Source organism: Acinonyx jubatus, chromosome A1, assembly GCF_027475565.1.
Source record: "Acinonyx jubatus isolate Ajub_Pintada_27869175 chromosome A1, VMU_Ajub_asm_v1.0, whole genome shotgun sequence".
NCBI classification, from domain to species: Eukaryota; Metazoa; Chordata; class Mammalia; order Carnivora; family Felidae; genus Acinonyx; species Acinonyx jubatus.
In genome coordinates, this window is record NC_069380.1 from 116,348,296 (window position 1) to 116,489,883 (window position 141,588).

A 141,588-nucleotide genomic window follows, 5' to 3' on the forward strand; every position below is an offset into this window, starting at 1 on the left:
AGAGGTACACACCCCTGTAGGCATTTCTTGGCTGGAAGACCCTGGCCAGGTTTTCTTGGCCTCCTGGCTAATCCCAGTGCCTTTTGGCTGGGTGACAGCTCTTATTCTTGGCTGCTTCCACGGTGCCTTAGAGCATACAGTCAGCAGAATGGCTTCCCTCACTGTCGCTGAACTGGGCCTGGGCCATCCTACTGTGTCCTGTGTTGACTTCCGAGGCTAAATCCACACTGCGGGAAGCGTGATGTAGCCAAGAGGGTGTCAGTGAGGCATCTCAGGGACTGGCTGGAGCCTCATGCCTGGGCCTCCCACAGGGGGCCTGCACAAATGCGATTCTCTCCTCACTGCTCTTACCTCTCTCGTCCAGGTCCCCAGAGTCCCCCTCCCCTCTGTGTCTTCTCTGACTCTGCACTAAATTTATGATTGTCAATCATATCTGCTTACCACACACGGGAGTTCCAGAAAACAGCCTGCATGGATGAGAGTTAAGGGCACGTGCATTTACAGGGTGAGCTAAGAACCAAATCACAGAGTCCTAGATATGCAGCCATACCCTGCCCTGCAAGGAGAGTCCCATGTAGCATGTGCAGAGAAGCTTGGACTGGACGGGATATACATCAGGAAGGAATGTGTATTCAGTCTGTGCTTCACAAAGGATGATGCTGTACAATAATCTCACACTGTGAGTAATCTCTCCATTCCACTTGGGACTGGAGATACAGTCTCAGGTCTTAGCAACAATAGGTTTTATGGGGCTTGCTCTGTGGCAACCATGGTTTCTTATGTTCAAGTGGTCCCATTCAATGGTCTGTGGGTCTCCTAATACCTAGAGGACAAGGTTGTCCTGTAAGGGGGTGAATTCTCTGCACCTGTCAGGGAAGCCTGCAGGGATGAGGTAGGGGACAGGATGAGATGACCTTGTGGTCCTTTCCATATCTGGCCCTATGTTCTAAGTTTAAATGGATACTGTTGTAAGGTGTCAGACATTGTGAATCGCTAATTTTTAGTCTTTGTGCATCATGGAAAAGAAAGTACCCTCTCTCTGCCAGGCAGATGGCCTATCCTGGGAAACCTGAAGGAGCAGCTGGGCAAGGGGTGGAGGTGGGATGGGATGAGGAAGAGAAAGGCCGAGAAGTGTGTACTGGGTTTTTTGTTTGTTTGTTTGTTTGTCTGTTTTTGTTGTAGAGAAAGAGCAAGTGAGCAGGGGAGAGGGGCAGAGGGAGAGAGATAATTTTTAAAAAAATTTTTTTAAACATTTATTTTTAAAAGACAGAGAGCAAGTGGGAGAGGGGTAGAGAGGGAAGGAGGCACAGAATCCAAATCAGGCTCCAGACTCTGAGCTGTCAGCACAGAGCCTGATGTGGGGCTTGAACCCATGAACAACCTGAACCGAACAACCTGAGCCGAAGTCAGACGCTTAACTGACTGAGCCACCCAGGTGCCCTGAGAGAGAGAATCTTAGAAGCAGGCTCCACGCTCAGCGCCGTGCTGCATCCCAGGAAGCTGGCATCATGACCTGAGCCAAAATCAAGAGTCAGGCACTTAACCAACTGAACCACTCATGTGCTCCGGGTCCTGGTTCTGTTGTACTCGAGCAACCCTCTTAACTACTCTCAGCTTCAGTTTCCTCATTTGTAAAATGTATTGGAAAAAGAAGTAATAATCATCCCCATTTTATAGATGAGGAATCTGACACTCAGAGAAGCTATCTGGCTCAAGAATTCATAGACTCGGGATTCAAACTTAGGTGGTCTGACTCTAAAATAGAAGCTCTTCATTACTAGGAATTACTATAGGGGTGGGGGTGTGCAGGATGAGCCCCGGGGAGGAGGAGATAGTGTAACATTTTATGCGGACATCCACTGTTAAATGTTTCCTGGTTTCCAAATTGTTGAACCGAGAGTGTTTTAGCTTGAAGGGAACGCGGTATTGTGGGTGGGCAGGAAGCAAAAGGAAGGGAGACTCAATGTGACTGTCTCATGCTGTTTCTTTCTCGGGTTTACAGCCTCAGGCAGGCCCCAAGCACGGGAACAGTCACGTTAGCACGTGCCTAGGGCTCCTGTCCCCCAAGATGAGAACGTGAAGCAGGCCTTTTCTGCAGGGTGCCACTGCCTCTCCCTTCCCCCCAGCAACCCAACGTTTGGAGGCGGGAGGATGGGGTGCAGCGGTTGCCACAGTTTACGCTCCTCCAGAGCTTCGGAGCAAGATTTCCCCAAAAAGCCATATTAAATAAATAAGAGGAAATTCAGCAGATGGGAACATGAATCAATGAAAACTCCCATATGAGTGCAAAGATTTATGTCAAAAAACAAAACATCAACATCTGGGAGCTGCCGCGTCTCCTCTTGGCTGCTCGTTTGGAATGGATTCTCAGTGTCGCTTTCCGCCTCTTTCTGGCCCTGGGAGAGGACAGAAAGAAATAAAGAATGAAGCCCATTTAAAAAATAGTCATTTTTAATCAGAAATGAACGCTGTTTTCCCCCTCAAGGCTGGAGGGAACGTGATCCGGGCGGCGGGGTTGAGGCGCTCGGCCCCGGGATCACGGGGAGACGGAGCCCCCTGCCGGACGCGGAGGGGCGCCCGCCCCACGCTCCTCTCTGGGGTCCATTACCTCCAGATTTCACAGCTGCCAGGCAGCGCTAGCGCGCACCCGCCAGCGCCCTCCGCACTGCGGCCGCGCTTGGCGGTTCCGCGGCGCCCGCGCCCCAGCCAGCCCCTCGCCTCCGTGGTGGCCGGGCGGGGGGCGAATCTGCGGCGCGGCCCGCTTCTCCTTTGGCCAAAACAAACCTCTGCCTGGGTTTCTGGGCAGAAGGATCGGGGACATGCGTGCGGCGATAGAGGAACCTAGGTCTGAGGAAGATGGAACTGAGCTCAAAGGCCATCCTTAGCTCTCAGCTCTCAGCCGAGGGCCGTGCAGACATTAAGAGGGCAGGCTTTGGATCCTGATATCCGGGTTCAAATCCCAGCTCTGCCGTGCCAACTGTGTGATCTTGAGCAATTTAACTTCCCGGAGCCATGGTTTCATTATCTGTAAAATGGGAATAATAGCACCAGCCTCCTAGGGGACTTATGAAAAGCAAATGAGAAAACGCGCGTAAAGTACTTAGTAGAGCACTCGTATACATAAAATTGAACGCTCATTATCATCATTAGGATAAAGGCTCAAATTCTCATCGTAGTCTGCAAAGCTCTGCATAACCCATGCTGGTAGCTCTGCGGCCTTCAAGAGGCCACTGTCCCCCTTCATTACTGAGCTTCTGCTGGCTGCATTAACCACCCAAAAGCCTAGTTCCCTTCTGCCTCAGGACCTTTGCGTGTACCGTTTCATCTGCTTGCAAGGCTCTTTTCCACCCTCCACCTCAAACCAGCCTGTCCTTTCTTTGAGCCCGAATTTACTTGTCACATCATCTGGGAAACTCTCCCTGATTTTCCCCTCCCCAAATGTAATCTCTGCCCTCTGTTCTCATAGCAGCTGGGCTTCTCCTTGCTAGCAGTGCTCCTAGATGGAATGTATCATCAGTTTTGTTATGTTTAATGTCCACCACCCCCTGAACAGTTTGCCCCATGGGGCCAGGAGCCTCTCCTATTGCAAGCCCAAGCCCTGGAACAGTGACTGGCCTAGGACCTCTATTTGTTGTGAATCACCCAGCATGGCTGGTGGGACCCTGAGGCCTGAGGGAATCTTGAGTCTTTTATACTGTTTCACCAGTTCCTTCCAACAGGGGCCTTCAAATAGAGACACATTCTGCTTTAGGGTCAGAGCTCTTACCTCTTTGGCCACTCTGGCTCAGAGCAAACAGCTCTGAGGATACCGTCCCCTGCCCACAAATGCAGTAGGAATGCTGCCACCCAGAAGCAGAGAGGCAGGTAGGAGCAAGGGGCTGAAGGGCGGGTGAAAGCTGTACACCCTGCTCCCCACGTTGAGCTTAATGAGGAATGTTCACAAGGGTGGCAAAGGAGATCTGCAAAAGCTCAGCTAAAAACAGGAGTGCCTCTGGCTGGTGAGCTGCCAAATCCCAGGCAGTGGAGGGAGGCCCCTGCCTAAGCCAGCCTCAGCGCCCTGAGGGTGCTGTTCTCACCTTTCACACCCACCTCAAAGCTCCACTGATCCCGCTACATCTCCTCTCACCACCCCCAGGGCTTTTTTTTTTTTAAAGGTTGGATTCACAGCCTTCATTTGCTCTCTTAATGGCAGCCCTGCCTGCTCTCCTAGATTCCAAGAGTCAGCCGGCAAAGGGTCTGAAGGCTTACAGGGAAACTGTTTAGAGTCTTCTCTGCTGAGGCCTGACTGAGGTTAGGTGGGGGTTCCTTCAAAGACTCGATGAGACCACCTTTCTTTGTTCAGGTCCCCTCCACCCTCCAGCTCTCAGAAATCTGCATCTTCCAGCAGTATCCAGAGAATTCTGACAGGTGAATCTGAGGTCACAGCAGGACATCTAATGGAAAAGTCTAGCAGATGATGTCAGGCTAGAACTCAGGAAAAAGAACAAGGCTAAGGCTAAGCCTAATAATTGTTGCCATTTATTGAGTTCTTTCTGTGTGCCAGGTGCTATGCTAACTAAGCACTTTACATGTGATGGCTCAGTGAATCCTCACATCAACCCTGTCAGGAAGGTACCAGTACTATCCCCGTATCCCCATTTCACAGATGAGGAATTTAGGCTCAAAAAATTCAAGTCACTTTCCCAAGTTCACACAGCTAGAAAATGGTGGGAGATTCAAATGCAGGCCACTAGGACTCTGGAATCCAAACTCTTAACCACTCTCTTCTCCTTTTTTTTTTTTTAAAATATAAAGTTTATTTATTTATTTTGAGAGAGTGCGCACACGTGCACATGTGGGCACGTGTACACACGCGTGTGCGTGCACGAGGGGGGTAGGGGCAGAGAAAGAGGGAGAGAGAGAGAATCCCAAGCAGGCTCTGCACTGTCTTTTTGCAGCCCAATGCAGGGCTCTATCTCATGAAACATGAGAACATGAACTGAGCTGAAACCAAGAGTCAGATGCTCAACCAACTGAGCCACCCCTGCGCCCCTAGAGTCTCCTCTCCTTTAGGAGTCAACAACACAGAAGAGAGTTCAAGAAAAGGGCATTGGACAGAGAACTGAAACATGGGCAATGCTTGGACTCAGGGACAGGAGGAGGAAGAGGCAATGGCAGACACAGAATGATCAGAAGGTAAACCAACACAGGAAATGCAGTAGAAGGGAAGCTGGGAGAAGACAGATTCAAGGGCCTGATGCAAAAGATGGTGATTTTTGATGGGCCCTGGGGACTAAGTAGGTGTGGGAGTATCTAGCACCTTTGGGGTGTCTGTGAAGATCATGAGAATTCCAGAAAGAAAGCTAGAGAGAGAAGGCTCACTTCATCGACTCCCAAGTCTACAGTCCTGGTCTTTCCTGGATTCCAACTATATCCTGTCTTTAGGGTCCATTAAATGTCCCTCCGCTCCTCCATATCCTGATCAAATTTTTCTAAAAAAACTAGCTTAATGAATTTCTAATACTGGCAGTAAAAGTCAAAACTTATGTGGGGGAGGGCAGAGAAGGGAGTTGAGCCAACCCTGAGTTCAAGGTTTCTTTCCTGAATGGCTTGGGGAAATGATACAATTGACAGAAATAAGGAAGTGGGATGATGAGGTGGTTTTGTATGTGAGAATTAAGGAGTGGACAGTCAACTGAGTCAAGTGCTCTGGGCCAAGGAGATTGAGCAAAGGCCCACTGGTGGTTAATGAGGTGGTCTGTGACGACCGCACTGACAGCTGTGTCAGAAGAACAGCGATGGAAGCTGGGAGACAAAACTGAAAAGCAAAGGAGTCGTGAAGTTATAGGAAGCAGTGTGTGTGCTACTTAATTAAGAAATCTGGCAGTAGAGAGAATGAAACAGAATGGTAGCTGAAAAGGGCAGGAGGATCAAATGAAGGATTTTCCTCCCAAGATAGGAAAGGCTCTTGTATATTTCATAGGCTCAAAGAAAATAACCAGTAGAGACACATATGCTTTGGCATGAGGGTCAGGTTAATTATAGTGACAAGGTTCTAGAAGAGGCAGGAAGAGAATGGGACTCAGAGCAGAGTTTGGCCTTAGAACAAAGGGAAGAGACAGACCTCTCCAAATGAGTCTATGTTCTTGTCATTTCCTCTCCTATTCATGCCTTACATTTATTTGTCTAGTGTGCAACTAAACATCCACAGCTGTACTCACAGCAGCTCTCAAGTTAGAACCTTCTTCATCACCTTTTATTGACCATGTGCCAGGCAATTTATATACCGTTATCTCACGAGAAGCCTACAATTGTCATTCCCATCTTAGAGATGAGGAGTGAGGGAAAAGATTTTATAATTTTTTTAAGCCTTTTAGTACTGTTTGACTTTTTCCTAGAATAGGGGCTCTTTTAACTGACCATTACTTAACTGAGGGGTAAAATCCACTGAATCTGGCCTGCTCCCTGTCCTTGGCAGGCAAGCTCTTCCTTAACACACTTTACACTTAAGCACAAATTGTTTGATCACCTGGCCAACCTTATGTCCAAATTCTACCAGGTAGAAGACTTCCTATGACATGTTCATTTTAAAATAAAAACAAAAATCTTGTACAAAGGACCTGGCATTTCTAATAAAAATTTCCACTAATAGGGGTACCTGGCTGGCTCAGTCAGTAGAGCATGTGACACTTGATCTTGAGGTTATGAGTTCAAGCCCCACATTGAGTGTGGAGATTACTTAAAAATAAATCTTAAGGGCGCCTGGGTGGCTCAGTCGGTTGGACAGCCAACTCTTGATTTCAGCTCAGGTCATGATCCCACGGTTGTGAGATCAAGGCCCGCATTGGGGTCTGCACTCACAGCATGGAGCCCACTTCGGATCCTCTGTCTCCCTCTCTCTGCCTGTCCCCACTCAGGCTCGCGTGCATACTTTCTCTCTCTAAAAAATAAATAAATGTTAAGAAAAATTTTTTTAAATCTTAAAAAACATTCCCACTAATAAAAAGCAACAAGAACTAATGTTAGTGCTGAGGTGATGGCTCAGTCTTCTTGGTGACAGGTGAGGTCACTGGATGGGTCTGGATGCAAATGAGAATTTAACTCCTCTAATCCATTCCCCACACAGTAGCTGGTAGCCTCTTTAGGATCTCTGTGGTCTGATCATGCCCTTGCTTCCTTCCTTGGTGTCCCATGCCCTCAGGACAGAGTCCAGACATCTTCAGGGAGGGGGGCTTACTAGACGTTATGATCAGGCTATTTATCTCTCCAGATTAAAGGGCTATCCCTATCCCATACCACCCCCTCGCCTACTTCCCCCACTGTCCCACTCTCCACCCAGCTACAGCCACACTGATCTTAAGTTGTGCTCTCTTTGCCTCTCTGAGACTTTGCCCCGGCAATTTTCCCTGCCTGAACTGTTGCCCTTTCCCTTCTTCATCTCGCTAGATCCCAGACCTCATCATTCAGGCTCATCAGTTAAGATGTCATTGCTTCCGGGAAGTCTTTCCACCTTCCGTACCTAGGTGTTCTCATAGCACCTGTACTTTCCCCACTAAAGCTCCTGCTGGTCTCCAAAAAACCACACTTCCTAACATTTGTCTTCCCCTCTGCACTGATTGTGGGCTGACTCTATGAACTGCTTTAGCCAACAGGGTATAGGTGCAGGTTCCAGGTCTAAAACTCAAGAAGCCTGGCAGCTTACACTTTTGTACATTCAGAAGCTCTGAGCCACCATTTAAGTTCAGCTACTCAGTTGGGACGGCCCTGAGACTACATGGAGAAGGAAAGAGACTCAGCTGTTCCAGTGTCCTGGTTGAGCCTTCATAGGACTCCAGCTGCAGCTCAGGTGCCGTCTGCCACCTCACGAGAGACCTGAAGTGAGACCAGCAGAATTGCCCAGCTGAGCCCAGTCAACTCACAGAACTGAGAGATAATAATTGTTTTAAGCCACTAAATTTCAGAGAATTTGTATGCTGTACCAAGACACCATTCTGTATTTTATTTGTCTACTGAGTGTGTCTGCCCTGCTAGACTATTTTCTCTGTGAAGGCAGGGACCACGTCCATTTTTTAAAAAATGTTATATACCGGGACATTCTCTAGCACAGAATAAGCACGAAAATATTTGATTAATGTAAACTGAGACTCAACAACAAAAAATGTCTGGAACACTGGCTGTGATGAGTATACAGTGTCATGAACAAAAGGTAATGAAGTGGCTATCTGGGCAGTAGGTTCCTGATGTTAAGTTAGACAGCTTATCTCTGTAGAAGGACTGGGTCAAATTGACTGGGCCACAAGCCAACAACAGGGAGCAACCTTGGGAGCTGAAGAAGAGAATGGCCAATGGTTTTAGCAAAGCCAAAGGCACGGGAACAAAGTTGTCATTCTGATGGCACTCCTCTGGGCAACACTGAACAGGTGATCTGCTGTGCCAGTGAGACTTCAGCTGCCCTTGCCATCTACACAGTGGTTAGTTGTTTAGATTTCTAGGAACAGATGTCATAATGTCATTTTACATGGAAACAGACACCTCATCTTCACAATTTTTCAACCAGCTTCAAACATGAAGGGCCCTTCAAAGTTTATGTATGGAATGAATACGTTCCTACCCAAATCAATAAATCCCTGATTGGGGTCTGGTGCTCTTGTCTGTAACTATCATCAGCACAAGGTGTCCAGTCAAGACATGGTTTGACAGTTTGTGTCAAGCTCTATGCGGGACACAAAATGGGAAAATGCCATCCCTGCCCCGGGGGAAAGAACTGGGGAGACTAGACTTACACAAATGAGACAATTAAATAACAGGACAACATATAATTACTGCTAAATTGTGTGGCAATAAATTAAGTGGTAAGGAACTGGGAAAAGCGGAGAGCAGCGAGGGCTCCAATAGTTGGGGAGTATTCACTGAAGAGCTGGATGTGGCCGAGCCTCCGGGCATGAAAGCAACTGCAGACAAGCTGGCAGGAAGAAAGGTGCAGAAGTCCAGGGACAAAGAACAGACCCAAATCAGCTATTCTGGGGCAGCAACACAAGGAATGTGAAAGGTGCCTGCCCCAAATCCCAAAGCAAGTGTGTCTCTGAACCCAGTTTCCCAATATTTGTACTCCTAGGCCTTTATTTGTTGTTTTTTTCTGCTTGCAATGGCTTTCTCCCTTCTCCACCTAGGAAACTCTTTCTCATATGTAAAGATGCAGCTCAAATGCAATGACTTTTTTGAATCTTTCCTCAGTATCCCATAGCCCAGTATTCACGATTCTATTGCAACAGATCTATTGTTTTTCCCTACTCACCTCCTCTGCCACTGCAATTAATAGCAACTTACATTTATTAGGCTTTTCCTATGTGCTAGGGGCTCTGCTAACCATTTAAGTGCATTATTGAATCCTCACAACAATTTCATGAGGTATTTTTTCCTCCTATTTTATAGATGAAGAACCTGAGGCTTAAGATTGTTAACTGCTATAGAACACATAGCTAGGAAGTAAGAAAGCTATTATTCAAAGCAATTGTGGAACTCCAGAGGCCATTCTTAAAACACCGGACCAAGTGTTCCTCGACGCCACAAATGCTCTTTAATCATCTGTCTTCTCAGATTCTATGATGGGGACTGCCACATGGCTCAAAAACTGGTGAACAAATACAACTGTCCTATCACAAAACCAGGTCTAAAAGGTGACCCCAGTAAGCTGTTAGCCCAGGTGTAGACTTCTTCCCAACCAGAAGTCATGTACCTGGGGGAAAGAAGGAGGAAGGATGTCTAAGTACCTTAGATTTGAACCTGAAGTCCTTTATTTCATATATTCACATTTGGTGAAAGAAGAACCATTCTCTTCCACACAAAAGAATGCATAGATAACACTGGCTGGGTCTGAGCATGAGGGCTCTGATTAACAGGTGTTGGGGGGTCGGTGGGGGGACGGTCTCCTCTTAGGTATTTCGAAAGCAACTCAAGTTGTTCCTGTAGAGCCAGGAAGGACTACTCGAGATCCCTCCATCTATCTGATCCTATCATAGCGCAAGCTGAGGCCCAGACAGGGGAAACGGTCGTACGGTGGCTGCACGGTACACACAAGATGAGCCAGAGCTAGAACCCCGGAATCACAACGCTGCCTGCGCAGTTTTTTAACGCCTACCCCGTCGGTCCCAGCCCGAATCTCCTAGTCGAGGGCCTTGGACTGGAAAAGCGCGGACTACGGGCCTCTCTTGTTGGACCCTAGCGCTCCTCTCCGCCCACTGGCCCTGCTTACTACCGCCTCGTCCAGGCGCGGGGCTGGGGTACACTATTCCCCTTTTCGCGTCTCCACGGTGTCTGCAAGGTCATCCTGCGCTACCGAGGCCGCCCTTAGCCCCGCCTCTCCACAGTCCAGTTTCCGACTCGGTTCGGCTTCGCCACCTGCGACCCCACCCCCACCCCCCCCACCGCTGAGCGTTCTCCCCACTCTCTTGCGGGCGGCAAGCGACGCCTCTTCCAGGGTAGGCCGGGCCCACGTCCATGCCCTTGCCGCAGTTCACCTCCCAGCCAGCCCCCACTTCCTTTCGCGCAGCGCCGGTCTTCCGGCTAGGCTCCTTTCTAATTGGCTGGCTGGAAGCTTCCTCGGGACTCGGCCGTTCGGAGGGCACGACAGCGGCCTCTCTAGCCGCCGCCCGTAGGTCTGGCCTCGCTCTTTGGACTGCGAGCTCTCTATGCTGTTGGCGACGACATGTGGCGCCTCCCGGGACTCCTGGGCAGAGGTAGGGGGCGTCGGAGCCGCGCGTCGAGAAGCAGCTGAAACTCCGAACTGGAGAAGGGCGGGCCGGAGGACTGAGCCGAAGCCTGAGCGGGCTGGGTTAAAGCTGAGGAAAGGCGGGGCCCACGGGGGCGGGGCTACGCCCGCTGGTCAGGGGCTGCTAGAATTTGAGGTGTGAATGGGGCTCGTGGGGAAGAGGGTGGAGCTTAGGGCCACGGAGATGGGTGGGGCTATCTAAAGGGGGAGGGGTCAAATGGCTGGTGTTCCGAATTCGTGAAAGGTGGGTAGTGGCCAATGGAGTGCGGAACCAATGAAAAGAGGCAAGATTTAGAGTCAGGGCGCTCCAAACATTGAGCGGGAGTTTGCGTAGGAATGTCTGGTAATTTCATAATGGTGGTTGTCAGCCCTGGGAGGACATCAGAGTCACCCTGGGAGCATTTTCAGAATATGCCCTGGATGATCCTGGTTTATTGGCCTGGGTGGCACCTCAGAAACTGTACTAAGCAAAAGATTCCCACTTATGTCCTTGTTTAAGAACTTACGCAGTGGCAGATGCCAGTGATTCCTGGGTTCCAGGAGTGGGGCTCTGTCAAGGAACAGAGGGAAGATTGGTGGGGCCGTTCATGTTGAGATGATTGATCTTTGTTATTATACATAGCTCTTCCCCGTCTGCTGGGACCCGGCTTCCGGGGGCTGACTCCAAAGTCTACCAACCCAAATGAGCCTCAGGCTGCCTCCTCCACTCTGCTGGTCCCTGTCCCCAGCTTTGACAGGTGAGATATTACCATTCCGTCACCCATCCCTTCCCCTTACCCCCTACTCCTTCCACTTGGGATATAACTTGATGGCTTTTCTTGCCTCATCTAGGTCAGGCCCCCATGGCCCAGGCCCAGGCACGAACAGGGGCCCAAGGTCTCATGGATGGAAGGATGCCTTCCAGTGGATGTCTGCCCGTGTCTCCCCAAACACCTTGTGGGATGCCATATCATGGGTAAGGCTTCCCAGCTCTGTCCTTGACCTTCTGTGTGGATGAGAATGATCCTGCATGGTAATAAAGCCTAGAAACAAGAGCTAGGGCATCATTGTCCCCATACTCAAAATGTGAGTAACCCATGTCATTGGGGCATATTTGGGGGAGATATTGCGGCTCCTCTTCCCCTCTGCCCTATTTCTCCTTTCATTCAGTAAAAATTTATTTAACACCTTCTCTGAGCCAGGCATTTTTGTTAGGCACTTGTGACACAGCTGAGAACAAGGTAGATGTTATCAATGAATAATACTAAATAGCTAACGTGTTATATATTAATGTAGAATATTATGTATGCGTTATCTTGTTTAATCCTTATAAAAATCTTGCGAGGGAAATATAATCTCTGTTTTATAGATAAGGGAACTCAGGCTCTGGACCTTTAGGTAACATGCTTAAGGCCATACAGCTCTTAAGTAGAGAAACCAGGTTTATTTTGGAGCTCATGCTCTTAGCTACCATGCTCTACAGATTGGTTGCTATACTTAGTGTGGCTTTGTAAAAGCACCTAGTACAGATCCCAGTACAGAACAATAAATATTTGTTGACTCTGATGTATAAAGTTAGGTGCTCAGTAGTGAACATTAGGTCCAAGAAGGCAGAATCTTTGTCATCCAGGTTCTGCACACATCACTCTCATTTCTGTCACATCTCATCCCTGTCACTTTCATGCTGTGTGCTTTAGGCAAGACTTGACTTCCCCGAGCATCAGTTGTCTTATCTGTAAATTGGTGTCATCAGCGGAATGGAGCCTGGAATGTCTCCATGGTAGGCCCACTTCTCTCTGGTGCTGTGGACTAGGGGTATAACATACTTTGGAGAGGGGAGCATTTTCTCATTTTGTCAAAGATCTGAGCCCTAGAGCTATTCTACAGTGAATCCTTCTAGAATCTGGGCTTGGATTCTGGGGGTCCTGATGCTGTCCCTCAGCTGTGTCACTGTTGCCCTTGTGAAAGGGTACGAGCTGTCCCAGTATTCTGGATACACGTCTCTGTTATTTACATGCTGGCATCTTCTCTTCCTTCCGGCCTCAGCTCACACATCACGCCTACAGAGAGGCTATCCTTAATGCCCTATTTTGTCAGACCTCCGTCTTATGCTCTGTGTAAACTCCTGATTTCTTTCTTTTTTTTTTTTACATTTAGCATAATTTGTTGTTATTATATTTATTTCTCTGTGTACGTGAATTTTGTCTTTCTCCTTCAGTGAAGATATAAAGTCCGTAAGGACAGAGACGTGACTATCATCTTTCCCAGTGTACCCAGTGCCTGTTGTAATAAACAGGTATTTAGGTGTGGACAGGAAGGGGCAGGGAAAACCAAGCAGTCTCTGAGCTAGGAGCTAGCTTAGGTTTTCCACACACCTGTCAGAGAAGAGATACCTTCAACAAGCCTGTATGTGTGAATGTGTCTGTGGTGGGGTGGCTTGGTCAGAGAGAAAGGAAGAGTTGTGCCTCAGGCCAGAGAAAGAGAATGAACTTGTTGGTGAGCCCTGACCTGTCACTGCATTTGTGGCCAAGCCCCAGCTTACCACATTATCTTTTTGCCTGCTTAGACTTTATTCATTCACTCCTTATGCATGTAATAAATACATGTGTGTATTTATTAGTGCTACATCTTAGCCTTCTCCTAGGCTCCAGGAATACGTGGGTGAACAAAACAGACATGATTCCTGTCCTCATGGTGCTTAGAGACTAACAGGAGAGACAGACCTTAGCTAAATAATTGTCGAGGTGATTACTTAAGTACCAGTGTGATCAGGGCTCTACCAGGCAAGTTTGGGCACCGGGAGGGTATTAGTTGGCCTCAGCCAGGAGTCAGGAAAGGCTTCCCAAGGAAGTGGCGTTTGAGCTGAAGGGTGAGACTGAAGGAGGTAACTGGTGCAAAGCTGGGTCCCCAGTGTGCTGTCTTTCCCAGGGCACTCTGGCTGTGCTGGCACTGCAGCTGGCAAGGCAGATCCACTTCCAGTCGTCCCTGCCAGCAGGACCTCGACAAGCAGAGCACTGCTCTTGGCGCAGACCCCTGGACTGTTTCCTCTCATCTCCCTTGTGGCATCCGCGCTCCTGTGAGTTTTCAGTCCCAGGGACAGGAGGGCTAGGCTGGGAGTTTTTCTAGGCCAGGAAGCATCTCTGGACACACCTCAGGAAAAGAGCCATCAGCAGCTCCTTGCCTTTCCTATCTGAAGTCAGAGGAAGGGGAATGTGAGGAAGTTCTACCCACCCAGGGTGTGGACCACCCCTGCCCCTCAGTGTCCTCCCATGTCCTCCCCTCCCCTTCCATGAAGGGAGCCCCACAGGGATCGAGGCTGCTTTAGATCTTGGGTGTGGCTTCCTGCTTACCTTTCACCCATGACCCTTCAGGTCATTCTCTGGTCAGTCATTCATTACTAAGTGAATCTTCATTGAATAATTACTATGTACCATGGTACACAGGCAATACAGCCCAGGGGTTAAGGCCCTGGAGTTAGTGTCAGGGTTCAGGCCCCATAGCTGGTGCATACTAGTCTTGTGTCCCTGAACAAGTCACTTTTAACTCCCCCGTGCCTCAATTTTTTCATCCATAAGATGGGATAATAATAAAACCCACCTCATAGGTCTCTTGGGAGGATTAAATGAGTTAATACCTGTCAATGAGTTAGAACAGTGCCTGGCACACAGTAAGTACCCAGTAAGTATTAGTTTAAGGTCTTGTCCTTATGCTTATAATCATTATCAGTATTACTATCAAATAGAGTGCCAGGTGTCGGGGCTACAACTGTGAGTGAGGTAGATGCCTCCTTGCCACTGGAAGAATTCAGGCAAATGAAGCATTTATACCTAGGGCAGGAGATCAGCATAAATGTAGGCCCCTCTTGACCCCAGCAAAGGAATTGGAGGAGGAGGTGGAGGTGTGTGAAGGAGGAAATTCCACATTCTTCCCCCGAACCTCAGGGAACACTCAGTCGAGCCTGAGCAGACTGAGCTGATCCCCTTCTGATGTGACTACTCTTATTGGGTCTTTCCAGCACTCCGGAGGCACATTCTCCCCAGCTCTGATGGCCCAGCTCCCAGGCACACTGGCCTTAGGGAACCCAGGCTGGGCCAGGAAGAACCCTCCACTCAGCCTGAGAACCTCTCTTCATACAGCTCCGTGAGGGCATCTGGTCTTCAGGGTCTCTCTGAAGAAGGTATGTTTTCACCACCTAGAGTCAGCCAGAGGTAGAGGGGGTGGGGACTGGGCAGATGGACATTTGTTGCTGCTTATGCCACATAAGGAAATTGTCATTCCTGTGAGGGCCCGTGCTTTCTGGGGCCCTTTGAATGATTTTGATTCCTGGTGGTGGTGCTGGCCAGAGGGGCCAGGGAGACTGGGGCAGTGGGAGAAAAGGAGAAACCACACTTTCTCCTTTACCCTGGCTGGGTGTCACCCATTTCCCTTGCAGACCCTAGTGATCTTGGCTTCCTGCATGCCAGCAGTAGCTTCAGATCCGGGGCAAAGCCAGCCCAGCCTGTGCCCACCGGACAAAAGCAGGTATGGTTCAGATGTGGCCTCCAGACCCTCAGCACATTCCCCTGGGCAGGTTGCAGTGTGAGTGAACCCTCCCATGATGAGTCTTTATATTTCTTCCCCAGGAACAAGATAAATCAAAAACTCTTTCCCTCGAGGAGGCTGTGACTTCCATTCAGCAGCTCTTCCAGCTCAGTGTTTCCATTGCTTTCAACTTCCTGGGTAACTGGGTGGACCTTGCATCAAGGCAGGCGGATGGGAGAAGGGAAAGGGTATGGGGTTGGTCAAACAGAGTTAGGGCAGGGAGTGGTTTAAATTGAGAGAATTTATCTTCTCCCGGGTAGGTAGACTAGACCTGGCATGGTGGCACAGTGGTGTCAGGGACCCATCCTCATGATTCTGCCATTCTTAAAACTGACTTCCGTTTCAAGGTCCTGTTTGGCTATTGCAGCTTTCTTTCTGGAAGGGGATAGGTGGGAAAGCTAAAGGACTACTCCTTCCCCACCTAGAAAGTTGCACAAATCAGTGTCCAGGATGTAGGCCTCTGACCACACCTGGTCACAGAGGAGCCTGGGAAATGTAGTCTCTAGCTGAATGTCCATGTGCTTACCTGAACATTTTGTTACTGTATAAGAAGCAGAAGAGAAATCTGGGAGGATACCTTGCGTTTTCTGACACGTTTGGGTGAGAAGAGACTCCTAAGGTCTGGAACAGGCTCTCAAATGCACAGACAGGAACTCTTACCCACGTCTGGAGACTCTAGATGCCCCTCCACCATTTGTTCTGTTCTCTGCAGTGACTTGGCTTAAGTTTCAGGCCTTTTAATGCAGCGACCCAGACTGCCAACAGCATCTGTTGGAGTGTATTGGGCAGATGCATGAGAAGGTGGGCTTCTTTCAGCACAAAGCTGTTAAGCATTCACCTTTTCTAGGCCCTATTTTAGGTGTCAGGGATACAGTGATTCATGAGACAGAGTTCTTACTGTCATGGAGCTGACGTGTGAATTGAGGGGGAGAAGAATAAAACATTGCCAAATAAATAAAAAAGAATTTCAGATGATGGTGAATGTTAGAATTGTAAACAGGGGAATGTGTCAGTGACTCGGGGAAGGAGCAGCTTTTGATTTGGAAGTCCTCACTGATGGGAAGAACTCTGTGCCAAGACCTGACTGACAAAAACAAGCCAGTCTTGTTTCTGTATAGAGAAATAGCTTTCCAAACAGGGGGAACAGGTAGTACAAAGGTCCTGAGGCAGTATTGAGTTTTGCTTGTGAAAGGAATAAAAGAAAGGTGAGTGTGGCTGCAACTTAGAAATCACCAGGAGAGTAGAAACAGATGAAGTGAGAGAAGGAGGAAGGGGCTAGGTCAGGCAAGGCCTTCTGAGCCACTGTGGAGTGTGGATTTTCTAAGGGAGATCAGAAGCCATTGGAGGGTTTTACAGTGGAAGAGGAGGAGGGCAGTCACATGATCTGATGTACTTTTTCAGATTTCTCTGGCTGTTGTGTGGACAAATGTGGAGTGCAGGCATGCCAGAGGAAACAGGAGACTGGGTTGGAGCTGTTACTGATGGCATAGCAAAGCGTCATGGTGGCTTGGTCTAGGTTAGAGGCAGAGGGGACAGAGAAGAGAGATGGATCGAGGAGCCAGTGTGGACAACGGGGACAGGGGTGGGATCCTTTGCCCTCTTGAGTCTTCTCAAGGGCAGAGGGCTCTGTGCATCCTGGACAGCAAATTTTCAGGCAGCAGGGAGGTAACTTTAATTCACTGCTGGCTGAATGGAACCTGGCTTCTACCTCATTAGCTTTTTGTGATTTTGATGGGCCGACAGTCTCTTCTGAGGATTTTCTTGCCCATTCCTTCATTCATATATTCATTTATTCAGCAATGCTAAGCAGTGTGGCAGAACACAAAGGGAGCACAAGCCATCATCGTATTTTGCATTTCTATAGAGCTTTCACCCTATGCGAAGTTATTTCTTCTACATTCTTTTTCTGCTTCTGCCTCCAGGATTTTGCAGTCTAATTGAGGAGACAGGGCTTGTACTCTGGAAACAGTTTAGTTCATGGAAAAAGGCTTGTATACTGAGTAAAAACCAAAAGAGTGTTTGAAGCCTGAGTGTGGTCTGAAGCTTCCAGAGCAGAGGCAGAATGGGAAAGTCTGATGGTGGAGGCAGAAAGATAGCCCAGGGAGGAGAGACCACTTGAGCAAAGCTTTGAGTTGGGACTTGGCTGTGCCCAGCCCCGTCTGTGTTTTCTGTTTGCTCATTTGTTTGGATGATAAAACGGAACATGGGTTTTGCTGTCCGGACACACCTGAGTTCAGGTCACAGCTGTCCTACTTTCTCTCTCACGGTTTCCTCCTAAAGCAGGATTAACAGTATCAGCTGTTATCAATTCGATCTAGTTCATTACAAGCAGCCTAAGCCCACTCTGGCTAACTTAAGCACAAAAGGAATCTACTGGGATCTGTTGATCTGCCAAATCTCAGGACAGGAATAGAGAAGGTCCGGGGATCCAGGCGGCAGTAACTGAGGGACAGTGTCTTCAGAGTTTTGCTGTCAGAATAAACCTGCAAAAGCTATTTTCTCTCCTGCCTCAACCAGATCAGGATTCAGATTCCTGAGTGAGGGACTTACCGGTTGGGAAGAGCATAGCACAATGATTGATAGCACTGGGCAGCGGGGAGGAGGGCTGCTCTCCAAGGAAAACTGGGGTGCTGGTACCAAGAGGAGGATGTTGTATAGGAGGGCAGAACCCACTGATGTCTCTGGCAAACCAGTGAAATATTCGGAGGCTGGAAACATATGCAGAGTGTCTAGCACAAAAAAGAAAGGAAGCAGCTTATGAGGATCTGGCCAAGGATGTGGGGAGGTTCACAGAGGAAGTTGTGTTTACACTCTGTGCTTTCTTACAGGGACAGAGAACATGAGGAATGGGGACTACACGGCAGCCTTTTCCTACTTCCAGAAAGCAGCAGACCGTGGCTACAGCAAAGCACAGTACAATGTGGGCTTGTGTCATGAGCATGGCAGAGGCACCCCCAGGGACCTTGGCAAGGTACTGCACCTCCTCTTTGTCCCCAGGCCTGTCTCCTGAGCTGCCCTGCCCAAAGTTGACCTCCAGAAATGAGCGGCAGGAGGGCTTGGGGAGAGTTCACCTTCTCTCTCCCAGCCATGAGGGAAAAAGAAGACAGAAGCTTCTAACTTGCAGGAATTTAGATTCAGAAGGAGGCCAGGGACCTTGTCTTTTTTCTTTGCAGCTGTATCCTCAGGACCTAGAACCTTACCTTGATGAATGGATTAATTCATCGTAAAAGTGTAGGATAAGTACGCAAAGATGTTATATATATATATATAAGAATGTACTTTTCTTAGAATTGTATATGATGGCAAAAAAAAAAAAAAAGGGAAAGCAACTTGAAGTTATTCAATAGTAAGTTGGTTAATAATATCTATGTGGGCCTTAAAAAATGATGCACCAAGGGCAGCTGGGTGGATCATTTGGTTGAACATATGACTCTTGATTTTGGCTCAGGTCATGATTTCACGGTTCCTGAGTTTGAGCTCCATGCCAGGCTCTGTGCTGTGATTCTCTCTCTCCTTCTCTAGCTGCTCCTGCCCTGGTCTCTCAAAATAAGTAAATGTTTTTAAAAAATGATGCACTAGATCTATGTTTACTGGCAGGGAAAGATATTCATAGTGTATTGTTAAATGGAAAAATAGATTACAAAAGTGTGAATGTTCTCTCTCTCACACTGTTTCTCCCTATACACACACACATACACACATTTATATGTATATGTGTGTGTGCATGTATATGTGTACATGTATAAATACACATATATGTGGGAAGAAATTTGCAAAGCTGTAAAGTAAAAGTGAACAGAGAATGATCTTTAGGAGGCAGGATTGGGGGGGGGATTTTATGTTTCTATTTTTGGTTTATCTGTATTTTGAAATTTTGGCTTATCTATTTTCTGATGAATCTGTAATGATGATGTATTATTTAATTAAAATAGTTTTTACAAATTTCGCTCAAAGAGAAGGCTGGCTTGCAGAGGTATCAGTTGATTAGGTGTCTCTCCCTTTGTCCCAGGCAGTTCTTTTTTACCAGCTGGCTGCCAGCCAGGGTCACCGCCTGGCTCAGTACCGTTATGCCAGGTGCCTGTTGCAAGGCCCAGCCTCCACTTGGGATCCTGAGTGCCAGAGGGCAGTGTCCATGCTTAAGCAGGCTGCACACTCGGGCTTGAGAGAGGTGAGTGCCCAGGGTAGTGGTGGGGAGTCTCTCCTGGGCTCCTAGAGTATGCGGGGCCTGAAAGTGATGGAAATGCCTTTTTCCTTCCTCCTGAACCACAGGCTCAAGCTTTCCTCGGGGTGCTTTTCACCAAGGAGCCACACCTGGATGAGCAGAGAGCTGTGAAATACCTTTGGCTTGCGGCCAACAATGGGGTATGGGATTGCCAGTGTCCACACATGTTGGGGATCGAGTCTGCTGAAAGAGGGAATCTTGGAACTGGTACCAGTTCCAACTGCTGCGCATAGGAGAGGGTTGACAGGAACGCTGGGCCAGCTTCAGGTCTTAACTGTTGCTGACTTACTGTGTGACCCTTGGGCAGGTCTAGTGGGGCCCTGGAGTTGGCTGACAGCAATCTGTGAGAGCTGTCGGTAGTTTAAAATCAGCTGTGGGTGGAGTATTTGCACCACAGAAATGACTGCATGCTCCAGAGCAAGGCCTGTTTTACTGCAGAGCCAGTTGCTACGCTTACCAGCATATTCCTGAGCCGGTCACTTCTTGTTCTCCTCATCTGGAAAATTGCGATGGAATGACTGCCTCACCTGTCGACTGCTTCACGGGTGTTGTTGTGAGGATCAAAATCTAACTGAGGTAGCAGGTGTGTGAGTGCTTGGTCAGTTGAGCACAGAGAAGGTGCACCCTCCTGGACGGTGCAGTTTGGGGAAGTCAGAAGACACTGCACAGTTTCAGGGGTGGCAGGTGTCTGGGGGCCTTGGCATCCAGGCTGCAGGACCGTGAGTTTGTTCCCCAGAGTGTTAGTTTCATGGGGTGTTTATAATAGGAAGGAAAACATGGTCAGATGGGTTTGGGAAATGCTGCACTAAACAGGTGTCTTCAGTGCAGGTGATCTCAAAGCTTCACCTCAGTGTGAATCACCAAAAAGGCGTCTGTGGTTTGCTGTATTCCTGAAATGTACTTGAGCAGGACTTTTTTGGGCACTGCGTGCTGAAAGATCAGAAGTAGTGGATTAAAGCAAGCCATGTGCATGTACTCGAATTTCCCTGCACTGGGGCTGCTGATTCTCGGTGTATTCTGGCCAACACAGTGGTACCTGATTGGACTCTTGGGCATCAGAATACTTTTTTGTTTTTACTCTGTTACCTGTAGTAGCTTTCAGAAGGGGACCAGTGTCACCAACTAGTACTGCCTCTGTGCCTGCCTTCCTTGATGGAGTCCCAGCTCTATCTCGGGCTGAGTGTGCTTCACCGTCTCATGTGCTAGACATGCCTGAGGGCACCTTGGTCCACTTCGGTCAGGACACTGGGAGAAATGCATAGAGGGTGTTGGGCACGGTCCTGACACACACACCCACCCCCCGGGAGTAATTGTGTCTTTGTAGGTTTGTACTGAGCAGTGTTGCAGGGTGGCTGTTTTGGCCTTAGGAATGTGCAGCCCTGTGTTCTAAGCTGGTCTACGGTCATGAGTCCACCATATTTATTACATAGACTTTGCCCTGCAAGTTACAGAAACTCTCTCAAGAAATTGGACTTTGGAAATTAGAAGAGAAATGAGACCATGGTTGGGAATCAAAAGAGTTGTTTTTTTTTTTGTTTTTTTTTTTTTTAAGTTGGGTGCTTGAATATAATAATTTTCCAGTAAAGAGGGAGAGATTAAAATCTCTTTAGGGCGGGGCGCCTGGGTGGCTTGGTCGGTTAAGCGTCTGACTTCAGCTCAGGTCATGATCTCACGGTCCGTGAGTTTGAGCCCCGCGTCGGGCTCTGTGCTGACAGCTCAGAGCCTGGAGCCTGTTTCAGATTCTGTGTCTCCCTCTCTCTCTGCCCCTCCCCTGTTCATGCTCTGTCTCTCTCTGTCTCAAAAATAAATAAACGTTAAAAAAATTTAAAAAATAAAATAAAAAAATAAAATAAAATCTCTTTAGGGCAACTAAAATAATAAGAAAATAATAACAGTAAGCACTTTTAATGTATTAACACATGTAATTTTCATAACAATTCAATCAGGTGGGTGTTATTATTATTTCCCACTTTATAGATGAGGACGCTGAGGCACAGGGGCATAGAGTAATATGCCTGAGGTTACGTAGCTGGTAAGTGATAGAGCCAAGATTGGAACCCAGAGAGTCTGGCTATATAGGTTGTTCTCTTAAGCCCTACCTGCTAATGCCTCTCTAAGGATCATAGTTTTCAGTGAGAGGAGAGAGGATCCAGCATTTTGGGCAAAGGGATTATTAGACTTTTAACCTTTCAAAGGAGGGACACTCTCTGTAGTGTATGTTTTGCAGCCCCTGGGCAGAGATTCAGAAAGGCATTTGGGGCCTTTGAGAAGCCTAGCCTCTACCCTGGCTCCTGGCTCTTCTAGCCTAACTAGGAGCCGACTCCCAGGTTCCCCACAGTTGGGTTGGTCGTTCCCGTGGCCGTCACTTCTGTCTGCCTTCAGCATCAGCCTCAGCGAGAGGCTGCCACACTGCCACTCGAATCTCCCTGGGCAGAGGGATCCCCGGCTCCTCTGTGTTGGGCACACTCTGGGCCTCTGGCTTTTCATACTTGAGATCCCTTGGTACAGGGGGGACTGGGACTGGACCTTGAACCTATATGGATGAAGCCCCAGCTTGCCCGACTACCCCACCTTCCTCTTGCCTTAGCATTTCAGTTCTTCTCTCCTGCATGTGTGCATATCTGTACAGCTGTCTATTTTCCCTTTTAGGACTCACAGAGCAGATACCACTTAGGAATTTGCTATGAGAAGGGCCTTGGTGTGCAGAGGAATCTGGGAGAAGCTATAAGATGTTATCAGCAGTCAGCGGCTCTGGGCAATGAACCTGCCCAGGAAAGGTTGCGGACCCTCTTTTCCATGGAAGCAGTGGTTAAAGGTGCATGTCAGAGCCAACAAGTTCCCTTCCCTGAGCTCAGTGCCCTGTGGCAGAGAGGGGGTGGCAGTAGTCCTTGGTCTCCTTGGCATTTCTTGCCCCAGTAATGGGTAAGAGCACAGCTTTTTGAGTCAGACACACCTGAGCTTTAAGAACCCTGCTATGTCACTGAACTCGGACTCCATGTCTTTGAAAATGACGTGGTTCTTCACTTCTGAAAATGAGGGTACTACTAGTACCTTACTTGTTCGGTTGTAAGGATTAAATGAGATGGTTCTAGAGGGCTTGGCACAACCTGGCATACAGCGGGTGTTGAATAAATGGTAGCCTCCCTGAGGATTTTTCAGGAGAGACCGTATCCTGAGATTGCCTCAGTGCCCTGAATTACCCTTCGAGGGCTCTGAGTGCTCACTCCTGAGTCACTTGGGCTGGCCGGGGTTAACAACGCCAGGGGCAACCAAGCCCTTTAAGAAGTCCTTGCTCCAAAGTTAAGAACCCACAGTATGAGTAAGAGTTGCTCTCACCTCTCCTCACAGCCCTGGGGCCCAGCGATTTGGCAGTTAAAGGATTGAAGTCCTTCTCCAGCCCCTCCCTCTGCAGCCTCAACACTCTGCTGGCGGGAGCCTCACGCCTCCCACACGCCTCGAGCACAGGGAACCTTGGCCTCCTCTGTAGAAGTGGGCGTCTCGGAGCCAGTCCCAGGGGAGCTCTTCCCCCACACAACTACCCTTTGGAAAGGAGTCTCGTCAGACTGGGTTTTGGCTAAGGTAAGATAAGACATAGTTACTGGTGCTGGGGTGGGGAGGGTGCACAGGTTGGATGGCAACAAAAATAGGTGTCAGTGTCCCTTTCTGAGGTGGACATTCCAGCGAGAGCTGAGGTTCTCAAGCAATTTCAAGTGCTGGCTAATAAATGACTTTGACCTTTCCTCCAGTTGGTAGCCTCACAGGTGGGCAGTGGAAACATTGATAGTTATTTCTGGTTCTGTGCACTAAAGGGATTCATTCAGTGACCTGTAAAAAACTCTCCTGAAGGTTCCAGAGTCTTACCATAGCCTGTGACTGAGTAAACCACTTACATATTCTTTCCCATGTCTCAGTTTCCTTAGGCTTAGACTGCATGACAGATGTTTGCCAACATCTGACGTATGTGCTTCTGGTGGTTCATAAGAGGATTTTAGGTACTCTAATATTTTCTATCTTAGTAGTTGTATATTTAATATATAATGTAAAATGTGACTAGCACATTATAATTTCACAGATATTAAAAACGATCCATTTAAAGAAAAACATGGTGAAATTGGATAAAAGGGAGCCCAGGTCCCACCCATGGTGGTTCCATGAATGGCTAAAACTTGAGGAACACTGAGTCAGGCCATTCCCAAGATGGGCTTCCGTATTCACTTTTGTTCATCCCCAGTGGAGTTAGGATCATCTTCATCACTGATTTGGGAGGAATGAGTTTCTTGCCTACATACCTAATATGTCTGCTTGACTTTTTCAGACCTTCTCACTTCAGCCCTAAAGATGGAGCCTGTGGCTTCTCTGTTACAACTTGAGTCCCAAAGCAGAGGCCAGATATCTACACAACTTCCCAAAGAAACTTAAGCATCTGCCCCAGCATAGTAAAGAAGAAGAAATTGTGTAAAGACCCAGGTCCTGGCCATGTCACCTTGCCTGGCCGTGTCCCCTTATGAAGCAGTGACCTGACCCACTACATTGTTTTCTCAGTTGTTGACCGAAGGCATTGGTGTATGTCCTTTGACCCTACAGAGCTCATGGGGGGGCATTTCACTGCAGAAAGGGCCTTGGGGACCACTTAGGCCCAATGAGGCAGACTGTTGCCCGTGGTTGTATGGCTTTATGAGTCACCAGGCCAGGAGAAGACCAGGCCCCCTCACTCCTGGCTCAGGGCTCTGTTTTGCCAGTTCACACTAGCTTTATGTGTTACTGTCACATCTCTCCAATGTGAGGGAGTAAGTGGAGGCTTGGAGCAGGAAAGTGTAGATTTTGAGATCCTTGTTTGTGAAGGGTGTGCCAGAAATGGATGGGAGTTTAATAAAATAGATACTGGATTATCTCATCACTCTTGCCTTTGAGTATGTTGGGGAGAGCCGGGGGTGGGGCAGGGGGAGCTGAAAGCAGAGGCTCCCACCTCATCTTTAAACTCTCCATTAACCAATTTGAAGGGTCTTAAAAGCTTCTCCAAGGGAGAGACTTAGGAAAAAATGATTTCTGAGTCAACGCTAATGACTCCAATTACTGAATCTGTGAATAGCTATTCCCTGGCTTCTGGATGTTAGCCCAAGTTCAATAGCATGGATGTGGTTGAGGGTAGGGAGTGGGAGGGACCAAACCCTCTAGTAACTGTTCAGATGTGAAAGATCACCCAGCTTGGCCAGTTCAACAGTGGAAGGAGTTGGGGGTGGAGGTTGTCTTCTCTGCTGCCCACCCCTCTCACCAACCTCCAGTGGCTCCTGCCACACTTTTCCAGCACTTTCCTCTTGTCATGGGGGCCCTAGGCTTCTTTCAACTTTCGTATCTCCCCTGACTGCTACTCCCTTTCCAGAGCTGCTCTGCACGCTGGCCTTCCCACCCCCACACTGATCCCCTCATGCTGCTGCCTCCCACAGATGTCTCCTTGGGATCTGGGACCTTGTCTTTGTATTCTGGTATCCTCAGCACTTAGCACAAGGCCCACGCTAGTAGGGGCTCAATACACACATTGGTTAAAGGTTAGGTTTTTAAGCTGTACAATGCACTAATCTCTGCAAGAAAAAAAAAGTTTCTGTGGTCAAATAAGTTTGGGAAACACTATACCAGACATCCCTTTCTTTATAGATTTACAGTGTACATCAGCATCTTTAAGGTTTCAAGGAGTCCTGCAGTAAAGAACTTGGTTAACCCCATGTTTGCCAGCCTGAGCCAAGCACAGAGCCCAGACACACACAGATTGCCGATCAAACTTCCTGGGGCACCTTCTGTAAAATGTCATTTCCTGCCCTCCTGTGGGACCCTACTCTCCAGTCTCCTCCCCTCCTCTTTTCATTTTGGCTTACCAATTCCTTCTGGGGAAGGAGTGGCAGTTCAGACAGCCGTGGGACAGCGGGTGTCCCGTGTTGAGGGCCAGATATAGCTCTCCTTCCCCCTCAGTCATTACAAGTTAAGTACTGATTCAATTTGGGGTGCTAAACGTGGAGGTAGGATATTTTTAAGCTCTCCTTGTGGAAAGGCAGGATGGAAGAGTCATGAGAGCAATGTTGTCAAGGGACCAGAAATCCTTGGCTGTTCAGTCACTGCGGTCTCTGTCCATCCCCAAGGGGTGGGCCTTCCTCCACAGACCCAGGCACTTCTGTGCTTTCGCCATTACAATTCCATTGTTAATGACTTGTCATCAGTGTCCTCAAAGGAAATATGAGGTGGGGAGGACAGGGGAGTGGCCCCTGCCTGGGTTAGGTACAGGGTGACCCAAGTTTTAGGACCTGGTGCCCTTCAGCAGTGAGACTTTTGTGCGAGGCTGTGCTGACTCAGTTCCCTTATCCAGAGATGTTGCTTTCAGGGATCCTTGACACAGTGCAGACAAGGCTGTTCGATTCATTATATCTTCAGTGCTAATACAGTGCAGGGTACTTAGTAAATGTTCAGTAAATATCTGTTGAAGGAATGAGTGATTTTATGCATTGCCCCCTTTACACCCAGTTCCTTGCACCAAGCCTACCTAGCACATAGTAAGTGCTTTAAATATTTGTCGAATCCATGATTCTGTATACTCCCCACTGCTACTTCCAGTGCTACTTCTGACACCTAGTAATTGCTCAATAGATACAAAGTGTTTGTTGAATGAGTGTTTCTGGTCATGCCTCCGTCCTCCCCTGCCCCATTACGTCATACTCCATACTTAGTAGGAGCTGGAAAAGGCTGACCTATTTTCTTGGTGCATACTATGTGCCAGGCCGAGCCCATGCTAAAACACCTCCCTCCCCCTCCTGTCTTCCTTTTGGGATATAGTTCTCTCCGGAGTCCCATGGGTAGTGGTTGCCATCTCACTCTTGTTTTAGCCAGAGGAGAGGTAGGGTCAGTGAGCTGCCAAGCTGAAGTTGGGTGACAGACAAGGAGGCTGCCTGTCAATCTCTGAGCTGCCCCCAGGCTCCAAGTGAGCACTGCATCACACTCCTCGTGCTGGAGAACCGGCTGACTGTTGATTAAAAAAAAAAAAAAAAAAGTCCCTCTGCGCTTTCCAAATTAAGACGACATTTAACTGAGTGCTTGCTGGCTTGCCTGCTCCCTCGATATCCCAGGGGATTGAGCCCATCTTGGTGAAAACTGTTCTGAGCATGTCCGAAGTCTCAGCTTTGACATCTTGGTTGATGTGAAGAAGTTTCTGTAACCTTTCTGCTCAGCACGCTCAATTCTGTCGCCATACACACTGTGTCGCTCAGCCTGTTCATGGGAAAGTGCTGGGTGTTCCCATGCTAGGAGTTGGTTGCATGCTGCAGACGAGAGCACCTACATACATCCCCACTCTGACCAGAGATCAGTTGCCTCAGAACAGAAACAGCTCTACCCATGAATTCCTTAGGGTCTGCGGAGAAGGCAGAGCCGAGGACCAACAGAGAGGATCACAGTGGTCCTTAATCTTATTGAGGCCCCAGACCCCCTTTGAAAATGTGGTAAAAGCACTGACTCCTTCCCATACAAAAGTATGCAGCCCTTCAATTTTGCATGCACTTTAGCGGATTTATAGATCTTGAAGCCCAACCATGGACTCCAGGTTAAGAACCGTTGATTTGTTAGAAAGAACAACACACAAATTCCAGATCCAGATCCTAGCCCTGCCACAAGCCCGCCGTGCAGCTTTGTGCAGATCAGAAGTGTCTTGCTTTTTTCTTGGCTATAAAATGTTCTGGCTCCTTACGAGTAAAATTGCTTGTGTTTGTGGAGGTTTAGGGAGGGACTTAGACAAAGTGCAGTATAACCTTTCATAGGTTACTTGTTCCTTTGGGAATCTGATGAGGACTTTGCATCTTCTGCCTAGAAAAACACCTATACACAAGGCTTTGCCTAGTATTCTCAAGGTCCAAGAGCTACAGATTAGGGATTTTTGAACTAGAGTGAAGCAGTGATCAAGGGCATCCAGTGATCCACTTGACAGCCACAGTTCCAGCTTTCTTTTTAATGAATTAATTTGGCTCCGGGTTTCTTAGGTTGGCTCTTCCCCCATCTCTTCTTTTCTCCACCCTCCCAACATGAGCTCTGCATCAAAAATCCACTAGTAATTGTGGGTGGAGAGTGGCGGTCAGCATAGTTTACTCTAGTTCTGTGGCTTTCAGACTTTGATTTCCCATAATGGAAGTTTTCTTTCTTTCTTTCTAATGACGTCTTACCTGCAGCTCCAATACAGATAAAAGGAAACTCTGAAGCACTGATTTATCCATTTATTCACTCATTCATTCAACAAGTTAAGTATATATCCATTGTTGCTTTGTGCCAGTCACCTGGCTGGTCAGGCTTGAGACCCTGTCTGCTTAGTTTCCCCTGGCCTCTCTCATTTACTTTGGGAACCCAATAGCTTAAAATTCACAGATCTTGTAAGGAGATCACTTGGGCCTAAAGTGAGGTGACACACACCCAGAGACCCTGCTCTTGGGGCACTTAACTTTTGGGGGCCTCATTTTCCTCATCTGTAAAATGGAATAACTGGATAAGGGTGCCACATTGGATTCCAAATATATATGATTTTCATTATCCCTGGCTGGGAGTATGATTGGCCTGTTACTGTGGACAATGAACATAAGTACTGGCTTCCAACAGAGAACGAAAGGAGGAGCACAGAGAGGAATTTTTGCCTGTAGTGCCAGGAGGGCCCCATGCTACCGAGAAGCTGAATGGCTAGCTGACTGACTGCTTGGAAATTTCCAGGAAAATTATAAGGCTGAGACTTGGAAAAATATTTGCTATTTCTTCGCTCCCTCCTGCCCTGGAAGTTTTGCTGCTGTCAGTATCGATTTCATAGACCCAGTTCATACACTGTTCTCTAGGGCCTGAATTCACAGGCCCAAACCTGCTGTGACAGAGGAAGATTTACCCATGAACGGTGCGTCTGCAAGGATGACGTCTGTACCTGAAGGGCTAATCTCTGGGAAAGCACAGGAGCCTGCAGAAGCTCAGGCCCGTGTCAGATTAGATCCAAGTCCCTCTTGTTCTGTGCTCAGAAATGCAGAGCTGTGGAGGCCTGAGCAGCTTTGGAAATGTTCTTTTCAACAGTGTTTCATGAGGGGAGCTCAGGTAAGTCCACACCTGGCTCAGCTCAGCTGCGGGGCCTTTTCCTTTCCTCTCCTTGGCTGGCAGTGTAGTGTCAAAGTGGAGGGCAGAGGTTTTGGTGTTGAAGACTAGTTCCAAAGCTTACTTCTGCCTCCACTCTTGATCTTGGGCAAGACACTCTGCTTCTCCAAGCCTCACGTCCTTGCCTGTGGAATGGGGATAATAACACCTCCCTCCCAAGGTTGTTGGGAAATTAAATCCTAGCGTAAAGCCCAGGGCTTTACTGGCTCACATAAATGCTCTATAAATAGTCATGCTTTTCTTAGCCCTAATTTTCCAGCTGAGAAGCAGATTATTTGATAAGGTAGCAATAGGGAAGTAAGGTCAAGAGCACACGTGTTCATCATTGTGTACCTAGCACTGTGTACTAATGTGCCCTATTCCTGTCCACATCCAGCATACCATCTTGCCAGGAAATGGGCAACAAGGACCCCTCACTCTGCTACCCTTCCCCTGCCCCCTCTTGACAGGTGCAAACAGGAGAATGAGCCAGTGCTTTTCCTTTATTAGTAGGTCAGAGAGCTTTGCCTGGCACCCCAGGACCAGCACCCCACCCCCAACTATGCGATGAGGCCATCCTTTCCTGCTTATGACACTCCTTGGCATCTGTTCCACAGGAGGCCTGACCCTCTGTGCTGTACATGTGTTTTGCCAACAAACACTCATTTCAGCCAAAAAATTCACTCCAAAAAGTTCACAGGCAGAGCCAGCCCTTCACAAGGGGCTGCTTTGGTCAGTCAGATATTAGTCGTGGCTCCCCTGCCTCCTCTGTGGGGCAGCATAGGTCACCCTAAAGTTCTTGGGCCACCTCTCAACAGTGAATTCAAGGATTTTAGAAAGCAGCTCGTGTCCCAGGATCCTTAGCGCCTGGGCTCCCTAACATCCCTGGTTCTTGGATCCACAGCCCCCTGCTGCTGCTGCTGCTGCCAGTCCTGCCCTCGGCCCCCTTCTTTCCACCTGGGCCCCCCTGTCCTTCTGCGCCTGAGGCCCCGCTGGTGGCCAGGTCCAGACTGAGGGTCCTCCCGCAGACAGAGAGCCTCCGCAGCACCTCGGAGGCAGCCTCCACAGGCACGCTGGAGCGTTGTTCGAGCAGCATTTCCAACAGTGAGCTCATCTCCGAGACAAAGGTGCTGGCCAGCTGCGTGCCTGTCAGGCTCAGCTCAGGCCCCGTCGCCTTGCCGAACGTCTGAAAGGTCCTCGGCTCCTCCATGGCCGGAGTGTCTGGTGAGAACACGTTGTCACGGTAGTTCGTGGTGAGGGGCAAAGAGAGCCTCGCCATCCAGGCCGGGTCAGGGACGCTCAGCCGGTCCAGGGCCAAGCCTGCATGGGAAGGAGGGGACGCAGTGAGGGCTGGGCCCTGGGAAGGGCCAGGCAGGCCAGGGTGGGGCTGTGGGCAGGGCAAGGGCAATGGACAAAGGAGGGAAGGGAAATGGTGGGGGACAGACGGGGAGGCCAGAGGGGGACGGGAAGGAAGAGGCCCTGACAGGGAAGCTTGCTGGGCAGGAAGGCTGCTGACTGAAGTACCCACACGAGCTGAGTAGGGAGGAGGCAGGAGGAGGAAGAAGACCTTGAATTAGAAATTGGCCCTTTCCTGAAGAATTTCCTGGGCCTGGTGTGTTTCAGGCTGGGTGTCTTCCATCTACTTGGGTAGTCGGGATCCTCACTCCCTCCGGGCACTAGTAGGTGAAGATGGCATTGCCAGGGGGTGGGGTGGGGGTGGGGTGGGAAGGTTGGAGGGGTGGGGGGGGGGGCAGGAGGGGACATCCCTCTTCTTAGCCAAGGCTGAAGTTCCTGACTTGGTCCTGCCATCTGCCTGTGTTCATAATAATAGTGACCACTTCTTAAGTTCTTTCATGCCAAGCAATTCATCTAATTCTCTCATTTAACCTCTGCACATCCCTTTGAAGTTAAGAGTGCTATCCCATTTTATGGATGAGGAAACTCAAGTTCCAAGAAGTTGAATCATACATTTACTAGGCAACCAAACCAAGGTTTGACACCAAATCTGACGACTTCAAAGCCTCATGTGACTGTACCACCCACCCACTCTCTGAGGAGCCGGCCCCTTATCCCCCTGGGTGCTCCGGGTAGCCACCTGTGGCCTCTGGAATCCCCAGGCCTGCTAAGGTCTGTACTGTCAGCATGCCCTAAACTCCTCAAACTTTACTTCTCAAGCTGCAGGAAACCCTGGCCTCGAGGCTGGGAAAGGGCTGTCTGCCTAAGGGCTGTCCCAGGAATGGGACAGTGAAAAACTGTCCCCTAGATCCCTAATGCCACCATCACACTTTTCCTTTTCACATCTCTTGAACAAAAATACTATCTCAAAAAAATAACCCTGGGGGCACCTGGGTGGCTCAGTCAGTTAAGTGTCTGACCCTTGATTTTGGCTCAGGTCATGATCTTACAGTTTTGTGTGTTCAAGCCCTGCATCGGGCTCAGTGCTGGCAGCGCAGATCCTGCTTGGGACTCTTTCTCCCTCTCTCTCTGCCCCTCCCCTGCTCACACTGTCTCTGTCTCTCTTAAAAATAAATGAAAACTTAAGGAAAAAAAAAAAAAAACTAGCCCTGGGCCCAATGGTAGAGGCCAAGTCAAAGGAAAAAAAGTATAAGTCTTATGGTTAAGCAACTGTGTTTAATAAAAAAAAAAGGTACAACATCCACTTTAGTGTGTATTTAATGTTTGCTTCAGGTGAGCTGCTTTAGAATCTATGCATATAATAAAAGACCGGAAGGAGATATGTCAAAATGTTAACTGGAGTTACCCCTGGGCAGAAGTGATTTATTCTCTTTTTGTTTGCCTACATTTTCCTACCTTAACCAAATATTACTTTTGTAATTTGGAAAAGTTATTCCAAAATACAGCTAATCACTGTTTATATTGATAAATGAGTCTTAGTCTTGCCTTGTCAGGGTCAGACCTCTTCCCCACTGGTCCAGCCCCTGCCTGGGACTTAGTAAGCATCTCTTGAATGACTCAGTGAACATAAATATTAACCCTGGGCATTTGGGAAATGTAAACCTTAGTTCCCTGAGACTCTGGTAATAAGGTTGAAACTTTTTTGGTGTTATAGAATCAGGCTTTTGTGCCAGGGTCAGAGAGCTTCAGAAGGAATGAGGCTTGGAATGAGAAAATCACTGGAGTGTATAAGAATGGCTGAAAAGCAATGGTGAATCCACCCCGAGGCAGGTAGACGCTGGGCTGGCCTGGGCTTGATTTCCCACCTCTGCCATTTATGAGCAGTGTGATCTTGGGAAAATCCCTTAACCTCTCTGAGCCTCCTTTTTCTCTCATAAAGTGGTGAAATAGTAGGACTCATCTGGTCAGGTTGCTGGGAGCATTCAGTGAGCTCGTGTGACCAGTTAAATATTGTCCTTATCATATTATCAGATGGATGCTCCCCAGACTTCTGGGGTCAGCGAGCTCACCCCTTCTCAGCCCTGCCCTGTGAGCAGCGCAGGCTTTTCTATCCTTGCTGCCCTCGTCACCACCCCCCCTACTTCTTACAGTGCTCCTGTGCTCTTTGCCCTCTGTGCTGTGGAGAAGCAGGACCGTGTGGCAGCAAAGCCCACAGGTTCCAGCCCAGAGCTGGCCAGTAGAGATTAATGCGAGCCATAAAGGTCATTCTAAATTTGCTTCCTTAAAAAAGTCAAAAGGAAAGATGAAATTGATTTGTAAAACATTTTTGTAATTAATTTCATTTTATCATGTAATTTTTTTAATTAATGAGATATTTTACATTTTTTTCATACTAAGTCTTCAAAATCTGAAGTGTGTTTTATATTTTTATCACATCCTTTTTATTTTTTTAAATTTTTTTTTAACATTTATTTATTTTTGAGACAGACAGAGACAGAGCATGAATGGGGGAGGGGCAGAGAGAGAGGGAGACACAGAATCGGAAGCAGGCTCCAGGCTCTGAGCTGTCAGCCCAGAGCCCGACGCGGGGCTCGAACTCACGGACCGCGAGATCGTGACCTGAGCTGAAGTCGGACGCTCAACCGACTGAGCCACCCAGGTGCCCCTATCACATCCTTTTTAAAAAAATAATAAGTTACACTTTTTAAAATACATTTTATTTCTTTATTTATTTTAAGTAAGCTCTATGCCCAACATGGGACTAGAAGTTACCACCAGAGATCAAGAGTCAGATGCTCTACTGACTGAGCCGGCTCAGGCGCTCCAGGTTTTGTTTTTGTTTTTGTTTTTTTAAAGATGTCTGATTCTTTTTTCTTTAAAGTAATCTCTGTGCCCAACATGGGGCTCAAACTCACAACCCCAAGATCAGGAGTTGCATGCTCTTCCCACTGAGCCAGGTACAGGCCCCCATATATCCCAAATTGATTCCGACTAGCCTTTTTCAAATGTGGCTAGTGGCTACCATATTGGACCTCATGGTTGTAGATTCTAGACAATGCTGTCCTACAAAACTTTCTGTTTGTGTGCTGCCCAAAGCAATATGCACTAACCACAAGTGGCTAGTGAGCACTTGAAATGTGGCTGCTATAACTGAAGAAGTGAATTTTTCATTTAACTTAATTTTAATTAGATTTAACTTTCCTTAATTTTAATTTAGAGCCACATTGCCAGTGTTAGTAACCATTTTCTGCACAACCTTGGGAAAATTATTAAACACCCTCGCCCCTCAGTTTTTTCCTTTATGAAATGGTGATAACGAATAGTTTCTCTTAAGATGTTCTATCTTGTAAGATTTTCTCGTGAGGAACACAGAACAGGGACTCGTACATAGAAAGCTCTCCATAAATTTTAGCTATACTTTTGTAAAGATTTTTTTCCCCATGTTTATTTTTTAAGATTTTTTAAAATGCTTTTATTTATTTTTGAGACAGAGACAGAGCATGAGTGGGGCAGGGGCAGAGAAAGAGGGAGACACAGAATTTGTACCAGGCTTCAGGCTCTGAGCTGTCAGCACAGAGCCCGACATGGGGCTCAAACCCATGAACCATGAGATCATGACCTGAGCTGAAGTCCAACGCTCACCCAACTGAGCCACCCAGGTGCGCCTGTTAGCTATAGTCCTTGCCGTGCCTTCGATGTGTTTACAGCCAAATGGAGCACATAGGATACGTCTAGCTGAGAAACATTATTAACCACAGAAACAGAAAACCACAGCGTAGGGATGTACAGAGGTATGCTGTTACCTAAAGGAGGCTAACCAATGTCCAGCTAGCACCAGATTATGTACTTAATATCAAAACTAATTGTTTCTCTAGAAAATGTGATTTTTGTTTCAATTAGAAATATTAACACATTAAAGATTTGACTCAGTTCTCAGGGTCAAAGGATATTTAAGCCCACCAAAGAAACACAAATGAGTGGTTTAGGAAGTAAGGGAGGTCTCCTTGATGGCATGCAGGCCCAGGTTGGTTCCTTTTCCGTCATTGATGAGCTAAGTGACTCTAGGCAGGCTGCAGTGCCTCTCTGAGCCTCAGTTTGCTTATCTCTAAATTGGAGCTTATAACATCTGCCTCCAAAGACTGGAAGATTAAATGTGATAATGTATATGAGACACTCCCCAGTACCTGGCACATACCAAGAGCTCATTTGCTATTATTATGATTTTTAAAATGAATAATCAAAGTAGCATCTTGTCTTTAAACAAATGAAGATTGCCTGAAGCTTTAGGGAAAGTAAAATGCTGCTGATATTCCTGCCCAGAAACAGAATGTCTGTGTTCTCCCATGGAGGGCATGCAAGGTGACCTTGGAGGCAGAAGCAAGGTCAGAGTGATCCTGGGGAGTTCCTTACCTGTGTGGGGGTCCAACAGGTTTGACAGCTCTTCTTCTAGCAGCTGCTTCACAGAGAGATCATCTTCAGAATCCAGGGGCCCTTCCTCCTGGTCTGGTTCTGCCTGGCTACCAGCCCTGGCACCTGGGCCATCTGTGTCTGGGACTATGCCCCTACAAAGGAAGCCAACCAGTCCATGAGTGAGGAAATTCACACATAGATTCATTCATTCCTGTTCATGAACATTGTTCTATTCATGCCAGCATTCATGCCTTCACATAAGGAACTGGATACACAGCTCGGCCTTCAGAGTCAGACGAACTGGATAACTTGGTCCCAGGCCTCGTGCTACTACTCTGAGTCTGTTGCCTCATCTCCAAAATGGGGATAATAACCCCCACCTCAAGGGGCATGTGAGGGTAAAATGAGACATTGTATGTAAAGAAATCAGTACAGTGCCTGGCACCTTGCAAGCACTCAGCAAATAGAAATAACAATGAATGCGTTGATGTCATTACTCACCATTGTCCCTCCCACTCCTTCGCAATGCCTGGCCCAAAGTAGGAGCAGAGTAACTTTGGTTGAGACAGTGCAGTCACCCATCCATCCATCTATCCATCCACCTCCGTCCATCTGAGTATGAGCTCCAGTGAGGGCAAAGATTTTTGTCCGCCTCATTCCCCACTCACCAGTGCTCAAAGCAGGGGTTGGCTTAAGTACAAAGTAGGTGCTTAATAAACACTTTGTGGACAAAGTGACTGAATATTCCATATTCCCTATTTGAAGCCAAATCCCAGACCAGAAGAGCAGGGCAGCAGAAGATGTAGCTAAGGTGAGAAATCCAAAAGCCACTTGGACTCTACCGGACTCCTGCTGTCCCCATCCTGGCCTCTCCCTCCTGCAAACCCTGCCTACCACTTGGGGAGGCTATTTCTCGGGACTGCCTCAGTATGGCAGGACAGGTCTGGCCCCACATTCCAGCAGGTGGGAAGGCTCCCTGAGGAGCTTTAAGGTCTGGGCATCTTTTCTGCCTTTTTTCTGTGACCATTCCTGCTGTCATGAAGCAATCAGCAGGGAGGTGACAAGTTTGCAATAATGATGACAACAACTAATGTTTATTAAGCAATTACTCTGAGTCAGGCCTTAGGTTTTGCAAGGTATGTGCACCTTCTCAGACTTGTCACATCTGTAAGGGGTTCTCTTGTTATTATTCCCATTTTGCAAATGAGAAAACCAATCAGTGGTGCTCTCCACACCTCCCACCATCTTTGCAAAGAAGAAGGTATGAGTTGTCAAGGCAAGAGCACTGAACCTGGAGTCAGGTGCCCCAAGCTGGTCCCAGCTTTGCCACTCACTGGTTATGTGACCATGAGCAAAGTGACTTTAGGAGGAAAGGATTGAGCATTGGTTATGCACCAACTGTGTGCCAGTCACTGGGCTGTGGGCCTCAAGTAAATCTGATCATTAAATCTTTACCCCATCACTGCAAGGAAGTGTGATGACCTTCATTTTACAGATTAGAAACTGAGGCCCTGAGGATTTATCTGGCTTGCTCAAGTTTAACACAGAGAGGTCGGATCAAACTACTTAGAGCTCCAGTTTCTACATCTGTAACAAAAAAGAATTATATTAGATGTCCCCTTGAGGTCTTTTTAATTCTAGGAGTGTCCAAAAGAACACATCCACACACCCATATCCTTAGCCGGGGAGTCCTTATATTATGTTTAAGGGTCAAGAGAAAGAAAGCTGAAAGTTACACATTTAAAGCCCTAGCCCAGCACCTCTGCAATCAGGGGATAGATAGAGCCTCAGGGATGAAGTCATTTCCTTAGAGACTCTGGGTCCTATAAATACTATAAATACAGTTGCTCCGGGACCACGCTGCCTGGAATGGGGGGATGGATGCAGTCCGGTGCTCTCCCAGGGAACTGCTGTCTGGGATGTGCTCACCCCTCCTCAGATCACAGAGGCCGCAGGGGTGCACGCAAGCCGGTGGGGGGCTCAAGAAGCCTGTGGGTACATGTGCTGCTTACCTGCCGCCGCTGGGCTTGGCCAAGTACTTATTTCCCCGGTGGTTTGGTTTGGGCTGGAATTGGCCCTGATGCAGCAAGGACAGCAGCTGGGAGATTTGCTGCAAGACAGGAAAAATCTGTTGACTCCACACAATTCCGACCCAGCACACTTCCTTGCCGGATGTTTCCCTCAATGCCGGCGCTTTCTTTTTATAGTCTTTCCTCCAGCTTCAGATGTTTGTGTGATCAGATGGGGGATGGTGACCAGTGACGGAGGCAGGGACCTGTGCAGGCAGGTTCCTTGTTTTGTCCTGTCACCACAGGACATGGGTGTCTGAGGGAGAGAATGGGGACCCCCTGGGCCCATCCCCTCATTCTCATTCTCAGTGACCTGCTCCCGCTGGAATCTGTGGGATGGGGGTGAAAAGGGCATTTCCTGACCATAAATTCATTATTACTTTGATAAGCGTTGTCTGAAGGTGTTATTTCCATGCCTTTAGCAGTATTCAAACACTCAGACCGCAAGACTCTGCTGTGGAGAAAGCGAAATGTATCATTCATTCGTTCATTCATTCAGCAAGGGTAAGAATGAGAACAGAAGGCACTGCAAGCTGAAAGCCCAGAGGAGACCGTAGAGGTTCAGAAAGGCTGGACAGTGGGGCAGGGGGTGAATGAGATGTCAGGACCAGACCCTGCAGGGACTTTTGAAAGAGAAGGCAACAGACCAAGTCTTGGGAAGCTGAGTTCTAGTTCAAGGTCATTTCTAGTATGTGTAACGTTAGGCAGGTTTTTAGACATACTCAGACCTCAGTTCCCTCATTTCTAAGTTGGAGCTGGAAATACCCATCCAGCCTTCTTCACCGGGTTGTCAGGATTAATCCAATGGTTTTAAATTTTTAAATGCTCAGAGAATGTGAGGAGTAAGGGTTGTTACTCCTAGAAACACTGCCTCTGGCTCCTGGGCCTACCCCTACTTTTCCCTGAGAAGGCCCACTTGGCCTCTCTGGGCAGCTCCAGCTAGAAAGTGTCAAAACCACAGAGGACAGTTGGAAGAGGAAGTGGTAAGGGCTGGGGTCTCACTGTGACTTGGGAGAGTCGGTGTCCAGTTGCCTGCTTCAGGGCAGATCCCACCTCTCTGCCAGGGCCCAGAAGCCCTCCTAAGGCACCTGCCACTCTTCCGAGGGTTAGCTGATGTTTCAGGGACAGTCCCCGACTGCCACGCCCTGAACATAGTGCTGTCATTCAGAGTCACTTCAATGTTAGAGTGCAGACTCTGGAATCAGTCGGACTTGGATTCAAATTCTAAATCTGCCCCTGCTCCAGTTCCAACTGGATGGCCTTGAGAAATTAAGCATTTTGAGTCTCGGTATCCTCAGCGGTCAAAAGGGAATAATAATGAGGCCCAGGTGGTTGTAGTTATAAGGATTAAATGAGTGAAGATATATAATTCATTTATTTACTTTTCTTTAAAGTAATCTGTCTATTCAGCATGGGGCTCGAACCCACAACCCTAACATCGAGAGTCACATGCTCTACCAACTGAGCCAGCCAGGCACCCCTATAATTCATTTATTAATAGATCTTATGATAATCACTTAAAAACTGTAGGGGTGGTGTATAATCTCATTTAATTTTTACAATAACCCTAGGGATGAGATACCACCATTACACCCATTATGCAGATGTGGAACATGAGGCTCACAGGGACTACATAGCAGTTAGAAGCCGGGCTACAATTTGATCCCAGATCTGGCTCTGCTGTGGCTGCTGGAAAGACCTGAGCATTAAGCAAGCTGCCTCTTTCCGTCAAGTTGATCCCAGCTGGGCACCCTTCTTTCCATCACCCCGGTGGGTTCAACCACAGTCCCTGTTCTCTGCTATCTCTGCTAGCACAGTGTTTGGCTCAAAAAGCTTCCTCAGTAAGCATTTGACGAATGAATGAATGAATGAACGAACAAATGAATGGCTCTGGGCAACCTCTGGGGCTACATAGGTCCCAGGACAAGACTCCTAAGAGAGGAGCCGGGCTCTCACCAGGTGGCTTCCTGGGGAGGGTGTAGGGGAAGGAAGCTGTGTCCTTGCTCCACAGGAAACCTGAGCCAATGGCCTGGCCAAACAGAAGTGTGCCTTGAGTGGGCAGCCTGGCACAGGGAAAGTTATCTGAAGTGGAGAGGAACAGATATGGGTGTGAGATAAGTTGCAGTCTCTGAAAAAGATTTCCCATTTTTGTCTAGCAAATCCCTGGTCGCTAGATACTTTGTCCTTCATTATCCCATTTGATCCTCAACCCCTGGGAGGTAGACGCAGGGTAATTTTGGCATCATAATTGCCATTTAATAGATGAGGAAAGGGGGGCTCTGATATTGACAGACTTGCCCAAGGTTGCCCAGCTACTAAGTGGCTATGCTGAAATTTAAACCCAGATCTGCCAGACTCCCAAGTTCTGAGATTGTTTCCACTGCCCCATTCTACAGACCTCGCCAGCAAAGTCTAGTCTTAGGCAAGTCAAATGCAGCCTTTGAGCCCGGGGGCAATGATGCCCATGCTGGCCTGCTTCATGGGGAGGCTGCCCAGATAAGAAGAGATGAAGAGCTTTTGCAGAAGTAATCGTAACCATTTGCTGAGTGCTCACTATGTGCCAGACATTATTCTAGGCTTTAAGTGCACTCATTTCATCTTCAAGCAAATTTAGGAGATGGGTACAATTAACGCAGGCGTCTTCAACAACAGAGAAGCTGAGTAATGTTCCTTTGGTTCTCAGCTAAGAAGAGGTGGGGCCAGGATTTGAACCCAGGCAGTCTGAACCCAAAGCATGTATTCTTAGGCGTGCCTGTTGCTGTGTGTCTACTTGACAGACCCTAAGTAAGTGCTTTTATAAGAACTATTTAAGTCCTCAGGACAGCTCTCCAAGACAGATGCTCTTACCATCACCTCTGCTTTACAGAGAGGAAAACAAAGACTCAGAGATAGCAAGTAAGGTGCCCAACAGCTAAATTCTGTTGACCTCAGAACTGTGCCCTGACCCACTGCATCCAACATACCATAAAGTCCCTAGTGAGCCCAAGGAATGCATGTGATGAAGGTGAGGGTAATGGGGGTGTCTGATGTGGTGATCCAGGGGTGACCACAGAGAGAGCTGCCCACACCCAAGGTACCTGAACAGGAGGGGAATCCATCGTGAGTTCCTCCACAGGGTTCCGCTCTGCAAAGGCAGCCACAGATAGCCGGACCAGGCTCCGCAGGATCTGACGGGGACCTGTCTCTTTCTCAGGGGTCACTTTGCCATTGAGATTCCGCTGCCGCCTCAGGGTTGCAGAGGAGGCCGGTGGACTCAGTGGAGCCTCCTCGCTGCCTGCGTCTCCTGGCAGCCTCCCTGCGGGGCTGCCCATAGCCTTCGGGGGCCTTGAGCGTGGCTGGCCCATCACAGGCTGGGACTCAGGAATGTTCAGGTTCTCCCTGGAGGCATTCCTCTGCCTAGGATGATGGAAAAGGAGGTTGACAGTGTCCTGCAGCACCTCTTGGCTCTCAGCCAATGCTCCCTGGTTGCCTTGGTTACGCAGGGTCCTGTACAGGGTTGGAGTGAGGTGAAAGGGGGCCTGTAGGCAGGGGTCCCAGCCTGCTTCCATCGTCCCTTCCTTGCCTGCCTCCTGGTGGGACTGCCCAACCTCGCTGGGCTCATCCACCTGACCCCTGAGCACAGGCACAAGGTGGATGTCTGCCTTCTGAATGTGTTTCTGGGGCCTCTTGGGCTGGTGGCGATAGGTAGACTTAGCCTCCCGACAGTTGTACACCCCACTGGCCTTCTTCTCTGTCCGGCAGATGGACATGATCAGAGCCAAGACCAACCCAAAGATGGCCAGAAGTACGACCAGGCAAATCACTGTCAGCACCGATGTGCTCAGGGTCCCAGGCTCATGGGCCCTGTCCCTCAAGTGGTCCACACTGGTGACAAACAAGACGCTCAACAGGGCTCGGGTCTGCAAGGAGGGGCTGCCACGGTCTTCTACCACTACCTCCAGCTCCCACTCACTCCCAATGAGACTGCTGGCATTGGTGATGTTGATGAACAACTGCCCCAGGTGGGGGTTGAGAACAAAGAGACGGGCTTCATTTCCACTCCTAATACTGTAGAGGAGCTCTCCATTTGCACCTGAGTCTGCATCTCTTGCTACAATTGTTGTCAAAAAGAACAGCCGGGAACTGTGGGTTGTCAGTGGCGTTGTATCAGCACCCACTGGACCCAAGCCATTAGGAGTTTCAACGGGTACCAGAAGGTGGCCTGTGGAGGCATTTACGAGCACTGAGAGGCTGGCTTTTCCATCAACGAGGACAGGATGAATCACCTCTGGGGCATTATCGTTGACATCCAAGAGGCTGACCCACACAGAGACGCTGGATGCAAGTTGAGGCTGCCCCCAGTCCTCTGCGATCACGCGAAACTCAAAACCAGCCATGTGTTCATAGTCCAGTGACCTCCGAGCAGTGACCTCTCCTGTGTCTGAATCAATAGCTACCAAGTGAGAAACTGGGGATTCCTGGATACGGTATGAGATTTTTCCATTAATGCCCAAGTCTGCATCATGAGCCTTGATGGTAATGAGGTGAAGAGAAGGTAGGTTGTTCTCCCGAGTAGAGACCTCATACCTGCTCTTCTCAAACACAGGTGCATTGTCATTGGCATCACTGATGTGAATGCTGAGCTGTTTTCTGGCTGATAAGGGCTGGGGTCCTTGGTCTTGAGCCAACAGAGTGAGGGTATATTTGGGCCACTGCTCTCTGTCCAGTGTGGTGTTGGTTAGTAGCATGTATGTATTGCCATTTGTCCTTTTCAGTCTAAAGTGACCCAGTTCTTGGCTCAGCCAACAGTGGACCAGACCATTATTTCCTGAGTCCAAGTCATTTGCCATGACGAGAGCAATGAAACTATCCTTTGGAAGAGCCTCTGATACCAGCGATGGCTGGGAGGCCCATGTAATGTGGATGCTTGGGGCATTGTCATTGACGTCCAGAACCTTGATGAGTACTTTGCAATGGGCTGGGATGGGATTGGGACCCAAGTCCCTTGCCTGGACATCCACCTCATATGCAGGATTCTTCTCATAGTCTAGGGGTTGACGCAGAATCACCTGGCCCGTCTTTGCATCGATACTGAAGGTGTCCAGCACCTCTGGAGGCACGTGCTTACTGAGGAAGAACTCCACCTCCCCATTGGGGCCTTGATCAGGGTCCGTGGCAGTCAAGTTTATGAGGAGAGTACCAGGGGCAGCATCTTCTTGAATTTCTAGTGCTAGTGAGCTCTCAGCAAACACAGGGCTGTTGTCATTGGAGTCCAGGACATTGACCTTGACCAAGCTGGTGCCTGACTTGGGGGGGTTCCCACTGTCATAGGCAGTTAGCACCAGATCAAAAAATGAGTGGATTTCCCTGTCTAGCTCCTTCACCACCACAAGTTCCGCATGTTTGGTCTCATCAGGCCCCACGATGACATCCAGGGCAAAGTGCTCGCTGGGAGACAGCGTGTAGGAGTGCAGGGTGTTGGGGCCAGTGTCTGGGTCCAGAGCTCTGTCCAAGGGTATCCGGGTGCGCAGAGAGGCACTCTCAGAGATTTCCAGCTCCTGCTCGCCTTTAGGAAACTGTGGCTCATGGTCATTGATGTCCAGCACCTGGATCTCTACGTGGATCAGAGCCAAATCCCCTGTGGCAAGCACGTCAAAGGAAACCAAGCAGGGATCCTGCTGCCGGCAAAGCTGCTCTCGGTCCAGCCGCCTCCCTGTGCTAAGCAGGCCATCCTCAGGATCCACCCGGATGGGGAGCGCCTGAGGCAGCTGCAAGATCTGGAAGGCAGTCCCCGTTTGCCCATGCCTCTCCTCCCAACCCAGTTCCCGGGACAGCTTGCCTATCACTGTCCCAGACGGCACTTCTTCTGACACTTGGTATCTCACAGTGAGAGTGGCCACCTCCTGACAACCCCCTGGAAGGAACAAGTAGCCACCTGGCCCCAAAAGCCCCAGCAGAAGTGGCAGAAGTCGTATCATGCTTACCGCCAGAGTGGGCTAGACTCAGAAACCACTAGAGTTCTTCAAAGGGTAGGCAAGTCCTCCAGTGTTTCCTGGGGGGCTTGATTAGCCCCGTTCGCCAAAACCTGTTGTCACAGCCTTGTCCCATAATTAGATGATGATGGAAGTAGCAGGATTCCCAGGCAAGGCCATGTTCATCTGAAGAGATCTCAGAGGTCCAAGCACCAATGAAGTGAAATTGCTAAGGGAGACCCCACACAGGGGCACCCATTGGTCCCCTTCAGTAAATGATAGAAAGAGCCGGTCCAAGAGGGACTTGACCCAGTAAAGCAGGATGTTGGGATCTGACTTCCAAACAGTTGCTGGGCTGGGGAAACGGAGAAGCAGCTTTTTCCTATGGAAACCCCACCTACAGGAAAAGGGAGGGCTGTAAGTTTCAATGCCAATTAGAGAAAGAGTGTTTCCCCCACTGTCAAGTGGCCTGTGGCTGAGCAGGATGGGAGTCCCAGGACAGGCCCATGGAAAGGTGCTATCCACTCAAAGTGGCTGCTGAGGGAAAGGCTGCTGTGCAAACAAGTGGGCAGAAAGCCTGAGCCTCCGCCTGCCCCTGATACCCTTCCTGGCCGTGTCATGCACCCTGTGTCTCTCCTTTCCTCAGCTCTCTTTGATTCCCTCATATTCCCATTATTCCTCTCCCATTCCAGTCTTTTCCTTACACTCATCTATTTCAAAGTCTTGGCTCTGCCCGGATCACCCATTTTTGTCTCTTGGGAAACAACTGTGATTAAGAGAGTGACTGTCAGAGCCCAACTGTCTGGATTCTAATCCTGACTCTGCAATTTACCAGCTGGGCCATGTGGGACAAGTCACTAAACCTCTCTGGGCCTCCTCCACTTCATCTTTAAAGTGTGTATAGGAATAAGAACAGTAGCACTCACAACAGGAAATTGTGAAGACCAAATGAAATGATGCGTGAAGGGCTGAGTCCTGGCTCAGAGTCACAGTCGATGAAGTTTGTGAGCAGTGGGTGTTGAGAACTGAATTGCTGGTCCCGCCTTAAGCTCTGGCTCTTCCACTGGCCCTGGGGCAGCCCCTGCCCACACAAACCCAGGAGGGTGCCCATGGCCTTGGCTCCTGAAGCGCAGGAATCTCTCTGACCTGACCACGTGGCTTCCTCCCCCTTCCCTTCCTGCTCCCCAGCCTTCAGGCCCATTGTTTTCTGCATCTGGTCCTGCCTGAGTCCCTGTCTAGGGGAATCCCCGGCCTCCTGCTCCCCTGCCTCGGAGATTTTTATACTTTTCCCTCTCCCACGCCTTCCTCTCCTTATCCCTCCCTTCCCCTGATTCTTGTCTCCCCACTCCTGTTTATGACAGAGTCCCACGAACAGTACTCCTCTCCACCCCCGACACTCCTAAGGATGTGGATGTGTTCAGGTGTGCCCTCCCCCCACTCACCTCCTCACAACAGTGAGGCCCCCAGGATCACTTGCTGCCCCAGCACCGTCCTGGTTTTACACCCTACCTTGGGCTGAGTCTAGAGGTTTGTAAAGGATTTGAAATGATGGGAATTTAAGGCCAGCTTCCTTGAGGGGGGTATTTGCTGCTGAGTCCTTGAAGCTGGAGGTACCTATTGGGACATGGGCCTGTGGGCCTGTAGGACAGGGGCAGCTGAGGGAGCCCCATGGCCTTAGAGCCATCTCCCTTCCCTTCATCTTTTCTTCCCCACACCTGGTCCATGTTCCACCCCTGGAGGTTTCCCGTCCATGTCACTTGTTGAACCACACACAGCAAGGGCCTGAATCCATGGGGCCATCTCCTACAGTATGGCCCTAGAGACAGAACACTCACAAGCTTGGAGACATTGTAAAAGTCCCTTAACCTCTCTGGGCCTCTGTTTCCTTCTCTGTAGAAGGTAGCTTTCACCCACCTATTGAGGTTGTGGTAAGGATGCAACGAGATGATACTTATAAGGAGACAGGGAAGGCACTCATTGGGACTGTTACTGTAGCTTGTATTATTTCCCAGGTTTTATGCCTCCGATGCAAATGGTGAAGATGGCCTTGCATTTGTCCCTTCCCTCCTCATTGGCCAGGAAAGCTCACTTTCCAGGGTTTCCTCAGCTCAGGCTTAGGCCATGCTGCCTGTGCATCAGAGTGAGCCAGCACAGGCCCCATGTTCAGAGACGTGCCCTGTGCTCACTGCCCCTGGGTGATAACTTGCATGGCAACCTCGCTTCTTGGCCCTCATGTGTCCTATCATGTGCAAGGCAGCTAGCAAGACAAAGTGACCCACAAGGGGCTTGTAGTCGAAGGAGGGCATGGGGAAAAGGAAAGAAGTGGGTCCAGTGGCTCTGCATTCGGGCCTGGGGGTCAGGGGAGGCTCCCTCATGGAGGGCACTGGGCCGAAACCTGAAGACATGGAGGAGTTAGAGGAAGGTGGGTGAACAAGGGAGAGACTGAACATGCAGGGGGAGCTGAGTGGACAAAGGCCAGAGGTGAGGGATCTGGCTCCTTATAGTACCTCAAGAGGGCCTGTGTGAAGAAAGAGGAGGAAGAAGGTGGTCTGGGGACGTTAGAAGGGGTCGCCAGATCCTGGAGGGCCTGGGGTCCCATGCTAAGAATTTGGACCTTGTCCTGAAGGCCACAGGGGAGCTTTTGAATGGAGATGGCTCAGATGGCTCTGAGAAGGATGATGAAGACAGTAGCTATAGGCCAGGCCTTGTCCTGAGGTCTTTACCTACATCCTTCTGTGCCACCCTCATACCAAAGAAAGAAGCTGAGCACAGAGGGCTCGCTAACTTGCCCAAGATCACGCAAATTGGACCTCCAAAAAGCCCCTTGGGCTGCACTCTGGAAAATGGACTGGAAGAAAACAGAGGAGGGAGAGGGGGAGGGCAGTTGGGAGCAATGCAGGGGAGCTTTGGTGCAGAAAACTCTGGTGCAAAGAATGTTTCCAGAATGCCATCTGGTGGCCAAAGGCAGAGAAAAAGGTACAGAGGCAGAGAGGTGGGTGGCTAGAGTTCACGAATATCCATAGCTCTAGACCCATGCTTCATGGAACACAATGTAAGGAGCTTATCCACGAAGACAATCGCTTCCTTTCAGGAGAAACCCGATGTCACCCAAGGCCCACTGAAAGAATTATGGAATTCATGATTTTACCTGTATTAACATTTATATTCTTGAAGGGACACTGTGATATCTATGCTCTGTGTGTATGTGTTGCCTTGGCTGTACCATGGATGCAAAAAGTGGTCTCACAGGTCACAAGAAAACTTGAATTTAGATTTCACAGATGGTTTTTATGGTTGTTGTTTCTTTTATTCACACTGGGGGCACAAAGCTGAGACAACCCTATAAGAATCCAAAGCCAGCAAACAAGGTGATTATCTCTGGGAATGAGATCCCCACTTAGTGATTTTCTCTCTTCCTTTCTGGCTGCGGGGATCAGTTGTTCTTTAGCAGTCATATGTCAAGAGGTGAATGGAGTTTGTCTGGAGAGCCCTCATCACTCTGAGTTTTGAAAATTGGTTTGAAGTCATGCAGGTACTCTCAAATAGGTTTGCGAAAGCTAAGGATGGCCTCCCTTATGTCCGAAATATTTTTTTTTTTAAAGAGGGCAGCATCAGGGCTGGTGTTTGAAAGCCTTGCTCACCACCAACTATGAGGTCATTCACACTTGGGCCCTTGGTTATGGGGAGGGGTTGGGGGACGAAGTGGGAGGGGTGGAGTCGGGATTTTTTCAAAACACTTGGTGTCCTGAGGAGACTTGAGTCAGACCAGCAAGGTGGGACTCTGACCCTTGGGGGGACTCCCTGCTCAGCTGGATGCAGGCTTAGGATCATACTCTAGGCTATGAATGTGCTGCTTGGCTGGCTTCCCACCCTCAGGGCTCCTTGTGAATCTGCCCAGCAGCTGCCACAGTCACCATCACAAGGCCACTTGGTGAAGCTCACAAGCTTCATCCTCCTTGGGATCATTCCTGTTGGGAGGATGACAGGACCACCCAAGGGCAGCCTCTTTCTTTTAGCAAGACCTTGTTGAAATTAGAGTCAGTCTGGCCAGGAATCTTGATGGGGAGACTCAGGTAGATGTTCTGAGTCTCCTGCCCCTGACATGGCACTTTGTGGTCTTTGTTGGGACAGATGACAGATGTCCACTCCCACACAATGGCACCTCTTTCTGGGCCCAGTGCAGAAAGAAAGATGTACTTTGTAGGGGAAAGTTTGCCAAGAAATAGAACTTTTCAAGGAATGAAAAGGCTTTGTGTTTTGGTTGTCTTGGTTAAGAGTGGTAGCTCTCAAAAAGGGCCAGGTGTCAGAATCACTTTTCTGAATTCCAGAGACAGGGCAAGAAAATTCAAATGTATCCCCTTCCCACCCGGCTGAAGAGAGTTTTATAACTGCCAGCTCCATTCCTTCTACCATCCCTTCAAAAAGTCTTCACCTTTTATTTGGGACAGAGTTGGGGAAGTTGATTGGAACTTGTTTCTGGAAAGAGAGGCTTAATTGATCTACATAATAAAAGGAAAATAGGAGAGGGGGGGTTGATGAAGGCCGAGGAAGTGATGGAGGGGGTACTGTGAAGGAAGGTAGCAACTTGAATTTGAGGACTTGTGAATGAATTGTTGTGAACCATGGGTCTCCTTCATGATTTTCAAGAAACATGCAAGAAAAGACTTAAAATTTATTGGCTTTAGTAACCACAATGGGAGCACATAAATTCTGAGTTGATAAGGGTTACGCATATTTTTTTTAATGTGTATTTATTTTTGAGAGAGACAGAGACAGAATGTGAGTCGGGGAGGGGCAGAGAGAGAGGGAGACACAGAATCCGAAGCAGGCTCCAGGCTCTGAGCTGTCAGCACAGAGCCCGAGGCGGGGCTCAAACCCACGAGCCGTGAGATCGTGACCTGAGTCGAAGCTGGATGCTCAACTGACTGAGGCATCCCATGTTACACATGTGTTTTGTCTCTCTCCCCCAACCTCAGAGGGAGTGTGGGCTACTTCTAGCACGTAGATTTTAATTCTTATATATAAGTCACTCTGACATACACCCCATCTCCACACCCATCTCACTGAGAACCACTGACTTAGAACTCCTTAGAAGCACTAACAACTTTGTCAGAGCCAAATTCTACAGCCATCAGGCCTTTCTTACTGTGTGTCCTCCTGGTCTGCAACTCTCCCCCATGCTTGTGTCGCTACTCAGTAGAAGCTCTGTGCATAGCTGGTTCTCTCCCCATATTTCTGCAGACTGACTCTTCTGTCTGCTTCTTTGATTCCATCCTTGGTTTTCCCTCCTTCTGACTCCCAGGTGTGGGCATGTCCCCAGATACTGTCCTCAACCTTCTCTTCTCCATAGGGTTCTTAGCCCAGAAACAGGTTGTAAAGATTTAAAAAATAAAAATACAAGGTGCCCAGATAAATTTGAATTTTAGACAAATGATGACAATTTTTTTAGTGTATTTTTACCTGGCAGTCCTACTCAGAGTGATATATAGTCTCAACACAAGTTTCTCTTCTATCTTTCTGTTTTCTCTCCTCCTCCTCCTCCTCCTCCTCTTCCTCCTCCTCCTCCTTCATCCCCTTCTTCTCCCTCTTCCCCAATCTCTTCCCCTTCCCCTTCCTCTTGGCCTTCTCCTTCTTCTTTAGAATTTTGATTTACACAGCGAGTTTGAAAATCTATCAGTGAACACAAAAATCAAACATATTGACTGGAAGCATCATCTGTGCATGAATATTCAGAAGCTGACTGTGTTGATTGGCCTTGTTATATATTCAGCATTTCTGGGTGACTCCAATATCGAACCGTTCTCACACTGACAGAACCACCCCAGGGGGAAGCCTGGATCACATTCATTCATTAGCTTATTCGGTCATCCAGTCACTCATTTATTTGGTGGAATTCAGCATGTTCGCCTCTACAAGGTCAATTTTTTTGGCAAGGAAAGTAGCTCAAGTTGACCCACATTTTCCCTTCCTCTGAACCATTGGTTTGGTTTTCTTTCTTCACACAGAATCTAATCAACCTAATTCTTGCCTTGCTTCAGAAAGGTTCTTGCAGGAAGGAAAATGAGTCTTCCTATCGTTACATAAATTCTCATGGGGCTTCCCTTTATAAGTTTATGACAGCCAGGAGTTGAGCCTGGAGCTCTGAGAGAAACAGCCACACACTGATTTATGATGGCAGCTGCTGCTAAATCTCACCCCCTTTCCTTCTTACAGAGCCATGTTACCTTGGGGTTACAAAACCCTTTTCACAGTTATTCAGGGGAATAATAATAAAATGCCAGGTTGCAAGTATAAACATGATCATTCTGTGCCTATTATTGTAAATCAAATTTTACCTTGCATCAGAAGCACAGAAAACATTTTCTGCTGTCAGTCACCTCAAGCCTTTTTAGGAGTCTATTTTTATATAACCCTGGGATGACCTGAGGTGTTGTATGAGCTGCCCCAACCTAAGAAGCTGGTCTCACAGGTGATCTGGCTGTTTCTCCTTACACACCCAGCTGACCATTTCCCTTGAGTGAAGTGTTAACTTGATCTAAGCATAGCATTGGGGTTAATGATGTGGGCTCAGGGCTCCAGTCGCCTGGATTCAAAGTTTGGTTCCATAATATACCATGTGTGTGACAGTGAAAAGTCACTTAACTTCTCTGTTATCAGTTTCCTTAGCTTTAAAATAGGGATGATAATTGAGGATGGCTCCATCATCTACTAGGCTTGGGGACAGTGATGGAGGGGAGTCTCTTTCTTTCCCTCTGTATTCTCATTCTCACCTATCATCATGTCATAAAATCTAATCCTGATTTCCTTAGGGTTTTCCCTTTTAATTCTTATGGCAAGAACTATTTTGTTCTCTTTGTATTTCTGCTACAACAAACCTAATTCTTTTATAGGCTACAGCAGAGTGTCAGATTGGTGAGGGACTGGTCCTAATCTTGAATGTCACCACTGTTTGACATTGGTGAAATCACTTCACCCATTAGTGCCCCAACTTCCACATCTGTAAAATGGGGAGACAAGATTGCCTCAGTTATGGAGTCCTGGGTATTTAAATGAGATAATGCACGTAAAGTGCTTAGCACAGTATAGGGCTGGGCACATGCAAAAAAGCTCAATTATTTATTTATTTATTTATTTATTCACTTATTTATATTTTATTTTAGAGAGCGAGAGAGCGCACGAGTCGGGGAGAGGGGCAGAGGGAGAGAGAGAGAGAATCTTAAGCAGGTTGTATGCTCAGTGTGGAGCCCAACATGGGGCTCAATCCCACAACCCTGGAATCATGAACTAAGCCAAAATCAAAAGTCAGACACTCAAACAACTGAGCCACCCAGGCATCCCCGGGGAAAGCTCATTTGAAAAATGATAAAGGACAGGAAACCAAAGATACGAAAGTCTGTTATTTTTATGGAGTCCAAAACCAAATTTTATTACAGCACTGTCTCTGGATGCTAAGCATTGAGTCCAAATTATTAACACTGCTTTGAAATTCTCTCTTCTATTCCCTCCATCCTGTGACTTCTGACATGAGGTCATGACATGATGTCACAATTCACCTCCTGCTCAGATTTGTGAGAATTTCCCGAACTGGTTCTTAGTCTCCCTTACTTTTTGCATCTGGTAGGTCTCTGACAGGATTCATGGTCTCACCTGTGAGAAAGTGAGGTAGGGTTATCATATGTTTTGCTTTTGGTTTTATTTCCTTTGGCTAAACATGAATAATGATATTAGTGAGTGACTATAGAGACTCTTCTTCTGTCTTTGCATCTTTAAGGAACATGTTTCTGGTTTGGGTATCTATCACAGGGGTTGGTTAGGTTTCTGGTCTGTGACAATATGGAAAATTAGGAGTGGTTATTTGCAATTCAAAAGTTTCCCTTTGGTGGCAGTCAGGGAAACCCCTCCAACGCCTTGATTTACTCACTTGGTTTTTCTTCTCTTCTGGGTGCAGGACCAGCTGCATAATTTGTGGAGCCAAATGCAAAATGAAAATGGACAGCTTCTTATTAAAAAATTAAGAATTTCAAGATGGCCATAGGAGAGCATTAGACCAAGAGCAGGACCCTTGTGAGCCTGAGGCCTTCCTGAAAACAAGGCCCTGTGGCTCGTACACAGGTGGCTGGCCCCTGAAGCCAATGCTGCCTGGAAGACAGTGGCGGTAAAGACTTTTAGAATCCTGTAGGTTTGCATGAGAGGACTACCCTTGCAAGTTGCTTTTCTCGGGGGAGAAGTATATGATAAAGAGGACACAGGAACTTATTAGGTCATTAGGGCACGTTAGTTTGATGGTTCCCAAGAACTGGAGCCAACATGTTAGCATCCCACTTAAGTGCTGAGAACTTTAGTGTTCTGTACCTAAAACTTTCTTATCGAGATATAATTCACATTTCATAAAATTCACCCTTTAAAAGTGTGCAGTCCAGTGGTTTTTAGTATATTCACAGAATTGTGCAGTCTTCTTCACTATCCAATTCCGCAGTATTTTCATCCCTCGAAACTAACCCCATATCCATTAACAGTCACTTCCCATGCACTCCTGCCTCAGCCCCCTGCAGCCACAAATCTGCTTTCTGTCCCTGTGGGTTTGCCATCTCTGGACATTTCATATAACTGGAACTATACAATTTGTGGCCTTTCATGTCTGACTTCTTTCACTCAGCACAATGGTTTTAAAGTTCATCAACGTTGTAGTATTGGTCAGTACTTCATTCCTTTTTATGGCAGGATAATATTTCATCATATGGATATACCACATTTTGTTTATCCACTTATCCAAGGACAGACATTTGAGTTGTTTCTACCTTTTGACCATTGTGAATATTGCTGCTATAGTGAACACTATACCCAAAGAAATAGGTACAGACATAGTTGCATATTTGTGCACGTTTTTGTGTGAATGTATGTTTTTAATTCTCTTGGGTATACACCTAGGAGTAGAATTGCTGGGTTTTATTGTAACCCTATGTTTAACTTTTTTTTTTTTTTTAATGTTTAACTTTTTGAGGAACCGTCAAACTGTTTTCCAGAGTAGCTACACCATTTTGCATTTCCAGCAGTGTATGAGGGTTCCTATTTCTCCACAGCCTCACTAATACTTGTTATTATCTGTCTTTTTTTATAGCCATCCTAGTGAGTGTGAAGTAGTTTCTCATTGCGGTCTTGATTTGCATTTCCTTGATGACTAATGATGTTGAGTATCTTTTCATGTGCTTCCTGACCATTTGTATATCTTCTTTGGAGAGATGTCTATTCAGATCCTTCGCCCATGCTACAACATGGATAACCTTGAAAACGTTTAAAATTGGGTTACTTGCGGGGCGCCTGGGTGGCTCAGTGGATTAAGCATCCGACTTCACCTCAGGTCATGATCTCACAGTCTGTGAGCTCGAGCCCTGCGTCGGGCTCTGTCCTGACAGCTCGGAGCCTGGAGCCTGCTTCAGATTCTGTGTCTCCCTCTCTCTGACCCTCCCCCATTCATGCTCTGTCTCTCTCTGTCTCAAAAATAAATAAACATTTAAAAAATTCTTTTAAAAATTGGGTTATTTGCTTTTTGTATTGTTGAGTTACAGAAGTTCTTTATATATACAGAATATTAGATCAACGACTTGCAAATATTTACTCCTGTTCTGTAGATTGTCTTTTCACTTTGTTGATAGTGTACTTGAAGCACAAAAGGTTTTAGTTGTGTTGATTCCAATTTATCTATTTTTTCTTGTGTTTTTTTGGTGTCACATCTAAGGAACTATTGCCTAATCCAAGTTTAGGAGATTTACTCCTACATTTTCTTTTAAGAGTTTTATCGTTTTAGCGTTACATTTAGGCCTTCGATCCATTTTGAGTTACTTATGCATATGGTATGAGGTAGAGGGCATGTGATTATAATTCCCACTCAGTTTCTATTAAGAAATCATGTGACCTTTGGTAAGTTCCTGAACCTCTCTACTTTCAATTTCCTCATTAATAAAGTAGGAATAACAAATAGTATCTAAAACCATAAGGTTATGGTGAAGAGAAGCATCCTGACTGCTCAATAAACATGGTAGTTATTAGTGTTGTAATATGAACAGTGAGTGAATGATTTCATGGAGGAGGTGCCCCAAAGATGGGCAGCATTTCTGAGAAGTTTGGATGGGGGAACCTTGCTTACTCTACCTGGAGGAGCACGTCTGAGATTGTTACAGGAGTGTCTGTCTTGGATAGAGAACTGTCTCCCTTTCACCTCTAGGGATTGGCAAAATTTCGAATTCCAGGGCCCATCCCAGAACTACGGAAAGGAACCTCCTGGTCACAGAATCTGCATTTCTACCCACTTCTCCAGAGGCAAACTTAAATTTACCAGGCGAGGCGGGGAGAGTGGTGACGGCGATCGCCCGAGCACCGCCGCCTTTGGCCTTCAGGGGGCGGCCGAGGGACCGGGCGGTCACGGCGGCTGCGCAAGCCCTCCCCTCGCCGGGCCTCCAGCCGGATCCGCGCGGCTCAGCTGACAGCTCCAAACACGGAAGAGGCGGTGCCGAGCGCCGGTTGAGCCGGGCGTCTCCAGGCCGGGGCGGCGGTGGCGGTGAGCGGACCAGGGCTAGGGCGGAGGGCGGAACTTTTGGGCCCGGCGCGGCGGGGTGGCCGGAAGCGACGGTGTGGACCGAGCTCCGGGCGCGCGAGGCAGAGAAGAGCGGTCGGGCCGGGACTGCTCAGTGGGCCTGAGCCTCCCAGACCTGGGACAGGGCGTCCCCAGCCTGGTCCGGCTAAGATCCCAACCCTCTTCCCACCCGGGGCGCTCAGAGGAGGAAGGGGAAGGCCCAGGCCCTGTTGGTTCGGGACACCTGGGTCTCGCTCACACCTCACGTTCTTGCAGCGTCCTCTGTGTCCGAGCGCCGGGGCAGGTAGCGAGGCTGGGGCCTGACCCCGGGTTGTAGGTGAGTCGTACCAACAACGACTCAGCACCCCGGGTGGTGAGCGCTGGGGACACCCTCGGCGGCGTGCTGATTCCGGAGCCAGGGCTGACCCCAGCTCGACACTTTGCACGGTGTGGCCTGGGAGAATGAGTAGGATTTTCGCAGGCCGAAGGGAAACCCGGCGGAGGAGGGCTTCCCTCGCTAGTGTAGCAGTTTCCGTTTGCCGAGACTAATAGTAAACTTAATATCTGTCGGATGGCGTGGGGGTTCGTCTCGTTCCTGGCTTACAGATGAAGAAACAGTGGTCTGAACCCAGATTTAGTTACATATTAGCTGTGTGACCTTGGGCCGGAAACGGACTTAAACTGTCATTTTTCTCATCCGTGTAATACAAATAGAGGACTTGCTGCGTGGGGCTGTGGGAATCTGCCAGGAGTTAATGCATTTAAAGTGCTTAGCACAATGCCTGACACACGGTAAGAACTCAGTGTTACTTTTCTCGGTGTTATTGTGACTCCTGCTTCTAGTGGGTTGTAGCAAAGCAGTCACTGAACCTTAGAATTCTGGTCCCCCTTTTCAGCACTCTGCATCTTACACCAGTTACATATTTGTCTCCATTGTCAAACGCAAGGCACTGCTAGATGCTGAGAGCAACACACTGACGCAAAAGACTTGAAACTTGCCCTTAAGGAGCTAATGTGGCCTGAAAGTGTAAGTTCATAAACTATTGTAATGCAAAGTGGGATGTGATAATGTCATAGAAAAGTTACCGTAAAAAAAAAAAAAGTTTGCTGGATTTTTAAAGAAAGACAGGACATCTAATTGAAAATTTCTACATAGAATAGGGTCTTTGGAGATGAGTCTTGAAAGCTGAGTGGATAGAATGAAAATGAAATGTAGGTCTGTCATGTGAATTAAGGCACTGGGACGTGGTGGCAGCTTCAGAAGCTGGGGTTTGTGCGGTAGGTTTTGAGGAGCTGTGGATGGGAAACTCTGGTTGAAGTAGAGCTTCTTAATCCTAGCTGCACATTAGAATCACCTGGAGAGCTTGGGCAACTACTGATGCTTGATTTAATGGCCTGGGTATTGAGAGTTTAAAGAGCAGCTCCCCAGGTGATTCCCATGTGCAGACAAGCTGGAGAAGAGTAACCTAAAACCTGAATCATTATAAAATCATCTCTCACCCCATTTACAAATGTTTACACTGGAAGAAACAAACTTAATTGTTTAGCATTAAATAAGGTAATGTGCAACGACCTAATACAATATATAATAGGCACTCAATGAATGTAAATTGATTGTGACTTTCATTCTTAGTTTATTTGGGAGTCACACATCTGAGAATTTGGTTTCAAAATTACCGTTTCTTATAGGATTTTTACGTAAAACTTCAGAGTGTTCTTAGGATTCTCAATAACCCATTTATCGACCACCCTCCACTTCCATTTTCTCCCAGTTGAGAAGTCTGGCTTTAAAATCTTCAAAGTAGAACTTGAAAGTGTGTGTATATGTGTACCTTTGCGCGCTTTTGTTCTGTTTTTAAATATCTTGCTGTCACACTTAAATTGACCTAATGTTGAGTGTCCCTAGCAGGATTAATTTCATAGCAGGTAAGAGGAAGAACTGGAGGGGGATAGAAAATGAAATAATAGAAGAAGCCAAAGAGGAAGGGAGAAACAAAAACAAAACAAATCCAAGAAGATGCTTAGATGTTTATTATGAGACGTGGTGTGCTCAACTCTCATAGGATGTTGGTATTCCACCTTGACTCCTCCCAGGGCTGAGGGCAGTCAGATAAGGCTTCTCACACTGCTGGAGCCTTGCAAACCACTCCTTTAACCACATGGCTCTGTTAGGCTGTCCTAAAGAAAGTAATAGGCAGCTGTAGATTAAGATTGACTATATGTTAGGATGTGTTTGACCTAACTGGTAATAATGGAACTTTGGAATTAAAATTGGGAGAGGGTCCTGACACCATCTTCTGGGGTTTTTTTGTTTTGTTTTTTTTCTGCAGATGGCAGGATTTCTATAGTGTATCTAGCATGAGTTCCAGATCTTGGCATTTTATCCACCTTCGACACTCTTATCTCCACCTCCTGGAGAATAAATGGGATTTGCATGAATTCCACATTCTGAATTGAAAGACAGACTGCATTGCTAATAGCCTTTTCTTCTGATTGTTAATAACAGGTACTAACTCATCTCAACTAGAATATGTTAGTGTGTTGTGTTTGGGATGGGAATGTAGCTTAAGCAGAACCATGATGATCTGCTGGGAAAAAAAACAAAACAATTTTTTTATTATTATTTATTTATTTTTAAATTTTTTTAATGTTTATTTTATTTTTTAGACAGAGAGAGACAGAGTATGAACGGGGGAGGGTCAGAGAGAGAGGGAGACACAGAATCTGAAACAGGCTCCAGGCTCTGAGCTGTCAGCCCAGAGCCCGATGCGGGGCTCGAACTCACGGACCGTGAGATCATGACCTGAGCGGAAGTCGAACGCTTAACCGACTGAGCCACCCAGGTGTCCCAACAATTTTTTTTTAATGGAATCATTTTAAATGAATTTGTTCAAATTTTGAAGTGTCGCCTTTTATAATGTCCTAACTTTTCAATTGTGTATGCTTAAATTAAAAAATGTTAGTCAAGAGGGGGCATTTGCAAATCCAGTTATAGTCCAGTATTTTAATTGACAGAAAGGTAATTTTTTGTTTTAATAAAGTAATTTTCACAGATTGTCCTTACATATTTTTCCACATTTAAATTACCTGAAATTGTGGTGCATCTTTCAGTTGCTGCGATTAAAAACTATCGATTTTACATTTTAATTGTAGCATATTTTCATTCTTAGTTTCACCTGAAATAATGGTAGACCTTAAAATTATTCTTAATAAGTCTGGTGGTATTTTAAAAGTTTAGGGGCGCCTGGGTGGCGCAGTCGGTTAAGCGTCCGACTTCAGCCAGGTCACGATCTCGCGGTCCGTGAGTTTGAGCCCCGCGTCAGGCTCTGGGCTGATGGCTCAGAGCCTGGAGCCTGTTTCCGATTCTGTGTCTCCCTCCCTCTCTGCCCCTCCCCCGTTCATGCTCTGTCTCTCTCTGTCCCAAAAATAAATAAACGTTGAAAAAAAAAATTAAAAAAAAAAAATTTTAATGTTAGGGGCACCTGAACATCTGACTCTTGATAACAGCTCAGGTCATCATCTCCTGGTGAGTGAGATTGAGCTCCCTGTTGGGCTCTGCACTGACAGTGTGGAACCTGCTTGGGATTCTCTCTCTCCCTCTCTCTCTCTGCCCCTCCCCCACTTGGGCACGTGTGTGCTCTCTGTCTCTCAAAATAAAAAAACATTAAAAAATAGAAAAATTTGATGTTATTTTGCTGCTTCCTCAGTTATCTAACCCTCTTATATAGTATCTGTCCCTGTAACATTCTCTAGAACAGGATGTTCTGAACTGGGAGCCATCCCCCACTGCACCCCTGGGGGGCACATTTGACTATGTTGAGGGGGAAGTACATTTGACTATGTTGGCATCTTGTAGGTTGAAGCCGGGGGGCGCCTGGGTCGCTCAGTTGGTTAACTGTCTGACTTCAGCTCAGGTCATGATCTCGTGGTTCGTGGGTTTGAGCCCTGTGTTGGGTTCTGCTGATAGCTCAGAGCCTGGAGTCTCTGCTTCAGATTCTGTGTTTCCCCCTCTCTCTGCCCCTCCCATGCTCATGCTCTCTGTCTCTCAATAATAAATAAACATTAAAGAAAAATTTAGTAGATTGAAGCCAGGGATGCTGGTACATATCCTGTAAGGCTCAGGATAGCCTCCTACTACAAAGAATTGTTTGTTCCAAAAGGTTAATAGTACCGAGGTTGAAGAAAACCTGCCCTAGAGACTTTTAGGGATTTAGAAAATTCATTTAGGGATGCCTGAATGGCTTGGTTGGAGGAATTTATGGTTCTTGATCTCGGAGTTGTGACTTCAAGCCCCACGTTGGGTGTAGAGGTTACTTAAATAAATAAAACTTAAAAAAAAATAATAAATAATTCATTTGTTTTTAGTAAGTATATTACATATACTTTGACTTTTTTTTTTTTTTTTTTTTTTTTTTAAGAGTGTGAGCAGAGGAGGGGCCGAGGGAGAGAGAGAATCTCAAAAGCAAGCTCCATGCTCAGTACAGGGCTTGATCCCATGACCCTGGGATCATGACCTGAGCCTAAATCAAGAGTCAGACACTCAGCCGACTAAACCCCCAGGGGTCCCTACTTTGACTAATTTTGTGAGCAAGGCAATTTGCTAGGATTGGTGGATAAGTCAGAATAATTTGAAAATTAAAAAAAAATTTTTAGATCATGCCTTTTTTCCCTAAATTTCTGATATCTGTTACAGTCAGCACTTAGAAGCACCACAATCATCATTTTTGAAAAAGCTGTTACTGTTGCAAAGGTACTGGAGTATTAGATATGTCTATCATTTTTAGTTGAGCAGAAGATTGATAATATTGGTTAATTCTTTGCAGTTTTTTGGGTGGAACTTTAACGTTTTTTGGGGGGTGAGGGTGGGGATTGCCCCTAGATTTTTCCAAACTCTCTGCCTTTTCTATTCTTTACTGATTTGGATTAACTTAACTTCAGCTCCAGAAAATTAAATGTCGTCAGAAGACCGAGAAGCTCAGGAGGATGAGTTGCTGGCCCTGGCGAGTATTTACGATGGAGATGAATTTAGGAAAGCAGAGTCTGTCCAAGGTGGAGAAACCAGGATCTATTTGGAGTTGCCGCAGAATTTCAAGATATTCGTGAGCGGTTAGTTAATAATACTCTCTTAAGCAGATTTTTCTAAATAAAAGTTATTCTCGATTTGTACCCTAAATTATTTACCATCTTGTGTTTACAGGCATTGGTGATAGATGGTAGTATTACAGATTTAATGCATGTTCCTGTTTTAATTGAAAATTGGACTGAGGGTGCATAGTTTTCAATTTGATTTGCCTTTTGACCACTGAATTGGGATATTATCCTGTATATTTCATGCATCCTAATCTTCTAACTAGCAGTTTATCAGCTATGAGTCATTAGTTGTTAAACAGGAATAATAAAAGAGAAAATGACATCATGTACATGAAAACGCTTGGAAAGTTTTAAAGTACCGTGGTGGTTGTCAATACTAGTTGGTTTCCAGAATCATTTCAACTACCATAAGCCTGTGACGTGCTGTTACTCTGTGACCTTTTGCTTCAGAAAAAAAACACACACAAAAATAAAAAATTGCTGCTTTTGGTACAGACGTTCACGGAAGACTTTGATGCACACTTTCTCAAAATGTTTCTACTATAAAGGCATTGAGTAAAGACAGTAAGTGTAATAATCTAAAATGAAACTTTGTGAGAGTGTTGTGTGCTGTATCTTGCCCTCGAGCCTGAGATCGTTGTGTTGGCACAAATTCTCCCAACTATGATTCATGGGAAGTTGGCACATGCTGGTCTAAGTAGGTCATAGCTCTTGGATAGAAATAAAAATCCTTTTCTCTAGATAGTGTCTTTAATCATCTACTGTAAAACAACAACAAAAGAAAACATTGTGTATTACTTATTAGTGTTAGGAATTGTACTCACAAGTATGTACAAGAGTAAGTTATGTGTCTTCCTTAGAAATGTCATGGTGCTTAGTAGATTTTTCAAGGGTTTATAAGATTTTTTTTTCTTTTTTTTAAAGGTGGTGGCTATGAAGTTATAATTAGGAAATAGAAGGTGCTTTGGGGGAGGGTTTTTATCCCCTCAGCTAAAGCGTTAGTCTTTCTTGAGCACCTGCTCAATAGTAATGGACACTCAAGTGTTGACCGACTGATTCTTTCTAATTTTTGTTTTTGGTTCAGGCAATTCAAATGAGTGTCTCCAGAATAGTGGCTTTGAATACACCATTTGCTTTCTGCCTCCACTTGTGCTGAACTTTGAACTGCCACCAGATTATCCATCCTCCTCCCCACCTTCATTCACACTTAGTGGCAAATGGCTGTCACCAACTCAGGTTAGACCCGAAACTTAATTTCTCCTATCCATTTTTAGAAAGTTAAAAAATCATCTTTAATTGAAGACGACTACCTTGATGATCTTGAATTCAGTGCATGAAGAACAAATGGCTTTGATTTTGTAATTTTTTCCCCTTGCCTTCATGAAACCTAATGTTAATGAATTGAAAGTGGTGTTTTAGAAAGGAACGGCAGTAATTAGGATGACTGATCATTGTGAATTGCAGTATGAGTAATTTTTAATCAAGTATATATATTTTTTTCTTCTCTTGCTATTTTTCCCATGTAATCTGTATTGTAATAGAGACTATAAGGTCCTTCTCGTTTTCCTTAGATGTTGGTATGCCTTTTTTTTCTTAGTTTCTTATCCATTCCTTAAATCAAAGATTTAACTGTAATTAGGAGGGCTAAAGTTGTGCTGATGTAGTTACAATAAACAAATTAGCTACGTAAACAGAATAAGTGCTTTTATTTTTAGAGATCTGTATGTTAATAACAAATAATTGTTGACTGGTCTCACATGGATGTAAATACACACAACTAGAAATGTGTATGTATCTCCTATGTCACGAAGAGGTCTCCTATCTCTTCCTGTACCTTCTATTTCACGAAGGTTTGAGACCTTATATTACAAACCTTGTATTATGAAGCCTTCATTTCCTCCGGCTTATATATCCTTTTCAAGTAATAACCTCGACTCTTGATTGAGACATAAGTATGACTTGAAGCTAATATAAAGCCCTCTGAGATAGATAATGGATCAATAGCAGCTACTTTTCTACAAGTCGTGATGAAGATTGATAGGCTGATGTATATTAAGACAAAAGCTGTCAGAGTTCCTTGACCTCAAGGAACAGCTTGTCAGGTTTTCCTGTTTGATCATGGAGTTTTTATTCCACCCCACTGACTAGTCTAATCTTTGAGTGCTTTTGTAAAATTGAGCTTATGTTTTAAAAACAAAATTAAATTTTACAAAAGGATAATACATGTAGAATGGAAAGGAGTATTATTACCTTACATTCTGATATCTGGGCCAGAGGCAATACATGCAAGGCAGTGGATTATTTGCCCAAGAATGTCAAGGCTGTTTGACATTTAGATCACTGAAAGCCGACTGAATTATTTAGATATTTATAATCACATTTCTCCAGAGAGCTTTTGATACTTTGTATCCATGCCTGTGTGCACACACTTACACACAAGCGCAAAACAAGGACAGATAAACTGAGTGCATGGCTGCAGTTTCAGATTCCAGCCAAGTAGCATCTCCTTACTGCTGGCTTTTGCGAGTGTGGGGAGAGGAGGGTTGTTTGTTATTTTATGTGTTACAGCTGAAATAACAGTAGGATTCCCTGTCAGATAAATAGTTATGCGTATAATTGATCTTTTAATTGGCCTTGTATTCCTTCTTGGTTCAATTCTTGTTGGTTGCTGGGCCCTGCTTCCTTGACATTGTGAATGTCACCTGTTGATAGTGAAGTTGACACATGGTTCTGTGTCACTGGATTGGGGTTGGTAGAAGGGAAGTGGGTTTAACCTCATAGTATTTTCCATTATGCCTCCCCCGATATATATACATACACATACACAGTCTCTCTCTTATTCTTTCCTCCTTACATTTATGTGTACCCCAGCTGCCCCTTTTGAGAAGGGGTGGAGAAAAAAAGAGGATTGAGAATGGTTCTTCATTGGACTTGGTGGCCCAAATAGCACTCAGAGTTTCCCTTTTCGTATTTAGTACATTTTACACATTTCAGCAGGTTTCTCAAAAGTATGATTGATCTTATAAGCATATTCATGTACATGTGAAAAAGCATTTTGAACGGTATTTAACATCCTAAGTTTTTAAGTTCAGGAAGTGTTTAAGTTCGTGCTTATATAGGGTTTAGTGAATGGCACTGTGCAGAGCAAGGAACAGAAAATGTGGTCCTTTTTCACTTGTTATTTAAATTTACAAAATTTGTCTGCATCTGGAAGGCTTATTTTTTTATGTTTAGCTAAAAAGAAAAGCTGCTTATAATTCCTGAGCTCTACTTACCAATATTTTACATTTCTAATGGAAAATCCTCTTACATTTGCCTTTCAAATTGAACACACCACCTTTAAAGAGGAAAAGTCGAAGTAGTTTAAATTTGGTTGCTCAGCTTAGAGAGTGTGAGCTTTCCCTATGGCAGCCGAATCATGTTGAGGGCTTATAATCGTGTCCAGGTTCCATAGCATTCTGTGTCCCTTCATTAACCAGGTTCTGGTGTAAGCTCAGATTGCTTAGTTAAAACCAGCTTATAAATCTGAATAACAAGGATTCTGAGGTTGGATTCTGTTAGTGACTCTTTCTCTTGAGTTGGCTGTTTGATAGGACTGAAAGCTAGAATTAAAAACTTGGACGATATTTTTAAACTGCCCTCTTTATGCAGGGTACCTACAGGCTAGGACTCCAAAGGAATAGGAATAGTTCATTTTAAAATTAGCTCTCTTTCTCCTACATGAGATATGTAGCAACACTAAAACAAAGAACAAATAAAGAATCGAAAACTCCGCCACCTCCACATAGTGGCCCCTATGTAAACCTGTGCCCTTCACAGCCTTGCCATGTCTCTTGTTTTCATGGTACTTCTTTTAGTTTTTGACTTTGTTTTCTGCTGTGACTCACATTGTTGGATAGTTTAAGAATATAAGAATATTCTTACTCTCTTTCCAGCATAGTTTATCACAGCAGTAAAACAAACAAACAAAAAACATGTTTGGAATTGTAAGGGCCTAACTTAGAGGTTAAAAAGATTTCAAGAGAAATGAGGAGTTGACAGTATCCTCCTCTTTCCAAACTCACCAGCACCCTCGTGTGTTTCCTCCTAGCTGTCTGCTCTTTGCAAGCACTTAGACAACCTGTGGGAAGAACACCGTGGCAGCGTGGTCCTGTTCGCTTGGATGCAGTTTCTTAAGGAAGAGACCTTAGCATACCTGAATATTGTCTCTCCTTTTGAGCTCAAGATGGGTTCTCAGAAAAAGGTGCAGAGAAGGATGGCTCAAGCCTCCCCCAGCACAGACCTAGCTTTTGGAGGAGCTGCTGGATCCGATGTTGACCAAGAGGAAGTTGTGGATGAGCGAGCGGTGCAGGATGTGGAATCACTGTCGAGTCTGATCCAGGAAATCTTGGACTTCGATCAAGCTCAGCAGATTAAATGCTTTAACAGTAAATTGTTCCTGTGCAATATCTGTTTCTGTGAGAAGCTGGGTAGCGAATGCATGTACTTCCTGGAGTGCAGGCACGTGTACTGCAAAGCCTGTCTAAAGGACTACTTTGAAATCCAGATCAGAGATGGCCAAGTTCAGTGCCTCAACTGCCCAGAACCCAAGTGTCCTTCGGTGGCCACTCCTGGTCAGGTAATCCTCTACTCTCTTCAAAGCTGCCTCCCGTTTCTCTTTCCCAAAGGGAGATGTTTTCTCAGGATTTTCCTTGCTAGGGCTCATCAGGCCAGGCTGAGGCCTTGGAGCCAGCCCACAAATAGTTTCACTGTATCCATCAAGAATGCTGGGGTCTTATTGTTGAAGCCAGTGTAAATGCTTCCTTTGCTGGACTTGGAATGGGCAGTTCTTGGCAGAGATGAGTGTTAGAAAAGTAATTATAAAGTGTTCTGGTGATTTACTTTGTTTATCTGCTGGGATCCCATCAACCCTGGAGAGTCACTAGCCTGCCTTTGTGTGAGGTTTGGATCTGAAGAGCATATCCTTGGAATGGGTAACAATCAGGGACAGGGTACTTGGCTTGACTCTTTTTTTTAAATCAACTTTGTTAAGCCATCACTATACCCATTTTTTGTTTTTTAATGTTTATTCACTTTTGAGAGAGACAGAGACAGAGCTTGAGCAGGGGAGGGGCAGAGAGAGAGGGAGACACAGAATCCGAAGCAGGCTCCAGGTTCTGAGCTGTCAGCACAGAGCCCAACGTGGGGCTCGAACTCACAGACCACCGTGAGATGATGACCTGAGCCGAAGTGAGACGCCCAACTGACTGAGCCACCCAGGCGCCCCCCACTGTACCCATTTAAAGTGTACGTTGGCTCAGCTTTCACACATGTGTAGACCCATATAACTACCGCCTCAGTCAGGGTCTAGACTTGTCACATTTGGTTTGATTTTGAAGTGAGATAGAGTGTTTTGATTCATGTGAACTTAGCACCGGCATTTTAAGGTGCTGATTCTCCCCAGAATCAGAACCGTTTGGGCATCATTAAACTTGTGTGTTTCATTTTTCCCTCCAGGTCAAAGAGCTAGTGGAAACAGAGTTATTTGCCCGCTATGACCGTCTTCTCCTCCAGTCCACCTTGGACTTGATGGCAGATGTGGTGTATTGTCCCCGCCCCTGCTGCCAGTTGCCTGTGATGCAGGAGCCCGGTTGCACCATGGGCATCTGCTCTAGTTGCAATTTTGCCTTCTGCACCTTGTGCAGATTGACTTACCACGGGGTCTCTCCATGTAAGGTAACTGCTGGTAAGTGTTAACTGTGTCAACTCAGTCCTCCTATCCTCTATGCCACCCGCCACCCCCCCCACCCCCCCCCGCCAAAAAAAAATCCTTATCACTTCAATCCTTCCATTTGCAAGTGTTCCTTCAACAGATATTTTTGTTTCAGTTACTGTCCTAGGCTCTGGGGATATCGTAGTGACCAAATACCCTCATGGAACTTATATTTTAATGGGTAGGCAAACAGAACAGTAATGATATTAGATGGTTATAAGTGCTATGGAGGAAAAAAAATAAAGCAGGAACAGAATATGAAGTGGCTTGAGGTTTTTATTAGGGAAACCAGGGGAAGGCCTCTCTGGCAAAGCGGTTTGAATAAAGACTTCAAGAAGGAACTAAGGAAATGGCCATGCAGATACCAGGGGACCATTACAGAGAAGGAATGGCAAGGTCATTTCTATCTATGAACGTGGAGTAATGTAGCTCCTAGTTGGCAAGTGCAGACCATCTTAGCTGCCACTCTTGTTTCCATGGCACATACATCTGATCAGTCATCAAGTTTTTTGTCACCGAGCCCAGGAAAGTCTCAGAATCTTCCTCAACACATAGCGCTTCAGAAATCCACCATTTATTAAAGTGGACACAGGAGGTGGAACCTGTTTGCTAATTCTGATCTAAATAAGGATTGAGAAATCAGGCGTTGACCTCAGTTTGACTGGACTTTGATGGCTTAGTCTTTCTCAGACTAACAGGGATAATGATAATAGCTACTATTCATAGGGTTATTGTCAGGATAAAATAAACTATTGTAATGCTCCTCGAAGTTGGTATTGTTGTTAAACTGGTCCGTGACAAGATAAATAAATTGAGAGGTCTAGGAAGTTACAGTGATTTCACAGAGTAATTTTATGTCCGATCTAATAAAAATTTAAGCTTAGGTTTTTTTGTCTTATTATTTGTCTAATAATTCATTTGATTGTATTTTGTGAAAATACTGGTCCTTGGCAGAGTGGTGGGGGAAATACTGGTTCTTCAACATAGTTTGGGAATGACGAGCTAATACATGTAAAATGCAAAATGGTAACCATTAATGCCATTATTATTGTGGTTCCTAATTGCTATCGTAAGCAGAGTGTCAGTATCTCCAGGAAAGTAACCCTAAGGGGAGAATGAGTGAATACTTCCATTTTGCCTAGAGCAGAGTCTTATAGTAGATATGGGCAGATGGGATGGAGACTTCACCAGATTATAATAGAAGCCTTTGCTTTAGACTTGTATAACCTTATCATTGAGGAGCTGAGGTGTGTTTCAGGTGTTTCATAACATTTGTGGAAGAAATCAAAGGGGCTTGGGGGCTTCAGCAAAATTAAGAATCTCTTTCTGTATCTATTCATGCCTGTATATCTATCTATTGGATAGTACTATATAAAATACATAAAATACTAACAATTATTTTGAGAACTTTAGTGCAATAATCTTTGCTCTTAAGATATCTGGGAACACAAAAGTGCTTTGAATTTTTAGAGGGATAAAAATGACAGGATAAAAAGATAAAGGTCTGCAGCTTCTAAGTAGAGGTGATGGAGCCATGGGAATGCACGATACAGAGAAAGAAAGCTTCCCCAAAAGATTCACTACTTAAAAAGACCTCTAATGAGTATGAGGAAAATAAACTAATAAAATAATTATGACGTTATTGAGAGAGGTTTTCAATGAAAATGTTGAAAAACTAAGGTAATAGAATGTGAACAAAAGCCTTTGTCTGCAAGTAAAGCCTTTGGGACTGGCTGCCTGTTACATTTGAGTTAAGTGATAGAGCTGTGCAGCCAGAGAGAAGAATATCAAGGGGAAACGTTGACAGGAGGGACTTTGCAGTACCTGTGGGTGGCAAGTTTTATTTGTTGACTTTTGTTGTATACAGAATCGAAGAGTCTTAGCTCTTAAGCCAAAGATACTTTTGTTTATTTGGTAGGTCTTGTTATTATCAAAGGGTGAATGATGCTGACTTCATGGAAAATGAGTGTGCGTTTCAACCTTTGTGTCTTTTAGCTAAGTCATTCTTTAACAGTATGCCGCTGGTTGCACAAACGTCAACATTATTAACTCAAAGTCAACGAGAAAGATGGCTCTTATTCTAATACCTTGAGCAAGTCCAACTTCTCTAGCTGGAGGATTCTTCTATGTTCTTTGTTATTTGTACATGTGTCATTTTTACCTCGTTATAACCTAAAATATGCCCTTTTCTGGATTCTGTAATGAGTATTTTAGTTGAGTTGTAGCCATCTCATTTATCAGTTTTTAAAAAAAAATTTTTTTTTAACGTTTATTCATTTTTGAGACAGACAGAGCATGAACGGGGGAGGGTCAGAGAGAGGGAGACACAGAATCTGAAACAGGCTCCAGGCTCTGAGCTGTCAGCACAGAGCCCGACCCGGGGCTCGAACTCATGGAACGCGAGCTCATGACCTGAGCTGAAGTCGGCCGCTTAACCGACTGAGCCACCCAGGCGCCCCTCATTTATAAGTTTTTAATAATTAAAAATGATGTCATTAACTGGCCCTTTCACTTGTGGTTATTCCCTTGGACTTTAATTTGTTTGCCATTGTTACATGCATCTCCGTGCATATAACTTCATTTTGGATTATTTCCTTATGATTAAAGTCCCAGTAATAACATTATTGAATAATCAAAGGGTTATGACCATTTTTAAATGGTTTTTAGTCAGCTTTGCAAAGTTGTATAAAAGTTAATTTTCCATTTCACTTTCCAGAGAAATTAATAGACTTACGAAATGAGTACCTGCAAGCAGATGAGGCCAATAAAAGATTTTTGGAACAGAGGTATGGCAAGAGGGTGATTCAGAAGGCGCTGGAAGAGATGGAAAGTAAGGAATGGCTAGAAAAGAACTCAAAGAGCTGCCCGTGTTGTGGGACTCCCATAGAGGTAAAGGTTCGGGACAGACTTGGCAGACAGATTTGCAAGCTCGTTACGATTGCCTGAAGAAGCCTATTATTTATGACTAGGGAAACATATTTATCAAACCTTACTTGGAAGATGCAAATTCACTACTAAATATTGACCTTAAGTGGATGTAGACTTCCCTTTCAAAATGCTTTCACAAAGTGAAAATTATTCTCATATTGTTTTCACATCAAAATGGAATGGGTTATGACGAAGCCACAGTAGAGCTACAATCAACTCTTACCTCATCTCCATGATATAAAAACTCACGCCTGACTTCTTAGAACTAATTATCCTGGAATTTAACACACCTGCGTATGAAGTATACACTTAGGAAACGACATTTTCCTATTAACCTGAGCCAAAATAGACATTTAAATGTATTGCTTCTTGACACAATCTTAATGTTTTAAAATCAGAATTTATCTTTGCATTTGGTTCTCCCATTCTGATCCATTATATCTGAACTGAACCTGGTGGTGATTTTCCAGTTACTCCACTAAGGAAACTGGCATTCTGTTGAACCACTTCAGACGTGCCTCAGCCCTATGTTAGAGTGGAGGACTTGATACCAAATGTTTACTTAGATTAAACTACACGTTCCACGTATAATATACACATTTGGTTTGTATCTCCTGTTGAGCAGAAAAGTTTTGCTAAGTATCTAGTTGTAAGTACACCTGCTGAATATTTTCTGTATTCTACTTGTAATGTGTGATAGTTACAGCATGTTCCCTGCATATTTAAACCCTGCACGGGGTAAAAGGAGAAGTCGAGGAGGACATTGTACTGAATCTTTTTGGCATGTGCTTTCCTCTTTTGCTTTAATAGCCCTCGTATTTTTCTCTTTCCATCTTTCCCACCAGAAATTAGATGGATGTAACAAGATGACATGTACTGGATGTATGCAATATTTCTGTTGGATTTGCATGGGTTCTCTCTCTAGAGCAAACCCTTATAAACATTTCACTGATCCTGCTTCCCCGTGTTTTAATCGGTACGTATACATAATCCTGTAGTCTCAGAAACAGATTTTGGACCATTTTTCTTAGAGAATTCTCTTATATATTTTCTCACATATATGGACTTCTATATTGTCTTGTGAGTTTATGTTGAAAATATGCCACTGGGAAATTTTATTTTTTATCTTAGTGAAAAATTTCAAACATGAAGAAAAGTTGAAAGACTATGGTTAATAGGATATCTTCTACCAAAATGAACAATTGATAGTATTTTGCCGTATTTATTTTCTAATACTTGACTCTAAGTTGGAGATAGGATACTTTATCTCTAAATACTTCCACATTATCACCTAAAATAAGAAAATTCTTCTACATAACATAGTACTTAAAGAAATTTAGTGATGGTGGCATATTATCTCCTAATAAACATATTTAAAACTTCCCAATGACTCCTAAAAATATCTTTTAAAGGTGTTTTATTGAGCCACAATATAATCAAATTCAAACATTTTATTTGGCTTTGTCTTTCTAGTCTCTTAATGAGGAAGAGTTTTTCCCACTTTTTTATTTTTTAAGTTTATTTATTTTTGAGAGAGAGCACACAAGCAGGAGAGGGATAGAGAGAGAGGGAGGGAGACACAGAATCTGAAGCAGGCTCTAGGTTCTGAGCTGTCAGCACAGAGCCCAACTTGGAGCTGGAACCCACAAACTGTGAGATCATGACCTGAGCCAAAGTCGGAGGCTTAACCAACTGAGCTACCCAGGGGTCCCTTCCACTTAAAAAAAAAAAAAAAAAAAGTTAAAGATTTATTTATTTAGAGAGTGTGCACGTGAGCAGGGGAGGGGCAGAAAGAGAAGGAAAGGGAATAAGGGAATCCCAAGCAGGGTCCTCACTGTCAGTGCAGAGTCTGACATGGCGCTCAGAATCACCAACCTCAAGATCATGACCTGAGCCAAAATTAAGAGTTGGACACTTAACCAATTAAGCCATCCAGGTGGCCCTGCTCACCCTTTTTTGTTGGATGCATTGAGGAAAACATTGACATTTTAGAGAGTCCAGGCCACTTGTCCTATAGAACATCTTACTTTCTAGTTTTCTTTCTCCATGTTGTCTTTTAGTTACTCTGTCCTCTCTCTTTCCTGTAAATTGGAAGTTAGGTCTAGACTGAGTTTGAATATATTTAGAGTTAACATTTTTGACAAGAATACTTGTGTACTTCATTTTATATTGCATTACGTCCGTAATGTCAGGCTCTCCCATTGTTAGTATGCTGCTCAGTTCTATTGCTTGCTCCATTGTCATTGTAAGTTTTCTTGGCGTGCCTGTGTGGCTCAGGGGTTAGGCGTCTGACTTCAGCTCAGGTCATGATCTCACAGTTCCTGAGGTTCCTGAGTTGGAGCCCCACATTGGGCTCTGCGCTGGTGGTGTGGAGCCTGCTTGGGAATCTTGCCTCTCTCTGCCCCTGCTATGCTCTCTCAAATATATTTTTAAAAAATGTAAGGTTTTGGGTTTTTTTGTGTGTGTGATTAGTAAGTAATATCTGGGGTGATTTCTTGGCACAATAAAAATATCCTGTTTTTCAACAGCTCTCATTTCAGTGTCAGTTTATGATCTTTCTTAAGAGGCATATGTATAGTACCTAAAATCATTGGTGTTACCTAACTGTAAGAAAAGTTGAAGAAACAGGTTCTCTCCGTGAACCATTGTAAATCTAGTGTTGAAAATTACATGAATTTTAGGTAACATTGGAAAGAAAAACGAGTTGGCAACTATAAAGCATTCTACCAGTGGAGAATGCAAGGGTGATGAGGCAGAGTAGAGTGACTCACGTGTGATAAGAGTTACAGTGGTTTAGAAGAGTTCACCTTCTTCTGGATTGCCTGACTTCCCTAATCCTGGTTTATTCCATTTACTGTATACATTGAGTATCAGGTTTTTGATACCCATTTCCCATTATTGTTAATCCTTGGCCTTAAAGAGTTTGTCTGGATCCGAAAAGGGCTATTCTTGTAAACTTTAAGACAGCTTGTTCAGAGGGACCCATATCTCAGCCCTCCTCAGTGTAGTGATTGAGAGAAAGGAAAAGCTGTTCAAAGATGTTATCAGAAGAGTGCAGAAGGTAATTTTGAGAGAAGGAAAGAGATTATATTTTTTCCAAGTGCATAAAAATGTACCTTATTTTATACTTCCAGGTTGTTCCATGCTGTGGATGTTAATGGAGATATTTGGGAAGATGAGATTGAAGATTAGTTAACTCCTGCTCAAGATAAGGAAATGGAATGGTTTACCCAAATCTTGTGTCAAGTACACAAAATAGTTTTGCAGGCTATTTAGGGTACCATTTATGCACTCATCCTTTGTAGAAGATGTGGAAGAACAAGGTTTATATTTCCATGTGGTACTACTGATAAAGGCACATGCACACGTTTTTCAATGTAACATAGAGAAAATTATAAGCCAAAGGTTCAATGAAAACTAGACAATATTAAATACTACAGTGTGCCCGAAGCTCTGAATAGTTAAAAAGTAAATATTTATTTTCTTCCCCAAGTTTTAGGTGAAGAGAGGAGTCAAGAGTTAAAGTTATAGACCTTTTTATCTGAAAGCATCCCTCTAAGACATTAGGGGGAGTCCCCTCAGTACTGCTCCTTATGACTGGGGTAGGTAGAAAGAAGCCTTATTAAAATTGTACCAAGAGCCTGATCTCATTTACTCCATGTCATGTTCCTTTCACCCTAAGTTTCTGCCAAGTGACTTTTCTTTGAGGAAGCCCTTTTACTCAGTAACTGATTGGATGACCCAGTGTCATTTTGATCTGCTTTTCAGAATAGAAATTTATAGATAATTTAAAAAATATTTTTAATGCCAAAAACACTGTGGGCCAGCTGGTATTTATTAGTGGGGTATAGTTCACTGGTTTTGAGCCCAGTCTAGAATTTAATGATACTGGCTCAGAAGAATTTCAGTCCTATTCAGCTCTTCTGGGCGGTAGAGCCTGGATTCAAAATGTCTTGTCTTTGCTACCTTTTGTTCTATGCTCTCTCCCTTCACTCATGCCCTACCTTCCATTAGTAAGGACAATTTTAATATTAACTCCAGCAGCTCATATTTTTATTTATGCTGGAATAGGAGAAAGCCTAATATATTCCCAAGCTGAACAAGCTGCATTTTTAAAAATTACCTCTATTTTGAACTCCCCACCATTGTAGTTCGAGTCCCAATTTTCTGAATTCTTTTTAAAGGTCTTCTCTAATGAGCTGTGGAAATTTGGCTTCCTACCCTTTTTTGCAACAGCACTATTTTGGGGGATAATTTTGGCTTGATTCCTAGATCCCTGTTTCTGGATTTTGATGGCTTTTTGAAAAATTGTCTTTCCTTGTGGTTTGGTGAATGGCTTGGTAGCAAAATGATTTTTTGAAAAAGAGGACAGAGGGATACAGCTGCAGCTGTGAACATGTTCTTTTTTCCCAACTTGTCATTGAAAATTGGGGAATCACTTTTAACCATTTTATGTGTGTGTATCCAGAGTCAGCAAGGACTGTTTCTGGATTGTCAATGAGGCTGCTTAATCTTAAAAAATAAAAATAATTTAAAAATTGTCTTATAATTAGAGCAGAGTTGCTGCTGTTCTGTCTCCAAGGCAACTGATCACATTTTTAAAAAATTTTATGGCATGTAACACATATTCTTAAAGTGAACAGAAAAAAAGTCATGGAATAGCACCTGTTCTTTTACCCAGACTCGTGACTGAACTTAGGTTTTTAGGGCCCATATTTTGTTTCAACCATATGGTTCATGAGCTTTCGTTTTGCACATTTTATATAAGAACTAAAGTTAATTTCATATATATATATATATATATATATTTTTTTTTTTTTTTTTTTTTAAGCTTACTTGTGTATTTTTGAGAGGGGCAGAGAGAGGGGGAGAGAGAGAATCCCAAGCAGACTCTGCACCATCATCATGGAGCCTGATGTGGGGCTCGAACCCATGAGACTGCGAGATCATGACCTGAGCCGAAATCAAGAGTTAGACACTTAACCAACTGAGCCATCCATGTGCCCCAGAACTAAAGTTAATTTCTTAAAGAATAAGTTGAAAATAATAATAAAAAAAGCATAAGTTGAATATAATAAATGTAAATTAAAACGCTTATACAGCATATACCTCAGAAGAGTGGCTCTGTGATGGAATGGGAATTCAGTTGAGATGTTTTCACTAGTAGCCACTCAGAAGTTCTTTAGTTCATGGACTAGTTGGTATTTGATAGAGACTATTTTATTTTAGGGTTTTGCACATTATGTTGTTGATAAAGTGGAAGTAGGAAAGAAAGCTTTATAATGCACTTCTATAAAAGAAATGGGAGGTTTCTCTTTACGATTTTAAAAAACACAGGTGGTTAGTCTTAGACTTGTTTGTTCATCTGAATGTTCCATCCTTTCTTCCTTAGGTACAAAATTTTCACCATCCAATTATAGCAAAGACAATAGGGCTTATAAAGTCTTATTTTTGAAGCATGTGTTATGAGGTAATTTTAAGATGGTACAGTTCTCCTGGGGTGCCTGGGTAGCTCAGTCGGTTAAGGGACCGACTTGAGCTCAGGTCATGATCTCGTGGTTCACGAGTTTGAGCCCCGCATCAGGCTCTGTGCTGACAGCCCAGAGCCTGGAGCCTGCTTCAGATTCTGGGTCTCCGTCTCTCTTTGCCCCTCCCCTGCTCACACTCTGTCTCCCTCTCAAAAATAAATAAAAACATTAAGGAAAATTAAAAAAAAAAAAAAGGTGGTACAGTTCTGGGTGGAGTATTTTTTTAATATATGTGCTGCCAAAGCGAGCACAATAGAGTACTTTTTAAAATTTTATTTATTTGGAGAGGGAGAGTGCATGCGTGAGTGGGGGGAAGGGGTAGAGAAAGAGGGAGGATCCCAAGCAGGCTCCGTGCTGTCAGCGCAGAGTCTGATGCAGGGCTCGATCCCATGACCTGAGCCAAAATCAAGAGTTGGACACTTAACCTACTGAGCCACCGAGGTGCCCCTTGGGTAGAGTACTTTTGTCTCTGAGTAAAATGAAAGATTGGGGTAACCACACATGCCCTGTGAAATACATGACTTTGTGGAAGGTTGGTATATCAAGAAACTATATGATAGAATAAGGAGTGTTGTACCTAGTTTAATTTCATGAAGGCCTTTTGTTACAAGTGGGCCGAGATTTGTCATAAATTGACATGAACCTCATGTATCCTTTTGGTGGGCATGAGAGAGCAAAGGGTCCCTGTACAGACTGCCAGGTCATCATGTTCAAAAGTGTAGTTTGAAGAGGTTGCATCTCTTGATTTAAATAAAAGGTTTGAGTCTAGAACAGATAAATGAAAATAAGCTACAGAATAACTTGCAAAGTCAAAATACAAGTTTAGTGACTTTTTAAGGTTGTGATTGAACAGACCTAAGGGCCCACTTTGTCAATTGAATTGCATCTTGTCCCATTCTCTTTTGAAGTAAACATTTTTAGAAGTTTCAGATTTACAGAAAAATTGCAGAGATAGTACAGAGTTCTGTTGTATTCCACACAGGCTTCCCCCTATTACTAGCATCTTACATTAGTATGATACAGTTGTCACAATAATGAACAAATATTGATTATTAGTAACAAGAGTCCATACTTGTTTCAGATTTCTTTAGTTTTTTTCCTAATGACCTTGAGCTGTTTGCAGATCCCATCTAGGATACCTCCTATTACATTTAGTCATCATGCTTTCTTAGGCTCCTCTTGGCTGGCACAGTCAAGATCCCATCCATTTTTTTTGTTAATATTAGTTAAACAGCCATTAGATCTTGATGTACCTGGGTTGGTCACGAGCTGAAACCTTTTCTTTTTTCTTTTCTTTTTTTTTTTTTTTTTGCATGTACACATGAGCAGAGGATGGGGGGCAGAGGGAGAGGAAGAGAGAGAATCCTAAGCAGGCTCTGTGCCCAGCAAGGAGCCCAGCGCGGGGCTTGATCCCACAAGTGTGAGATCATGACATGAGCCTAAGTCAAGAGTTGGACACTCAACTGACTGAGCTACCCTGGTACTCCTGAAAACCTTTTCTTGAAGACTGATGACCTAATCCTAGCAGGCTCAGCAAATCATTGAACATTTTGTTTGAGGTCTTTTTGTAGCTTTAAATCCGTTATTTCTCAGGACATTTCACTGGCTTTGTATGGAATTTTAGGCAATGTACCTGTTATGGTCATTTTCCAAATCAGCTTATTGAGGAAATCGTGAAACTGGGTAAGTTTTTTGTTTTTTGGGTTTTTTTTAAGATTTTATTTTTGAGTAATTTCTATACCTGACGTGGGCCTCAGACTCAAACTCCTAAGATTGAGTCGCATGCTCTACTGACTGAGCCAGCCAGGTACCCCTAAACTGGGTAAGGTGATGAGACTTGTGGGTCATCTGGACCCACAGGCCTGAGAGGGCAAGCTTGCAGTCTCAGCTAAATACTGCAGCCAGCAAGTAAGGAGATGGATAACAGAGAAGAGACTTGGCAGCCACTCTCCCAGTCCTCTAGTATTGTCAGCAAGGTCATTTTGTTTCTTAAATTTATTGAAGTAATCTCTACACTCAGCGTGGGGCTCGAAATCACAACCCCGAGATCAAGAGCCGCATACTCTTCTGACTGAGCCCGCCACATGCCCCAGCGGGGTTATATTTTTGGAGTAGATGGTTCTAATTTACTTTAGAAATCCCTTAATATACTTAAGATTCATTTTTTGTTGTTGTTAGGAGAAAAGTAGAGTTGATTAGATAGAATAATCATAAATCCATGTGGCTGCCTGCTTTGGAAGGAAATTTTGGAGAGCCCACCAAGTATTACTTTGTCGTAAGCATCGCCAGCAGGTGGCAGCAGTTTCCATGTTCTAAAAATGCAGTACATGATTAAGAGAGAAGCAGTATTTTATTTTGCTACAGAAACAGGCTTATTTCTGGGATTTTCATTTTCCTCATTGTGTTTGATTGTAGTCCACTATCCACACAGGGAGGTAGAATGGCAACTTAACGACATCAGCAAGGCAGGAGCAGCAGTGTTATCCAAACTGTGAGGCCACTTAAAACTATACTTGAACCATAGTTGGCATCCAGTTGTTACATAGAAAGTGTCACTTGTGCATCCCTTGGTAAACAGACTGTTATATCTGAAGCTCCTAAGTGTGACGGATAAGTCATAACACCGGCACCATCGGATACTGGAAAGAAGAGCCAAATAGTCTGCTCCCTGAACTTTCGCTCAATGAAAAAATCAGCCAGCAAACCAGGCTGGGCCTTTGTAGTCAGAGAGCTGGCTTTGAGGATGTTCTTAACGAAGGTTAATGCTAATTATCCACTTGCAGCATTCACAGTCCAGTCCTTGCGCAATGATTCAGGTCGCCTAAAGATTTGCCACTCCCAAGGATTCGCATACTTCTCTGAGCCACAGGACGCCTTGGAGAAGACTGTGCACGCTGAAAACTTAGTGAGATTCTGATCCCAAAGTTGTAAATACTAAGTCAACATAGTTACTTTTTTCCCTTGCTTGGCTTTTTCCCCCCTTCGCTGAACCAACAAACTAAACTAATATTAATGTCAATGCATGGAAATTTAGATGATGATGCGTGTCTTATTCCCATTCCCACTCCATTTCTTGCAGCCTACTATGTTCCTAGTATTCATTCACTTGCTTACCAAGTATTTATTGCACACCTTATGATGGGCCTTCCTGTTTTCCTAGGTGCTGAGAATGTAGCAGTGAATAAAACAGACCTAGATCTCTCCCCTTATGCAACTTTAAATTCTGGTAGAAGGAGACAGACACTAAGGAACTAATATGGTTGATCAGAAGTGAAGTTGGTTGAGGAAGTAGGGAGATCGGGGAGGCAGAGTGATGTTGGAATTTTAAAAGAGTGGAGAAGACTTATCATCAAGATAGCCCTGGGACAAAGGCTTGGCAGTGTGGGAGTGTACCATGTGGGCACCTAAGAGAAGAGAGTCTGGATAGGGAGGGCAGCAGAGGCAAGGGCTCTTGGAGTAAGAAGCATGTTGGAGTGCTCCAGGAACAGCATGGGAGCCAGTAGGAACCGAAGAGAGAGTAGGAAGAGTTAGGATAGCAGAGGCTGACTGCTTGAACTTGGGCTTCTGCTCTAAGATGGGAGCCTTTGGAAGGCTTCGAGCAGAAGTGTGAGAGGGTCTTAGGTTTTAGGAGAGTGTGTGAGCAAGGGTAGAAACAGACCAGTTAGAAGACTACTGCAGTGGGGTGCCTGGGTGGCTTAGTCGGTTAAGCGTCTGACTCTTGATTTAAACTCAGGTCATGATCTCACGGTTTGTGGGTTCGAGCCCCGCATCAGGCTCTGCGCAGACAGTGTACAGCCTGCTTGGGATTGATTCATTCATTCTCTCTCTCTCACTGTCTCTCTCTCTCTCTCTCCCCCTCTCTCTCCCACTCCACCCCTTCCCTGCCCCACGCCCCCCCCCCCACTCCTACTCTGCTTGTTCTTTCTCAAATAAACTTAAAAAAAGTACCAAGAAAATGTTTTAAAAAAAAGAAGGGAGACTATTGCAGCACTCAGGTGACAAGTGCAGGTGGCTTGGACCGGCATGTCTGCAGTTGGAATCTTCTTAAGTGGTCACATTGTGTACTTACCTTAAAGGTAAAACTTCAAGGATTCACCGATAGATTGGATATATAATATGAGAAAGTGAGGCGTCAGAATTGATTCCTAGCTCTTTTTGTCTCGGGTTGACAAGGGGAAAACTAGGTGGCAGAGATTTTCTGGCGAAGGTCAGGAACTTAGTTTTGGACAGATGAGTTTGAGACACCTGGCAGTTAATTCAATGGAGATGTTGGGTAGGCAGTTGGGTATTGTAGTCTGGAGTTCAAGGGAGAGTCTCTGGCTGAAGATGGAAATATGGGAGTCTGTGTATAGATGGTATGTGAAGCCACGGGACTGGATGAAATTACCAAGAGAGTGAGTTACATGGGGAGAAGAAGTCCAAAGGCTAAGTCTTGGAGCACTCCAGATGCCAAGAGTTCAGGGCAATGTGGAGGACCCATCAGAGTAGACAGTGGCTACTCAGGGGAAATCAGCAGACTGTGATATCCTGGAAGCCATGTGAAGTTTGAAGGAAGCAGTGGTCAGCTGTCACATACTGCAAATAGGTCAAGTAACAGGAGCTCTGAGCATTGAATTAGCGATCTACGTAGTCATTGGTGACTTTGACAAGTAGTGTTTCAATGGAAGGGAGGGGGAAATCTGGAGTGTGTTTGAGAAGACATGGGGTAGCCTCACAACAAGAAAAAATGTTGAGCACACTGAAAATCAGCTTCTCTTTGACCCATCAAAGAATAGAGGTCACAGAGCAAGCCACCACAAAAACTAGAGAAAAAATATGCAGAAAATACAGATCACTTCACCTAAAGGAGAAGCTAGAGCCAGTAATCAGGATTGAAGTGAATTGCTGGGGGCTGAGTGTGGGCTAGCTTGAGAGTTTAAAACTCCTGGGAGTTACTCTAAGGGGTTGCCCACACTTTGGTGGGTTTTACGTCCCGGAGCTTCCCCAGGTTCTCATTGTGAAGATGGCAGAAAATTCTCCTCTTGTAAGGGGGCTGGGGGGTAGTAGCCATTTCAAAATACACCCAGAGCTTTCTGTTAACTTGGCAGAAGACTGCCCTCAGGGAAAACTACTTGTCTTCTCTGACCTTGGGGAAGGGCTGTTGGATAGCGTAAGCCCCTTCCTTCCTTTCTCACATAAGGAAAAAAAAAAGGCTAAGAAACTTCTAAAGTTCTCAGCCCAGGACTCTGGCTCATAAAAAAGACAAAATAGATTTACTCATAAGATACAGAAGAATTCTCCCTAGTCCCATACCATCAGTAGGACTCCAGTATTACTATAGTGGATTACAGCTTTTGAAGAAGCTGCAACACACCGACTTTATTTCAAGAAGGAATTTCTAGGGAAAACCAGAAAGGGAAGACTGAAAACATGGACACTGAAGGAAATCAAAACCTCTGACACCTGCAGCAGGCATCGAACACAGCCTAGCTGTAAGCCAGATAAACATAACACCTCACACTAAAGGCCTATTCACCTCAGTTCCTATTACCCAATATATATCATGTCAAACTTCCAATAAAAAATATACAAGGATGCTCAGAAGCAGGAAAAAAAATCTGATGAGACCAAACAGACACCAGAACCAGACTGATATGGCAGAGATTCTAGAGTTATCAGACTGGGAATTTAAAGTAACTATGGTTAATATACTGAGGTCTCTGATGGAAAAAGTGGACAACATACAAGAACAGGTGAGTCATGTATGCAAAATATGGAAACTAAGAATCAAAAAGAAATGCTATGAACAAAAACAACGGAAATTAATGCCTTTGAGGGGTCCATCCGTAGACTTAAAACAGCTAAGGAAAGAATCCGTGAACTTGCAAGTATGTCAGGAGAAATGTTCCAAGCGGAAATTTGAAGAAAAAGAATAATTTTTTAAAGGGACAGAATATCCCAGAACTGTGAGACAGTTACAGAGGTATAAGGTATACATGGTGGTAATGCTGGAAGAGAGGGAGGGAGGAGAGAGCTAGAGTACAGGTGACTCCAGGATGGGGCAAACCTGGTGAAGAGTTTTGTTTTTAAAGCTTGTTTTGTATGCTGATAGGAGTGACCCAGGAAAGCAGGACAGTTTGATGCTGCAGGTGAGCGAGAATCTTGCTGGAATGATGCCCTCAAGGAGGCAAGAGAAGGATCTAGTGCACAAGTGGAGGGACTGGACAAGCAGCGAATAACAGGAAGAAGGGAAACCATGAGAGCAGGGCTGGCAGGTGGGTGCGCGTGATGGTGGAGCTTATGGACGTTGTCTTGATTACTTTGATTTTCAAGGTCACAGCTGAGAGAAAGGCTAGAGGAAGAGTGGTTGGAGGCTTGAGGCCTTATAAATTAGAGGAGACCGAACAGACTAGGGGAATATCGTGTGGTTGCCAGCCGGTGTTAAGGCTCCCTTGAAGCCTGAATTATTATGTTCTGTTTTATTTATCATTCTTCAATAACTCTGTATTTTGTTAAAATGTATTTTATTGGAAACGTATGCATGTTTCACTAGCATCTCCTCACAGTAAGGATTTGGGTTCTCGTGAATGAGGAATCAAGTTTACAAAGTTAGATCTCCTTAGTAGGTCAATTGGCTAATCTATTATCATATAATATGCTCTTATTTCCCCCGGGTTGTCGTTATGGTCCTTACTCTTGGGAGGTACTATCAGGCTTATAGTTCAACCGAAAACAGACACCTAGATATCAAAGCACTGATAGAGATGGGTTAGAACAGTATTTGGCCTGCCTTCAGGAAGCTTACATTTTAGTGGGAAACAAAATACACATCAGGCACTAAAAGAGCACGAAAAGGGGGAATAGGGAGTGTGGATTGCTATTTTATATTGGAGGGTAAGGGATGACCTCCGATAAATGACATTTGAGCAGAGACCTGAAGGAAGTAAGGAAGTAAGCCATAGATGTATCAGGGAAATAGTGGGCCTGGCTTTTGTATCCATCTCTACTTTATAAACAGATTTAATACAAGACGTGATACCCATTTATGTCAACAGGCTGCCACTTTTTACTAAATGCAATAAAACCTTGAACGCATTCAATCCTTTCTTCCTGAAATGCAGTACCATTTATACTTAATATTACCTTTTTTCTCTTTGAGTATCAGACTTAGGGTTTTACAGATTGAACTTGTTTTACCTAGCTGTATTTAATACTTACTGATTAGATTGTCACAACCTGGCCATTCAGAGCTCCATTAAACTGGCTGCCTTGTCTTTTCATTACTGCCTCAAACCTTTTTGAAAGCACCCTTACTTTTGGCAACAAGATATTCCAGGCCTGCTGTGATCCCCGCCCCCAAACGTAATTAGCTCTTTTCCAAGGAGGCCTCTGGCCCAAGAGCATACATCCCACTTGACCTGCAGAAGCACTGGTGGTAGCAGAATGACACTGCTGTTGGGCCACCAGGGAAACATGGGCCTCAGAAAGGGATCTTTTTAAGGTCCCGAGTTCATTCACGCATCTCCAGTTTAGCTGTCGTGACTAAATTCTTTTTCATTTCACTCTAATAGAATTTTTTCTTAACATACCCACTTAAAATGTAATCCCTTCTTTATCAGATCAACAAAATGTGGTATATCCATACGGTGGAATACTGTTTTGCAATAAACAGGGAATACTGATACACGTTGAATGGATTAACCTCAAAAACATTATGCTTCACAAAAGAAACCAGACCCACAAGATGCCATGCTGTAGGACTCCACTGTTAGGAAATATCTAGAAAAGGTAGATTGTGGAGATGAAGCAGATCAGTGGTCACATGGGCTGGGGTAAGAACAGGGAGCTTTCGGGGATGACAGAAATGGATGTGGCAGGGGATTGCACAACTTGGTAGACTTAATAAAAATCATTGAATTTAAAATAGATGACTTTTACAGGCACGTAAATTATATCTCAATACAAGTGATAAAAATTTAAACCCTTCTGCCAACTTCCACTTGTACCTCAACTGGTTATATTGACCCAAGATGTTCCATTATGTTTACTTTTCTAACTAAAAAAAACCATCCAAACCTATTTTTTCATACCTTGCAATGTTTCTATCCCTCTTGGTCACAAATCTCCTTATTCTCTTTGGAAGCCGTATCCTTGTTTGGATCCCAGGCATAGCCAGAACATGACAATTCATTGCTCATCTGTTCCTACCTGCCATTTTACACAGGTGCTTCATGTCTATGAATGACTTTATTTTCCCTCTGGTGACGGAAGAGGGTGAGCAGTTGCTGTGACTGCACCTTCCTACGGAACTGCTGTGAGGAGTGAATGTGAAGCCTTGCTCACCAGCCATTGCCAAAATACATAAGTATCAACGCAGACCACCCTCTGACCCCTGGGGGCGCAAACCCATAAAGACACGTTTTATTTGAAAATATCAGATTTAATAGAAAATATCACATTGTAAATAAGCCCATCGATCCACTAGCCTAAGACAGAATGACAGCACGATCACGTATAAAAGCTAAAGACAGAACACCAGGTACCAAACACAGCACTCAAGGAGAGGCCTGAGCTGGTCTCTGAAAGATCTTTCCCAGAAATAGAGGAAGCAGCAGCTTCAAACAGGCACAGAGATAGGGAGGGGAAGGCAGCATCCACTCCACGAAGGCTTAAGAGAGTCGAAAGGCAGAGCAATGAACTCATTTTGTGAACACGGGGTGAAGGATAAAGGGGCAAAACTGTTGTGCTTCCTGGTGTTCTGGGAACACGAGAACACGCCACAGGAACCTGAGAGGGCTGAAAGGGCAAGGTATTTTAAGTGAGGAAAGGCTATTATTAGGCGCCTTTAGAAGCATTTGGTATGTTGTCTTGGCACTCAGCTCTCAGGGAAGCAGGAGAACATGTCACTTGTGTTGTGACTAAACTTAGGCCGAAGCGAGCTGCTTGCCCTGGCCCCCATCTCCTTAGCTGGGCACACTGACATGGTGCCCACGGAGACCTTCAAACAGAAACATGGGCTCTGCTGGGAAGAGGGTTTCCGCCTTTCTTCCGTGCTGGAGGGTCCCCGAGGGAAGGGAGTGTGACGTGGCCATGCCCCTTCAGGCTCTGAGTTTATCAGCAAAAGCCTTCTCTTTAGCCCGGGCCACCCAGATTCTCCCCCAAGGAATCCTCCGAGTTCACGGAAAGGCCAACTGTGAGAGCAGAGAAAAACAAGAAGGGAAAGAAAGAAATCCTGTTCTTTCTTGCCACGGCACTTGGAACTGAACATACGGTTGAGAATTTGTTCCTTCATCTGGAGTAGTGATCCTCAAATAGCAGACCTGCTCAAGAGGGGCTTTCAGAGCCTCTCCAGAGAAGTCTGGCCCATATACACAGGTCCCTTTCCCACCACCCCCCCAAATTGAGAATCAGTATACAAATGATAGAAATTCCTGTTGGGAGTGTGCTGTATGTGAGAACAGTGCCAGAGGGAGAACCAAAGCTAAAAACCCTAATTTCTGTAGGGCAGACATCAAAAATTATGGAGTACATTTTTCAGAGACTTTTTTTTCTGATTAAGTTAGAAAACAAGTCATTCTCCCTGTCCCTAAACTCTGACGACTAGGCTCCATGCTGCAGGGCCAAGAACAATTTGTATGCCCGTTCGTCTGGAGTAACCATACTGGGTGAGAGAAATACAACTGTGTCCTCCTAAAGGCAATCACCAGAAATGCCTCGCCTGTCCTGAGGACGTCCTTGATGCTAGGGTGAGCGCAGGCTAATCACCATACGGTTTCTCAGGAGACTGGTTGTTCTCTGTTTCTTTCTCTTTGATGCTGTACAAGGGGTCCACCAACTTGTTATGAACAAGCATTAAGCCTGTGAAAAGTTAAAAACGAAAAGCAGTTAAGGCAGGTAGAAGCCAAGTTCCACCATTATGAACAGTCATATCCAAGAGCTCTCAAATTTTTCCTCTTCCTGAAAATTATCTTTTTTCTGTGGCTCCAAATGGCAAAAACCCTAGAGTAGGAAAAGAACTTGTTATTTCCAAAGAATGCTAGAATCCACAGGACTTTTAAATCCAGTCTCTGGGGGTGTTGGCCATTCAAAGGTTAATCTTTTTTTTCTTTTTTTTTTTCAGTTCAAACTCATTTCCCTTTTATTAAAGTCCAAGTTACCATTACATGGTTTGGTACTCAATAAAGGAAAACTTGTTCAAATAAGGTAATACGTTATCATCAGTAATTCCAGGTGACTGTTTATAATCAAGTAGCATTATGAATAAATCCTTGAGAAGCCATCCATGGGGTTTACACTTTGTCAAGGCCCAGTTCCCCTGGAGTGGAGATTCCCAGTTCATTTAAAGTTGGTCTAAGTTCCTGGATGACATAGGGGTAGATTTCCTTATGAGGTCCTGCTTTGTCCTTAACAACCTCTAGGATGCGAACTGCACCAGCAAAATCATTTAACCATCTGTATGCCCGCAAAGCAGCATCAATGATTTTAGGTTCTGGAACCAGAGTATAGCCAACAAGTGTGTTCATCCCTTTACACAATTCCCAGGCGTCAATATCTGGCTTGTTGAAGTATGTCACCCGGTGAGCATCAAACTCCCCATCTGTTTCATGCGACCCCCTGGGAGTAGCAGCGAACTGACTGGACAGCAGCGGTGGAGCCGGGACCTGGACCTGGGTACAGGAGGCCCCTGGGGCTGGCATCGGGGGCTGCGGCTGCTGCTACAGGGCAACGGTGGGGAGCGGTACAGAGCGTGACGTGACCGCTATGATGGCACGCAGTCTCAAAGGTTAATCTTTTAACCAAAGAATAAATTCCCAATATGCCTGCTTAGTAGATGAGGGTTTTCACATAAGTTTGTTTAAAGCAGTGTGTCCTTTTTAAAGTGGAAGAGAAAAAGATCCTCCTTCTTAGGTGGCCTACCTAGAGGGGAAGGCCTGCAGAAGACCTTGAAAGATTAAAACACCCTAAGGCTCAATATCATTGCCAAGAGATCACCACGTTGCCCTTGGACAACAACTTTTCATTTCACTGGGTTTTTTGCCTCCTCAGAACAAAGAGGCTTCCAGAAACAACCCTTGCAGTCATGGATGGAAGAGCATTGACTGTATTCTGAGATCCTAAGGTTTCATTTTTGTTAAAATCAGAGTTGTCTATGAAAGTGGCCAGAGCAAGAAAACTAGATCCACTCCTCACACCTGGCACACCCTAAACTTGGCCACCAACTCCCAGCCCCAGCCCTCCCCTCACCTTTGAAATACTTGACAGTTTTCACTTTCAGCTCTAGGGTGGCATCCTCATCACACACAAACACCGTGCGGGGATGCTGCTGGAAGGCAGATACGGTCCACATGTGGCTCACCCCCTCCTCGATGGCCTTGTACAGAGCAAATGCCTTGTGAGCACCTGTGATGAGGATCATCACCTGGGGATCAGAAAACAAGCCTGTGATGGAGGAGAATGAGCAGTGGAACCCAGAGTCCAGAAACCTGAATTCTGGCCCAGTCTCCCCAACCAGCTGTAAGAATCACTGTTTTTAATATACCATTTTAAATTGTTAGCCTGCACCACACTGTGCTCCCTGCTGTATGTGCCTGATCACACAAATAACCTAAGGCAGGGGCATCATTATCCCCATGTTCTAGGATGAGGAAAAGGGCTCCAGGAGATTTAAGTCCCTTGCTCCAGGTCATTTCTGACCCAAAGGCCACCACTTGATGGTGCCTCCTGATACCTTTGATGACGACTATGAATAGACATGCAAGACAGAGGCCCACACCCCTTATCCCAATGGTTGTGACAGTGGGTCCCAAGGGGTCCTAGGCTGGCTGAGTTTTCACAAGCACAGTCTGAATAAGAGGGGTCCCGATCTGCCCCATCTACAAAGGGCCATGGAAGTGATGGTAATAGTTATGCGTGTGGCTCCTAAGGTTGAAGCCCAGAAAGGCTGCCCCTCAATCTGGTCACTTTCAATTCCGGGTATTAGACTGACTAATAGCACTTGGGGTGATGCTTTTTGTTCAAATAAAACAAAGGCACAGCCTCCCCTCAACAGTTCAAATATCAAGAACAGAAGTGCTGGAAAGTGTAAAGAACTCTGCTCTCTAGATTTCCTTTCATTATAATTCCACTGTACCATGGACTTGTGAACAGGATTTACTGTTCCTCTCTCATAAGAAATGAAAACAGAGGCACAGAGAGAATGTGACTCTTCATTCAGGACCCCAGAACTCCTGATTTCCAGACCCAGGTCCTTTCCCAGATCATAATACCGTCACATGACAGGGAGGGCCCTCAAACCCTTGCAGGTTTATAAGCTGCAAGGCCAAAAATAGCAGGGTGACCTCCTAGGTACTGAGTCAAGGTTACCCAAGAGAAAGTGGGTGATATCACTCATTTCACAAAAGTTCACTCGAAACAGGGAGCCCTTTTCACTGATGTAGATGTTTGTTAGGCAAAGAAACTTGAAGCTAAAATGTGTAGCTGCTTCCCACTGAATATACCCCTGAAAGGAAGAGAAAATGTTTTTAAAATTCTAATGAAAGACAGTAAAGAAATTGGAACCACCAAAAATTCAAATGATACTCCACTTTCTAGGGAAAAACACACTGAACCGAGTTCAAATCACACTTCCCCACATTTATGAATCCCCGAACACAGGCCTAGAACCACAACTATCCTGGGGTGGCAGGGGGAGCTCTCTTCGAACAGTGACCTCCATCAACTGCAGGGAACCAGCAGTCCCTCTCAGTACCCGGGCAGGTACAAATTCATATTCTGACATCAGTAGGGCCAGGCTCCTTTCTGCCTGGGAGAAGCTAGGCAGGCAGAGGCGGGGGAGCCTGCAGCCTTTCGTAAGTAGGCAGTGCTGAAAAGGGTTCCCTCACACTGAGAACAATGGTTGCCTCCAAAGAGGAAGGGGGAGCAGTGATGGGATCAGTTAGGATTTTAGCCTTATTTGTAAGGTCTTCATTTTTAATAACTGTACCCAGGTGGTACCCTGTATAGTTAACAACAAAAAGGCCAGTTCACCACCCCACCCCCCAGGAAGGCCTGTGGACCCCTTGCGCCCTTACCTCTCTAGCATCCATGAGAGTGCCCACACCCACCGTCAGGGCCATGGTGGGCACCTTGGTGAGGTCACCATCGAAAAACCTAGCATTGGCCAGGATGGTGTCCATGGCCAGAGTCTTCACACGGGTCCTGGACACCAGACTGGAGCCCGGCTCATTGAAGGCGATGTGTCCATCGGGGCCGATGCCTGCCCAGGAGAAACAATGAGGACAGGCCTGTCAGTCCCAGGGATCCAAGATTTCAAGAATGGACAATCTATTTTTCCCCACCTGGGGTCTGAAAAAATCCTTGAAATCATATCTCTTTTCCCATTCACCCTGGGCAGGTACACCTTAAGCATAAGATCTTCCCCTCTCCCCACCTCCTGGCATTTCTGTTTGAGGCTCACACAGACGTCGTGGCCTCACTACCACCCTCAGAAAGCTAAGTAAGCAGCACTCCAAATAGCTTCTGCTTCGCAAGATCACTGATGGGTAACTTCTCTCTCTCCTTCCCAGTAGTCAGGGGTCCTGTTGCTGAGATAGAGTTACAGCAAATAAAAAATGGCCTGGTCAGGGGTTGCAAAGTTTATAAAATCTCAGAACATGAGTGCTGAGAACATGAGCCTCTTCCTCCCTGCCTTGAAGTAAAGAAGAGTTAAATCTACAAGAGTAAAAGTCCCAACTTATCACCCCCACGGGTGAATCCGGAGGTGGAGACAGACGGTAATGGAAGAGGGCAGCCCAGGGTAGGAACAAACCTCAAATTGAGAAGGGGCCACCCTAGATTCTTCCTTTCTTTCCACTGTTGCGGCTGACCCCGGGGAAGTCATCAAACTTCTCTGGTGTTCAAATGGCTAAGCTACAGTGGTGCGGGGGCCAAGTTGCAATCTTCTGGAACTACACAGAGTCTTTGCTCTGAACTGTTTAGGTAAGTCCCATGGACTGATCCATACAAAACCTTAAGACTAGGGAATAGAATCTGAGAGTCCAAATCCAGACGTCTCACTTTACCAACAAGGCACTGAAGTGCGGATCACACAGTCACTGAGCAGCACAGCTAAGGTGAGGGCTCCTACTCCAGGGTCTTCCCTGACTCAGGGTGATAAATAATCGCTACTGTTTCAGTGCAGTGAGGAAGCTGCAGTGGGACAGGCATGGGTCTCGTCCCGTTCCCACATGTCCTCACCACCCTGGACCTGCCCTGGACACGTGCTGCAGAGTGTCAAGCTCACCTCCAACAAACAGCTCGATCCCTCCCGCAGCTTTGATCTTCTCTTCAAAGGCGTCACACTCGGCCTGCAGGTCAGGTGCGTTCCCGTCCAGGATGTGGGTGTTTTCTGGGCAGATGTCAATGTGCTTGAAGAAGTTGTTCCACATGAAGGAATGGTAACTCTCCGGGTGGTCTCGAGGAAGGCCTGTGGGGCCATGGCTACACTAAGTCATTCCCAGGCTGGGCCACAGCTCTCGTTCCAAAGAGGATGCCAGGATACCCCCAGACCTTCACAGATTCCTTCAGGGAAATGCTCATCAGGGAGCCCTGGGCACCGCCCCTCTGGCCCTGAGACACTTAGGATAGTCTGAGCTGGTCTCCCTGTGTCCACCCTCCACCACTGCTGTGACGACAGGACTGGGCCAAGGTAGCTACACACCAGGAACCTGAGAAATCCCCTCATCTGGATCTCCTTTTCACAAAAGAGTAATTGTAGGCTGGAGGCCAGGGCCACTCTGGGCTTTTGGAGGTGGCCTAGCAACCTGGGAGTGGGGCTTGGCCCATTTGGGAAAGGAAGTAAGCATGCCCCTTCCCCCGTGCCTCCCACCTCACCATTCACCCACAGTTATACCCCGCTCAGCCTGAACCCCAACTTCAATGCCAGGTGCTTGGACAGAATTATCTCAGGGCTTCACAAAATGTTTTTTAGCCAAGAAAAAGAATGTTTAAGGTGGATGTTTAATGTCAGCCTTAAAAAGGAATGAGATTCTGACACTACAACATGGATGACCCTTCAGGACATTTTGTTGAGTGAAATAAGCCAGTCACAAAAAAGACATTTACTCTATGATTCCACTTATATAAGATATCTGGAGTAGTGAGACTCACAGAAACAGTAAAATGGTGGTTGCTAGGGGTTGGGTAAGTGGGAAATGGGTAGTTGGTGTTTAATGGGTAGAGTTTCAGTTTTGCAAGATGAAAAGAGTTCTGGGGGATGGCTGCACAACAGTGTGACTAAACGCTGCTGAACTGTGCATATAAAAATGGCTAAGATGGTGAATTTTGTGGATTTTACCACAAGTGAAAAAAAAGATGTTTAAAAAGAAGCCAAATGAAATGATGACCTGGCGGGGGGTGGGGGTGGGGCAGGTACAGAAGACCAAGGCGTAGCTTTTCAGCTTTGGAAGGGACACCAGTGTCCGTTCCTCTCCCAGTGTACCTCGCAGGAAGGGGAGCTGGAGGATGAACACTGGAGAGAAAGACAGGACATGGACACTGAGGGACACACCCCAGCCACGATCCCATTTGTAATTACTGGCTCCAGAAAGAAATGGCATGGAGTTGGGGAAGAGGCAGACAAGAAGGAGATACTCATTTAATATGTATTTAAAATGCTTGCTCTGGGGGTGCCTTGGTGTCTCAGTTGGTTAAGCGTCCGACTTCAGCTCAGGTCACGATCCCGCGGTTCATGAGTTCGAGCCCCACATCGGACTCTGTACTGACAGCTCAGAGCCTGGAGGCTGCCTTGGATTCCGTGTCTCCTTCTCTGCCCCTCCCCTGCTCACGTGCTCCCTCTGTCTCTCTCTCAAAAATAACATAAAAAAAAAAAAATGCTTGCTCCGTACAAGAGGCTTCCATATCTGTTTGATCACTTACTGCTTACAAGCTAGGAGGTCAGCTTTTATAGCTGAGTACACCAAGGCCTGGAAGAGACAGGTATTGCTAATTAAGCTTATCCCTAAACATCACCGGCTCCCTGGGACTTCCCTATTCTTCTCCTGGGCTGAGCCTGAAAGGGGAGGAGTACAATTCTCCTGGAATCAGGAAAGACCTTGAAAGAGACAGACTCACCCACATACTCATCCATGTTGAAAGTCTTCACATATTTGAAGGACAGGTCTCCATTCTTATAATACTCAATCAGCTTCTTGTAGCAGCCAATTGGGGTGCTCCCTGTAAGAGAGGCCACAGCCATGAATTCCCTTTAGCTCCCAGCTCCTGAAGATGCCCAGCTGGGCTGCTCAGCAAGGAGAACCTATCAGATCTGAGAGAACATGTCAGATATGGAGTCCTATCCCAATGCTCCAATCCTAACTGCTCTGAATGCCTACTTCCCCACTAGACTGTAAGCTCAAGGAGGGCAGGGCCGTGTCTGTCCCGTTCACTGCTGAATCCCAGTGCTCAGGACACGGCTGACTGAAATGACCATGATGAGTAACCTGAGTGAACATCACCTTACTTACTGACACGATATTCCCTGAGCAACTAGCATGTGAGGCAGGGAGCCACGTGATGAGAACACAGGAGCAGGAGACACAGCAGCCGCTTTGGAAGAGCTCACCCTGTAGGACTGGGAACATGAAACAGTAGTGTCAGCTATGATCAGGGTAAGTCTGTAGGTTCACAGAAGACTTCCCTGAGGAGCAGCAAACTCCTGCGAGTTGAGGGTCATTAAAAAGTCAATGTCATAAAGCACATGAAAAAGGCAGGACTTCCATAGATTAAAAAAGTAAATATTCATGAAGTCTGGATACAGGCTTATTGGGGGGAAAACTATAAAATATAAATGTGGATGATGTGGAAAGAAATGTTACTATAGTCTGTATATCTGATGATATTATGGAAGGATTTTTAATAGGGATAATAATAGCATTGTAGTTATGTAAGAGAATGTCCTTATTCTGAGGAGATACATGCCAAAAGATTTAAAGGTAAAGTGTCAGGAGGTTGGGAACTTACTTTCAAGTGGCTCATAAAAAAGTGTGTGTGTGTGTGTGTGTGTGTGTGTGTGTGTGTGTGGAGAGAGAGAGAGAGAACATGAGACAGAAGAGAAGAAGGAAACTGTGGCAAATTTTAACAACTGGTGAGCCCAGGAAAATGGTACTACACTATTCTTTAAGCTTTTGTGAATATTTGAAATTCTTAAAAATAAGATGATGAAAAGAAAAATGACCCACCCAAATCAGATCACTCTTTTCACAAACTACTAATGGCTTCACATTTCACTGAGTAATAATCCTAACAAAATATGTACATAATTTGGCCCCTGGTTACCTCTCTCACCCTTACTGATCCTGCTCCTTGCAATGCCACCTCAGGGCTTTTGCACATACTGTTCCCTTTGCCAGCAGTGCTCTCCCTTCAGATATTTGCATAACTCTCACTTCTTCTGGCCTTTACTCAAACATCACTTTCTCAGATGGACCTTCCCCACCACCATATCTGATATTGCAAACCCCCACCCCTGTCTAGATACACCCTAACCCCTTTCACTGTTTCATTTTTCTCATTCACTCATCACCATCTAACATACTTTATTTGTCGACTTATTATCTGTCTCTCCTACTACACTTAAAGATTTAGGAAGGAAGGAATTTGTTTCTTTTGTTTGTTGTTGTATCACCAGTGCCTAGAACAGCTTGGCACACAGCCGGCATTCAATAAATAACCTGTTGAATGAATGAAAGTTCCCTCCCTGCCCCCATAATCAATCTGTCCCTGTGACATGGCCTCAGCCATGCCTGAGCCACACAGCTTCTCTATCCTTCCCCTGAGCTTCATCATGTGCATTTTCCAAATTTCTAGCTTTCCCATCAATTCTGTGAGCTCCCCAATATCTAACCAATAAATTCCTTTTCTGCTTGAGTTAGCTAGAGTTGGTTTATTTGGTTTCCACCAATTAAAGATGTTTTCACCTTTTAGATGTTTCACCTAAAAGAAGGGATGTTCCAAGGAACCCTTATATGGACATGCCATGCTGGTTCAAGCAGGACAGGAAGGAGCCAGGTCTTGGAAGGCCCTGAATGCCACACTGAGGAGCCGGGATCTGATTATGCAGGTGATGGGGAATTAGGGAGGGATTTCAGCAGCATAGACTCTGACCTAGAATAGCTCTAGTTACCAAACAGGATGTTAGTGCAGCCCCCACAGGGACTGAGACATTGGTGGTTTTCCAGGTACGTGTAGATACTGCTCCCACAAACCTCTAGTGCACAGGTCAGCAAACTTCACACTACAGGCCCAAACTAGCCTGCTCCCTCTTTTTGTGCAGCTCATCAGTGAAGAATGGCTTATAAATATCCAAAGAATATTACTTCGTGACATATGAGAATTATATAAATTCAAACTTCAATGTCCATAGATAAAGCTTTATTGGTGGACGGCCATGCACATTCATCTATGTACTGTCTACAGCTGCTTTTGAGCTACAAGGACAGTGAAACAGTTGCAACAGAGGCTATATGGCCAGTGAAGTGTAAAATATTGACTAAGTGACCATTTACAGAAAAGGTGTGAAGGTCCCTGCTCTAGTGGATGGGACAATGAGGGGCAGATCCACCCAAACTTAGAAAGAAAGAATCAGGACATTTGCCTTAAGGAGCTGAGGTCAAAATATCCTCCCATAGAGGCAACATTCTGATTTTTTCCATAGGAAACTGGGACGTTTATGGAGGTTCCTCAAAAAATTAAAAATAGAATTACTCTACGACCCAGCAGTTGCATTACTAGGTATTTATCCAAAGGATACAGTTAAACTGTGTTGAAGGGGCACATGTACCCCAAGGTTTACAGCAGCACTATCAACAATAGCCATAGTATGGAAAGAGCCCAAATGTCCATCAATGTGTGTATATATATATATGTGTGTGTGTGTGTGTGTGTGTGTACACACACACACACACACACACACACACACACACACACACTGGAATATTATTCGGCAATCAAAAAGAATGAAATCTTGCCATCTGCAACAACATGAATGGAACTAGACTATATTATGCTAAGTGAAATTAGAGAAGAACAAACATATGACTTCACTCATATGTGGAATTTCAGCTACAAAACAGATGAACATAAGGTAAGGGAAGCAAAAATAATATAAAAATAGGGATGGGGACAAAACATAAGACACTCTTAAATGTAGAGAACTGAGGGTTGCTGGAGGGGTTGTGGGCAGGGGGATGGGTTAAATGGGCAAAGGGCATTAAGGAGGACACTTGTTGGGATGACCACTGGGTGTTTATACGTAGGGGATGAATCACTGGATTCTATTCCTGAAATCATTATTGCACTATATGCTAACTAACTTGGATGTACATTAAAAATGAATGAATGAATGAATGAAGAAACTGGGACTGTTTTTCACTTAGGTCCTGTGTTTAATTAATTATAGAAAATGCTTTGAGTGGACTATCTTCTCAATTCTCCCAAGGATAATGCTCAGCTAGTAGCACTTTAGATGCACAAAAATTCATTCATTACATAAAATGTATGCCTGAAGACATTATGACTCAGTTCTGTTAAGGACTTCTGGTGGGAAGACTTAGAATCGAGTCTAAAAATCAGGTTATTCCTGCCTAACCAGGATCCCTTCTATACCAGAACTCTTTAGGAGAAGGCAGCAACTAAACCAGACCATAAAGGAAACTGTCCTCTGTTTTGCATGTCCAGGAAACAAGGTTGTTCACTCATAGCACCAGCACCTCAGAGCCCTCCTTCAAAGTCTCTTGGCTTAATGAGCCCATGAACCTGGTCCCTTAAAAACCCCAGATGCTCACTCTCTCCCCCTGCCTCCAGTCCATGGCACCTTCTCTATCCCACAACGCACCAGTGGGAAGTCCCAGGGTGAAGTACTGGTCTGGCCCTGGGTTAAACTGGATGATGCGATTCCTGATGTACTTGGCTGCCCACTCGCTGGCCTGAGAATAATGGTCCAGGATGATGAGCTTCATCTTGTCCTGTAGGGGACAGGTGACAAAAGGAATCAGTGGTAAGGGACAGGAATAAAGGGAGGGATGCAGGTGGCTGGGGAGAGGGGAGAAGCCCTTCTCACCCAGCAACACCCTCTGCCTAGGCTGATGAGCCAGGAAGAGGAAAAGATCCCAACTTTCAGCTCACAGAGGAATAGGCTGGGCCAAGTGCCTCCACCACCCACCAGGAGGCGCTGCTGTGAGACAGACCTGGGTTCTAATCTCCGTTCCTCCATTTACCAGCGGCAGAACCTTAGTCAAAGGACTCAAGATCTTCGAGATGGTTTCCTCAGGCATGAAAATGGGGGCAGTACCTCCCTGACAAATTACACGATGGTGAATATTAAATAAGGATGCATGTAAACCATAGTGTTTAATATGTTGGCAATTACTTTGTAGCTCGACCCAGCCCTCTTTCCCGACCCCTCTTCCCCCATCCGCTGGATATTTTGTACCTACGGCCTCTTCCTCAATAAACAGAGGTGTAGTGGTATACTGGGACGCTAGAGCAGGTGAGATCCACGGGTTTTGCCTGTAGAGGTGTGTTCTCTTATCAGTACTGGAGTGGGTGCTCCCACCGGCCTGGCTTGCTTTGTGGACTCTCAGTTTCCCCCACAGCGTATGGGGGAAAATGTAACCGCTCCGCAAGGAGGGCGTCTGCTACCCTCTCACTGCGGTCAGAGTGAGAGGCGGAAGTGTCTGGATCAGCCATCCAAAGGATACGGGTGTGCCTTTCCGACCCCGATGGCGATCCCATCGCCCCTCCGGCCCTGCATGGGGAAGGGATCCCAGCAGCTCGCTGGCTCACGGTCCCCGGGGGACCAGAGGCAGGGGCAACGCTCGGGCCCCGCCCGCGCCCACCCGCGAGGAGGGTCCCCGCCAGCCCGGTACCCACTTACTCCGACACCTCCCGCGGCGGCTGCAGCAACTGTGCTGGCGGCCCCGCCCCGCGCGGGTCACGTGGCACCGGGTCACGCGGAGCAGCTCTCAGCCGGAGGGGCTGACTCGTCCGGGTGATTGCGGGGCCCTGGCTCCCGGTGGACTGTGCCCTGACCGGGGCCAGCCACCCTTTCATCTCCGCTCCAGGGACGCGCAGGTCTGGGAACAGCCGTGGGAGGCGAGGCTTGCAGACTGGGTTCGTGCAAGAGTCCGGGGACTTGGGGGCCTCAGGTGACTCCCAGGAATGCAGTGCTTGGCCTGGGGTTGGGGCCTGAGTTTTAGTGCTGGGGAAGGGTGGGGGCAGGAAGAGCAGAATCGCTTCCTTCGAGTCTCCTAGAGTTGGGCCTAGCTCTGCCTTCAGGTTAACTTTTAGATGTCATGGTTTTACCTAGATATTACAACCTCTTTGCTTTAAATATAATTGGATTTTTCTTGCTTTATTTTTAAAGCTTAATCTTTACAGCAATCTATACTAAAGAAAAGGGAAGGTCCCTGGTCTTCCCAGGTCTCCACGTCAAGGTAACATTGCTAACAAAAATGACATGAAAACAGGGAGGGGGACAAAACATAAGAGACCCTTAAATACAGAGAACAAACCGAGGGTTGCTGGAGGGGTTGTTGGGGTGCGGATGGGCTAAATGGCTAAAGGGCATTAAGGAATCCACTCCTGAAACCATTGTTGCACTATATGCTAACCAACTTGGATGTAAAAAAAAAAAACAAAACAAAACGATAACATTGCTAACAGTTTAGACTACATTTCCAAATTGTTTTTCCTTGAATGTGTTTCTATTTTACAGAAATGGGAACACACCACACAATGAGCTAGGTGGCCACATTCTGCAGTTCCTGTCATTGGGCTCACGGCTCCCCGTGGGCCCACCTGCAGCTCCAGGCCAGCTTGATAGAGGTAGTGTTAGTCTGGTGAGGCCCTGATGAGAAGGAGTGGTGGAGCTAATTTGCAGGGGGAAAAAATGCAGTCAGAAATCTTATTTCCACATGAGGACCGTAGATGTTTCACAACCCCAGTCTCCAAACGCATCAGATAAATGGGGGAGGGGGGGTGCTCATCAGCAGCTGCCTTCAGGTCTGTCCAGGAAGAATGACTTCATGTGACTTTAAGCGGGCCTGTCCCTTCCACCCCAACCCCCATTACCTTTTTGTAGGGAACCAGTTCCAGGTCCATGTCAAGGCTGGCAGCTCTGGAATCAGAGAGCTTAGGGACAGATCAGAAAGATCTGGTAGTCAATTCCCAGTTCTTGAGTGAGTGACTCAAAGGACTCAACCTCTCCAGCTCTGAATTTTCTCTTCTGGAACAAGGGGTTTGAGTGGGATTAGTAACATTGGCCTTATGTATTTGTTGGAAGTATTCGATGATACAGTAGTATAGCTTGGCTTTCATGGCCAGCCATCATTACCCCTTATTTCCTCCCACCTTCCTTACAGCTCACTCTCCACCCTCCAAATGTTCTCTACCCTAACCTCCTGCCCCCTCATGTTCCTCCCACTGCATGCCTGGGGTTCATCTTACCCACACCCTGCCTTCTGTCCTTTTGTAGAACCAAAATGGGCTAATTAAAAGAATTGTGGATTCACCCATAGAGTGGAACATTCTGCAGCTCTCCTGTGACAGATGTTTTTCTACTCTTTGATTGCCCCTGTTCCGGGTAAACATCTGGCCCCCAGGCCCAGAAAATCCTGCTGGGTCCCCAGGGTTCATACGAGTTTTGTGAAGCTGGCCCTGCCCTTTGGCCTAAGATCTAATCAATTAGAGAGCTCTAGGCAGACAGGGAAGATACTAACCCAAGGGCGGCTCACAGGCTCCCTTCTCCTTTGTGGCTTCCCACTGTGGCCGCTGGAAAGTTAACTACTCTCCCAGCTCCTCAGCCAGGATGTGGCCCGGTAACCTAGTTCGGGACAATGAAGTAAAAAGATGGCTCTGGGAAGTTACTTTACTTTCAGAGAAAAGTGACATGCTTGCCAAACAGTCTCTGTTCCTTGCCTTTTCTTCTTGCCGTGAAGGCAAATGTGATGCCTGGAGCTGGAAAAGCCATGTTATAACCATGAGGCAATAAGTGTAAGGATAGAGTGAGGGCTAGAAAGAACTTCTTAATATTTGACCAATGCTGGGACTCCTGCTTCTGGACTTCTCCTAAGTAAATAACAAATATCCTTATGGTTTAAACTTTAAGTCACTGTTAGAGTTTTCTGTGACTTGAAATTGAAGACATGACTCATTGTTACAGCAGATGACTCAGGTCTTCCTTGGGGTTTATGCTGGTATTTTGAGGATATACATTTGGGGGAGCTGTAAAATCCAGGAAAGCTTAGAACTGCCAATGAGAAAAGTAGAACCATCTAAAACAGATACCGAACCCTGATGACATCATTTGAGCCATGTCTGAAGCCAGATATATCGTTAAGTTCAATAACCGGGTGAATGGATGAGTGAAAACATAGGTAATTTTTTTTTTTTTTTTTTTTTTTACCATGAGACTAGTTAGAGGAAATTCTGGAAGGATACTTATCTATTGCTGCACAATAGATTATCCCAAAACTCAATGACTGAAAACAGTAAGTTCAGTAAGGGCTACAAAGAAATGTGCTGTCAAGCCATGAAAAGACCTGAAAGGAAACTCAAGTGTGTTATCACTGAGAGAAGCCAGTCTGAATAGGCTATGTCTACTGTAATATTCCAAACGTGTAACATTGTGGAAAAGGCAAAACTAGAGAGATGGTAAAAAAAAAAAAAAAAAAAAAAAATCAGTGGTTGCCAGCAGTTAGGGAGGAGGAAGGAATGAATAAGTGGAACACAGAGAACTCTTAGGGCAGTGAAACCATTCTGTAAGATGCTATAATGGTAGATACAGGTCTCTATACATGTGTCTAAATCTATGGAATGTGCAAGAATGAGCCCCTATGAAAACTATAGGCTTTGGCGGATTACAGTGAATAAGTGTAAGTTCATCGGTTCCAACAAACGTACCACTCTGGTGGGAGATGGTGATAACCAGGGAGGATGTGCATGTGTAGGCACAGGAGGTATATGGGTATTCTCTGTATCTTCTCTCTCTCTTTTTTTTAACATTTATTTATTTTTGAGAGAGAGTGTGTGTGTGAGTGGGAGAGCTTCAGAGTGAGAGAAGGGCAGAGGATCTGAGGCAGGCTCTGCGCTGACAGCATAGAGCCCAGTGTGGGGCTGGAACCCACAAACCGTGAGACCGTGACCTGAGTCAAAATAGGAAGCTTAACTGACGGAGCCCCCTGGGTGCCCCGTACCTTCCTTTCAATTTTGCTGTGAACCTAAAACTGCTCTGAAGAATCCTTTTAAAAACATGTATTTTTAATCATCTCTCATGATTTCTAATGTGCTAGACATTCACACAGGGTACAGTGGAGCCTCAAATGTAAGACTCACAGGCTGGAGCTGGAATCATGAGGTTCATTTACTCACAGGCCTGGTGGTTGATGCTGGCTGTCGGCTGGAACACTCACATAGGGCCTCTCCCTGTGGCCTGGGCTTCCTCACAACATGGTGGCTGGGTTCCAAGGGCAACCATATCCCACAGACGTGAATGGCTTGTCATGGAATGGACTTCAGAGCCACACTCTCTGGCTATGAATCTCAGCTCTACCATTTACTGATTGGGTAACTTCTGGTAAGTCACTTAATTTCTCTGTGCCCTATTGCTTCATCCATAAAATATGAAAAATATCTTCCTTATAGTATATGCTATTATAACCAAGAATAATTACCTCGGGGAGGAACAAATGATCTTAATAGATGTAAGACACTTAGAACAGTGCCTGGCACAGTTAGCCATCGCTAAGGGATCATTTTGAGATGGGTCTCAAAAGAGAATTAGGATTTGGTCATTGAAGAAGAGGGAGAAGGCATTATAGACAGGGATTATCAAAGGCACAGAGGCACAGAGGCTGCGGGTAAGGTGTTCACCAATTCAAGAAGTAAAAACACAAGACACAGTTAAATTTGAATTATTTCTAATGCCTATTTGCATATACTTTGAGATAAAAAAAATTACATGAGACATACTTATTCTAAAAACAGAGTTGTTTATCTGAAATAAATTCTAAGTATCTAAATTACACACGTGTTTATTTCATTATATTTCCCTGGTTATTTGGTTCTCCTTAATAGTTCCTCGTTTTGCAGAATTTGCTTATAAAATTCCCTGAAGTTACAGTCTTTGTTCCATTTACATGTTAACATGATTTCTGCAGTGATCACATTCTTTTTTTTTTTTTTAAGTTTATTTATTTTGAGAGAGATTGAGAGCAGGGGAGAGGCAGAGAGAGAGGGAGAGAGAATCTCAAGCAGGCCGTACACTGTCAGCACGGAGCCTCATGCGGGGCTCGAACTCACAAATTGAGAGATCATGACCTGAGCTGAAATCAAGAGTTGGACGCTTAACCGACTGAGCTCCCCAGGAACCCCACATTCAACTTATTCTGTTCCTGACCAGTGAACATTTGTTAATGAGAAATCGTGCTCAGCATTAGCATTATGAGACAGCATATGGAACATCTACTTGCAAAAAGTTACCAACCCTGAGCGTTGCGCTTCAAATGTGATTGGCTGAAGCACATGATACCATCTTTCACAGCATAACCTGCTTTTCCAACTCTGCAGGATTCCACTGCATCTCTTGATCAATAATTTTGTAAAATGTCCACCAGCAAAAAGGAGCATGGTCTTCAATTTTTGTTCGTTTTTTCTTCTGTGTTACCCATGTTGATTCTACTTGTTCCCATGCTAAAAGAGTGTTGAGTAACATCCAAGTAAAATAGTCAAATTTTGTAATGGATGAAACCCATTTCAAAAGATAATCATGGCAGGTGCTGAAATAGTTATCTACTGGACTGAAATTTATTTTCTGGTTCATGCATAATGTCCTTTTTAACAAGAGTTTTGATAATAAAAGGGACAAGTTTTTCATCAATTCTCGTTTAACACATTCAACAAGTTCCTTAGTAATGGAGCACCTCCATTACACTGTTAGCTGTTCTTTCAATTTGCACAATCCTACTGCCAAATTGATACTGAAAACTATGAACAAGAAATAAGTAGGGGCACCTGAGTTGGCTCAGTCAGTTGAGCGACTGACATCAGCTCGGGTCATGATCTCACGGGGTTCATTGGTTTGAGTCCCGGGTCGGACCGTGTGCTGACAGCTCAGAGCCTGGAGCCTGCTTTGGATTCTTTGTCTCCCTCTCTCTCTGCTTCTCCCCTACTCTCTCTCTCTCTCTCTCTCTCTCTCAAAAAAGAAAAACATTAAAAAATGTAAAAAAAAAAAAAAAAAAAAAAGAAAAAGAAGTAAACTTCATTCAATGCATTATTTAAAAAGCCAACAGGGGGCGCCTGGGTGGCTCAGTCGGTTAAGCGTCCGACTCCACCTCAGGTCATGATCTTGTCGACCTTGAGTTCGAGCCTCGCGTCAGGCTCTGTGGTGACACCTCAGAGCCTGGAGCCTGTTTCAGATTCTGTGTCTCCCTCTCTCTCTGACCCTCCCCTGTTCATGATCTGTCTCTCTCTGTCTCAAAAATAAATAAATGTTAAAATAAAAAAATTAAAAAAAAAGCCAACAGGAATTTTGAACCAACAACTGGCTTCTTAGAGAGTATTTCTTAGAGAAGAAAACCCTTTTCTTTAGAATTCAAGTGTCATCTCAGTCCTTCACATAAATGGAGGATTTTCTCAACTGTGTGTTAACGAGAATTAATGGTTTTTGAATGTAAGAGAAATAAAGAATACTGAATGCCAATAAAATCAAAATCCTTAAATTGCTCACTTAGAATAGTATCAATGCTGAAGTAAGAGAGCAATTTCATGACAGTTACTCCAATCTCAGTAAAAAAGACATGAGTGGTGACTGGGTGGCTCAGTCGATTAAGCATCCGACTTGGGCTCAGGTCCTGATCTCCTGGTTCCCGAGTTCGAGCCCCATGTTGGGCTCTGTGCTGACAGCTCAGAGCCTGGAGCCTACTTCAGATTCTGTCTCCCTCTCTCTCTGCCCCTCCCCTGCTCATGCTCTGTCTCTTAAAAAGAAATAAACATTAAATTTTTTTTAATTTATTTTTTTTTAATTTTTTTTTTCAACGTTTATTTATTTTTGGGACAGAGAGAGACAGAGCATGAACGGGGGAGGGGCAGAGAGAGAAGGAGACACGGAATCGGAAACAGGCTCCAGGCTCTGAGCCATCAGCCCAGAGCCTGACGCGGGGCTCGAACTCGCGGACCGCGAGATCGTGACCTGGCTGAAGTCGGACGCTTAACCGACTGCGCCACCCAGGTGCCCCTAAATTTTTTTTTTAAAAAGACATCAGGTACTGTTGAGTAGCATTATGCAGAATATCAGCAGGATAACTAACCATAGAATTATTTATGTTGTGCTTCAACCTTGAATAAGCAGGATTTATACCCTTATACAAACATTCACCAAAAGTTATGTTCATATTATCTCCAACAAAGCAGTAAAAAAATTTTCAACAGTTCTTTTTTTTATGTACACAATAAAACTACATATTTCATGTATGTGATTTGATGAGTTCGGACATATGCATACCTCTGTGAACCATCACCACAGGCAAGGTAATACACATCTCCATCACCTCCAGAAGTTTCCTGGGCCCTTTGGGGGGGTGTGTGTGTGTGTGTGTGTGTGTGTGTGTGTGTGTGTGGTGAACTGTGTGTGTGTGATGAACTCAGTAAAAGAGTTTCTGCATAAATTTGCAGAAACTTTCTGAGGTCTTATCTGGAAGAGATTCTACTCAGAATAGCCCTATTAGCAAGCTTTTTTTAACCAGAAAAGTATTGCACGAAAGAAAAGTTGTTTCTGCCTTGAGATTACTTGCACTGTGGCTATGCCATAAGGTGAGACATTTAGATCTCTCATCATTTCAACAATACTAAATACAGCTTTCACAATTTTATTATAGAAGTGGATGCTACTATTTGAAAATTTTCTTACAATTTTAGAATCAGAAAACACTTTCAGCAGTAGTATCTTTGAATGGTTATTTGAGCTTGAAGACTGATGATGATATACAGTGTGGAAGTCCATTACATTTCTGCTGCAAGTATTTTATCATTTTAACCTGAATCTCTCTTTTAAAAAAATCTGTTTATCACTCCCCTTAACACTAGTTGAGGAAATCCTACATCTCTTATACATAGCTGTTACCATATGCTGGTTTATATGTGGCTTTCCACCATTTTTAAAATATGAAATGACCAATTGCACACTGTGGAAACCTTAAAAGGAATTTTTCCTCGCTCACTAAATGCCTATGCTCAGAAAGTTCACAAAATTTATGGTTGCTTTTGTTTGTGGGGGGTTCAAATATACACAAATAAAAAATAGACAATAGAAACAAGTCCAAGAGTCAAAGAGATTGAATGTGAAGAGCTCACAGGTGCAACAATGCACCTGCACTCCGAAGTCTGATCTCACAACCAATCATAAACAGGGGTCCAGATGTTAAAAGGGCTGCATACTTGCAAACTAATATTAAATTGAACTTTATGTCTGACGCACAAAGATGAACTTCATGTTTGCTTGAAAGTGAGACGTGTGCTTTTACGGCCAAGTCTCCCGAACAAAGCTAGAGCTGATTTTCTGTAAGGGTGGGGGGAGTGTGACAAGGAGCTGGTGGACTTTCAGAAGAGTAATTATTTAGGAATTTAAGGACCCTCAGCTGTGTTCGTCTATCGCTAGGGCAAGGCTGCCTTTGACTTGCTGACTTTAAAGCCCGGACTGTGGAATGAGGGACTTGCTGATTGGCTGTTGTCTAGGAGCACAGGGCTGTCACTGATTGGCTGGCTGGCTTTCAGAGGCATGGGGCTCTCCGTCCTCGAATCTCTCTCACTTTCGGAAGCCTGGTTACTGGGGTGAGTATCACTGATTGGCTGATTTTCAGAACGAAAATCGCTATTTTTTAATAATGGTGGATAGTGTTCACCGCTTGGGACTTTAGCCAAAGAACAGTATTTTCCTTTCCTGAATGTGAAAATAAGTACCTTTAATTTGCAGCCTTCCCTTTTATACTTACCTCAGTTAAACCTGCGGAGACCATAAGGGGTTGTCCAGATCTATATTGGTAGAGTTACGCTTTTCAGTTAGTGTGGCCATTTAATTGATTTAAATACCAATTGTGGTGGAGGAAAAATAACTCTGAAACTTTTTAGTAACTTAATTTTAAAAAGCTGAGTACATGGCACACCTGGGTGGCTCAGTTGGTGGAGCATCCTCCTCTTGATTTCAGCTCAAATCAGCGTGGAAACTGCTTAAGATTCTCTTTGTCTCCCTCTGCCCCCTCCCCACTTTCTCTCTAAAATAAAAAAAAAAATGGGGGCCCCTGGGTGACTCAGTCGGTTAAGCGTTCCACTCTTAATTTCGGTTCAGGTCATGATCTCCTGGTTAGTGAGATGGAACCTCGTGTCGGCTCTGTACTGACAATGCGGAACTTGCTTGGGATTCTCTCTCCCTCTCTCTCTGCCCCTTCCCTGCTCATGCTCTTTCTTTCTCTCTCAAAATAAATAAAAACATTTAAAAAATAAAATGATAATAAATTAGTTTTAAAAATAGGTTAATAAAAAAGCTGAATACGTTCAGGGCATCCTGAAAGTTAATAGATAGTTAATAGAGAGTGCAGGACAAAGTACAGAACATGTCCTGTATAAACTGGCAACTCTGGGGAAAGTTCAAGAGTAACAGAAGAATCCCCACCCCCAACCCCCAACAGAAGGAACTGTAATTCTCATTTCCTCCTAAAAGGTCATTCATTATAGCCCTGCTTCTTAAAGGAGCATAGTGGAAACAACGTAAGTGCCCATCATGGGGAAACTGGTTGGATAAAGTTTTGCACATCTATACAATGGCATATAATGCAGCAGTTAAAAAGGAGGAGTTCTGTGAACTGCTATAAAGACTACCCCCATAGTTAAGTTAAAAAAAAAAAAAAAAAAGGACGGGGCACCTGGCTGACCTAGTCAGTTAAGTGTCTGACTTTGGCTTAGGTCATGATCTTGCTGTTCGTGGGTTTGAGCCCCACATTGGACTCTCTGCTGTCAGTGCAGAGCCCACTTTAGATCCTCTGTCCCCATCTCTCTTCCCCTCTCCCTCCTCAAAAAATAAATATTAAAAAAAATAGGGGTGGCTGCGTGGCTCAGTTGGTTGAGTGTCTGACTCTTGATTTTGGCTCACGTCATGATCTTGTGTGGTTTGTGAGTTCAAGCCCCACATTGGGCTCTGCACTGTCAGCTCAGAGCCTGCCTGGGATTCTGTCTCTCTTCCTCTCTCTCTGCCCCTCCCCTGCGTGCTCTCTCTCTCTCTCTCAAAATAAATAAATAAAACAGTTTTTTTAAATAAATAAAAGAGCAGGATGCAGAACTCCAGGTATGGTATCATTTGCACTGAAGTATGCATGGGGGTCATGGAGGTAGAAATAAATACATGTTCCTATAGACTATCTCTGGAATGATATTCTAGAACAGTTGTGGTGATCTCCTTGGGGGGAGGAGAACTGAAAAGCTGGGGAGCTGAAGCAAAAGGAGCAGGAAGTCTTCCTTTTCATACTGCTTGATTTTTAAATTTTTTAAATCTATTTTACCTTGAGAGAGAGAGAGAGAGAGTGCATGTGTGCGTGAGTTGGGGAGAGAGGGAGAGACAGAGAGAGAGAGAGAGAGAGAGAGAGAGAGAATCAAGCAGGCTGCACGCTCAGTGCGTAGCCTGATGTGGGCCTCAATCCCATGACCCTGGGATCATGACCCAAGAGTCAGAGTCAGATGCTCAACCGACTGAGCCACCCAGATGCCCCTTGTTTGATTTTTTTTATCCTTTGTAAGTGCATTACCTATGCTAAATGCTTCTGATTATTTTTATTTTTTTTTAAGTTTATTTATTTTGAGAGAGAGTGTATGTGCACACAAGCAGGGGAGGGGCAGAGAGAGAGAGGGAAAGAGAGAATCCCAAGCAGGTGCTGCGCTGTCAGTGCAGAGCCCGATGCAGGGCTCAATCTCACCAACTTCAAGATCATGACCTGAGCCAAAATCGAGACTCTGATGCTTAACGGACTGAGCCATCCAGGTGTCGCACTTGTAATTATTTTTAAAACAGTGGTTTCAAAAATCAAGCGTGTGACCTGGGCATAGACAAAAGGCACAGGTTTGATACGTTTGAGGGTGTGGACAGGATGTTTCCTGAGCCTGGTGACCATTCCGCTCTAGGGTGGACTTCCGAGGCTGGTGGACCAGCTGTGTGGGATGTTTCCCACGTCTCCAAGTCTCTTCCACATCACAGAGCACAGAAAGCAGCCTGGGGCTGGAAGGAGAGCAATGTCATCCCACATAGCATATGACCAAGAAACAGAGCTCACAGTAAATGCACTAAATTTCACAGGCAGCTAAAGGAAACAGGAACCATTCTCATTATTCTGTGTAGAGTTCACTTCCTGGGAGCTCTCTGTTGCTGATGGAGATAAACAAACAAACAAACAAACAAAGAAGGGTACTCCATAGCCTCCTTGGAATTTCATAGCTGAAAGTCTTCTCCCTGGAGAGTCAGTCTGCCTTGAGAAGAATAGCTTCTTTCCTGGCAAAACCAGTTTTCTACAGCACAGAATGTGTTAGAGAGAGTATGATAAGCACTGGAAAACAGAGAGTTGGGGAGCAGAACCCACTGTAGCAGATAACCACTGTCATCCTAGGAGCTGATGTTCACTGAGAAGGTATTGTGTTATGTGGACTGTGCTAGGTGCTTTGCGTGCATTATCATGTCAGTCCTTAGAACAACTCTATGGGGTAGGCACAGTTATTCCAATTCTACTAACAAGAAAACTGGTATACAGAGGTTTAGAATTTCACCCGAGGTCATGTAAATGGGTGATCTGGGGCTTGAACCCAGCTGTCGGCAGTCTTAGCCATTCAATCATACTTCCTCCAAAAGAGGGCTTATCCAACACAGCCTAAAAACCAGTTAAAAAGCACCAAGCATTCATTGAGCACCTACTGTGTGCCTGGGACCGGGAGAGGTACCATGGGAGACATTTGATGTTTGAGTGTTAGTGTGACTCTTGGAATGTGATTTTCTTTAATTGAGGTGAAATTCACATGACATGAAACTAACCATCTCAAAATGAACAATTCAGTGGCATTTAGTACAATCACAGTGTTGTATAGCCATCACCTCTATTTAGTTTCAAAACATCTTCCTTACCCCAAAAAGGACCCACCTCCTCATTAAGCTGTTTCCCTCCATTCTTCCCTCTTCTCAGCCCCTCTAGCCACCAAATCTGTGTTCTGTTTCTGTGGATTTACCTATTTTGGATATTTCATATAAATTGAATCATAAAATATATGACCTGTGTCTGGCTTCTTTCACTTAGTATATTGTTATCAGGGTTTATCCACATTGTAATAGGTATCAGTACTCCATGCTTTTTTTTTTTATTAGATTCCATAATATCATATACCACACTTTGTTTATTTATCCACCCATTGATGGGCATTTCAGCTATTTCCACATTTTGACTATTATAAATGTTACAGGACAGAGAACCAGTTCCAAACTTAGGTTCACCTGCTCACCGCTTGAAAATCAAGAGAGGAATGATGGAAGGAAAGGAAACATTGGTTTATTCAGGAAGCTGGCAACTTGGGAAGATGGTAGACTAATGTCTCAAAGACCATCTTCCCTGATCAGGGGAAGCCGTAGGGTTTAAAGGAGAAAGCATGGGAAAAGGGTGGGGGGGGAGGCTACACCCAAGAGAAGCAGGTGCCCAGGTGGTTACTCATATGTGGACATGACCCTTCACAGACTTGCTGGATCAGTGGCATCTGTTTTCGAAGGCTTATCTTATGGAAAAGTTTGGTTCTTCGTGCCCCAAAACCAGTGGTCTGCAAATGTCAAGGAAAGTAAGTTGTTTCTGCTGTGCATCAAGGGACAGGCTAGCAAGCAAGGAATGCATAAGCTTGAAGCAAGCTAACTGTTAGGACGGGCTGGAGTGCAGTAAATTTTAAAAAATAAAAAACCACTCAAACCACTGCTGTGAACATGTGTGTGCATGTACTTGAATAGCTGTTCTCAGTTCTTTGGGGTTTACACCTAGGAGTGGAGTTGCTGGGTCACATGGTAAGTCTATGTTTACCTTTTTTGAGGAACCCCCAAATTGCAATGTGCTATTTTGACATTGGAGTCTTTTCTTGGTACCTTGGCTCTCTCCTATCCAAGCAAAGGAGAGAGCTCTTTTCCAGGGCAAACAAGAGAAAGACAGTGTGGTGTGTGAAGACACAGGCTGGTGTAGTTTTGAACCTCTGTTCTACCACTTGTTGATACTAGGTGTGTGGGCTAGTTGTAAGCCTCTTTGAGACTGTCTCCTTCTGTGTAGAAATGGAGATGATCCCATCGTCCATCCAGCCAGCCATCCCTTCACTGCGTCTGCTGAGGCTGTTGTGGGCCAGGTGCTGGGGTCAGAGAAAGCCTTCATCAAATCTATGGAAGGAAAATGGGGTGGAGTGGGGAGGACCCAGGAGTGGATTTTTGTAAGCTTATTTATTTTGAGAGAGAGAAAGAGAGAGAGAGTAAGCAGGGCAGGGACAGACAGAGAGGGAGACAGAGAATCCCCAAGAATCTGTGCTGAGAGCGCAGAGCCTGATACAGAGCTCAAACCCACAAACTGTGAGATCATGACCTGAGCCTAAATCAAGAGTCGGACGCTTAAGCGACTCAGCCACCCAGGTGCCCCAAGAATTTTTTTTTTAATTTTATTTTTTAAAATTTACATCCAAATTAGTTAGCATATAGTGCAACAATGATTTCAGGAGTAGAAGAATCTTTATTTTTTAAAGATTTTATTTTTAAATAATCTCTATACCCAACATGGGCTTGAACCTACAACCCGGAGGTCAAGAGTCACATGCTCTACCAACTGAGCCAGCCAGGAGCCCCAAAAGCAAGAATCTTTTTGTCATGAGCATAATGACTCCCTTTAATCACAAGTAGTCAGTGAGTATGTCCAAGTAGGACTGCGGCCCATTCCTCTCTATCCCCAGCAGCAAACACAGGGCCTACAGAAAGAGATATGTCATTTAGGGTTCTGGAGTGGAAAGCAGCAGAAACTGAGTGGCTTGGTTTAACAGATATTCCTGGAAAAAAGATTACAATAGCTCCCAGAATCGCAAAAGTAACTAAGCACTCAGCCCTTCAGGAGGCCGGGAAGACACCAGGCTGTTATAGGCATGTTAGCACCAGCAGCCATGGATCTGCACCCCCCTGGGGCTCTGCTCCCATGCTCCGACCTCGTCTCCACCTGAGGGCACCCTGCCCGGCTCCTGGAGCATCCTGCCGCAGCTCAGGGCCTGAGTGCCACTACAGGTGCTGCCTGTCACTGTAGGTTGGTCTTTGCCTGACTCCCGGGGGTTTCTTCATGTTATGGTCATCAGAGGTTTGAATTCTCATTATGACAATTTTCTAGCAAATACCAGTAACATGTCTTGAGGAAAAGTGTCTCTGTCTGAAGTCACTCCTGGGGCTGAAAGAGCAAAACTGGGTCTGGGACTGACAGTGAAAATCAGCTTGCACTGCCCAAGAATGAAGCCAGGAGGACAGAGAAGATAAAGCCAGCTGGAAAGCCAACAGGAAATACTTTCTCCCAAAGTCACATAGAAACTATGAAATGTCATAAGGACCTCTCTTTGGGTGACCGATGCTTTCTGATCTGTGACAAAGGCCTTCTTTGCCATTCTCATCTATTACGGAGGACAACCAACTATTCAGCCACCCTCATGACACAACAGCTTTCAATCCCCAGTTAACTCTGCTTTTCTCAATCCTGAGTCCTAAAGAGTAACACGAGCAGTCCTGTGGAAGGCCCCACCTCACCACATCAAGGCAAGAAATATGATTGCATCACTGCAGGCTCCTTCCTGGTGGCCTCTGGCTGATGAGGCTTAACGGGACTGTCAGGGTCTGGAATAGAGGACTGTGATTGGCAGCCCCACCAGGACCGTGGGATGGAGGGCTGAAGTTCGTCCAAAACAAGGTGGAATGCTGTTATTAGGGAACAGTGAAAGGACTGGGCTTCCAGACCCAAGACATCCAAACTCCAAGAGTCTATGCTAACAATCATGCTAATTGTTAATATTGCGGTCGTGTTCTTAGCAAATGTCTTATAAAATTATAGATGATAATAATAATGCTTAACGGTGATTGGGCATTTGCTATGTGCCAGGCATTGCTTGTTTATTTAATTCTTGAAGCAACCTATTTTATAAGGTCTTCTGCCAGTTCTGGGCCATGCCATCTGTGAAGGGAGAGTCATCCAGCGTGAAGACGAGAGGTTGCCAGCTTCCAGCTCTGGGTGCCACCTCAGTGACTACTCTGGCCTAGCAGTGTTCCCTGGATCTCTCTAGATCTTTGTTGGAGATGTATGAAGTTAGAAGTGGGTACTGGCCCAACACGCCCTACTTTAGGTCAGGACTCGCACTCCACTCTGGCAGCAATAATGGTAATAAACACTCTTAAGTTGCTTTACTACGTACCAGAGACCGTGCTAAGAGTTTTGCATTTATCATTTCACTTCATCAGCAGAGCAGCCCTGTGAGCTACATGCTTCTTTATTTGACAGATGAGCAAACTGAGGCCTGGAGAGGTTTCTTGCTAAGGTCACATAGTTGATGAATGACAGAACCAAGCTTTGAACCTAAGGCTGTTTATAGCTCATGTGCTAAAACCACAAGGCTACATTGCTTGAATGACCTGAGACCATCTGTAAATGCAGCCTCTGTTTACATTTTTATAATTGTTTATGTAGTTTTTCATATATATATATATTTTCATATATATATATATTTTCATATATATATATATTTTTTTAAGTGTGCTCTACACTGGATGTGGTACTTGAGCTCACAGCCCTAAGATAAGACCTGAGCAGAGATCAAGAGTTGAACACTCAACTGACTGAGGCACCCAGGTGCCCCCATATTTAAATATATATATATTTTTTATTTAAAAAAATTTTTTTTTCAACTTTTTTTTAAATTTATTTTTGGGACAGAGAGAGACAGAGCATGAACGGGGGAGGGGCAGAGAGAGAGGGAGACACAGAATCGGAAACAGGCTCCAGGCTCCAAGCCATCAGCCCAGAGCCTGATGCGGGGCTCGAACTCACGGACCGCGAGATCATGACCTGGCTGATGTCGGACGCTTAACCAACTGCGCCACCCATGCGCCCCTAAATATATTTTTAATAAATTAGTGAAAAGCACTTAGCCCAGGGCCTGGCATGAGATTCATGAGCCATTATTACAGTTATAATGGGTGTGACCTTGACCAGTATGTAGAATCCTATTCTTACTGTAACTTTAGGTTATGATTCTCCCTTTATCTTCATTGCTCAGTGATGATCAGTTTGCATGGCTCTTAGATGCTTTCCATCTCTCCCCCAAATGCCATCTGCCAAATTTTTCCCTCACACTATTTATGCGGCAAAGACTTAGGGGCAAGTGCTTAAAAATTAAAAGCATCTCTAAGCAAATTTTTTTAAGAAGGAAAAAATGCTGTTGTCGTGGGGTAAATAAGTGATCGGCCCCTAATTTTTCTGTTTGCAATCTCAGGAATCTGGGATCTGGGGAGAGAAAGGGGATGTGGAGACCATGATGGCTGTCCCATAGACTGGGGAAAGCCCAGGGTTGTCTCTGCTGCTGAAAGTAGCCAGAAGAGCTCAAAGAACAGGTTCTGACCATTGACGTCACTGTCACAGTGGGCAGCTCGGCCAAAAGGTAGGTTCCTGGGCCCCATCTCAGGCACACGGGGGCCATATCTCTGGAGATGGTGCCCATGAACCTGCATTTAGCATGTTTTCTGGTGAAGAGCTATAGTCTAATTCTAATATCAAGAACAAAGAGACTGGGGTAAGGCTGGGGTCACTGTCAGAGTGTAGCAGGATTCTCGCACAGAGTCTTGACAGTGAGTCTTTTCTGTCCAGGAAGCAACTTTATTCGGGCCGGCACTGCTCAGTTGGGTTTGTACCCAAAGAACTGAGCCCGGAATGTCATGTGGTGTAGTTTTTTATATACTTGCTACTTCTTTGTCTCCCATGTATAGTAACACACAAACATGTAGTCTGATTAAGGGTCTCACGTTACAAGGTCATGAGGGATGTTGTCACATATGCATATAGCCAGGTTGCCTTGAGGTTTGTTTTTTCTTTTTTCTTTCCTTAAGGAGGGGAACCTACCACAAGAGGAGCAACTGTTTTTATTTTTATTTTTATTTTAGTTTATTTTTTGAGGCAGGGTGGAGGGGTAGAGGGAGAGGGAGAGAGAGAATCCCAAGTAGGCTCTGTACTGTTAGCTCAGAGCCTGATGTGGGACTCAAACTCATGAACCATGAGATCATGACCTGGACTGAAATCAAGAGTTGGATGCTTAACTAACTGAGCCACCCAGGCACCACAAGGAACAATTATGTTTAAAAAATGCTTTGTGGATGGCCATCTTTTTAGATGCTTTTTTTCTTTTTCTTTCTTTCTTTCTTTTTTAAAGTAATCTCTGCACTCAGTGTGGGGCTCAAACTTACAACCCCAAGGTCAAGAGTCACATGCTCTACCAACTGAGGCAGCCAGGCACCCCCTAGGGGTCTTCTGTTCTGCATTTACATGTCTTCCTTGCAACATCTTTTCATCATGGCCTCACTTGACTTTCTAACATCAATTTAATTATTACATTAGTGCTCTAAGGGTCCACCTCTGGAGAATGCAATGGGGGAGCCATCACTGTCCCTCCTCCTTCCACCAGACATGATTCTGCTCACAGAGGCTGATTGCATAGGACCTACCCTCCTTCCAGGCCCCTCACCCTTTTTCTTATTTCTTTTGGTCTTTGCTGCTACTCTTTCATCATAGGGGAGGCAGAGAGAATGCTCCTAGAATGTGAAAGACCCATTTCCCTTGTGAAATTCAAAGACGAAATTCACATGAATCAGTTTTCCTTTGGATTTGAGGTGCTGTTATTTTGGACCTAATTTAGCATGCCCTGGATTGAGAGAATTGGAGCCTGTTTATTTATCTCTTTGGCTGACCTTCCCTCCCTTCTTTCTGCTTTTGTTTTCTTTTCTCCAGCTGCTGTTGCAAGTTTCATTTATCAGTCTGGCTTGCTTTGGGGTGCCAAGAGAGGAGGCTGGGCATGAGTCTGTGCCTGGCTGGAGGATTAAGAGGAGGCTCTAGGAGCATGTAGGAAGAAAGGAATAAATGCATGTAAAACACCTTGCTACAACTTGGTTACAACAACAAAAACAAACAATCCCAACTGGAAAATGGGCAAAGGATTTGCATATACATGTCTCCAAGGAACATATGCAAAAGGCCAATGAGCACATGAAAAGGTACTCACCATCACTAACCAGTAGGGAAATGCAAATTGAAACCACAATGAGATACCACTTCATACCCAGGGGATGTTATTTTAAGAAAAAGAAAATAAGAAGTGTTGATGAAGATGTGGAGAAATTGGAACTATTGTGCACTGCTGGTGGGAATGGAAAACAGTACGGTAGTTCCTCCAAATTAAAAATGGAATTACCATATGAACCAGCAATCCTACTTGTGGGCATATACCCAAAAGTATTGAGAGCAAGGACTTGAAAAGACACTTGTACACCTTCATTCATAGCAGTCTTATCCACAATGGTCAGGAGGTAGAAACTATCCAGGTGTCCACTGACAGATGAATGGTTAAACAAAATGAGGTCTGTACACACAGTGGAATGTTATTCAGCCTTTAAAAGGAAGGAAATTCTGACACATGCTACGATATGGAAGAATCCTGAGGACATTATACTAAGTGAAATAAGCCAGTAACAGAAGGATAAATGTTATATGATTGCATTTATATTAGGTACTTAGGGTAGTCAAATTCAGAGACAGAAAGTCGAATGGTGGTTGCCAGGGACGGGAGGCAATGGGGAAGGGAGTTTCAGTTTGGGAAAATGGAAAAAATTCTGGAGATGGCTGGTGGTGACATTTGCATACCAGTGTCAATGTACTTAGTGCCACTGAACTGTATACTTAAAAATGGTTAAAATAGTAAATTTTATTTTATGTATATTTTACTACAGTAACAAAAAAACGGGGGCAATAAAGGTACCTACTTCAGGGATTGTAAATAATAGCCAGTATTAATTGAGCCTGTGCTATCTGCTGGGTGCTGCTCTAAGAACTTTACATGTGTGTTTCATGTAATCCTCACACAGACGTTTAAGGCAAATCTTTTTCTTTCTTCTTTTTTTTTTTTTTTTGGTCATTTCATGGATTTAGAGACTGAGGCTCAAGGAGCTAATAATGATCAATCATCCGCTGAAAAGCAGAGACAGGTTTGAAACACAGATCTGGTCCAAGTGAAGCCTCTGCTGTAACTTCTTAGGGTAGGAACTTGGCCTTGGCACTGCCATTTCCCTGGTGTACCTAGAATAGCACCTGGCGCATAGTAGTTTCTCAATAAAACACGTGGGCTGAATGAGTAGCTCCAGAGCCTGTGCTCGCAACCTCTCTGCCAAATGGGATAGTGCATGGACAGCACTCAGCACAGTGCCTGGCACACTGTAAATGGACAATGAATAGAAACAAATTTTCACGACTGTTACAGGCTCTTCCATATGGTGGGGAGCTCGGAGGAGGGATATAAAATTCATCCCCCAAATCTGTCCTGTGGACCAGACTGGCGCTGTGAAGGTGGCTGGTTCTTTCCTCAGCCCACTCCTTCCTTCTTGGCTTCCTTCTGCCTTTTTTACACTTTTGTTCTCCTCTGCTCCCAATTGGACTGAGCTTCTTTAAGAACAAGGTGGTGACATCTTTGTGTTCCTTCAGCGGCTCCTCCACACAGGGCTTTAGACTCAAAGGGCATGGAGAAATAGAGCGGAAACCCCTGTGCACTTTCTGAATTGGAGGTGGGCAGGCTTCTCTTCAGTGGATGCTGAGGGCCCTTGAGGAACTCAATGCCAGTTAAAACCCCTACTTCTTTGCTTCCTCCAAAGACCCTGCAGGTTGGCCCTGATATACAAAGCTAGTTCTTTCCAAGTTGGGAAGCATTCTGGTCAGAACCAGGAAAAAAGATCAGAAAGAAAAGACTTTCAGAATATTGATAGGAAAAGACAAATTCCCAAAATCGATGTACTAACAGACTTAAAAAAGGGAGCAACCACTCAAAGTTAGGGTACTGCTCTTTGTTTTTGCTCACCAATTCAGTATTTACGGATGTGTGCTTCCCCTGACTTTGCTCTCTGTCAGACCTTCAGCCGTGGATCAGTCCTGCAAGCAGTCGTTTTGTCTGAGGGCTCCCGGACAAACAGGAAGTGCCATGTCTAGAGATCTGCTGATCTGGAAAATGCATGGCTCTGGGCTTTGGTTGGGTGAGGAGTCGGGGCCTTGTCCTTTGCCCCAGGAGGACAAAGAATTTCTATCATGACTACAACATAAACCCCTCTGGAGAAACCTGCCCCGGTTGTTTTCTCTGAGGCCTGGGTTTGCCTAGAAAATTGCCTTTGCCTTCCGCCCAGGCAGTTGTTGGTTTTGTTTTTGTTTTTTAATGTTTATTTATTTTTTGAGAGAGACAGAGCATGAGCAGGGGAGGGGAAGGGCAGAGAGAGAGAGAGGGAGTCACAGAATCCAAAGCAAGCTCCAGGCTCCCAGCTCTCAGCACAGAGCCCTATATTGAGCTTGAACCCACAAACGGTTGAGATCATGACCTGAGCCGAAGTTGGACGCTTAACCGACTGAGCCAGCCAGGCAGCCCCCAACTAGGCAGTTTCTGATGCCTCTTACAGACATTCTAAACAAATTGTTCATCTTTTTTTTCTACTTGATTCATCCACATGGACCAGTCCCTTAAATACCTCTGCCTCTCCCACCCCAAAAAGCCTGGGTATCCAGTATCATTTCATGAAGGGAGGATTGTATATAAAGCACTGTTTTCTAAAATTCAAAGATTGCATACCACTTCGTTAGTTTTTTGGTTGCTATTATCCATGTACTGTCTGTGTTATTACTTAATATTTTTTAGTCATTTTTTAAACTTTAGCATTATTCTAATCAGTTGTTATCTATGAAATCATAGATTTCATGTTCCATTATATACACATGTACTTATATACACACAATTTTTTTAAAGATTTTATTTTTAAGTAACCTCTACATCTACTGTGGGACTTGAACCCACAACCCCAAGATCAAGAGTTAGAGGCTCCACCGACAAAGTCAAGCAGGAGCCCCTACACACACAATTTTAAATAAGTACATAACTAGTGAGAAAAATGTTACAGAAATCATCAGGTATATTTACTCTACCTCAGGAGCACAGGCCTAAGTTATGGTGTTCCAAGTCAAACTCTGGAGGTAGATTCTGTCAGGCTTGAGTGGAACCAGTGTCAGCCATGGCCATGGGGACCTTCCTGGCCAGTGGGTTGGGATCTTTCCTGGCCATCTTCTATGTGAGTCCCAGAGCATGCTCTTCAACTCTGGGGGGCAAACCCAGCAAGAAGGCACTCTGTTTATGAGAATCATCCCACACTCCTATTAACATTGGAGCCTTCTCCACAAGTTTCTGTTTTTCCTTCTATTACCCTGCTGGTTTCACCCTGCTCCACCACACCATGGATCTAGCCTGTGCAGTGCAGACAAGTCAGCTGACTTGCAAGGTTGCCCTTAGAACTCTGACCGGTATCCTCAGTTCCAGAGAGGGCTGGTCAACTGAGCTAGGCAGCCGTAGGCTGCTTCTCTTGGCTCGAAGTGTCTCTTAAACCCTCTTTTTTTTAAAGGTTTATTTAAAAATGTATTTGTTTATGTTATTGAAGTATAACTTTTAACATTTTTTTAAATGTTTATTTTTGAGAGAGAGAGAGACAGAGCATGAGTGGGGGAGGAGCAGACAGAGAGGGAGACACAGAATCCGAAGCAGGGTCCAGGCTCTGAGCTGTTAGCACAGAGCCCAATGCAGGGCTCAAACCCACGAATCAGGAGATCATGACCTGAGCTGAAGTCAGACGCTTAACTGACTGAGCCAGCCAGGCGCCCCTGAAGTGTCACTTTTATATCTTAAATGTACAGTATCATGAATTTTTATGTAAGTATATACCTATGAAACTACAACTCAAATCAAGGTACAGTCCTGTGGCTTTTGATATGGTAGCTACCAGCCATGTGTGGCTATTGAGCAGTTGAAGCATGGCTAGTTAGAATTGAGATGTGCTGTAGGTATAAAATACACTTTCAACAACTTAGTACAAAAAAACGAATATATATCATTGATAATTTTTAGTGATTAAATGTCCAAATGACAATATTTTGGATACTAAATAAAAATATATCCTTAAAATTAAACTTCACTGGTTTCTGGGGGCACCTGGGCGGCTCAGTTGGTTGAGTGTCTGACTCTTGATTTTGGCTCAGGTCATGATCCCAGGGTCGTGGGATTGAACCCCACCTCGGGCTCTGTGCTGGGTGTGGAGCCTACTTAAGATTCTCTCTCTCTTCCTCTGCCCCTCTCCCCGGCTCACACTCTCTCTCTGAAATAAAAAATAAAAAATAAATAAATATGGCTACTAGAAAATGTTAAATTGCATATACAGCTTGCATTATATGTTTTTTGGACAGTGCTGGTATAGAACATTTCCAGCATCCCAGAAGGCTCTCCCATGTTCCTTTCCCATCAATACGCCCCAGGTAACCCTTATCCTGATCTCTATCATAGCTTCATTTGGCCTGTTCTTGGCCTTCATGTAAATAGAATAATGTGTGTACACAGATCAACGTTAGATCTGTGAAGTTCATTCATGTTCTACCATGTTGTAGAGGCTTATTTTTTCAGTATTCTGTAGTACTCTGTGGTATTAGTAGGCAACAGTTTATTTCACCCAGTCTATCGCTGATGAACACTAGTGTTTTCCCAGATTTGGGTTGTTGTTAGTAAAGTTATTGTTAATAAGCTGTAATGATTTTGTGTGTGTACTTGGTGTACATAAACAGACACTTCTATTGGTATAAACCCAGGAAAGGAATGGCTGGGTCATGGGGTAGATGCATGTTTTGCTGTAGTAATATCCTGTGACATTTTTTCAAAGTGGTTGTTAGACTTTGCACTCCTGTCAGCTGTGGACGAGAGTTTTGGTAGTCCTATATCCTCATTGGCGCTTGGTCTTGCCAGTCCTTTTGCTTTTAGCTGGTCTAGTAGAGAGGCAGTCAGATTTTGAGTTGAAAATAATTCTTACAATTTTCTTCTCTTTACAAGGTGACAGACACCCACCTAGAGGATGTGTAGAACACATACACAGGCAAAATGAAGACAATAAAAATACCCATCATCTCAAGTCAACTCCTGTTAATCTTTGATAAATATCCATCCTACATTTATTAGTGTCTATACTGAAAAAAATGACATGCTACAGTAAATTTTGCTAACAATGTACAATGCCCATCTTTACATGCCCATGAACATTCATCTACAGGGCAGTTTTTAAAAGCTAAATGGTATTCCATTTTATGGATGTGCCATAATCTATCAGTACCCTTAGTCTTGAGCGTTTAGGCTGTTAGCAATTTTTCACTCTTATACACGGTGTTGTAATGAGCACCCTTGCCATTAAATCTTTGTTCTTGTCTTTAAATTTTTTCCAACAGTGGAGTTGCTTGTTAAAAAGGCTTGTATGCATGTTTTGAAGGCTGCCTGTCTGTCTCTCTGAGCGGCTTCGTCCCCAGTCTTGACAGCAAAACCCTATCTCTTTTCAGTGAATGCCATTTTGAAGGCAAGAGGGCAAGAGAATATTCTCTAGAACACAGAGTTGCTCCTTCCTAGATCTGATGTGCAAGAGGCACTGGTTCTCTAAGAATGCTAGGTCAGCTATTGATGCAAAAACTCAGGCAGGTCATGTGCCTGGGGCAGAGAGGGAGCTGCTGGGTTTTTTAAGGAAGCAATATCTGGACCAAGGAAGGGGAATGTGTATCTGCGAGAAGGTAAATGCTAACTAGGTGAGACAGAGAGACCAAAGGGGTCTCTTAGGTGAGGTCTATAAAAAGGGTTTGGGGAATAACAGAGCATTGCGTCTTGGTTGCTGTTAGGGCTCTAATCCATATCTCCATGGAGCTCCATGGCTCCATCTAATTAACGGGACGTTTCTCTGTGGGAGAGACGATAAATGTCTGGAAGCAGATACAAGGACTTGTGTCCCTACCTACTCCTTTGGATTGCCTTGAGCACTCTACATAGAGAGGGACTTATAGAAAGAAACTGATAAAGCAATTCAAGCTGGACACCCCAAAATTCAGGGCAAAGCAGAGCCACTCAAGGACCCAGGTGGCCCGCTGTAGCTCAGAAGCAATTCCATCCTCAACCCCCAGGAAACACTCTGCTCCCGGGCCTCTCTCGATGGTTTATGCAGAAGCGATGCTTTTCCAACGGGATTCCTAAGCCACGGTCAGGAAGCAGTGGTGCTAAAGAGAAAAAAAAAAAAAAAGGCAAGAAGCTGCCTGGTGACTACAGAGATAGGCTGGTTTGTGTGATCTTGTGAGGCTCTTCTCAGTGCCTCCCCGACAGACCTGGAGCGCTCTGAGGGAGCAGAGGTTCCCTGTTGCACTTGTGGGGGCTGTGGAATCTGGTAGCTGCCCTGCTCTAGGGTGGATGATCTAAGAAAGAGCAAGAAGAAACTGCATGTCGCTTATGACCTAGCCTCATGACTCACACACCAGCACTTACACCATCCATTATACTTTGTTATGTTTCTTTCTTTCTTTTTTTTTTTAATGTTTATTTATTCTTGACAGAGAGAGACAGAGACAGAGCATGGGTGGGTGAGGGTCAGAGAGAGAGAGAGGGACAGACACAGAATCCGAAGCAGGCTCCAGGCTCTGAGCTGTCAGCACAGAGCCCAATGTGGGGCTCGAACTCACAAACCGTGAGATCATGATCTGAGCCAAAGTCGGACACTTAGCCGACTGAGCCACCCAGGCGCCCCTACTTTATTATGTTTCTAAGACCAGCTGACACTCAAGGGGAGGGGAGTTAAATTCCATCCTTTGAAGAGAAAAGTGGCATGGATTTATGCACATATTTTAAAACAACAGCAACCAAGCATGCATCCTCACAGTCTGCACCACTAGAAAACATTACTGGAAGTGAAGAGAATTACTAGTTAGTAAGTGTTATTATGATAAGCGATTAGCCATTTGGAACAAAACAACAAGAAAACAAAAACTTAGATCCCTATCTCACATTTTGCACCAAATTGAATCCCAGATAATTGAAATAGTTAAGTGTACAAAAGTACCGGAAGAGGGACACCTGGGCGGTTAAGTGCCTGACTTCGGCTTAGGTCATGATCTCATGGTTCATGGGTTTGAGCTCCGCGTCAGGCTCTGTGCTGACAGCTCAGAGCCTGGAGTCTGCTTCAGATTCTGTGTCTCCTTCTCTCTCTCTAACCCCTCCTCTGCTCATGCTGTGTCTCTCTGTCTCTCCAAAATAAGTAAACATTAAAAACGAAACAAAACAAATCAAAAGTACTGGAAGAAAATTCGGATACATTTAAGTAGAATGCATATGGGAGTCTGTCTTGTTCAAATTATTGCAAACTTGGGCTTTTAAGGGAAGTTTCAATGGGTTTATAAGAAATGACTTTCATCGGTTAAAAAAAATGAAGTAGAGAAGGATATTGAATTATGACATCAAAGCTTAGCCAGCACAAAAGAAATAATTAATTGATAAGATCACATATGACAATTAAACACTGCAGAAGATAAAAACAAGTAAAAGAGAAATGAAAGCTGGGCAGAAATATTTGACACTTACAAGATATACAAGAATGAAACTCTTCGTATAAAGAGCTCTTACACATTCATGTGAGGGGGGGGAAAGATTCTAAAATGTGTCCCAGAAGTATGTCTTTTCTCTGAATAGCATGTGTGCAAGGAGAAGCTTGTGTCCATGGTGTCCGCACTGCCCACAGAGCATTACACAGGGGTGGGACTCATGTTGGGTGAGTCTGTTGATTGCAGCTCTTCATTTCAGTTCCCAAAATGCCTGCATATATTTCTTTTCTTCACCCTTCACTTCTCTCTCACTTAAAGAAATCTCATTCAGATACTTCCTGTGCAGTTTGTGACTCACAGCAAGATTATGGCCCAGGCAGTGCTGATTTCAGCAAGAAATCCTCCCCACAGCATAAATTGGGTCCCTGCGATGCCCAGAGTAAATTGCAACTAGGAAGTCTGTACGTACATTCAGCACGTCCTTCTTATGCCCTTACTATGAATCTGGAGTACCCCCCACCCCCGCTTTTTTTTATCTGATTGTGCGCCTAAGGGAGGGTGCAGACAAGAAGCCTGGTCAAGAAGAAAGGGCATGGCCTGGACATCAGGGTTTGGGGCTAGCTCTACTGCTTTTCATCTGTGTGACCAGACAGAGCCCTACCAATCCTGGGCCTCAGTTGCTCCCAGTGTAAAATGAGTTGGGGGACTAGGTGGTCGCCACAGAGTCTTCCAGCTCTAACATTCAAGGATTCAGCTCGTTTTCTTTTTTTTTTTAACACGTGGGCTCTAATAGGTGTTTAACCTAACTTGAGAAATTTTGGAAGTCCCTTGAGAGTCCTTTTCAGATTTTGGAATCCACTGAGAGTAAAATAGAAAGTGCTTTCAATTACTGAAGTTGTTCCTCCATTTTCTAAAAAAAGATTCCATTCCACTCATTTGGAAAAAGTAAAATTGCAACAGAGTGAAATGACTAAGGAGGTGGTAGTTAGTTTAGGTGGTGAGTCTCAGAGAAGGTCTCCTTCTTCTGATCCGGCCCCAGATGTGGGTGTGGGAGCCATTGGGGGCCACACATTTTAGATTTCGTTTTCCTGGACATGCTATTGATACAAGGATGGCATGACTTACATGATGGTGGGCGAGAAGGTCTCCGTCCCTAAGTCTCAACTATCCCCACTGCTGCTAAACTGGGAGGATGTAGGTCTGAGCAGCGGGCAGCCGTCTTTCTCGTACATGGAAAGAACCTGATATGGAATGAGGCCAAGTGGAGGCGACAGAGATGAGAGGTGGAGAGAGTGTCATGGAAAGAAGACACCAAAGAAACAAGAAACAAGAGGGAGATTCAGGGGGGAGGGGCAAGAGAGAAAGTGAGGCAACTTCTTCCTGAAGCTGAAACCTTGGTTCCTATAATTTCCCCTTAAGATTCTGTAGGCTACCTGATTATCTTCCCGGCTACATGAGTAAATAAATCCTCTCTTTGCTTCAGATAATTTGAATTTGGAAGTGTTCTGAATAATGTACTAGTGTATCTCCATGAAGCTCTTTTTTTTCTCTTTATATAATATTTATTGTCAAGTTGGCTAACATACAGTGTATACAGTGTGCTCTTGGTTTTGGGGGTAGATTCCCATGTTTCATTGCTAACATACAACACCCAGTGCTCATCCCAACAAGTGCCCTCCTCAATGCCCATCACCCATTTTCCCCTCTTCCCTGCTCCCCCCATTAACCCTCAGTTTGCTTTCTGTGTTTAAGAGTTTCTTATCTATTGAGGAGGACACCTTTTGGGATGAGCACTGGGTGTTGTATGGAAACCAATTTGACAATAAATTTCATATATTGAAAAAAAAAAAAGAGTTTCTTATGGTTTGCCTCCCTCCCTTTCTGTTTGTAACTATTTTCCCCCTTCCCCTCCCCCATGGTCTTCTGTTAAGTTTCTCAAGTTCCACATATGAGTGAAAACATATCATATGTGTCTTTCTCTGACTGACTTATTTCATTTAGCATAATACCCTCCAGTTCCATCCACGTTGCTGCAAATGGCAGGATTTCATTCTTTGTCATTGCCAAGTAGTATTCCATTATATATATAGACCACATCTTCTTTATCCATTCATCAGTTGATGGACATTTAGGCTCTTTCCAGGAAGCTCTCTTAAATTGTAAAGGTGTTATCCAGAGGGATGACACATGAGACCAGTAATGTAGGTTAGGTTTTCAGATAAGCTATGACTACTACATAGAACATAAATTTTGATAAAGAAGATAAAGCAAGAGTATTGCTAGAGGTTATAGCTAGAAAAGGGGGAATCCTCATACACTGTTGGGAGGATGTAAAATGGTGCAGCCACTATGGAAAACAGTTGGATACTTCCCCCTCAAAATTGAACTTGTGTTGTGGAATTAAGAAACAAAACAAACAAGCAAAGGGAAAAAGAGAGAGACAACCAAGAAACAGACTCCAGAGAACAAACTGATAGCTACCAGAGGGGAGGTGAGAGGTGAGGATGGGTGAAGTAGGTGATGGGGATTAAGGAAGGCACTTCTCCGGAGGAGCACCTGGTGATGTATGGAAGTGTTGAATCACTATATTGTACGCTTAAAACTAATATGACACTGTATGTTAACTATACTGAAATTAAAATAATTTTTTTTAAGTTAACATGTGGGGCATCTGGGGGGCTCAGTCAGTTAAGCGGCCAACTCTTGATTTCGGCTCAGGTCATGATCTCATAGTTTGTGAGTTTGATCCCCTCGTTGGTCTCTGCACTCACAGCCTGGAGCCTATTTTGATTCCTCAAGCTTCTTCTCTCTGCCCCCCCCAAAATAAATACATGTTAAAAAAATTGAACACGTTGGGGTGCCTGGGCGTCTCAGTAGGGTAAGCGTTTGACTATTGATTTTGACTCAGGTCATGATCTCATGGTTTGTGGGATTGGAGCTCTGTGTCAGGTTCTGTGCTGACCGCATAGAGGATGCTTGGGATTCTCTCTCTCTCTCTCTCTCTCTCTCTCTCTCTCTCTCTCTCTCTCTCATTCTCATTCTCTCCCCCCTCTCCCCCCCCCACTGCTCCCCCCCCACTTGCTCTCTCCCTATCTCTCAAAATAAATAAATTTTCTTAAAAAGTTAAAAATTAGGGCTCCTGGGTGGCTCAGTCGGTTAAGCGTCTGACTTCAGCTCAGGTCATGATCTCACAGTTCGTGGGTTCGAGCCCCGCGTCGGGCTCTGTGCTGACAGTGAGAGCCTGGAGCCTATTTCGGATTCTGTGTCTCCCTCTCTCTCTGCCCCACCCCTGTTCACACTCTGTCTATGTCTCAAGAATAAATAAACATTAAAAAAATATTTTTAAAAAAAGTTAAAAATTGAACAGGTGTTATCTTATGACCCAGCAATTCCACTCCTAGCTATATACCCAAAAGAATTGAACACATATATTCACACAAAAACCTATACACGAATGTTCATGGTAGGATTATTCATAATAGCCCAAACTTCTTCCATTAATTGATGAATAGATAAACAAAGTATAGTATATCCATACAATAGAATATGACTCAGCAATAAAAGTGAATGGAGTTCTTTCTGATGCGTGAGACAACGTGAATGAAATTTGAAAATATGCTAAGTGAAAGGAGCCAGTCACAAAGACAGAAAGTAGATCAATGGTTGCCAGGGGGTGGGATATAGTGACTTGTACACTTTAAAAGGTGAATTTTTGATATGTGAATTACATCTCAATTAAAAAAAAATGTTTATTTATTTTTGAGAGAGCACAAGTGGGGGAGGGGCAGAGAGAGGGGGACAGAACCACGAGGTCATGACCTGAGCCAAAGTCAGACACTTAATGGGCTGAGCCATCCAGGTGCCCCATCTCAATTTTTAAAGAAGGATTACTCTTCTCCTGGTCAGTCCCATCTTTATACTACCCAGAGTACTTTTTCTGGTTTGACTCTAATTCTCTCCTAGCCATCCCTCTTCTAGTCCCCCATCCTGCCCCAAATCCTCCAGCATATTTAGAACCCTCGGAACATTTCCTGGTATGAATAGGAACTGGGGCTCACTTCTCTTTCAAAAGAGCTATACTCTTTTGCTTGCACGGTTATTTTGTTCAGTAAAGGACCTGTCTTATTGACTCAAAGGGGATAGGCAGCAGGGGACTGAAACTAATTCACAATTTTGTTTAAATTTACTTGTCAAAGGCAGAAATATTCAATTTCATGCATAGTCCCAATTCCCTGCCCTGGGAGCAGATTCCCAGGAAGCAATTATGTAGAACAAAATGTAATGGGTAATAGGGGGTGCCTGTGAATTATTCATAATCCCATAATGATTTTAGCCCATTTTTTTTAACATTACCTGCTATTGGTGTTAGCTCTGGAAAGTTCCCAAAGTAAGCAGCACAGAGGCTTCCTTTAGTTATGCTTATATAACCATAAACCCTAGGACTTTCCCTAAACCATCTGAATAATGAAAATGAAAAGAGGACTTGGATCCCTTTTCCTCCCCAAGTCTATAAAGCAAAGGTAAATGCTGTCTTATAGACTTCATCTTGCTCACCCATCAGTCCTCCTTACTATCTTCTCAGAGAGGTTGACATGGCATAATGCCCGGCCGAGTGCTTGGCTCCAAGAAGGCACACAATACTTACTTGGCTTGGATTATTTGAATAAATGAATGAATGGTGGAAAAAATGAGGTATCTGTAGTAAAGAGGACTTAGGCTAAGTAGTTTTGCTCTTTACCAGCTGTGTGATTTGGGCAAGTGCCTTGCTCTCGGTTTTGTTTTGTTTTGTTTAATCTGTAAGATGGAGAAAATGATACCTGCTTTGTGGGGTTATTACATAAGTGTTCAATAAGCAGTAGCTGTTATTTTAGTCTTTCTTTCTAGTAGCAGATTACCCCAAATCTGGTAACTGAGAGTCAGTCAAAGCTTTCTTAGGATCCAAAAGTTCCCAAACCTGATTAATCACTTTTTTAAATATAAATTTCCAGATTCTACCTCTGGAGATGCTGACTTACTAGGAATTGGATGGGGGCCAAAGGAGATAGATATATATATATATAGATATATATATATAGATATATATATACACATATACACACACACACACTATATATAATATAAAATCTAATACATATAATTATTTTATATATATTATGTTATATAATATATAATCTATAAAATCTATAATATATCTCTATATATTATCTATAATCTATAATCTATATCTATATCCACATATATATTTTTTAATCTATATATATGTTAAATTAAGGTAAAATTTACCTATGAGGAAATGCACAGATCTTCAGAGTATAATTGGGTGAATTTTGGCAAATGTGTAGGTACAGAGCATTTCCACAGCCCCAGAAAGTTAAATCAATCCCATCCTGCCTAGATCGCCACTGTTCTGATTTCTGTCACCATAGATGAGTCATTCCTGTTCTTGAACGTCATATCCGTAGAATCATAATCATGCAGTATTCACTTTCTGTGTCTGTTTTTTTTCCACTTCTCATAAAGTTTTTGGGATTTATCCTTTTTTCTTGCTGAGTAGTGTTCTACCCTATGGCTATACCTCAGTTTGTTTCTCTCTTTACCTACTGACGGGCCTTTTAGTGTTGTTTTCGGCTATTATGACTAAAGGTGCCACAAATATGTTTTCATTTCTCATGGGTAAATACTAAGGAGTGGAGTTGCTGTATAATAGCATAGGGATAGTTGAATTTTATTTATAAAAGCCATTCAAGTGATTCTGATGATCAGCCAGATTTGGGAATCCCTGAGGTGGTGGAGAAGGTCACCCCTGACAACTGATGATTTGTTCACTTTTTCTTTCATTGTGCAAGTATCCTTTTTCACCAGGGAAGTGTTATCTCTTCTCCCTCTCTCACCTGAGGAGCCCAGCCCTCCTCTCTCTTGCTTGCCAGTGCCTTACCAGAGAAGAGAGTTCCAGCCGAGGATCCCCGTGAGTCTTTTGCATTATGTCATCCAAATAGTTCCAGGAAGCAGTGCCGGTGAAGGGAACTGGAGGAGGCTGCCAGCCAACAAGACTTGCTCTGACCTTGGGATCGCGTGCTTAGGATGAAAGGCCAACCTTCCCGTCATTTGAGTTAGCCGTTTCCACTTGGCCACAGCAGTCCCACTACCTAGCACAGGGGCAGGCCTGGGCTACTTGGGGACTGTGGTCTTCAGTAGGCCCTGTGGAAATCCAAGGGGAGAGCAGTGGGCGGGGCTCTATAGATTCCTCAGCCTCCAGAAACTAAAATCAGAGTTGGGTCCTGTTACCTGTGATGGGAAAGAAAAAGTTGTCAAAACATGACCATTTTGTTCCAAGGGTCATGCTAGCTGTTGGCTTAGGAATGACAAATTTTTTCCTTTCTGAAATTCCTTTTCCTTTTGAGGATTATTAGCATTTCACAATAAGAGTAAAGAGCATTCTCAAAGTTATGCTCCAATTCAGTGTTTCTCAAAGGTGGTTTATGTGTATGGTACTCAGGAAGGTTTCAGGGATTATACAGATGAGTATAATTAAAAATAAGTATTTGTCTTAGCACATGGTAAAAAAAATTAAAATAGCACATTAAATATGTGATATCGTGGATATATTGCTTATCATGAAGCCAAGTTAAAAAGGTAATTCAACATATTAATGTTGAATTCAGTGTATAATAGTATAGGTGATACACGAGTGTGGCAAAAAGGACAAAGGTATAGAGGAGAGGCCAGGGTTTAGAAAACTGCCTCTGTCGAGCCATGCATTTGGTGGATGAGAAACCAAAGGCCCCAAGATGCAAGTGACTTGAGCAAAGTCACACCTTATCAGAACTAGGACCAGATCCCCAAACTTACCTGGTTTGTGGCCCAGTGCTCATTCTATGAACTTAGTACTTCCCTTTTGTAAGAAGGGGAAAGGATCTCAGTGACTATGTAGCCTAGCCCCTATATTCAAAGTCAAATGCATTTGCAGAAACAGCCTGCAGTTTGATGAGACCACAAAGTCAGAAGGAGTCCACTAATAGGTCAGGCTCCAAGAAGTCTGAGATAATGAGAAGAACCTAGACTTCTAAGGAATGAACATCAAGATATTTGTAACTCTCCTCATGTGAAATCTTTGGGGGAGAATAGGACAGAAGCAGAATGGACAGTTGTTTTCCCTGTCTCTGGCTCCCATCCCTCCAGAACATTCAAACTGGTCTCTAAGACAAGGCTTGCTACGTGAGTGCCCTATGTGGGCAGACTACCCCTGCGTAGGTTTTTTGAGGCCATAGAGAAAGAAAGCTCTGATTGTTCACAGAAATAGCTTCAGGCAGCGGGAAACATGTAAGGGCATGGCTTCCCAGATGACTGTCATCTTTGAATCTTCACAAATCCAATAGGGAGATTCAGAGGCGGCAACTCTGTCAGAATTCTAGCATTTGCGGATCCCCACCCCAGTGAGAGTGAAAAAGGCAGGTCCTGGGAATGCAAGCATGGAACTGCACTTTCTCAGCTGGAAAATAGAGCTGACATTGGGTGAGAGGGTCTGTGTTACCCTTTCTTTTCTCTGAATGGGATCTTGTGTCCCTTGCTGAGGCATCACTAACCTCTACAGTGTGGGAACCATTCATTCTTCCTCTGTGTCACCCTCAGGATGTTGAGCCAGTGTATGACTGAGGGGGATAGCACATTATCCTGAGGCCAAACTAGGCTCTGTGAATGAACCCCTCCACCCCGACCTCCTGTCCTTGCTCTGACCATTGGGAATAGGATCCCTAAGAATTTGCTGGTAGATAAGCTAAGCAAATAATGACTGTTGAAAACCTCTCCTGACTTCTGTAAGCTCCTCTCCTCCTCCTCCCCTCCTCCCCTCCTCCCCTCCTCTTCTTCTTCTTCTTCTTCTTCTTCTTCTTCTTCTTCTTTATTAGGGAGAGAGTGTGTAAACAGGGGGCGGGACAGAGAGAGAAGAGAGAACCTCAAGCACGCTCCATGTCTAGCACAGAGCCTGACTCAGGACTCGACCTCATGAACCCTGAGATCATGACCTGAGCCAACAAGAGTCAGACACTTAACCATCTGAGCCACCCAGGCACCCTAGAATGAAGGTTCTTTTATTTAGCAAAGCACCTTCACGTGTTTTTAGGAGACACCAGGGTCAGTTCAGGAATCTGACTTGAGTGGAGGTAGATAGCTGAATACCTCTGCGTTAGAAAGTAATAAGGAATTTCACGGTTCCTGCTGGGAGTTCCAAGAGAAAGGTCAAAGAGGAAGGGAAATCATGTGATTTCCTCATAGTAAGCACTAAGGATAGAAGGCACTGAGAATTGTTTCAATGTGTGGAGCATATGTTGGTCTTCTTCTGAGCTATGGAGTGTTTCCCATCTGTTACCCCCCTAGGCCTTCAGTCAAACCTGCTGTACACAACAACCAGAGTTAGTGGTGACTTTGGGTCCTGCATGGGTTTGGTGGGACTACACATGAGGGTAACAAAGATAAGATGGGCAGAGAAGTCCCCGGAGCAGAGTGTGACCTTGAGTTGAGACTGAACCAGGCCATAGGGGCAAAGTTACCTCTCAGGAACAGAACTGAGACCATAAAAATAAGAAACCAGGAGTGTGGGGAGGGGGTGGAGGGGCACACACTTTGATGGGTCTCCCTCTGTGAGGGTGGTCTGGACCCTGGTACTGTCTGCCTTTCCCAACTACAAAGAACTCAGGAGCCTCCTTGTTAGTACTCTGATCCCATCCCTGGCCTTGGCTGGTTAGTCAGGCTGGGAACTTCTGATCCAGGCCAACAAGTGGCCTGGAGTTACAGTCTTATGGTCTTGAAATGGGAGAATGCTTGAGGTCAGGCTATCTTCCATGACTGCGGCTGGGAAAAGTAAAGCTCACAGGATCTGCCAGCAGCCATGCTGCCTGTCTTGTGGGAAAAGCCACTGCAAAGAGAAGGAAGGAAGCTGACTGCCAGAGAGAGGGAAAAGATGGTGATAGAGTCCTGATGACTTTGGGGCCTCAGACTCCCAGTTGCATCATTGCCTAAATAAAAATCCTTTTCCCTAAGTTTAGTCTCTGCCACTTGCATCCAGAAATGCCCCCTGGGCACCAAGCACCACTTCCTCCCCCCTGCTTCCTCAGGTGCGCCCCTCCCTCTGGAAGTGAGAAGCTTAGATGAGGACAGAGGAAAATGTCCATCCCGGGATCAGAGCTCCTCAGCCCCTTTCTATTTTCACTACATTTCCCACTCCCCAAGTCATGTTTGTTTACCTTTTTACTTTTATCACCCCTTTCCCCTAGGAAGACGTGAAGTTCCATGCTGAGTTGTTTAACATGGTATCCCCAGTGCCTGAAACATAGTAGGTGCTCGTGAGTCATTGAACAAAGAAATCTGGGCTTAAAATCAGGCCACCATAGACCTCCTACCAGGTCACAATTGCAGCAGAGCTCCGTGCTAGACACTGAGTCCCAGATGTTTGAAATTTGTGTGTCCAAGTTATCTGCCCATCAGGTGCACAAGTATGCTGGAGGCAAGGCTGGGCACACAATTGGTGCTTCATAAACCAGAGATAAAGAGCCAGCAGCCGAGCATGACAAAGGGCTGCGGGGAGGAGAAGTTCAATGCAGATTACAAAGGTTTCATCAGGAGGAGGGAATTGAAAGGCAGCTGTAATTAGAAAGCGTAGGCATTCAAAACTGCCTGGAGGTCAGAAGGGCTGGACGGGCAGGCTGGGAGCCTGGGCAGGAAATGGACACGGAGGCACCGCAGTTCTGGACTAACATAATTGGACAGAGACCAGCAGCCAGTTGCCATGGTAGCAGCCAATCCACGGAGCGCTTCCGTGGCAAGGAGTCAAGGTTTCTAAAGAAGGGGCTGAAAAAGCTGCCTTTGTTCCCACTCTGAGCTACTTGCTGTCAGATCCTTGCGGGGGTGATGTGGCGTGGGGCCAGAGCCAACAACTGCTGGCCACGGTGGCCGGGAGGGGGCCACGTGAGGACTAACGGGGCTGGCTGGAGTTGGGGACGCAAAATGTGTCACTCCATGTTGCTGATTTTGCCTCCCGATGCAGAGCGGTGGCCAATGGCTTGGGTTTCAGAGTCTGAGAGTACAGTGTGCAGATGGCGGCTTGGCCTCTCGGCCACTGTGTGACTCCAGGACAGATCAGGCCTCAGTTTCCTTGCATGTAAAGAGGGACTATAATGCCTTTCTTTCAGGGTGGATGTAAGGATTGAGAGAGGTGAGGCACGCCCCATACTCACTCAGAGAGTGGTAAATATTGTCATTATTTTGACGAATATTACAAACTGCTTCACGGCAGCTTGCTCAAAGGGCTGTTAGCTTCTGGGGATTAAAAAGCCAGTTTGCCTTCTTCAGGGGGACCAAAAAGACAGCCAACAGAGACTCAAAAACTCCAGGAGATGACCGTTCAGACTAACAAAGTTGTATTTAAAAAGAAAACATACTTGAGACTGTTTTGAGAGTTATGTGCCATCAGAGAATCCTTCTCCTTTGTTCTTCTGGCCAATTTGTGGGCCTGGACAGGATACAGAGATGAGGCCTTCCTTCCACAGCGGTAGAGAGAAAACAGAGGAGAGGACTGTGAAGGGAGAGCTTCCTCTGATGTTCCCATGAGGTAGGGCTGGAGGGGGCAAGGAGAGTGCTTTGCTTAGACCAGGTCAGACCAGAGGCAGACAGAGCAAGGGCACAACTCTGGACTGAGCACCCCCCTTTTCCTCGCCCTGACAGAAGTGCTGGGAGATGCACACATCCCTGTTGGACTCTGGTGCAGTCCTCTGTTGCTATGGCAACTCAGTGGGCTCTCTGGTGGGTGGAAGAAGGGCCGCGCTGCATGGAAATCAGCAGTGGAGGCAGCAACCCTGCCCTTTGTCTGTGCCAATCAAGGCACTTGTGAGTGGTGGGGAGACATTCCCTCTCCCGTCTCAGGAGGCCATGGGAGGCCCTGGGACTTCGGGACCTCACTCCTGGCTCCAACCTACGCCTGTCTCACTGTGAGGCTCCAGGCTCCAGTATGGAGAGATAGCTCCCACGGGACCCTCCTTTGGTGTGTGTCTTCCAATTACACATTCCTCTGGAGATTTCCTCTTCATTTTCTTTGTAAATGTAGTCGTTTGTCTGGTCACCCATTAGATACCGTGTGGTTACTGTGCACCCCACGGGGTGCAGGGCAGTGAACAAGACAACGTGCCTGCCTCCGCGGAGCCCCCTGTTTTGTGGGGAGCAGACAGTAAACACATCCACAAGAAGAGACCTGGAAGGTGATACGCAGGGTGGTTTGAGCCAGAGAAATTGGAGGGGTGGGCTGATTAGAGTGGGTGGTCAGGGGAGGCCTCTCTGCCCTGCAGTTGGCAAGCTGAGTGGGACCCACCGCGGCAGCTGTGGCCGTGAGGTGTGCTCCAGGAAGGAGAATGGTGCAAAGGCCCAGAGCGGGTGGCATGGTGGTTAGAGGAGGAGAAGGGGGGTGAGTTGTAAGGGCCCCAGAAGACGGAGCTGGAGAAGCAGTAGGAGGGGATTGGCCAGAGTCTTGCCAGCTTTGCCGTGGAGCTTGGATTTCACTCTGAAGGCCACAGGAAGCACTGATGGGTTTTAATCAGGACAGGGAAATGGTCTGGTTTATGTTTTCGAATGCCTCTGCTAGCCTGGCGGACGATGGACTGCCACAGCGGTGGGAGTGGGGGTGGGGGAGCCCACGGTGTCCTGGCTCAGAGTACTGGGGCTGTAGAATCTGCATGTAACCCCAGCTAGGTTTGGTGGGAGCCTAAGGGTGGGGGTAAGGAAAGAGTGAACTCAAGGGTGACTCCCAGATGTCTGCCTTGAACCCCTGGGTGGAGGAGGGATGATGGCAGAGAATGAAGGGGAGGGACTGCATTGAATCTCGGTTCTGTGGCCTGGATAAAGCACACTTAAGTTGCCCAAGACCTTTTTTCATGCTGGCCATGAACCTTCAAGAACTCATGCATTGCATAAGCAACAGTTGTAAGAAATAAAGCTGAAAGGGAGCTTTTCTACAACCCACTAATGGAGAAGAAAGCACTTCTTTTCAAAACCTGCTGCTGGTAAAAATAAAATCTTAAAAAAAGCAGAGGGGGGTGGCTCCTGGCTGGCTCAGTCGGTAGAGTGTGCAACTTTTGATCTCAGGGTTATAAGTTTGAGCCCCACGTTGGCTGTAGAGATTACTTAAAAATAAAATATTAAAAAGAAAAAACAACCACACAACACCTGCTGGATGTCATAGTTTGGTGATAGAACTCACTTAGGCCAGTAACTGCTCTTTCGAGAGGGAAACACCTTGATGGGTCATTTCCCAGTGTGAGAGGTGATAGCCTCAGGGATATAATATGAGCTAATGTACCAGACGCTGTGCTGAGGGCTTTAAATACATTCTAATATAGCTTCTGTTACATAATAAGCAACTGGAGCTGAGAGAGGCTATGTAACTTATCAAAGGTCACACAGGAAGCAAGTAGCAGAGTTACTGTTAACCATGCTGTAAAATTTCCATGCCAGGTAAGAATAAAGCAATAGGAATTGAGCAGCTATTCCTTGGCCAATGAAATTTAAAAGATGGCAGAGGGCCCTTGTGAGAGAGGAGATAACCTGGCAAGTTGTAGGGGCCTGAGAAGTTCAGCCAGTGGCTCCTCCCCAAGGTACAGTGGTCAAGGAGTTTTCCAGAAGAACGATGCCTGGTATTTGTTGTAATGTGTTTCCTGTTCACTATTGTGCTGTGACCCCTCTCCTTTACCAGCAAACCTTAGTGAAATTGTTGGTGTTGGGATGATAAAGAAGGAAGAGTTGCAATAATGAGCATGGGGGGAGAGGCAAGAATAGAGAAGCCCCTAGTGGATTCAAGAACAGGACAGGGACAGAAAGTGACCAGGAAAACATAAGTGACCTTGGAATCTTCAGAAATCCTGGGAAGGGAGCTGCCTTCCCATATGCTGTGAAAGAAGCCAGTTGATGTGGATATTGAAAAATTAGTAACAACCTAAATGCTCATCAAAGGGAAGATCCTTACATCAACTACGATACATCCATACAATAGAATCGTAATGTGGTCACAAAGGACAAAGTACCCACTCCATATTCTGAAGTGGAAATAGGGCCAAGACAAAATGTTAAATGAGAAAAGCAACTTGTACGGTGTAAAGAATATGATTCCCACGTAGGAAAACACACCAAAACAATCTTCCCCACAGAGCAAAAGTCTTAAAACACCCAAGCTACGGTAGACCCTTCTGTGTAGACAGTGAACATGTGTTTGGAGAGTCAAAGGGGCTGGCTTTTTTACTTCAACTGAATTGTTCAAACGTTTTTTTCCACAGAAATATATTTGTGCATTTCCTGTGTAATTAAAAATTATTTAAAAGCTCTAAAAATAAGCCAGTGTCCCTGAGTGATGTGCAGAGGAGGGCTGGTGCTGATTGTCTGACCCCAAGTACTGCCCTGCTGGTCCCGGACAGCAACTGCCTTTCTCTAGATGATGAGCTCCAGGGTCAGTGAATATGAGTAAATATGGGCCCAACTCCCCAGCCCCAAGTCAGACAGTTTTGTTTTAGTGGGAACAAAATCCCTCAGGCCCAAGAAGAATCCCAAGGACACAGCCCAGTCACTGTTCATGACAGTCACATGTAATGAAACTGGGTCTCAGGATAAATGGTTGAGTGAAAAAGCAAGGTAGGGGGAAAAAAGCAAGGCAAAGGACACTGGGAATATAATTCCACTATTTGAATGAAAATAAAAACTGTGAATATGCAGGCTAATGTATGCATGGACTATTATGCTTCTGAAGAGGGCTTCTGAAGAGGGCAACAGGGCAGCTGAAAGACAGGGATGAGAAGGAGGCTTTATTACAGGCATGTTTGTACCTTTGGAATTTTGAAATATTATGTATTGCCTAATTTATAGTAAGTGCTTTTTTTCTGAAAGTCTGTATCTTTTGACCCCCTTTACCCATTTTGCCCAGCTTCCCACCTCCCACCTCTAGCAACCATCATTCTGTTTTGTCTATGAACTTACTGTTTTGTTTTGTCTAGATTCCATACATAAGTAAGAGCATATGGTATTTGTCTTTCTTTGACTAGTTTATTTCCCTTAGCCTAATGCCCTCAAGCTCCATCCATGCTGTTGCAAATGGCAAGATCTCATTCTTTCTTATGGCTGAATACTATTCCATTGTGTGTACATATACAAACACATACGCACCCATTCTCTTTCTCTATCCATTCATCCATCCATAGATATAGGTTGTTTCCATGTCTTGGCTATTGCAAATAATACTACAATGAAGAGGAGTCAGTGTTTTCATTTTCTTTTGATAAATACCCAGAACTGGAATTGCTGGAGCATATAGTGGTTATTTTTCATTTTTTGAGGAACTCCCATACTGTTTTCTGTAGTGGCTGCACCAATTTTCATTTCTACCAACAGTGCCAAAGGTTCACTTTTTCTCACCTCCTTGCCAACACACTTTCTTTTTCTCATCTTTTTGATAGTAGCCATTCTGACAGGTGTGAGGTGATATCTCATTGTGGTTTTGATTTGTATTTCCCTGCTGATGAGTGATGTTGAGCACCTCTCTTCATGGACCTGTTGGCCATCTGCATGTATTGTTTGGAAAATGTCTCTTCAGATCCTCTGCCCATTTCTTAATTCAACTGCTTTTTTGCAGCCCTCTTGACTTAGGACCTAGGGGCCAGCCAGTGCTAGGAAAATACTGACACACAGGCTACTGTGTTAGGTATTGACTCCGTTTCTCCTAATGCACCTCAGAATGCCCATTCAGTGATCCAGAAATCATCTTGATGCTGTGATAGAGCACCTCTGCAGATATATGCCCTTTCCTTTCCTTTCAGGGCTTTTAAGATAATAAGACGCTAATTTATTTTTATTTTACACTGTAGTTGGTTCATACCACAGAATTGACGTTTCCAAAACATAGCTGAGAAAGCATCCTGTTTTTGCTTGCCCAGGAGACATATTATATACCCAGCTGCTCCAGTTCCTTTGTGGAATGAGTCAGGACCTAAATAAATATACTTTGCTGTGTATCCTAGGGAGCCTATAGTACTTTCGTGTCCCAGTTTAAATATCGTAAACCACCCTCCTTTTTGAGAGTGCATGTGCACACTGCAACACATGCATACACACGCTTTGTCATAATTAAATGGTCTTTCCATGAGGAACTAAGGACAATGGGAAGCTGCTGGAGGGTTTTAGACAGAGGCATGACTGGATCTGCATTATTCAAAGATGGCTTCCTGCGGTGTGGGAAGTTGAAGGGAACATGGTGAGGCCAGAGCCCAAGAGGGGAGAAGAGGTGGGGAGGGAGGCTGCCACAGTAGTCCAGGCTACAAGTGATGAGGTGGTGGGGTGGGCTTGGGGAGATGAGAAAAGCGCTGTATAATTTGTAAAGTGGCTTACATGGGGGACCCACTGTGACCACCCTATGTCAGCCCTTTGTGGCCTGAGGAGAGGGGTGCCGGGGTGGCTAAGTCAGTGAAGCGTCTGACTTTGGCTCAAGTCATGACCTCAAGGTCCATGAGTTTGAGCCCCTCCTGGGGCTTCTGTGCTGACAGTACTGAGCCTGCTTGGCATTCTCTCTATGCCTCGCTCTCTGCCCCTCCCCTACTTGTGCATGCACACTCTCTCAAAATAAATAAGTAAACTTAAAAAAAAGAAAAGAAATAGCTGAGGAGAGAGGAGGAGGGGTCATGCTCAGGTTGTTACCTCTCCTGCAAGTCTCAGGAAGTGAGAAGGAAACTTGAGCCCCCGGGGGCCCTGAGCTGCTCAGGGATACAGACCTCTAAAGTGTCACTGACAACAGGGCTGGTGGAAAAGATATGTAGGGGAGGGCAGAGCGAGGCAGAATTTCAGACAGAGAGGCAGGACCATCTTCTTTTTCTCATGTTTATTTCAACTCAACCCAGCTCTTTTCCTCAGAGGTCTCTGGTATTCAGCCCATGGCAAGCTCTGGTAGAGCTGCCGAGTCACAGACGGTGACACCACGGTCCTGTAAGAGGGAGGAGGCCTGGCTTCTGGTTCTTGACTTAATTAGTAACCTTCTTTTGTCAGCCTCGGGTTTATCAGTTAACTTCGTTGGGCCTCAGTTTTTGCATCTGTAAAATAGGATGATCTTCCTTCTGGTGGAATTGAATATGAGCCAAACAAATTAAATGCTGTTCGTCTTGTAACCCAGAAAGCAACAGTCTCATAAAGTGGTGGTTTTTCAGGCTGTGCTCCTGGTGCCACTGTGAATGAGGAGGGGGAGGTTGGGACTCTAGACATCCGACTTTCCTGTTCAATGAGGACTGCTCTCCTCTTCAAACTATTGGAATTTGAGTAAGATTTCATTTGAACAAAGGGTTCTGCTGCTAAAACAGTTTAAAAACCACTATGACACAGCATTCCTCCCTAAGCAAATCAGATGTCTGACCTTAACCCAGGGACGGCAAATAAATCACCCACCACATCTGAAGCCTGTGCCTGCAGCAGACATCAGTAATCAATCACAGGTCCTTTCCTGCTGACCCTTAATGAAGCCTCAGAATTACTTGCCACACAATACTTCTAGCTGCCAGTTCCATAGTGAACATGTGAGATGAAACCCATTTTCAGGGCGCCTGGGTGGCTCAGTCAGTTCCACGTCTGACTCTTGGTTTCTGCTCAGGTCATGATGTCAACAGTTCATGAATTCGAGCCCAGCATCGGGCTCTGTGCTAGCATTGTGGAGCCTGCTTGGGCTTTTCTGTCTCCTTCTCTCTCTACCCCTCCCCTGCTTGCTCTCTATCTCTCTCTCAAAATAAATAAATAAACTGAAGAGAAAGAAAGAAAGAAAGAAAGAAAGAAAGAAAGAAAGAAAGAAAGAAACCCATTTTCCACCCTTAACTTTTCATTGTAGGTTGACCCTGAGCATTCAGTTGACTTGAAGACAACAACTGCTCTAAACTTGATTTAGATAAAAAAGTTTGAAAGCAAGGTTGAAGTGTTTGCTTTTGTGTCAGTCCCTTTGGGCTGCTGTAGCAAGATATACTAGGTGGCTTAAGTAACAGGTATTTATTCCTCAGGGTTCTGGAAGTTGCAAGTCCAAGATCAAGGTGCAGGCATGGTAGGGTTCCAGTGAGAGCCCTCTTCCTGGTTTATAGATGACACCTTCTTGCTGTATCCTCACCAGGAAGAGAGAGAGAGAGAGATCGTCTCTCTCTTGTGACTCTTTTTGTAAGGGCACTAATCCTATCAGGAGGGCTCCACTTATATGACCTGATTTCTCAAAGACCCCACTTCCAGGACCACTGGGGAGTAGAGCTTCAACATATGAATTCTGGGGAGACCCAACCATTCAATCCATAGCAGCTTTCAGAGATTTGTTTCACCATCACATATTTAAGAAAATGTTACTTTTTAAATGCTATTTATTTTTGAGAGACAGAACAGGAGAGGGGGAGGGACAGAGAGAGAGGGAGACACAGTATCTGAAACAGGCTCCAGGCTCTGAGCTGTCAGCACAGAGCCCCACGCGGGGCTCGAACCCACGAACTGTGGGATCATGACCTGAGCTGAAGTTGGACATTTAACCAACTGAGCTCCCCGCTCCCCAGCCCCACAGATGTTATTTTAAAAAGAAAAATTGTTTATTTATTTATTTTGGAAGAGAGAGAGAGAGGGAATGCACACATGAACACGTGCCTGCAAGCAGGGGAGGGGCAGAGAGAGAGAGGGAGAGAGAGAATCCCAACGTGAAGAGCCCTACTCTGGATTCGGTCCCATGAACCATGAGATCATGACAGGAGGTGAAATCAAGAGTCAGACACAACCGACTGAGCCACCCAGGCGCCTCAAGAAAATAAGATGTTACTTTTGATTATTTACAGACAATCCTTTATCCTAGTGTGTCCCACCCTCCTCTCATTTTGCCTGTGCTTATCATACTCATCCTTTAAATCCTAATTCAGATGCCTCCTAGTTACCTTCTCCATGAAGATGAATTTTCTTCTCTGAAATTTCCCAATGTTCTACTCGCTTTGCTCATGGCATTTAATGACCTATAGTGTTGGGTTGTGTTTTCTTTGTTTTTGTTGTTGTTGTTGTTGTTGTTGTAAATGTCTTGTGTTTCCATTTAGACAGTGAGCTCCCGTGAAATCATGATTGCCATCTCAATAGATATTTGTATTGTTTCGGGATAGCCCAGTAGTTAGTGTTTGCCAAGAGAATGAATCAACATAAGGAAATCTGAGTACTAGCCCAAAAGGCTATTTCATTTTGTTAAAACTACCAGTTGAAGCACACTTAAGTTCTATTGGGAATTGAAAACATTTGCTAAAATGTACGTTCTAGGAAGACAGGTGACCTTTGGTTTGTTCATGTTTCATTCATGTCTAGAACAATGTCTGGCATACAGTTGGCCCTCAATTTATTTTCGTTGAATGAATAAAAGCATGAACAAATTAGGGTTTGAGAAAATACAGTAGCCTGACAGTGACTTCTCATGTGTTTATCTCACAGGAGGTAAGGCATTAACTGATTGACAAGGTCTAGCCAGTTTGGAAACCAGCTGGACAAATGCCTGGTTATTTCTACGGAAACGTGCACATTTCACATACTTTTCCGGACAGGTAAGTATTGACAAGAGAGTGTTATGTAATTAAGATGTGACCTTCACCTCCAACTGGGAACTTATTTATTCTTGCCTTGTGGAAATCTGGGTAGATATAGTCCTTTAAAGGATGAAAATACTCTGCATATTTTAAATTTTATAGTTGTTATCAAAATAGCTCCTGAAAATTCTGTGATTTTTCCTGTGTTTGGCAAATGTAGATTTCTGTCTTCCAGGGCCATTCTGCCAAGAGACCTGCTATCAAATTTTCAATTTCTCTTTGCTTTGAGAAATTTTTTGATAATTTTCTTTACTTTGATAGTTTGCTTTATACTGCTGATTGTGCAAGAACTCGTTGATGGAGAAATCCACATTTGGAGTGATATGGTGTCACTCCCAATCTCCAGGCAAAATATTGACATCAGAAAGATGGCTTTTTATTTATTATTATTTTTTTAATGTTTATTTTATTTTTGAGGGAGGGAATGTGCACACATGGGGAAGGGAGGGGGGCAGACAGAGGATCCAAAGCAGGCTCCTTGCTGATAGCAGACAGGCTGATGAGGGGCTCAAATTCATAAACCATGAGATCTTGACCTGGGCCGAAGTTACATGCCTAACTGACTGAGCCATGCAGGTGCCCCAGAAAGGTAGCTTTTTAAAGGCTGGTCTTTGTAATCCACTGTTTGGCACGTAGTAGGTGCTTGGCTAAACATTGAATCTGTGCATTTAGTCCTTCAATAAATATTTATCCAATGCCTGCCCTCCACTTGAGATTACCAAAATTAATTCAGGTTTTAAGAACATTACTAGTGTTGTCTTTCAGAGTCAATTTGTCTAATTAACATGGGCATGCTATTATTTTCTTGACTGGCCTAGGACTGCCAAAGGGTTCAATTAAAGCAGTAAAACTGAAGAGAACTTGATCTTCCTTTAACATTTTTTTATCATCAACAGGGCCTCAGTTCTATATTAAAAAGGCTTGGGTAGGGATTTTATTGGGCCCTTTGCCTACTCTAACTAGTATATAACCATTAACTGGTTAATCCAAATAGGCCCTCAGGGAGGCCTGGCAGAGCCATTATCTTTATATTACTGAAAGCCAGGTGGCTTGTTCAAGGCTGCTGTGCGAGGTCAGAGCTTGTGGCAGAGTAGAGTCCAATCCTTCTTTGTCAGGATTGGTCACTTGCTTCCTCCTCAGGCATTTGCACATCTGTCTTTATTTTTCCCATGAAAGAGGAGCTCCATTGTGCCACCTTTTAGCCTTGCCCACCGGTGACCTCATTCCACTATCCTCTCTTTTGGTGAGAAGTCTGGCCCCTGGAAGTGAGACTTGGATGGCCTTCTATTTCAGAAATCACCCTTAATTGTTCTGCAGGCCTTAGTAACTAAAGCTTTGGCGTCAAGCAACTTGAGTTCAAATCTTGGTTTCATTGCTTAGTAACCCTGTGACTTCAGGCAAGTCACTTAATATTTCTGAAACCTCCGTTTCCTCCTCTAGAAGTTGGGGCCGTTGATGATAGTACTAACCCATGGCGTTGTTGCAAAATTAAATGGCATAATGTCTGTAAGGGCTTAGCACCCCTGCCTGGCACGTAAGAAATGCTTCACGTATAGTAGCTATCAATGTACGAGGCAGCCATCACAAACTGCCTCTGGGCAGAAAAGTTACAGACTTCTAAACTCATCACATCTTGTCTTTTCATCCAAACCCTTCTGAAAAATCAATAGCCAGAATAGAAACTAGCCTCTCCAAGTGAGGTGGAGCAGATCTAACCTGTATATACATCTGTGTTGGCTAGAACTTGGGGGAATAATACATGTAATGAAAAAGAAATATGTCCTTGCACTGCTTACTTACCTGGATGCAGCGAACTGAAAACAGATACACTTTGGAGAGGTGCATTTATTACCTTTGGGAGGCTGAGCTGAAGTGCAACCAAGCAACCAGGATTTTGACATTTATCTGTTTTCCCGATGCTTTATGGACTCTGTATAAAACCAGTCTAATGACCTTCCTACCAAGGCTGAACAATTTGCTGATGGAGCTGTAGGTTTCTGTGGGCCTTTTGTGTGTGTGTGGCTTTAATTTCATTTCTGGAATAAAGGAAGTGCAAAGACATTAACTCTGGATCCATCAAAGAAAGAACTCTGTAATTGCATTTTGGCAGCAAATGTGCTTGAGCTATGTGCACTTTGAAAGCCAGCGATGATTAATCCTGCATATTTAGCTGAGTCCAAGAGCAGACACACTGTAATGATAACTGCATCAACCAAGAGAATGTTGTTTGATCATTACAGACTTGGGTCTGCTGTGATGTACGTGAGTAGCTGCATCAACCTGATTTCTCAGCCAAGAAATCTAGATCTGCGTGTCCACCATGATAGCCTCTAGCCACATGTGGCTATTGAGCGCTTGAAATATGGCTGGGCCGAGTTGAGATGTGCTGTAAATGTAAAACACACGCTGGAGTTCAAAGATTATGTGAAAGAGAATGTAAAATATTTATATATTGCATATGTTAAAGTAATCATATTTTGGATATGTGGAGTTAAATAAAATATATTAAAATCAATCTCATCTGTTTCTTTGTATTTGTGTAATGCATCTACTAGAAAATGTCAAATGATGTATGCGGCTCACATTTGTGTGTGGTGGTATATTTCTGTTGGACAGTCCTGCTCTGCAGTCAGAGACTAACAGGTGAGGCAGACACCTCTTGGGTTTGCTCCCAGGCTCACAGTGATTCCTCTTTTTCAGGCAGCTGCCTTCGTCTGCATCTCAGGGTTGAGTGGTCTCTTTGTTGCCATCATGCTGGTTTTTTTGACCTGAGGATGTACACCTGACTCAAGCCTGTCAATCAGACTGCTTCCCTGGGAAGCTGGACTGGGAACTGGTGGTTGGAGGCGTGGCAGGTAACGTGGGTGGCCATGGTTTTCTGCTCCATGGGTCAGAAAGGTACATGGAGTTGATCTGCAAAGAGAAAAACAAGAATAAAGCACCTGTGTAGGTTTACAAAGCGATAAAATAGGGGGAGTCCTGCTTGTGTCTGAGACTTTGGTTGCAACATATATATTTGACCCAGCTGGGTTCTCATCCTTGGGTCCAGTGAGCTATCCTGGATCCTTATCATAAAGGCCAACTTTTTCACTCCATCTGCTTCAAATCGGTCTCTGAGTACCAAAAGAGACTGAATAATTTGTATGTTAAGTCTACTTTTCTCTATCACCTCACGTCCAGCCTGAAATAGATTTTCTCTGAAGTTCATGTAGCTTAAGCTCCAGAGCCACTCACTTTGCTTGCAAAGCTCCCTTCCAAAGCCCCATTTCATATTTGTGCTTTAATGTTCTTTTCCTTAAAGAGGGCCTCCCAAGCTGTGTGAGTTTCAGGCAGTGTAAAATGTGGATTTACTCTCTGTATGGAATACCCTATGTATTCCTCTCTCTGCTTGCAAATGCAAACCTTTGGTGATTTCAGGAAGACTATTCCCTCATCATAACAAACTCACCTATCTTAGAGCCTTGGACAGGCCTCCCTTTGGCTGCAGTGTCCTTCTCCAGACCTTTGCATAGTTGCATAGTTGGCCCCTTCTTATGGATCAGGTCCTACCTTCATCATCACCTCCTCCAAGAGCCTTTCCCTGTGTACCCCCCAGAAGGGGCTCTGTGTCTCTATCACTGCGACATCTTTTATTTTCATGACAATTCCTTATGTATTCATTTATTTGTTTATTGTTCATTTCATTATTTATTTATCAAATACTTATAAAGCCCTTCTTGTCTGCTGAGCATGATTCTAAGAACTTTCCAAATGACCGAATAAATAAAGTTCCCAACTCTCTATTACAGTCTGTGACGTATTTTTCAATTCCTGATTCCCTCTTACGAGGAAGGAAAATTGGAACTCATCAGCAAATATGTATTTAACTTATGCCTTTGCTCTAGGCACTAGGCTAAGTGCTCAAGAAACATCTTATTTGAATCCTCACAGTAAGCATATAATTAGTATATTCACTTGGGATTGCATTTGGCTGCATGTAACAGAATCCTGACAACAGTGGGTTAACACAGTAAAGATTTATTTTTCTCATGAAACAGGAGGTTGGGGGATGTGGTCTAGGAGTTGTATAGCCTCTCCCTGAAGTCATCAAAGACCTGACTTCTTTTGCTCTCTTGTTCTGTCATTCTTAGTGGGTGGCTCTTATAGTTGTAAAAATGGCTACTGACCCTTTAAGTGTCATTGTCTTGCTTTAGGCGGGAACAGGGGGAAGAGTTAAGGGCAAAGAATATATGAAAGTTGAACATATCCTTTCTGATCGGGAATACCGTGCACATTGCTGCCTTGCATAAAATTAAAGATCTATTGGTAAAGAGAGAGGGAAGAATAGATATTGTGTAAGGAGTTAGCTCTGTTGGCTATGACCACGTTCCATTGTTATATCCAGGGCCCTCAAGAATGACAAAGTCTGCAAGTACTTCAGGAATTCCTTGTTTTCAGGGCAGCTGGAAACACTTGAAAGCTCTGAAGGTTGTGTAGGATTTGGGTGATTGGATGAGAGAAAAGCATTTTATTTCACAGATGGAGGAATCGCAACTATAAGTGGTGAAGGGTTTTGACAAGGGGAAAAAAAGATACAAAACTGGAATTTAAACCAGAACTGTCTGATTCCAAAGACCATGTTCTTAAAGATTGAGCTTTGTGGGTCTTAAAGATTGAGCTTTGTGGGTCTTAAAGATAGTTAAATGATGATTTTCTGGGATTGAAGGACCCATATTTTCATGATAAATTTTCGCAGTAATAACATCTACCATTGATTGAGCACTTACTGTGTGATTTTCTTTATTTGCATTATCTCATTTTGAAAATGGCTTTATGTGTTTTGTAAAAGTATTTCCTGATCATTGTAAAAAAATTTTTTAAATCCCCCAAACAAGCAAACCAAGCAGTATGGAAAAAA

At 45.0% G+C, this 141,588-nt stretch overlaps 5 protein-coding genes across 18 annotated transcripts; 2 read left to right on the forward strand and 3 right to left on the reverse strand.

Moving 5' to 3' along the window:
- The first annotated feature begins 10,554 nt into the window (after window positions 1–10,554).
- DELE1 (DAP3 binding cell death enhancer 1) lies at window positions 10,555–26,181 on the forward strand. Of its 3 annotated transcripts, none has more exons than XM_027042814.2 (13): window positions 10,555–10,715; window positions 11,370–11,484; window positions 11,579–11,702; window positions 13,655–13,802; window positions 14,742–14,903; window positions 15,159–15,247; window positions 15,349–15,445; window positions 18,136–18,278; window positions 19,317–19,475; window positions 19,577–19,669; window positions 22,179–22,344; window positions 22,878–23,108; window positions 25,182–26,181. In XM_027042814.2, exons 1-12 carry the CDS (start codon window positions 10,685–10,687, stop codon window positions 23,105–23,107), a joined length of 1,557 nt encoding a protein of 518 aa, XP_026898615.1. In that variant the 5' UTR covers window positions 10,555–10,684; the 3' UTR covers window position 23,108; window positions 25,182–26,181. The 3 variants fall into 3 exon arrangements, with proteins under 3 accessions (XP_026898615.1, XP_026898609.1, XP_026898619.1); XM_027042808.2 differs by lacking the exon at window positions 25,182–26,181 and adding an exon at window positions 23,845–24,423; XM_027042818.2 differs by lacking the exons at window positions 19,577–19,669; window positions 25,182–26,181 and adding an exon at window positions 23,845–24,423.
- On the reverse strand, window positions 25,171–42,814 carry PCDH12 (protocadherin 12). Its single transcript, XM_015063444.3, has 4 exons — window positions 39,574–42,814; window positions 36,440–36,537; window positions 34,428–34,579; window positions 25,171–29,981 (listed from the first exon to the last, which is right to left on the reverse strand). The coding sequence occupies exons 1-4, from the start codon at window positions 42,451–42,453 to the stop codon at window positions 29,494–29,496; spliced, it is 3,618 nt and encodes a 1,205-aa protein (XP_014918930.1). The 5' UTR covers window positions 42,454–42,814; the 3' UTR covers window positions 25,171–29,493.
- A 10,047-nt stretch (window positions 42,815–52,861) lies between these two features.
- Window positions 52,862–78,833, forward strand: RNF14 (ring finger protein 14). 10 transcript variants are annotated; one of them, XM_027042749.2, is made up of 11 exons: window positions 53,009–53,354; window positions 53,732–53,809; window positions 53,914–54,044; window positions 55,348–55,523; window positions 57,956–58,123; window positions 59,193–59,344; window positions 62,199–62,726; window positions 63,605–63,833; window positions 66,577–66,749; window positions 67,634–67,764; window positions 69,923–78,833. In XM_027042749.2, exons 5-11 carry the CDS (start codon window positions 57,970–57,972, stop codon window positions 69,978–69,980), a joined length of 1,425 nt encoding a protein of 474 aa, XP_026898550.1. In that variant the 5' UTR covers window positions 53,009–53,354; window positions 53,732–53,809; window positions 53,914–54,044; window positions 55,348–55,523; window positions 57,956–57,969; the 3' UTR covers window positions 69,981–78,833. The 10 variants fall into 10 exon arrangements, with proteins under 10 accessions (XP_026898551.1, XP_026898555.1, XP_026898572.1 ...); XM_027042750.2 differs by lacking the exons at window positions 53,009–53,354; window positions 53,732–53,809 and adding an exon at window positions 52,862–53,002; XM_027042747.2 differs by having other exon boundaries at window positions 53,009–53,809.
- A 1,881-nt stretch (window positions 78,834–80,714) lies between these two features.
- Window positions 80,715–93,344, reverse strand: GNPDA1 (glucosamine-6-phosphate deaminase 1). 3 transcript variants are annotated; one of them, XM_015063409.3, is made up of 7 exons: window positions 93,207–93,344; window positions 92,166–92,295; window positions 88,406–88,507; window positions 86,577–86,759; window positions 85,366–85,550; window positions 83,540–83,714; window positions 80,715–82,153 (listed from the first exon to the last, which is right to left on the reverse strand). In XM_015063409.3, exons 2-7 carry the CDS (start codon window positions 92,287–92,289, stop codon window positions 82,053–82,055), a joined length of 870 nt encoding a protein of 289 aa, XP_014918895.1. In that variant the 5' UTR covers window positions 92,290–92,295; window positions 93,207–93,344; the 3' UTR covers window positions 80,715–82,052. The 3 variants fall into 3 exon arrangements, with proteins under 3 accessions (XP_014918895.1, XP_014918907.1, XP_014918900.1); XM_015063421.3 differs by lacking the exon at window positions 93,207–93,344 and adding an exon at window positions 92,767–92,990; XM_015063414.3 differs by lacking the exon at window positions 93,207–93,344 and adding an exon at window positions 92,763–92,990.
- Window positions 82,169–83,516, reverse strand: LOC128315574 (cytochrome c oxidase subunit 5A, mitochondrial-like). The gene has a single exon (XM_053222457.1). It carries the CDS (start codon window positions 82,990–82,992, stop codon window positions 82,585–82,587), a length of 408 nt encoding a protein of 135 aa, XP_053078432.1. The 5' UTR covers window positions 82,993–83,516; the 3' UTR covers window positions 82,169–82,584.
- Window positions 93,345–141,588: the final 48,244 nt, after the last annotated feature.

Bases quoted from the DNA above. Each gene is read 5' to 3' on its own strand.
- RNF14 (XM_027042750.2), top strand. From the start codon at position 57,970: ATGTCGTCAGAAGACCGAGAAGCTCAGGAGGATGAGTTGCTGGCCCTG. The intron at 66,750-67,633 runs GTAAAGGTTCGG...CTTTCCCACCAG, and splicing joins GTTGTGGGACTCCCATAGAG to AAATTAGATGGATGTAACAA. The intron at 67,765-69,922 runs GTACGTATACAT...TTATACTTCCAG, and splicing joins GCTTCCCCGTGTTTTAATCG to GTTGTTCCATGCTGTGGATG.
- GNPDA1 (XM_015063409.3), bottom strand. From the start codon at position 92,289: ATGAAGCTCATCATCCTGGACCATTATTCTCAGGCCAGCGAGTGGGCA. The intron at 86,760-88,405 runs GTGAGTCTGTCT...ATGGCCCCACAG, and splicing joins CAACATGGATGAGTATGTGG to GCCTTCCTCGAGACCACCCG. The intron at 83,715-85,365 runs GTAAGGGCGCAA...TCTGATCCCCAG, and splicing joins CTCTCATGGATGCTAGAGAG to GTGATGATCCTCATCACAGG.
- PCDH12 (XM_015063444.3), bottom strand. From the start codon at position 42,453: ATGATACGACTTCTGCCACTTCTGCTGGGGCTTTTGGGGCCAGGTGGC. The intron at 34,580-36,439 runs GTAAGCAGCACA...CTTCCTTTGTAG, and splicing joins GCCAAGCCCAGCGGCGGCAG to GGGCATAGTCCCAGACACAG. The intron at 29,982-34,427 runs GTAAGGAACTCC...CTTCCCATGCAG, and splicing joins CCTGTTGGACCCCCACACAG to GCTTGGCCCTGGACCGGCTG.
- LOC128315574 (XM_053222457.1), bottom strand. From the start codon at position 82,992: ATGCCAGCCCCAGGGGCCTCCTGTACCCAGGTCCAGGTCCCGGCTCCA.
- DELE1 (XM_027042814.2), top strand. From the start codon at position 10,685: ATGTGGCGCCTCCCGGGACTCCTGGGCAGAG. The intron at 11,703-13,654 runs GTAAGGCTTCCC...TGTCTTTCCCAG, and splicing joins TGTGGGATGCCATATCATGG to GGCACTCTGGCTGTGCTGGC. The intron at 15,248-15,348 runs GTATGGTTCAGA...TTTCTTCCCCAG, and splicing joins TGCCCACCGGACAAAAGCAG to GAACAAGATAAATCAAAAAC.